The 121,896-nt window shown below is 50.0% G+C and overlaps 5 protein-coding genes and 1 long non-coding RNA gene across 19 annotated transcripts; 4 read left to right on the forward strand and 2 right to left on the reverse strand.

The window, feature by feature from the left end:
• Positions 1 to 64,120: 64,120 nt before the first annotated feature.
• SYF2 (SYF2 pre-mRNA splicing factor) lies at positions 64,121 to 66,088 on the forward strand. Its single transcript, XM_054223363.1, has 7 exons — positions 64,121 to 64,210; positions 64,304 to 64,411; positions 64,689 to 64,814; positions 65,048 to 65,165; positions 65,275 to 65,365; positions 65,539 to 65,637; positions 65,745 to 66,088. Exons 1-7 carry the CDS (start codon positions 64,148 to 64,150, stop codon positions 65,908 to 65,910), a joined length of 771 nt encoding a protein of 256 aa, XP_054079338.1. The 5' UTR covers positions 64,121 to 64,147; the 3' UTR covers positions 65,911 to 66,088.
• An 845-nt stretch (positions 66,089 to 66,933) lies between these two features.
• RSRP1 (arginine and serine rich protein 1) lies at positions 66,934 to 72,275 on the reverse strand. Of its 3 annotated transcripts, none has more exons than XM_054223356.1 (6): positions 72,043 to 72,275; positions 71,787 to 71,842; positions 69,925 to 70,548; positions 69,431 to 69,585; positions 68,126 to 68,209; positions 66,934 to 67,466 (listed from the first exon to the last, which is right to left on the reverse strand). In XM_054223356.1, exons 1-6 carry the CDS (start codon positions 72,129 to 72,131, stop codon positions 67,281 to 67,283), a joined length of 1,194 nt encoding a protein of 397 aa, XP_054079331.1. In that variant the 5' UTR covers positions 72,132 to 72,275; the 3' UTR covers positions 66,934 to 67,280. The 3 variants fall into 3 exon arrangements, 1 of the variants encoding a protein (XP_054079331.1); XR_008469708.1 differs by having other exon boundaries at positions 67,342 to 67,466; positions 68,126 to 68,616; XR_008469709.1 differs by having other exon boundaries at positions 67,342 to 67,466; positions 68,126 to 68,616; positions 68,862 to 69,585.
• A 101-nt stretch (positions 72,276 to 72,376) lies between these two features.
• On the forward strand, positions 72,377 to 76,480 carry TMEM50A (transmembrane protein 50A). Of its 4 annotated transcripts, none has more exons than XM_054223364.1 (7): positions 72,381 to 72,499; positions 72,985 to 73,088; positions 73,497 to 73,609; positions 74,012 to 74,079; positions 74,280 to 74,372; positions 75,665 to 75,725; positions 76,012 to 76,480. In XM_054223364.1, the coding sequence occupies exons 2-7, from the start codon at positions 72,996 to 72,998 to the stop codon at positions 76,055 to 76,057; spliced, it is 474 nt and encodes a 157-aa protein (XP_054079339.1). In that variant the 5' UTR covers positions 72,381 to 72,499; positions 72,985 to 72,995; the 3' UTR covers positions 76,058 to 76,480. The 4 variants fall into 4 exon arrangements, with proteins under 4 accessions (XP_054079343.1, XP_054079339.1, XP_054079340.1 ...); XM_054223365.1 differs by lacking the exon at positions 72,381 to 72,499 and adding an exon at positions 72,531 to 72,865; XM_054223367.1 differs by lacking the exon at positions 72,381 to 72,499 and adding an exon at positions 72,531 to 72,794.
• A 1,557-nt stretch (positions 76,481 to 78,037) lies between these two features.
• RHCE (Rh blood group CcEe antigens) lies at positions 78,038 to 89,647 on the reverse strand. 5 transcript variants are annotated; one of them, XM_054223360.1, is made up of 13 exons: positions 89,267 to 89,645; positions 88,662 to 88,811; positions 87,436 to 87,510; positions 87,066 to 87,209; positions 85,652 to 85,838; positions 85,274 to 85,424; positions 84,675 to 84,816; positions 81,843 to 82,003; positions 81,404 to 81,541; positions 81,036 to 81,166; positions 80,051 to 80,130; positions 78,838 to 78,911; positions 78,038 to 78,212 (listed from the first exon to the last, which is right to left on the reverse strand). In XM_054223360.1, exons 4-13 carry the CDS (start codon positions 87,196 to 87,198, stop codon positions 78,186 to 78,188), a joined length of 1,224 nt encoding a protein of 407 aa, XP_054079335.1. In that variant the 5' UTR covers positions 87,199 to 87,209; positions 87,436 to 87,510; positions 88,662 to 88,811; positions 89,267 to 89,645; the 3' UTR covers positions 78,038 to 78,185. The 5 variants fall into 5 exon arrangements, with proteins under 5 accessions (XP_054079335.1, XP_054079333.1, XP_054079334.1 ...); XM_054223358.1 differs by having other exon boundaries at positions 89,229 to 89,645; XM_054223359.1 differs by having other exon boundaries at positions 87,386 to 87,510; positions 89,229 to 89,645.
• A 918-nt stretch (positions 89,648 to 90,565) lies between these two features.
• MACO1 (macoilin 1) lies at positions 90,566 to 121,558 on the forward strand. The gene is made up of 11 exons (XM_054223615.1): positions 90,566 to 90,891; positions 99,750 to 99,891; positions 100,637 to 100,763; positions 102,967 to 103,090; positions 105,313 to 105,491; positions 105,967 to 106,465; positions 115,397 to 115,555; positions 115,753 to 115,935; positions 116,751 to 116,871; positions 118,344 to 118,518; positions 119,623 to 121,558. The coding sequence occupies exons 1-11, from the start codon at positions 90,812 to 90,814 to the stop codon at positions 119,823 to 119,825; spliced, it is 1,992 nt and encodes a 663-aa protein (XP_054079590.1). The 5' UTR covers positions 90,566 to 90,811; the 3' UTR covers positions 119,826 to 121,558.
• Positions 91,104 to 98,069, forward strand: LOC128918861 (uncharacterized). Of its 5 annotated transcripts, none has more exons than XR_008469743.1 (3): positions 91,104 to 92,440; positions 93,375 to 93,535; positions 94,163 to 98,069. It is a non-coding gene; the product is annotated as an uncharacterized LOC128918861 (long non-coding RNA). The 5 variants fall into 5 exon arrangements; XR_008469742.1 differs by having other exon boundaries at positions 93,375 to 93,518; XR_008469741.1 differs by having other exon boundaries at positions 93,375 to 98,069.
• Positions 121,559 to 121,896: the final 338 nt, after the last annotated feature.

Consider the following 121,896-nt stretch of genomic DNA (forward strand, 5'->3'; position numbering starts at 1 on the left):
AAGCCGCGGGGCTCAGGGGAAGAAATAAGGGGAAACTTGGGGCTGGCGGGGGGATGAGAAAAGGCAGCGGCTGCCCCGGCCATAAATCAGGGGGAAGGACGGCTGCGCTGGGCCGAGGGACCAGCTGCGGGACGGGCCTGTTGACGACTCCAGCAGCGCTGCACCACGCGCCCCGGGGCTGGGCGATACCCGCAGAGGGGGAAACCCTGCTCAGCGCCCGCTGCCAGGGCCAGGGCTGCAGCCTGGCATCAAATCCCAGCCTGACATCGAATCCCAAGCCGGGACATCCGTTAACCCCCTGGGAGCCACGGCTGCCCAAATCCACCTTGCTGTCTGCGTACGCAGCCCCGGCGCCTGGCGTCCAGCATCCTTGCTTGGGGCAGAAAGAGGAGGAGGAGGAAGAGGAGCAGGAAGAGAAGGAAGACTTTATCAAGAGTTTCAGATCCTGGCATGAAATGCTGTCACCAGGGAAAATCAATATGAGATTCCCACCTGGTTACCTGGGGCCAGGTTTTGTTCATCATCATTTGAACGGCTAGAAAGGGCTGGAGAACTGGTCAATGACTCTCCTCGCAGCTCTGGGGGCTCGCGTCTCCTCCCAGTTCTCCCCGTTTTATCCCAGTGCACTTTATTACCAGTCCTCATTTCAATCAGCATCTCCAGGGAGATGCCCCACACGCATGCGCATCCACACACGCATCCTCGGCCGCTGGGGGGACCAGAGCCGTGACCCCCAAGCGTATGCACGGGGTGAATCAGGAGGGATGCTGCTGCCGTCGTGCTGCCATCGGGGGATTTCTCATCCCTCAAAACAGGGTGCGAGGGGATCCAGGACCCACCGCTCCCCCGGTACCAGCCCTTGGTGGCACCCTCTGCTCCGGGCGTAGCACAAATCCTCGAGCGTGCGCAGCGCCGACGGGATGAGACGGGGTTCTGAAAAGCTGCGAAGTGACTTAGGAGCACGAGGGCGATTGACGTGAATCCTGCGGTTGTGAAGTCACGAAAGTGCCATTCTTCATTGTTCGGGACCACGATGCTCCTCTCCCCACAACGGCCCGACAATGAGGAGCATGTTCAGGGCTCACATCCTCTGTGCTATTGATAGCACCGCCGAGCTTTTTGGAGCGTGGGTCCCATCTGCCACTTCCACTCCTTTTTAAAAGATCCTAATGACTGTCAGATCCTTTTAGTTCTTAATTAATTTCAGAGTTCAACTGCAAATAGGAAACAAGGCAGCTTTTGCCCTTACGCATATGAATATTACTGTTCCATTTAATGTGGTTACTGGTGGAATGCTGTTATTCATTCCTGCCTGCAATAAAAGCCACATGTTTTTAAAACTTTGCACTTGAAAAAACTTTTAGGAAAGAAATCAAGTATGTTTTGTATGCATGGCATGAGATAAAAACTAGTCATAAATATTCAAAGAACAGTTAGAGCTTTATGCTTGATTTAAACAAGTGAACAGAGAAGTACGACGGTTGGAGTAAGTGGAGAATGAAAGCCCAATGCTCCTTTAAGAATGTGCTTATGCAGAGAAAAAGAACCATTCATGCAAAGGTTATGGAGCACCTAAGGACATCCCATCTCCTCCAAAAATGCCCAAAGGTGGATAGCACAACTGGAAACACTGGGCTTTGTTCACAGCTATTCCAAGTTCACGGGAGTTTCTCTCTCTTTGGTGGTTTCAGAGGGGTTTGAGAGGGGTGCGATGCCTTGTGCCAGCCCCTCTGGGGAACGAGGACTCTTCTTGCACGGAGACATCTCCAACGTGTCTGTTCCCCACGTTGGAAGGCAGATGGTTGAAGTCGTGGTGAGCGTTTCATGGGCCACCTGGGACTCCCGGACAGACCTTCCCTGGAGGCCCCGGAGCCGAAATTCTGAAGGAAGGGACTGATCATCAGAGCCTTGGCCAGTGCCTGTCGGTGGCTGTGCCACCGGAGCCCAGGGCGGTGCCGAGCCCTTCAAAACCCAAAACGCGACAGGGGGAGAAATAAAAAAAAATTCCAAAGGAAAGAAAAAGGGGAAACGTCTGGATGGTGAAAAGAGGAACCGAAAGGCACATGATGACGAGAAAAGTACATGGGGTGGACGCAGAGGAACACGATGGGATTTCTAATTTCGAGGAGAGGCGCTCCGAGGAGCTGCTCTCACGGAAGGGCTCCCAGGCCGAGCGCCGGGGCGCAGGGGAACCCTCCCGCACGTGCCGAGCAAAGCGCTCTTGCAACACCAGAAGGCTGCAGAAAGCCGGTTCGTGCCTCAAAAGACAGACGCGCCTTGGGAAAACTACCCCATCGCTCGTCCCCGTCCCTGGTGGGGTGGGAAGATCCACCTCCCGTCCCCGTACGGCGGGTGAATGCGTTTCCTAAAGACCGTTTTTCACGGCGGTCCCCTACAGCCTGGCACAAAGTGTTGGGGCGATGCTGGGTATGGAGCGGGTGCCTGGTGCTCCGGTGCTATGCCCAGGGCAGCAGGGAGCCCGCGGGGACCCGCGGGGAAGGGTCTTGCATCCAGGCAACCGAAGCAGCGGCCGGGGTCCGTGCTGGAGCCCCGGCAGGGTGGAGCGGGGCTGCGCCGAGCTCCGGCTGCCGAGTCCCCAAAGGGGATCCCTCTGGGGAAGTCACAGGCGAAGAGAGAGGGAAAGCGAAGCCTCACGCTCCTGCACGCTCACGTACCGCCCTGCCAAGAGCACCCGGCAGCTAGAAACCCCGGGCAGAGCTTTAGCTGCTTCAGGGTGCAATGTCTGCAAACACCCCTCAGACGTGGGGGCAGAAATGGGTATTTTCCCCCCCCAGGGAGGGAGCTGGCAGCTGCCTGCGACAGGCGCTGGCGTCAGACAGGGAACTCTAATTTCCCTTTTGGTTCAGGTCTGATAGAGCATCTCAGGGTCACGTCTCAGCAAAAGCAGCTTTACAGGCGAGTGCAAACACACCATATCTCTTTAACTTCCCTGTGGGAAATCTGTATCGCAAAGGGAACCCGGCTTGGTCACCCCGAGGGCACCCCGCTGAGTCGAGACCCTCGGGCACCCCTGGGACCGGCCACCCCCCAGATGTGCTTTCCCCAGTGGCCTTGTGCATCGTTTGCACCTTGCTCCGAAGAGGATGCCGGGGTGGTGCCACCTCTCGCCAGCTGACCACAGGGCAGCGGAGATGCCTCGCGGCAGCTTTGCTAAATTTCCAACGCCCTTCCTGGAACAACCTTTTGCTGAAGGTTGAGAGCTTCCCCCCAGAAAAAACCTCAGCCTGCGACGCCTCGGTGCACCGGTGGCCGGCTGCGGTGGCCGGCGGTGACACCATCACGGGCATCTCCTCCCCTCCTGCCTCAGCCCCGACGCTTTCCCCATCTCCCCCTGGAGGGGGTCACCCCATTTCTCTTCCCTGTCAGGCAGAGCCAGTGGGTTGGGAGCGGGGGGACAGGTCAGAGGAGGTGCTTTATAAGCGCGTGGTTCCGAAATGCACCTGATCCAGCAGCTTTCATCCACGCGAGGGCTTTCTCCACCTGTCTGCAGGCTGATGAGCTCTGCAGAGCGGCGCCAGGGCAGGCCGGCTGATGGTTGTTCTCCTGTGAGAGAACGGTTCGGAAAAGACCCCAAAACTGATATTTAAAGGGAAAGGTCAGGGATGGGAAGAACGGGACCGGCTGGGGCAATGGAGCCTGGTGAAGCTGCGAGGTCTGCACCAAGCGGCACCACGTACAGCTGAAGAAATGGGAACAGGAGGCCGGCAGAGGGTTTCTCCAGCCCATCGTGATGCCGCTCGGCCTGGAGCGGGAGCAAACGGCCGGCAGCGCCCAGCTCGTCTGCAGGCAGCTGCTGCCCGGCCCCGCGGGCACATCCCGCATCCCTGCATTCGGCCGTCCCCCCACGTCCACCACACTCGGGCTGCTCCTCGAGCGGCTTGGCCATGAAATCACCAGCACTTGCAGCTCGACCTCAAGGCAGAAGACAACAGATGAGGTTTGGGCTGGCTGGCAGCAATGCCAGTGCCGGGATCACACCCCAAACACTTCTGTCAATGCAACACGTTGGCCCTTTGCCACAAAAAATGAGGTCCTGGGCAAGGACTGGCTCTTCCCGTGCCGGGTGTTTATCATCCCTATGTGATCTATCCCCGATTTCTGCCGCCCCTGCCAGCCTTTGCGGGAATCCGCAGCAGAAACAGTGAAGATCCTCCATCAGCGACATGGAGCAACCTCAAACTCTGCCGTCAACGACTCGCCTACAGCAACGTAATTCTGAGAAAACTGGCCTCTGGTTCCAGTTGCAAATTGTCCTGCAGGCCCAACACCATTTTTTTCCAGGTTCGTTTGCCTTTCGCAATTGTTCACTACTTTCACTTCTATGAGTAACTCTGGGCGATGCTCTTTTGCCGCAGGGCTGTGGTTGGGCTGCTTTGACTAGATGGGCTCTGGGTTGTGTTGCTTCTGCACCTTCCTGAGATTATTTTTTTCTGGTGCAAACGTTTGCTTTCATATTTGCCCTTCTGTAGAGACTCTCATCGACGTGAGTTTGCACGACGTCCCCGACCAATAAGTCTGGTGGTTGCAGAGCGGCTCCAAAAAAACAAGCCCCCGAGGGGGTTCAGCCGCCGAATTCACCCGGCATTTACGCATCCCTCCAGGCACAGAACAAACCCCCGACTTGGAGGAATTAGTCACAGGCTAAAAACGACGCAGAAGGTCCTTTGCTGGTTTCTGGCTATGAACTCAGACAAATCAAATGCGATGTTATTTAGGAACTGCTGTTAAGTCACTCTTTGCTCCTCATCCATCTCCAGCGGCTTGGAAAGGGAACTGTACCCGCTCGCCTCCATCAAACCCCCGGCCCTGCGCTCGTGAGCGTGAGCTCATTTTGTATTTTTGCAGCATTTTTCTTCTAAAAGCCCGTAAGCGAGCAGGAGGTGCCCGGGTCGGCTGGCCGACACCGTGAGCAGGCTCCTCGCCCCGGCCCAGCCAGCGGCCCCGGGAAGTTGGAGCGGTTCAGCAGCAGGTTGGGGCTGGAGACAAGAGAAATGGAGAACTTGCCCAGACAAAACGGTAGCGGCTTTCGGTCTCGCACGAGCAGCCAGCTCTGCAGGGAGAGAGGGGGGATCTTCCCTGCGCAACCCAACCTCGGACGTGTCCTGGGGTCTGAAGCTGCTCCGCACCTGCCTGATCCTGCAAAACTGGTGGTTTTGGAGAATGGTTTTATGTTTTCTCCTCCAACCGAGCAGTGGGTGCCTCGCTGGCAGGAGGCATGGGCTCCAGGCGAAGGCATTGGGAGGGAAGCGAGGTGTCTGGGTTCAATCCGCGGCTCCGTCGCAGCCTTCCCCAAGGACCCCGGGGATGCGGGGGGGCTCCCCGGCAAGGTCCCCCATCTCCCACCCCTTGGCCATGGCAAAACTCCCCCCGCACCATCCCCTGCCCCGCAACACGGTCCTGGCACCACGGGCGCGTCCCACCTGCGGCACCGAGGAGCTGAGGGCGCTGGGGGCTGCCAGCGTTGGTGGGAAAGCAGAGCTAACAGGGAGCAGAAATATGATATTTTGGGGTAAAAAACCAAGTGAAGCCAAGCTCTGTGCCCAGCTCGAGGCACAAAAGCAAGCGCACGCCACTAAAATGGGGTAAAATCGGGTCTGAAAGGCTTTGCCACTTAGAAGTGCCAAGTTGCAGCAGAGGGCGGGAAGGTTTAAAGCACGTGGATGGGATCCAACCCCCAAGGGGACGGGGATGGGGACGGGACACCACTGGGTGTCCCACCGCCCCGCTCAGGGACGAGGAGTCAGGGCCGGGGCTGCTCCTCCCCGCCTCACACTTTTGCTGAGTTTTATGGGAAAAAAAAAAATAAAAAAAATCGGTGGGCTCGCTCCTTCAGTGCGATTTTTCCAAACGGACCCAGGGCTAATAAAAAAAGGTGTTTAATTACAAAGTTCAAGGTAATTGGTCACAAAAGTGGCCAGTAAAATGCAGCGCGGTGGAAAGGAGCTACAGAACAAGGGCTTAATTTTGGAACGGCACATCGGATTTATTCTTTACGCTCGCTGCTTGGCACTTTCTCTCTCCTAATGAGGGAAAACAGCACAGCCTTTCGCAAATCCCCACTAAGTAGTTTATTCCTGACTTCAAGTCACTGCAATCGCGGCACCGTGCTCTGTCCTTAAATTATCTCCATCCATATGCTTCCAGTTTAAAGGGAAACGGCGCAGCCCATGTCTGGCATTTAATGTCTGCCAGGCTGTGAAGGAACAGCCTCCCCGGCTTTTCCGTGCCCCCCATGGATGCACGGCCCCGCTCACAGCTCCAGCATCTTCTTGCCACTCGCTTGCCCCCACCATCCCCAAGCGCGGGATACGGGGAACAATATTCCTTTAAATATTTCGTCGGCGATCCGAGCAGGAATGGAAGTAGGCATTTTTAGCAGCAGTTTTTTAGTATTTGTAATTGAGTGTAGCTTCCTCCCTGGCTTTTCGGCTTCTCGTCGGGAGAGAAATCGAGCTACAGCTGGGGATATTCCTGTCACAGCCCCGGCAGCGGCTGGACGGGAGGCGTGTGCGGGTTGGGGAACGTGCCGCTCCTGGGAATAACCCACGTGCTCGCTCCAGAGATCAGAAAGCAGCCGCTCCCGTCGCTTGCTGAGGTTTTCCTCCCAAAAAACCCCACCCCTCCCCTTCCTTGCGAAGCGAACGCGTGAACCTCCAAGCTGCAAGCAGTATTTAACCCGCACCCACCTAACGGGCGCGCGGAGCCCGTGGTGTCGGGTCCATCCTGGGATGCTGGTCCTGCAGCCAAAGCAAGGCAGGAAACCTCTAGCAAAGCCCTAAGGGAGGTTTATTAACATCACAGAATCACAGAACGGTGGGGGCTGGAAGGGCCCTCTGGAGATCATCCCGTCCAACCCCCGGCCAGAGCAGGGTCACCCACAGCAGGTGGCACAGGAACGCCTCCAGGCGGGGTTGGGATGTCTCCAGAGACGGAGACTCCCCCACCTCTCTGGGCAGCCTGTGCCAGGGCTCTGCCACCCTCACAGCAAAGAAGTTCCTCCTCGTGTTGAGGTGGAACTTCCCATGGTCAAGTTTGTGCCCGTTACCCCTTGTCCTGTCCCTGGGCACCACTGAGAAGAGCCTGGCCCCATCCTCCTGACACCCCCCCTTTCAGTATTTAGCAGCATTGATGAGATCCCCCCTCAGCCGTCTTTTTTCCAGACTGTAGAGACTCAAATCCCTCAGCCTTTCTTCATCAGAGAGGTGTTCCAGTCCCCTCAGCATCTTGGCAGCCCTTTGCTGTCCCCTCTCCAGCAGTTCCCTGTCCTTCTTGACCCAGGGAGCCCAGAACATCTTTGAATGACCAGCTTGCCCTGATCTGCGCAAAGGGTGTCGCAAACTCTCTGTGTGCCGATGGAGAGCACACCGGCACTTTGTCTGTCTGTCTGTCCCCGCGCCAGGCTGAGCCCTGGCCGGGGCCCAGGAGGCGCCGGAGGATGCGAGAAGCCAGGGCAGACTTTGGTCCAGGATTGTGTCGCTAACATCATTCCTACCATTTTGTTTTGATTTTTTTTTTTTTAAATTCTTTTTTTTTTTTTTTAGAAGCTATTTTAACAAAAACCATGCCGCCTTGTGAAATCGCAGCCCGATATAGCTGCCATAAACACACACACACATCCACACAACGACTGAGAAAAACCAAAGCGGCCCCCAGGCCCTAAATCTCATCGTTAACAGGAGCAAAGACCCTCGGAAGGTGCCTCCTCCCGGCTGGGCTCCTCCCTGCGCCGACGGCTTGTAGTTACGAGGTCAAACCCCACCACGATACCAAAAACACTGGTAAAACCGCAGTGAGGGCGGTGGGTGCCCTGGACCCCGGTGGGTGCCCTGGACCCCGGTGGGGTGGGCTTGGGAGGGGGACGACACGTGGCTGGTGCTGGCAGTGATTTGAGGCACATCCCTCACCAACCACCGGCCCAAAACGCGGTCGCAAAGCTGGTGGCACCTTGGGGACACAAATCCCTCGTGGGACGCTCCTCGCCAGGGTGATGGGACCATCCAGGGTGGCAGGAGGTCCCTTCCCAGCCGTCACGGGGAGGGGGCTGCATCACCCCAAGGGGAAAAACAAACCCAGGAGCCTCCCACCCCTCCATCCAGGATCCCGCCATCCCCGGGGTCAGGTCTCTACAGGACCCTCCTACGCGAGGGAGTTTGTTGAAAAAAAGCCCATTTTTCAATGTCTCCCTTCCCAAATGAGGCCTTTTCTTTTCTTTTTTTTTTTTTTTAAATCTCTCCCTTCTCCTCCTATTTTGGTTGTTTTTATATTTTGTTTTACAATAGCTTGAGTAATACATTCCTCATGTTCCAAACGCACTCGCTGCTTCCAGTGGGAATGGAAAATCATTGTTTCTTTTTATTTTCCCTTTTCTTTTTCTTTTTAATATGTTTATGTTATGGAAAATACCCCCAGATTGCAGACGCGACGGCTGTCCCACTTTCTTAAAAAAAATAAAATTAAATAAATAAAAAATTAAAGCATTTTTAGAAAGGCAAGGGCCGCGGAGGAGGAGGATAATGCTGCGGTCGAAGGCTGTGCCTGGCACCCCGTGGACGGCTGTTGTGGCCAGTATGGGTGTCGCTTTGGGCTGTCAGTGCATCGTGGCATCACTATGGTCCACGTACAGTGCCAGGCGCGCTGGGGCCGCATCCTGCCCTCTCGGAGCAGCCGGATTGGGATGCCGGTGCCCTGCGTGGGAGGTGGGTGCTCTCTCCACCCTTTTCCCACCCCCTCTTCTGCGAGCAGGGGTGCCCAGGAGGGAGCTGCTCCCCCAGGGATGCTTCTGCAAAGGGCTTTGCCGTCCCCACCGGCCGGGAAACCACATCCACCGCTGGCATGGCAGCTGCTCTGGCAAGGCCAGGATGGCAAAGGGAAGAGGCAGAAATAGATGGAAACAGAGAGAAATTTTTCCAGACAAGTCAGGGAGCAGCAACAGGTCCAGAGGGTGGAGGGGGGTTTGTATTTGCAACCAAAAAGGCTGAAGCATCCGTGGTTTCAGCCAGCACCAGTGCTGGGGATGCTCCCCCTGCTCCAGCAAGTGTCGATAGCCGCTATATAACCGGGGGGACCAAAGCTGGCGCACCCCAACACCCCTAACAACGCAGGGCTCATCCCCACCCTGAAAAGAAGGTCTTCCTTCGCCTCTCCGCTCCCTCTGCCTTCCCCAGCAGCGGAGCATCGCAACTCCCCAGCCAGCAAGATGGTCAGCCGTGGTTACGGAGCGGTGTCGGCAGCAGCCGGCCATCAGTGCGGGGTCTCGCCTCGCCCACGCCCACCACAGGCTCCGCAGGGAGCCCACGGCCACTCGCTTTGGTTATACCGGTGGCAGGGCTAAAGCTTCTTTGCCAGGAATTGATGCTAAAGGCTGCTGGGATGTCTGGGACGAAAGGGACGGGAGTGTGGATTCAGGCCCAGCCTTTGCGTCAGCTCCATCCCCGGAACATCAGGAACGAAACGCCGGAGCCAAGGAAAACGAAAGCGTGATGGGAAGCCCTGGGGGAGAGCTCAGCCCTCGAGATCCACACCTAATGGACATCACCCGCGCAGCGACAGTTTCTTCCCGCCCCGGATATACCCAGGAGAAAAATGGGGAGCGGAGGCTCCCTGCAGCAGGAGGGAGAGGGGATGCGCATCCTCCGGGATGAGCCCCGAGTTCCCAGTGCCACTGGAGACCTGCTGGCGGGTTTTGCCATCTTCTCCCCTCCCTTGCCCAGCCGCGTTCGGGGAGTATTTACGGCGTGGATTGGGCTCGTCGCTTCGGATGGGAAGTCGCATTCTCGCTCCTAATGCCGACCATGTGTGGATGTGAGCCTGCAAACATACGGCTCATTCTTTGTTTCCCAAACCATACGCGGCCAAAACAGTGGACCGCAAACACTGACGACATTTCGGAGGAGATCAAGTCAAAGAAATCATCATGAATTAAAGTGCTCGGCAAAGGGGAACGCTGCTGTCTCTCTACCCCTATTAGATCATAACAAGGTGATGAGAGACGATGGATTTATACTCTTTCCCACACACACACAAATATATTTTTAAAAAAAAAAAAAAAGGGAAAAAAAAAGACATGCCACCAGTCAGCAGGGTGCCCTTGGAAAAGGCAAAGCCACTGACAGTCAATCAGGAGCCGGCGAGCTCCAAGCGCACAAGCCTTCCCCGGGAGGGGAGGATGAATGGAGGCAAAATGGATTTCATGGCCACGTGGTGCTGGGCAGACATCCCCGGGGGTGTCCCTGCCTCTGCTCCCCACTCCCTCCTCTGCCGTGCTTCTCCCACCAGCAGACACAGATAACGTACCCGGCCGCGGGCAGGGATGGTCCGTGTGCTCATTCCTCCCACCCCGTGCCCAAGCACCGCAGATCCCGGTGCAATGCACCGCCTTGGTGCTGCAGGTTGCCCATATGTAAAAAAAAAAAAAAAATTAAAAAAAAGTCAGCTTGGATGCTCTAGGATGAGACAAACCACCTGCATTTAGGGAAACGCGACGGCAAAGCTCGGTGACACCATTCCACGTGCACGCTGTGAGCCGGTGCCCGCTCACCCAGCCTCTGCCGGAGGCATTGCCCGGAGCACAGCGTGGCAGCAGGAGGAGGAGAAAACGGCTCAAAATACTGTCAGGGTTACAGTTTTCTGTGGTCAGGAGGAAACACAGAAATCCATTAAAAGGAAGTTTGCCGAGCGGGAATCCTGCGGTGGCCAGTTATGGGAAGGGTGGAAAAAGAAACCTCTGCTTGGGGAGAGCTGGGGCCACCACCTCCGGGAAAGCCCCTGGCGACCTGGGGGCGCAGCAAGGAGAGGCACCAGGCCAGGACACCGCTGGAGCACCGGGGAATAGCTGGAGAACGGGGATACAACAGCCCCAGCAGGAGCCCGAGCCCCCAACACAGCGATTGTGAAACTCTGACTAATCCACGCTGGTGGCAAACTGGGGAAAGGCACGGACTCAGTGACCTTCCAGAGAAGAAATAAGGGCCGCCCAACGCACCAGGGCCGTTGGCATCATCCACTTTCAGAAGCCAAAGGCAACCGGCACTGCCTCCGCCACCGCAGGGTTTCCTCCCGCTCCTCCTCCAGCATCTACTGGGGCAGGGCTGGGGCCAGGAGAAGTCACTTTGTCCATCCCAGCACCGCATTCCGGGGATGGGGTGGGTTCCCCATGGGCTCGTGGTTCATTTCTTCCCCTGTGGGGCGGATGATGTTCTCGGGGGGATTTCAGACACCCCGGCAAGCAGGGGACCACAACCCTGCTGCCTTCCCTAGGAGCAGACCAGCTCCGCAGGGACCCTCCAAGCCCCCATGCTCCCTGCTTTAGGTAGAACCTCACCTGTTCGTTAGGCTAACGAGGACATGGAGGGTCAGCAGAGACCCTCAGGCTCCCCGTGCCTGCATGGGCTGCCCGCTCCCTTTAGCAAAGCGGCGAAGAAGGTGCAGAGGCAGGAGGAAATCTGCCACGACCAACCGGAGGCGAGGACCTGGAGAGCCCAGGAGAAGCGGCAAAGCAGGGACTAAACCCCAGGATCATTCCCAGCTCCCTCGGAGCAGCACTGGGCACTGCGTCATGGCCCAACAGGGCTGAGGGTGCGCCTACGTTCCTGCATTTGCAAAATAAACAGTAAAATTCCCTCCCTGGATGCCAGGACTGAGGCTCGATGCTCTTTGCCTCCCACTCAAGGGCACGAAGCCACCTGGGGAAGGCGGTGGGTCGACAGCAGCTGCCCATGAGGGCACCAACATGACGGAGAAAGAGGCCACAAAAAGCGATAAAACACCGTTTCGTTTTCACCGGGGAGCACGGATAGACGGTGACGGTTTATGAGCTGCTCCTGAACGCTTGTAGATTTACAGAAACCAAGGGAAAAAATGTCAAACATCACCAACCTGAGCTAGGGAGAGGTGAACAAGCCCGGCGTGGACACCCCAAGGAGCCAGCCCGTGTCACCAGCAAGCCTTCGCAGGGCTCAACCCCACGGCAAAACAACTCCCAACCCTCAGTTGAAAGCTCCAAGAGCATCCGAGCCACCGGCGCCTCGCTCCTCCCTCGGTGGCCCCACGGAGCATGGCACCCCGTGGCCGTCCCTGCAGGTTTCCATTGAAGATGCGGCGGTGGCTGCTGAGAAACCCGCCCCTGTGGCTGAGGCCTCCTCGCCCCGATAGCCATCGGCAACCAAGAGCTGACTCACGGATGTGACATTTGTGGTTTGATGACTTAGAGCCAACCGGTTGCCACCAGGACGGTGGCTCCGGAGGTCCCAGCCAGACCCAAGAGCTGAGCCGCAGAGTGCTTGGATGGACAGAAAAAGATGCAGTTTGGGGTTGTTTTTTGTTTGTTTCTTTTTTTTTTAAAAAAAAGATAGAAAAGTGTTTGGCAGCCCCACGGGCAGCTCGGTTGGGTCCCATGTGCTGCACCAGCAGCAGGGAAGAGTCCCCCCAGTTTAACCCAGTTTATCTTCCACCTTCTGGCTGGTCTCCAGGGGAAACGAGGAGGCACAAAGGCAGCCCCCAGGTCAAGCCGGCGCTGGCCGCCAAAAATGGGGTTTATATCTCCAAAACTGTCAACCAGAGGCAAATTTATTTCACTCCCCGCCAGATATTTTACTCGGCTGTGAATCTGGCATGTGCGAGCGGCGATTGGTGCCGCTCTCCCACGTGGGGCTCCTCCGCCCGCCCCATTGGAAAGCTGAAAAAAAATCCCTTTTCTATAAAAAAGGAAAAAAAAAAAGCATTTCCAGACTAACTAGTGAATACCTTTGGGATTTTTCCTTTCATTCCTTAAATATTTGCACAAACAAGCACCCATTTTCATGGATGTGCCCAGTAAAAGCAAACAAAAACTCTGAATGCGGTCGAATCCCCCAAAGCCATGAGGAATTTAAATGAACGTTCATGAATGTTTCGCGGCGCTCACCCAAATCTAGCCAGGCAGGAGAAGACACAGTGAGCTCCTTAAGGAAAACAAGGATTTCTTGTCCTAATACTAACCAAATGTTTCACCATTTGGCCATATTCCATCCTCGGTGCAATCATTTAATTCTCCCCCGTTTAATAAAAAATTATGGCCGAAACAAAGATGTTTATTGCTTTTATGAGTTCTTATTTGTATGGAAATTGCATACAAGACGTGATATTTCTGTTTCTCGCTCCCTTTTTATTTTTAAATGAGCGAGCCCAGTTAAACCCCGGCATTTCTTCATCTGGCTTGCGGAGGGAGAAGTATAGATTAAAAAGAACCGTGCAAATGTTTTTTATAAACTTCTCTTATTTCCTTGCCATGGGACTGCCTTTAATTAGCTGCAGGGAGTACAAAGGACACATTTATAATGCCACCGTCTCCGAGCGGAGGGCATTAAGATGAACGTGGCTATTTTGCCTATTCGCCCTCTTTTCCGGCGTGGTGTCTCCAGGATGGGGCCGGGGAAGCTGGTCTGGGATTTACCCCCCCATCCCTATCCGCGTCCCCATCCCTGGCTCTTTCTGCTGCCTCTCCAACACCCCCTGCTCAGAGGACGGCTCAAAGCCAAGGAGATGTGGTGACGCAGGTTGACACCACCGATCCGTCTCAGAAGGACACGTAACCTTTTGAGTTCTCAAAAATAGGCCAAAAATCTGGTCTGCAGTGACACTTTTCTAGAAGACCTGTTGCATGGCAGCCTCCCCGTACCTAAATGGGGCCTGAGGGAAGGATGGGGAGGGACTCTGGGATCAGGGAGTGTAATGATAGGACACGGCGTAACGGTTTCAAGCTGAAGGAGGGGAGATTTAGATGAGATCTGAGGAAGAAATTCTTGGCTGCGAGGGGGGTGAGCCCCTGGCCCAGGTTGCCCAGAGAAGCTGTGGCTGCCCCATCCCTGGAGGGGTTCAAGGCCAGGTTGGACGGGGCTTGGAGCAACCTGGGCTGGTGGGAGGTGTCCCTGCCCAGGGCAGGGGGTGGCGCTGGGTGGGCTTTAAGGTCCCTTCCAACCCAAACCGTTCTGTGATTCTATGATTTTCTCTCTGGGTAGGGATTTAGAATCACCCTGCCCTGACCTGCTGGGGCTCAGCGTGCCGTGCCGAGCCATCACTCAGGACCTGCGTCCTTGCAGCCATGACCAGCTCAAGCTTTTGCTTCTGACCGGCCGTGACAAACTGGGGAAGGGAAAAGGCGAGGGTTTGCCAAGCTCTGCCCCATGCGTTAGCAAAGCCCCAGCTTCTCCCCAAAAAGATCTCGGCAGACACCTGGGAGCCGCGGTCCCAGCAGCTCCAGCCCCATCCACCCCGAGCAGCCCCGGCAAGAGGACGGCGGTTGTGAAATGAAGGCGGCTTCAATTCTGGGGACGTGAGATGCTGCTGGGACCAAGCAGGAGAGAAATTTGGGAAGAAGCCACCCCCTCTCACAGGCAGTTTGCCCATCCCGAGGTGGCCAGGAGGGACGAGAACATCGTGTCCCAGGATGTGCAGAAAGGCCGGGAAGAGCAGGGTGAACAATACCCAGTTATATATTTAGCAAAGCATTACATGCAGTTTCTGCATGTTTTCATAGAGTATTATATATAAGTAAACATAAAATTGTAAGCTGGAATGCTGCCCTTATCTCCCTCAGCTCTTCTGCCCTTGCAAACTGGTTTCTCTTTAGAAGCAATTTCCATTTCCGCAGATTTTTGCTGCCCCCGCGCATCACCCGGCCAACGACTCGGACCAACACCTCGAATCAATCCCGGCACCGCTCGGACCTTGCCAGCACCGCAACGCAAATAACACGGCCAAAATAAACGGCAGCAAACCCCCAAACCCACCCCAGAGCCGGAGCACCGCAGAGCCGGCAGAAAACCCCGGCGGGGAGCGAGGTGCCAGCAAAGCCGCACCAGAACCCACTGCCGGTTTGCTTCCTTGAAAAAAAAAAAAATAAAAAAAAATTAAATGAAATAAATACAAAACCCGACGATGTTTCCTGCCGCCCGAGCAACGAAAGAGCCCAATCTGTACTCACCGCGCAGGAAAGCGGAGGAGTAGGTGGCGAAGGAGTCGAAGATGCTGTTGGAAGCCATCCCCGCTTCGTCCTGTGTCCCGGCTCCCCTGGAGGAGGAAGAGGAGGGATGGGAGAGGCGGCAGCGAAGGGGAGGAAGAGGAAAACCCCACCGGCAGCGCAGGTAGCCCTGGCTGGCTGGTGGTTCTGTGGTCGGCACGGCAGAGCCGCCGGCTCGGCATCCGCTGGGTGGGAGAGTGGCGTCACCTGATCCGTGGCGTCAACGGGCCGGAGATATCGCTGCAGACTCGGGGTGCTGGGGATGGTTTTTCCCCCCCCCCATTTTTTTTTTTTTTACTAATAATGTTACGGTTTCTAGTTGGTGGTTCATGGGAGGCTCGCTCGGACTCGCGGCTGAGTGACAGACGGGAGCAGAGGAGACATTTCCCTTTAATTAATTATATTGTTGCCTTAGAAGAAACGAAGACGAGAGCCCGTAGATTCCTAATTGGGTGATTGAAGTAATAACCCATTTACATGCCGTGGTTTTCTCCTTTTAACTGCCTTTTCTCCCACATTCACCACTTGTCTGTATCCTAATTTCGAGCTGTACATGGCTTTCCGACTCCCAGCTGGGTACGGGGACTGCGTGCCGAGACTGTTTCCATATGTGTAGATGGGTGGTTCTTCTTCACAGGGATTTTATGTGAATTAGTATTAAGCAAAAATATGAAGCACATGCAGCAGAATAAACAGCGCTGGCTGCGGAGGGGGAACCGGGGAAGGTGGAGAGGAGGAGGAGGAAGAGGAGGAAGGCAGCAGGGATGGCTGGCCTCCTGCTTTGCCCAAATAACAGCAGATCATTTTTGTAGATTTTTTTTTTTTTTAAAGTAATCAAGCCAATCCAGTAATACAGACGCAGCAAGTTTGCAGGAGCACCTAAAGATGCTGTTTCTGCTGGACCACGGAAAGGCCAGCACCCAAGGGGTGCTCACATCTGGAACAGGAGCCACCATCAGGCACTGCCTCGCCTGCGGCTGACGGGTTTTCTCCTAGAAAATTGCCATTATCACCCTCGGAGATGAATTTTCCCTACATGGGAAGAAATGCTGAACTGAAACATGAGATGATATTTGGCCTTTCCTTTTTTCTCCTCGTAAGAAAAAGCAAAGGGAGCTCTCTGATGGAGAAAAACGGGTGCAAACTAAGCCTGAGCGACCGAAATCCACAGGGAAATAGGTCCCAAGGCAGAAGACAGTGGCCATCGGGGCACACAAGTACGATTTCAAGGTATTTGGAAGGTTTGGTGTTCCTCACACCTTGCTGCTCACCCCTGTCATTCTCCGTTGAGTTTTCCATCTGATGGATGTTGGCGGTTGGACGTATCGAGATGTTTTCAGCTGGGATGTTACAGATCCTGCAGCATCATTGGAGGCTGGGGGCGGGGGGGGGGGAGAGCTGCTCGCATTTACTGTGGCTGAAAACCCCTTGTTTGCTGCTTTTAAGCAAAGGCGGGGGGGGAAAAGTGGTTTCAGAGCGGTGAAAGGGGCAGAGGTTGTGCAAACGTTGGCACAAAAGGAAAGGGAAAAAGCAACCCAGCCTGGAAAACACCCGTCGCCGCACAGAGCGGGGTCTGTGGCACTGAACAGCGTCGCCTTGTCTGGCCTGCCAGACACCCACCGCGGCCACAGCGCCAGCCCCGGGGTGCGAGGCCACGGGCAGCGACACTGTTTCTCCCGGAGCGGTGGCATCGCCCCCCTCCCAGCAACACAGGGACACGGTCCCCCGGCCCCCACCGCTGTCCCGAGGGAGCAGGGTGGCTCAGCCCCGCAGCATCCCACTTGCCACCCCTGCCTGCTTCAGTCTCACAAGCCTCTTGGCTTGTGTCTGCATCCGCTTGGGTGACATTCAGATTTTTTTTTTTAGGGAGGGAGCTATTTTCGGATTTTTGCGGCTCCTTCCCCATGGAAGAGTGCTGGCAGTCTCAGCCCCTACCTGGTTTGGCTTCCACTGGGGGCGATGGAGAGAGGAATCAGGAGGAGGAGAAGGGGAAGGTGTTTTTAAGGTGTCTTCCCCCTCCCACATCGTTAGGTGCCAGGTGGGAGCTCTGGTTCAGCTGTGCTCATTTACACACTGACCAAACATCCTTCAGCAGCACTAATTGGGGGAGGCTCTAGATGGGGCTTTTCTTCTCCATTCCCCTCCCATCCACCCCCCCTCTGCCCTAAGTCACGGCTCCACCACCCCAGGGACACGGTCCTGAGCCCCTTCGGCGCAGCCAGGGCTTCTGGTCCTAGTCCTGGTCCTCATCCTCACGCCATCCACGGAATCAACCTTTGTCAGAAAATTTCTCCTCCTGCTCCTTCAAATCACAGGTTTTTTCCTCGTGTGGGGCTTTAAATTAAAATACTCCCAAATTGTTGCTTCAGTCAGATGTGAGGGATGTTACGGGGCTACAACCGGAGGGGTTTTCCATGCGTTATCCGGGCACGGTACCCGCATGTCGGGGAGATTAACGACCAGCCCAGGCAACGCTCTTAATTACACACGTTTATTGGCACCTGGGTGAGAGTCACGGACATCCCCCTTGATTTAGTGTTCACCGGTACTCGTGGAGATCCAAAATTCCTCCCCAAAACCCCAAGAGGCTGCAGAGCGATTTGAGGACCAAAACCACGTTAAATTCTTGCCCTTTTACATCCGTTTGCAAAAATAGGTCCTTTTTCGTTAGCAGCGTTACCGCGGGAGCTACGAAACGGGGCCAGGATGAGGTGAAACCCCACAGAAACCCCATAGAAATTCCCAGACAGGGGAATACAAACCGATCGAGGGAGCTTCTGGGATTAAAGATGCAGCTCTATTTGTACTTGCAAAACACGGTTTGGGAATGGGCGTGTTTTAAAAATAACTGATTAACATGCAATTAATCCACCTCTGGGATGCCCCCGCCCGGTGCACGGCTCACCCCGGCAGCCGCGGTGCGGGGTCGGTTTTTTGGATGGGTTTGTTCCCTGCATGTCTGGGGTGAGCTCGGTGCCGGCTAGAGGCAAGCGGGCACGATGCAGAGGGCGAATATTCCCTGATAATAATAATAAAATTTATAGAAAAAAAAAAAAATACCAGCGACGCCAGCCCCGAACCTTCCCCACTTGCTCTCACCGCCCCGAAGCTCTGGAGTTGCTTTGTGGCCATCGCTGCGAGCGAAGGGCAAACCCAAAAAGCCACCGAGCCTTAATGCTCCCCCCCAACCCTTGCAAACATCTTCTTCCCCCGGCCCCGATCCACCCCAGCGTTTCTGGTTTAGCAAAACCACTGCATTTCTCCCCCCTTCCCCCCGCCTCTCCGCCGGCTTCTAAGAAAGCCGTGACGATGGTCCCTGCGGCAGGCGGGTGGCCGAACGTGGGCTGGGGTGGCAGAGGGGCTTCGCAGCTCAGCCCCGTCCTCCACGGCTCGGCCAAACCCGCGGCCAGACGCAGCCCCCCGCCTCACCCTGTGCCACCGGCTGTCACCTCTGGGAATGGGGCAGCCAAAATGGGCTCCCAAAGGTGCCTGTGGTGGGTCTGGCAGCGCCGTACACACACACACCCCCCCCACACACTCACACACCTCCTCATGCAGCCCCAGCGCCGGCAGCCTGAACACCAGGGAAATGCAAGAATTAAGGGTTTTAAGCGCCCGCGGGTCTGCTCCGTGCTTGGCGCTTCCCAAACAGCATCACCACGTGCAAGGCGGGACGGGGCTTTCACTTTGTAGATGGGAAACTGAGGCACGGGGCGATGGGGACCGAAATACCCATCAATCTGGGGAGATGACTGAAAGAAGGTAAGTCCTGCCCTTGGTGCACAGCATGGCACCTCTGCCATGCGCCCTATCATTTCGGCACGCAGTGTTTTAGCCAACCCAGCCCCCAGCATCTCGCCCAGACATCCCACAACCGCTCATCACCCTCTCCCACACCCGGCTGGGGCAGGACGCGGTCGCCTGAGCCATGAGGCCACAATGGCGCATCCCTGCTCCGCCGCCAATGCCGGCATCCAGCCCCGGCTCTGCCCGAAGCCATGGGAAAGGAGGCATGTGATGGGCTCCATAAAAACTGTCTGGACCCAGGAACAACTCCCGGTTGTGTCTGAGCTTCACCCCAGCCCTTCCTCACCGGCGCCAGGGCGCTCCGGGAATGCCCATGGCCGGTGGTCATTGCCCGGCCGCGCGGAGCCGCGGGCACGTGTGTGCGGCGAGAGGCACAATGCCGGCGTTGTCACCCCCCACCACCAGCGGAGCAAATGCCTCCTGACCTCGGAGCAGGGACCGGACACAGGATCTCTCCCATCACAGCTGCCTTGTTTTCCCTGATAAGCATCACGGGGGGTGCAAGGGAAAGCACCCGAGCGTGGGAGCTGCTGCAGTGGTCCGGGGTGCCTGTGCCGAGCTGATGGTGGTGCCGGAGCCACGGAGCGGTTGAAGTCGATGCGGTGGAGCTGATGGTCTGATGGAGCTGCCGTCTGGTGCCTACAGCAGCAGCCGGGGAGGGACAGGCAGGGGGACACTGCAGGGGGTTGTGACCACAGCCCAGGGAGGAGGGGGAAAAAAAAAGAGAAAAATGAATAAAGCGAATTTAAGAGGAGATCAAGCCTCTGAGGCAACTCGGTGGTGCCTTTGGGGACAGACCCAGCACCTGCCTGGACACTGCCAGAGCCTGGAGGGGCGTTGGGGACAGTGGTGTTGGCAGGGTGACGGGGACGGTACGGGCTGGCTGTGCTCCTGCGGGACCCCGCGTCTGCCAGGGAGGGGGTGCGATGCCAGCAGACCCCGCGGGACAATAAGCAGCTCCTTGGAGTTGTTTCCAACACCCATCCCCACCGAGCACCCGCTGAGCCATTGGCAACCCCCTGCCACCCCACCGCGGGCAACCCAGGGGTCCGGGGGCATTTGATGGGGTGAAGGACACACAGCCCCCCCCCCACTGGAGGTAACATCCGAGCAGAGACATTGCAGCAGGGGCGGACCCGAAGGGAGAACCCCGGGATTGCGCCATCGCCAGGTCACGCCGCAGTCACACGCCGGCGGAGCGCGGTCACGCCAGAGCCCTTCGCCTGACCCAGGGGGTCACAGACAGGCTCCGGGGAGGGCTGGTGGCACCCTGGGGGGTGACAGCCCCACCCTGCTACACACCCCATCCCGGCGAGCACCATCCACCCACCGGCACTAAGGGTTTTGTTGCTTTTCCAAGTGGGATGAGCAAAAAAGTGTGGCCGACGCCGCTTCGCATCCATCCCCGCGGAGAGAAAGTCTAAAAGTCCCCCAAACCTCAATTCATCCGGGGAACATGAGGAAATTCTCTTTCCTTTTTGGGTTTAAATCCATCTGCCTGTTCCGAAATACCCGGGGGATCATACCGTGATCGGCCTCTCCCAATTTTAACAGTCACTCTCGCAAACGGCGACGCAAAAACAAACAATTTATGGCAAAGAACGTGAATTTTTGTGTCTGGTCTGTGGTCTCGGAGCGTACGTTCTCCAAGAAGAGTTTCCTGCAGAATCCAAGGAAGCCGAGGCCGTCGCTGGTGGGTTCTCACTTGACACGTCTCCCACCGGGCATGACCCCCCCCAGAAGCCAACCCGGGTTCATCAGCACGGAGGAGATGAGGAGCAGCCTGAGGTCCGTTCCCCACCGCGCTCCGAGCTGTGGACCCACCACGACTCCCACCAAGAGCAGGGGGGTCCCGCAGCGGAGAGCACAGAGGGGGGCTCCAGGCTTTCCTCATTTTGCAAGAGTGGGCATTAAATAAGGAAAAACCATCATCTGGAGAGCTTGGGGGAGAACGCCGCCACCCTCCAGCTCTCTTCTTTCCCTCCCCAGGATTCAGGGTTGGATTTACCGTATTAAACAGGAGCAATAATTCACATTTCAAGGGGTAACAGGGAAGCACATTTCAGGGGAGGCAGGGGCTCAGCCTGGCCACGTTTTGGGGCAGCGATGAAGAGGAGGGCTCCCAGGAGGGTCAGGATCCCGGCTTTGCCCCCAGGAAGGACCCGCTGCCCTCGGTAGGACGCGCCAGGCTCGCGTTGGGCGGCCGATGGCTGCTCCTCTCCGCGAGCCGCGCGCGTGGGCTGCAGCTCGTTATCGGGGAGCTTTTGAAGTGGTTAGAAAAATGAGTACTATCCCCGCAGCCTGTGGGCAGAGGTGGATTCGGAGACGTTTTCCACCTTGAAGAAACAAAAAAGGAAAGACAAAGCAAACCAAGACGCGGAGACGTCGCCACCCACGGAGGAGCTCAGCGGAGCGCGGCCTCGGTGGGGACCGAGCATCCATCCACGGGCCATGGAGACCCCCCCGCCCACCCCGCACCCCTTCGGATTCCTGTAAAACACCAAAATAATTAGTCTGGACTTCGGGGGAAAGGTGGAAATTGCAACCCCTGAACACTCGGTAAATCAAGGAGACAGTGGAGGGGGGACCCTTAAACATAGGTGTGTATATATATATTTATACACATACATAAGTTCATCCCAGTGCCCCTCACGCTCCTGCTTTAAGGATCTGATCTATCAGACTCCTCGTTCTTTCCAATTTTAAAATCCACAATCAAATCAAAAGGGAAAGGTGTGCTGGAAAATTTGCTGATGCACGGTCGTAACAGAGTAGAAAATACTGGGATGTTCATGCAGCCACGGAATTGTGGAAAAGAGACCTTGAGGAGTCACCCAGCCCCTTCCTATGGTGTGTGTGTATATACATATAAATATATATATATATGTTTGAATTTCCCCAGAATTTCTAAGTGATCTAATTGGAATTATTGCCTGGCATTTATGGAACATTTCACAATGAAGGTGTCTCCATAAATAAGATTTGCATCTTTTTTCATTAAAAACTTTTAGCTGAAAATGGCTCATTTAATAAAAAAAAAAAAAAAAAAAAACAAAAAACAAACCAAAACACAGGTGGCAACATGGCTGAGATCTGGGGTTTTTTCCACAAAACCCTCATTCCCCCCCTCAACCCCCGCCATTTCTTTCGCTTTTAAGTAGAAAGTTTCACCTTTTTACACTGAAAACCGAAGTTATTTTTGTTGGTCGATTAGCTATTGCTCAAGTAATTAAAAAAACATAAAGTACCCCCCCACCCCGAGGCAGCCCGGGGGCCGCTGCCTTCTCCGTTTGCAACCTGCGTCCAAGCCCGAGGTGTTGCAGAGCCCCCGGCTCTCCAAGCCTTGTCGGGGGGGGACAGGTACAAATCTGGCTGTTTGAGTAAATCCTGCAAATAAAGCTGCCCACGAAGAGGGTGCGTTGGAGGGGAGGGCAGAGCTGTATCCCCACAGCTGCTGGGGGAAGTCTCTCTTTCCCACAGGGGCCTGCAGGAGCCCCCCCCCCCCACTTTTCAGCCAAAAAAATTTTGCTCCTGAGCACTTTTGTTGAGATGGGAACAGCCTGGGAGCAGAAACATCCGAGCGCAGGGAAGAGGCACGGCCGGGAGAAGGTGTTGTCCGTTGGAAGATGGTGCAGAAGGCATTGGAAAAGTCGGGCTCCTGCTCCTCACCCCAACCAGCAGCGTCTTCAGGCTGGTTTTCCACCCCAAATCCAGGCACACCACAAGCACTGGTACACCACCCCGGGGAGAATATCCACCTGAAAAGGGGCTTGTAGCCCTCCATGGTACCCAACACAACGGTTTTGGCATCACGGTAGTTTAACTTCTCTCAGGGTTTCTCTTCTAAGGCCAGTAAAACCAGTAGAGGACACAGACGTGGCGGGAGAGCTGCCTGGGTTACTGTTTTGGCACCTGCTTGTACATCGTGGTCACCAAAGGTGCTGTTAGCCAGATAGTGCCGTTATTTTGCCTTCCAGAATAACTCTCATAGAATCATAGAACAGTTTGGGTTGGAAGGGACGTTATCACCTTGTCCCACCCCCTTGCCCTGGGCAGGGACACCTCCCACCAGCCCAGGTTGCTCCAAGCCCCGTCCAACCTGGCCTTGAACCCCTCCAGGGATGGGGCAGCCACAGCTTCTCTGGGCAACCTGGGCCAGGGGCTCACCGCCCTCACAGCCAAGAATTTCTTCCCAATATCTCATCTAAATCTCCCCTCTTTCCCCCTTGTCCTCAACGCAGCGGTGCCAAGGGACAAAGGCCCAACCATGGCTGGTGCAAAGAGCCGTGGGCAAGGCAAGTCCTTGGAGCTGCCCTGCGCCAGTGGAGTGAGGTGTCTCTTCTTTGAGGTTCAACCTGGGTGTTTTGGAGGTTTTCCCCTGTCTGGCTTCAAAAGCACCAGCGGTGCAGCAAACCGGGGTGAGCTTTTACTGGGGCGATGGGTTGGGATTCAAGAAAGTGGGGTCTGACGCCCAGCCCAGCCGTGACCTCGGGCATCTGCTCTCAGAAACAGGATCCTTCTTCAATCCCACCCTGCGGAAAGCAGCCCTGAGAGCAGCGCGGGGTGGGGGCTGGCATGGGGTCAAAGCCCCGAGTCCCGCGAGGGTTCGACCACGACCAGCTCCGACATCCAAGTCTCCAACACAGCAATGGCTCTGCCGGCTGTAGGAAAGGACCCCGGTGCCTCCGGGGTGGGGGTGAAAGCTCTTGTAACGCCAACGATACACATCATTTATTACCAGCTGCTCACCGGTTCTCCCCTGCCATCCATATTGCAAGTACTGCGTTTTATTTCAGAGACAAAAAAATCTTTATTAGGATTACTACCGAGTTACTTGCTTTCCTCCAGAGAGAAGAGATTCAAACCAGAAGAGCTAATGGCTTAAAGACGGGGGACGAATTTAAAAGGATTCAACCCGTGGCGTTCTGCTCCCATTCATGCAACACCCCTCTTGCTAAACAAAATAACATTGCCTCTGTTTCTTACTTTTTTTTTTTCCCTTTTCTGGTCCTTTTTTTTTTTTCCCCTCGTAGGCAGCTGTTTCTCTTGATCACATCTGTAGCAAATCTGCGCTTAATCCCCCACTGACAGAAGCGCAGAAGAGGGTGGAAAAATGGAAGGGCAGATCCCAGTGCCCGGGATGCAGCAGGGAGGGAGGGAAGGGCTGTAATGGGAGCAGGAGGCTCCGGATGGGGTGAGATGCTGGGAGCGATCCCTGCTCCTGACCCCGTCCCCCATCCCCGCCCCATCCCGTCGTGACTCCGAATATGCAGAGCCGCAGGATCCAGCTCCACCTGCCTCGGGGAGCCGTGGTTGCCAGCACAGAGAGATGCAGCTCCAGGTTCTGACTCATGGCTTCCATTTTATTTCCCTTTATCCCGCCATCGGTGGTCTGAGCCCTTTGCCAGGCTGTGCCAAAAGCAGGTCGGCAGGAGGTTCCTCCGTGTCGCTTCACCCCACGGTTTAGTGGTAACTCGGCGGTGCTGGGTTACCGGTCGGACTTGATCATCTTTAAGGTGGCTTCCAATGATTTTATGATTCTATGCGAGGTGGGAGCTGATGTTCCGAAGAGGACGGAGAGCTACCGCTGCCCAGGAAAAGCATCCCCAGGGTGACCCGCGCTGCACCCGCAGCCCTCCTGGCCAGGGGAGCAGGGGGTGGCCCCCCATTCCACCGCTTCGAGGTTATCCCCGTGTCACCTCGGGCAGGTTTCAATTTGAATGTGGCACCTCGGGGTTCCTGGGGTTCCTTCAGGGAATGTTGGGATACAGGGTGTTGTTTGATGGGCGGATTCTGCAAAGCCTCATTCGCTTGCACCGGGAAACAACGATCAGACCCGCCTTTCCCACACCTTCGTCCCGCCCAAGCGATGGAGACCCACCAACACAGGCAAGAGGTGGCTCAATGCCGAGGAGCATCATTCAGCTGCAGAAAACACAACTGAGGACCGAGCCTGGCTGCCCGGGGGATGCCGGAGCCGTGCCCGGCGGGGTGAGGAGCGTCGGTGGGCGCAGCCCCCGGCGGGTGCTGGGACAGTGGGATTTTGGCTGGCTCCTGCCAGCCCCCAGGGATGTGCCCGGAGCGAGGAGCATCCCGGGCAGGGAGCAGCCAGGACGCGGCGATGCCAGGAGCCGAGACCTGCGTGCAGCAGGACAGGGGCACTTTGCCACCGTCTGCCAAATTCTGCAAAGTTTCACCCGCCGTAAATAGAAATAAAGCAATTTTTGGCCTAAATTGGGATTGTTATCATTATTATTGTTGGCGTCTCACCGTAGCCAGCGCGGGGGAAGGTTGAGCACTTCACCTGCAGCATCCCAAAACACGAGCGCAGGTGAGAACGCCCCGAGAGACGTGGGGTTTTGATTCTCCTCCACAGTGTGTGGGGCAGCCGGGGAGGGCTGGGGGTCCCCGGGGAGGGCTGGAGTCCCCGCAAAGGGCTGGGGGTCCCCACGAAGGTCCGCGGTCCCCAGCACCCACGGGGGGGACGGCGCAGGGGGCACGTCCAAAGTTTCCCTTTGGCCCCCAAAGCGCTTGGCGAGAAGCAGCAGCGCCGGGGGGGGGAGGCTGGCGTGCAGGAGGGGGCACGGCCCCCCCCCACCTCCCGTCGCTCGGTTTCCCCACCGCCGCCTGCTTTCACAGAAACCCTCTTGCCCCCAGGTGCTCCCTCCGCCTCCCCCACCACCACGGGCTTCTCAGAAGGGCCCGTTGCCCCCCCCCCGGTGCTCGCCACTCTCGCTTACTGGAAAGAGGTGCGGAGAGGGCCCCTGGCACGCTCTTTCCTTTCTCACCGCTATTTTTTTCTTGCCTTTTCTTTTTTTTTTTTTTTTTTTTAATTTTTTTTTTTTTTTCTCCTTCGAGCAGGAGCTCGGCGGCGTCATGAGAGTGAGCCCCGGGGTTGGGGCGGGGGGGCGGAAGCGGCAAGGCGGGACGCTTGTCACGAAGGCGGGTGGCAGGTGACGGAGACACGGCGCTCGCAGGCAGGATTTGGCAAGGGATGGCTGCGAAGCGCCGGGGCTCGGCTGCCAACTCGGGCAAACAAAATCAGGGAGAACCGTAGGGTCCCCGGGGGAGGGTGCTCAGGGCACCCCTGAAAGGTTTGGGGGTGACGCAGTGATGGGTTCATGCTGGGAAAATTCCCCCCCGCCCCCTCCATTAGGGTGTTTTGGGGGGCGATGGGGGGGAAAGGGGAAGGCGTGCGGGAGAGGAAGAGGATGGGGGAAGCGATGCTCGAGCACCGGCGGGGTCCGGCCACGGCTCGCGGCAGCTATTTAAAGAGCAGACCGTGGGAAACTTCTTCAGACGTGCGGTTTCTCTGAAACGGAGGGACTTGTGTCTTTGCTGCCGCTGGGTGAGTCACAGTCAGAGCAAGAGAGAAGGGGGGGGGGGGGAAGAAACACACACCCCCCCCAAAAAATAAAAAAAAATAAAAAAAAAGAAAAAAAAAGAAAAAGAAAAAAAAAGACGAAAAAAAGGAAAAAAAAAAAAGAAAAAAAGGACCCAGCCCAGCCCCCAGCGGTGGCAATTAGTGCCGCTGCCTCCGAGGAGCCACAGCACTGTTACCTCCCGCGCAGGAGATCAAGGTCAGATCTTTTAAGAGGAGGAAGCTCCAAAGAGGGGCTTTTTTTTCCCCTCTTCAAACAGGAAAACTGTCCCCCGCCTCAAAACACCAAAGAAAGAAACCCCAAACCTCTTATCTGAAACGCTATCGCCTGGTGGGGGGGGGGCAGGAGAGATGCTGAGGGCTCCTCTGACCTGGAGGGGACCCCGCAGGGGACCCTGCGTGGCTCTGGGACCTCGGGCAGCTGCGGAGGTCGAGCATCCCCAGCCCCGTCCCCAGGGAGGGACCCCGGAGGTCCTGGCCACCAGCCTGAGCCAGGAGGGCCCCAGGTGTCCCTGAGGGAGCTCGGCTCTGCCCCTGACCCCACGGTGGGGGGCACAGACACACACATCCAGGATTTCTAAAGGCCTTTTTCCCTTTCCTTCAGGAGCCATTCGCTTCCCTGCTGAGGGCTTCAGCCGCTGCCTGAGCAATGAGGGAAACTGAGGCACAACCCAGCGCGCGCTCCCGGTTCATTGTGGGTTAGCAGCACCTCTGTAAACCAGGGCCGGCCCTAGGCTGGAGTGACTCCAGCTGTTGAAGCAGCATTTTTCCGGGTGAAAAGTCCACATTTCTGGTTCTCTCAAAGCCATCCTGCGTGCGATGTGAGATCCTCCGAGCCCCGGGAGCGGGATGAAGCAGGTGGCTTCAACCAGCGAGGAGTCACAGCGGGAGCTGGGAGGTGGCTTTGCCTGGGGACAACGTCAGTGCGGAGACACCCGTGGGGTCGCGGGGTCTTCGGGGGGCACTGCTGACGCAGGCAGGGGGCACAGGCAGCTCCAGGGCGGGGGTCACACCTCCCCGCAGGCGTCGCCGAGTCTCCTCCCGAAACGAAACCACTCCGAGATTGAAGTTTTGAATTCTTGTAATTTGCTCTGAATCATTTTGGAACGGCCTCTGCAGGTGACTCAACCTGGGGCGGTGGTGGAGGGGGGGGAACCTGAAAATAAATGACAAAGCCACATTTCATTCACGTTTGGGAGAGACCAGGGGGGAAGGTCAGGGCACGTGCGGTGTCGTGCTGCCGACAGCGGCGATGGGTGACGGGTGATGGGTGACGCCAGCACCGAGCCAGGGCGGCAAACGGGCGCTGGCTTTTCCCCAGCAGCTCTGAGCGCAAGAATCCGTTTTTTTTCCCAGTTCCTGAGCAATTTGGAGAACCACAGGAGAAAATGTTGGACTAGATGACCTTTAAAGGTCCCTTCCAACCCAACCCATTCTATGAGTCTATGATTCTATGAAATACCCAGGGCCCAAACCCCACAAAGCAGATCAGAAATGGGGAAAAAATTACAGCGAGGTTTGCGTTGGGCTCGGGAGGAAACGCTTCACGTCAGGCACCGATTTTTCTTAAGGTTTTAATTTAGAAAGTAACAACTTTTAGTGTTGAAGCTACTTCCTCCAGGCTGTCCCGGCAGGCTAAAGGGAGATCCAAGCCCTTTGCTGCGAGCCCTCGGGGCTCGATCTGCACGTCCCCCTTGGTGCGGGCAGCCGAGCCACCCCGGGGTGCCATGGGGTGGGTGGGGGGGGACGCGCTGGGGACAGCGGCAGAGCGAGGTGCGAGGAGCAGGTGCCACGCGGGGACGGGGACGGCAGCTCTGGCTCGGCGCCGCTCGGAAGGATTCGAAACCCGGCGCCCGCAGACGCTGCTGAACTTCGCAGGAACCCTGCGGTGACACAAAGACATGGGCCAAGAGTCACCTTATCTGTGACCCAGATAACTGATGTGAAACAAGCCCCGCGCGGGGGCGGGGGGAACGGGACCCAGGTCACCCCGAGAGGCGATCGAGCTCCCCCCCCCACTGCAGCCGTGCTCCCTGCAAGAGAAAAGGGCTGCGGGAAGCCCCAGCCCTCGCTCAGGGTGTCCCTCCGGGGTGACACCGGTGCTGGAGAACCAGCGCAGTGTGGACACGGCTTTTACACCATTTCTGCCCCAAAACTGCTGAGGGTTTTTGCTCTGGGGATGGCGGAGAGAGAGGGGGTGATGGGGATGGGGGAGCACCCCCAGAGGAGGGCCAGGCTGCGCTGCAGGACCCTGGGGCTGAGCATCCCCCCGCCCAACGTGTCCCCCGCTCCGTCCCCCGCCGTCCCCACGGCCGGGAGGAAGCGGAGGAGAGCGTTTTTCCACCCACCCCCCCACCCCCCGCCACGTCCCGCTGCATGAAATCATGAAATCACCCTTTTTTTAATTTATTTTTTTTTTTCTCAGCAATGCAGCAGACACAACACGCAGCAGCTTCCGGCGTCGGGGGTGTGTGTGTGGGGGGGGAGAGCCGCGGTGCAGCGGCTCACGCACCCCCCCGGCCGCCCGCCGCGCTCCCCAAGCAGAAGTCTGCATCGCGCTGGGGAAGTCGGCGGTGGCCAGTGGCCACCCAGCGTGGTTTGCAGCCCCCAGCGTGCTGGCGTGGGAGAGGATGCTGCCGAGGCCAGGGGGGGGAAGGCGACGGGAGGGAAGGAGACATGGCTTCCAGGGTCCCCCCCCTCCACCTGCAGCTCTCTGGGGCTTGAAGAAAAAGCCAGTGTTGCAAACCCCACTGGGGATTTTTCTTTCTAGGGAGGATTTATGCTGAATTAGTCTTTTAGCACTTTGCTTCTCTCTTCCCCAGCCCGCCGTGGGGGCCAGTGGTGGTGGGGGGGGGGATGCCAGCCACTGCTTTGTCCTTGCCCGCCAGGCGGACGCGGTGCCGGCCCCCCGTGGCACTTGGGGTGGGTCCTTGTTGACCATCGCAGAGCCCCAAGACCACAAGTCCGGGGCTACGTGCAGAGGGGGAGGAACAAACCCCAAATCAGTACTGGCTTTGCAGGAAAAAGCAAAAGGAAAAAAACAAATCACAAAATCTAAAAAAAAACCCAAAACACCCAAAACAAAAACAACCTCACCAAAAAATAAAGCAAAATAACAGTTTTTGATGGTTTCCAAATCTAAGAGGCACGCCAAGCCTGGGCTCTCTGCTCCTCCTGTGCTACCCAGGAGCATCCCAGTGCTGCATCCCCATCCCTGGAGCTCGTGGGTGATCACAGGGTGGTGGGGGCCGGAAGGGCCCTCTGGAGATCATCCCGTCCAACCCCCTGCCAGAGCAGGGTCACCCAGAGCAGGTGGCACAGGAACGCCTCCAGGCGGGGTTGGGATGTCTCCAGAGACGGAGACTCCCCCACCTCTCTGGGCAGCCTGTGCCAGGGCTCTGCCACCCTCACAGCAAAGAAGTTCCTCCTCGTGTTGAGGTGGAACTTCCCATGTTCCAGTTTGTGCCCGTTACCCCTTGTCCTGTCCCCGGGCACCACTGAGAAGAGCCTGGCCCCATCCTCCTGACACCCCCCCTTTCAGTATTTAGCAGCATTGATGAGATCCCCCCTCAGTCGTCTTTTTTCCAGACTGAAAAGACCCAAATCCCTCAGCCTTTCTTCATCAGAGAGGTGTTCCAGTCCCCTCAGCATCTTGGCAGCCCTTTGCTGTCCCCTCTCCAGCAGTTCCCTGTCCTTCTTGACCCGGGGAGCCCAGAACTGGACCCAGCGCTCCAGATGTGGCCTCCCCAGGGCAGAGCAGAGGGGGAGGGTGACCTCCCTCCACCTGCTCGTGTGATGGGGACGGGGCGCTTGGGGTGGGCGCTGGGGCTGCCGTGCCATGACAGCGAGGACAAAACCGCAGCGCTCTCGGCCCAAAGAGCGGCAGATCCCTGGCCCAAAGCTCCAGGCCGCCTCCCCATCCATCCCCCGGTCCCCGTCTCCTCTCTCGGGATGGATCCCGGGCGGGCGATGCGGATCGTGGGGCGAGGAGGTTTTTCCCCGAACACCGTAGGAATAATTCACCGAGAAGCTCATAAACACTTGCAACCGCGGCCAGTGCATTTCCTTGATTACCAGCCTGAAACTTTTCATTAGAAATTACTTATTAAACAGGGATCTAGCCTTTCTCCCGGCTGGCAGGGGATAACGAGTGTTTTATTAAGTCGTCAGGAGCGAGCGGCAGCTAATGCAAGCTGCATCCGCTGCATTCGTGGGGCTCTGGACTTCATTAGCCACGGATTATTACGCCATTTATAATTAAACGTTCCATGCTTTAAAATACGGCGTGGCAAGCAGTGGTGGTACTCACCGATCCGGCGGAAGGGATGGGGGAAGGCTCCTGTAAACGCTGCATGCCGTGCTGCCGAAAACACCTTCCCGTGGTTTTGGCTACTGGGTGATTTGACCAATTCTCCAGTTTTTCCAGCTCTTCCTCACCAGCCAGGGGGTCTCCGGGCAGGGAATATCCAACACCCAGGGGTTTCTCCGAAGACCACGGCCACAAGCTCAGCGGCAGCATCCCTGCCGGGCGCCGCGGCAGCGAGCGGTGGGATGGCACGGAGCAAAGCCCCAGCCTTCCTCCCCGCCGTGCCTGGGGTCTTCACGGAGGAACCCCCCAGAGCAGCCGCTCTCCGGCATCACCCATCTCCGTAACGCAGCCGTTTCACAGCAGCACCGCGGTCTGGAGCAGCCTGGCGTTTTGGCTTGCTTTTAACCCAAAAGAAATGTTTCGTTTCTGATCGAATTGGCAGGATTTTTCACAGGGGAAGACCAGCCTTCTCTGCCCCACCACAAAAAGACAAACCTTATGGATGAGCCGACGGCCTGTCATCTCCGCTCCGGGTTTTGCCAAGCCTCTACGCTGTTATTTTGCCCCAGAAGTAACTCGGTGCTTGTGCCCGTCCCAGGGATGCTGCCGAGGGGGAAGACAGCCCCGCGCAAAACACAACATTTCCCTTGGCGTGGGTCCGTGGTGTCCTGGAAAGCACCCAGCCAGGCTCAGATTTTGGGCTGAAAGTTGCATCTGGACCAGCATTTGCAAACCCAAGACCCTTCCTGAGCAGCAACGGCCACAGGGACGGTCCCAAGCGTGTTCGAGAGCAGCAGAAATTAAGAAGAAACAATTAGGAAGGGGAATTTGGGTGAGCGACAGGCTGAGCTTTTCCCTTGCCTGGGAACGATCCCATAAATTTCAGCTGAGTGAATTAAGTGCAAATTGATGCCCAATTTGTTACGCAGCTTCGATACTTCAGTCTTGTCAAGAAAGAGGATACATGAGAACGGAGGGGTTTTCGAGACGGGTTTTAGGGCAGGGAAAGAGGGGAGATTTAGATGAGATCCGAGGAAGAAATTCTTGGCTGTGAGGGCGGTGAGCCCCTGGCCCAGGTTGCCCAGAGAAGCTGTGGCTGCCCCATCCCTGGAGGGGTTCAAGGCCAGGTTGGCCGGGGCTTGGAGCAACCTGGGCTGGTGGGAGGTGTCCCTGCCCAGGGCAGGGGGGTGGGACTCGATGATCTTTAAGGTCCCTTCCAACCCAAACCATTCTGTGGTTCTGTGTGATTCTGTGAGAGGAATGAACGCTTCCCTGATGGAAACCGAGTCGCAGCACGTGAGCGCTCGCCGTGGCGCGGAAACAAACCCAGACCAAACCCAAACTTGTCCCAGTGCATCCCAGACCGGGGCAAAACCTCCCAAAGCAGCCGCTCACCCTGAAGGAAGAAACCTCGAACGAAAAGACTAATTAAAAGAAGATGTTACCCCTACACATCCAACGCCGGCAATTTAAACCTGACGAGCGGGGAAAGAAAGACAAACCACACTCCCATTATTTCAGCCTCGCTAAGTTGGGTCAGTTGGGTTGTGCTTTTTCATTAGGCGCTCCCTCTTGCAATAAGTAATTTTCCTTAATGCCTCGAATCACTCTTGATACCGCTGTGGTGCGCCTGTGGCCGATGTGAGGTATGAGGAGGTCACAGCTGATGTGTCTTCGTTGGGATGGGGTTTCATTAAATGTGAGTGACCACAGAATTTAACGGTGGAGCCCAGCAACACTGCCCACTAATTGCTTTAGCGCGCTGCTGGTACCACCACAATTTCCCCTCCTCGGTATTGGGATTTGTCTACTTAATCCAATGCCCTTCGTCAGGATTGTAGGGAGATGTGGCCTCGTTACGTAAATACGGCTTTTCCCAAGTCTTCGCTATTTCTTCAGCATTGAGAAGAAGGACACAGCCCTGCGCAGGACACATCTCGGTGCCAGGGGAGCATCGGCGCCTGCAGGACCTCCAGCTCCGTTCCCCAGCACTGGGAAGTGACCTGCTGGTGATGCCGCTCAACGGCATAACCCACCGCAAAGTGTCACTGGGCCCATTTCACAGATGGGGAAACTGAGGCGCTGGCAGGGAATTGCCCGAGGGCATCCCACAGCCTGATGCGCATCTGGGAAAAGGCAAAACTCGTGAAATCACACCAAAAATCGGGGCATTTTCCAGGTGCCCACAGCACTTGCAAAAATGCAAATGCCTTTTAAGGCGAGTGGAGCCGAACACCCCACAGTGTCCCCGCGAAGCCGCAGGTGAATGAAGCAAAGCCCCATCACGGCCGGGAAAGGGGTGACCAAACCAGGGACCGAACCCGAACCCCGTCCCCGTGTCCCCAGTGGCTCCAGCCCCGCGAGAGGCTGCCTGCGGCCGTCTCTGCTGAGCGGCGTTACGCCTTGTTTTGCCTGAACTAAGTAAAATCCGTCCGCTCTATCGTGCTGTTTCTATTCCTAAATCTTGCATTACATTGAAAGCCTTTTAAACCGGCTGCACAAGAGAACTCTATGCGGTTTCTAGGGCATTTTCTGTTTAACTTGCATTAAAGTGTACCGAAGAGTTACAAGTGCATTAGCGGTCCTGTTCCCAAATTGCTGTTACAACCTTTGCCCCCAGCCAATCAATCTTGCTGACACCCATTAAAATGAGCTCATGGTGCCGTTTTTATGGCCGGATTAAGTGGTATATCTGTAGCTCAGGCGGTTCGGTAAGGGCGTCACACTGCTAATGATTTCTTTATTGATCTTTAATGATTTCCTACATTAGTACAAGCAACATTAGCCTCAACAACATGCTCCGGGACAGATTGACTAAATAATTCACTGCAGCAAACTGTGATCACATAACTGCACATTCCTCCTTTGTGTTAAGAAACAGGGGTGGAAAATGCATAATTATATTCTCCGATATAAGACAAAAAGCCGTTGCCTCCCCCCCAGGTTTCTCCCAGCCGTGCCCCCCCCAGTGCCACCCACCGTCAGAAGAAACTTTCCCATCAGGGGCCGATGATCCGCCCCAAGTTACTCACCGGGAGAAGAAATGCATCGGCGCGATTGAGGCTTTGCACCGCTTCTGCCCGAGGAAACGCAGTGCTTGGGGGGCCGGGGGGGCCGGGAGGAGCCGGGATCCGGTGGGTCTCAGCTTCTGTAGGCTCAGAGGGGACATCACTCACGTAAGGAGCTGCCACTTCCCCGGCCGTCCCCCTCCCCACACGTGTCCCCGCGGACACCCCGCGGCTGGTGGCTGACAGGCGACTCGCGTTTAGTCTTAAATATTAAGACCCCAAAGCCCAGGGCTCAGTTTGCAGCCCATGGGGGTACCCGAGGTGTGGGGAAATGCCACCCCATGGCTGCCTGCCAGGGGGCTGAAGGCTGCCGGCCCCCGCGGAGGCAAACCTGTCCCAGCTCGCTCCGCTCCACCTCCGAGCATGCCTGGAGCAGCGAAGGAGAAATGAGAGGTGCTGAGGTCCTCAGCGGACCGAAACGAAGTTTTAAAATCGCTGGGACCAGTCTGACTTCCATTGCTACCTGGAGGATGGAGGGAGGGAGGGAGGGAGGGAGGGAGGGATGGATGGATGGAGGGATGGAAGGAGGGAGGGATGGAGGGAGGGATGCCTCCCTGTGCCACCAGTGTGCACAGGGTGGACGGGATGGTTTAAAGGAAACCTTTTGCCGAGCCCAGCTGTAGAGGAAGGTCCAGGGCCACGGCCAGCACAGGCGTCCCTGCAGGCAGAGCACTCTGCGGTAGCAAGAGCGGTGCCAGGGCCTGGCAGAGGGGGATGAGGGGAGCTGCTGCGGGGCTGGGAGCTGCGCAGCACCAGCCACGCTCCCCTCCACCCCCTTCCCGGCTGCCAAACCCCGGGGAAGCCCTTCAAAAGCCGATTTTGCAGCATCGCTTCGCTATTTCCTTGGTTCAACCTACCTGGGAGCTCCTTCCATTGACGGCACGCTGAGGACCGAGGCCAGGATGGGGACGGCTGCTCCCCGCCAGCCACCGGCCACGAAACCATCCCACCCGGCCACGTGGCTCGGGATGTATCGAGGGTCTCGGGTGCCGGGAGAAACCAGGCTTCAACCTACAGCCTTCCTGCTGGGAGGTAACGGGGGAGCGCCGGTCCCGCCGCCGCGCCGTTTAATTGGGGAAAGCACTTGGGTGGCGTGGGTCAGATTCTCCACGGGGGCTGGCGCGGAGCCAGATGAGGCTGGGCACGCCACAGCCTTCATTAGCGTAACTGGTTGCAAACCACAGCTCTTGACCTGCAAATAGAAACGATTTCTTCATTAATGGAGATGTCAACAGTGGGGAACCTGTGGTTTCTAACGACGCAGCCATTTTCATCGAATGTACAAAACTATTAAGAAAACAGAAAACCGGAGCCTTCTCCCCTCTCCCCCGACTCAACGCGGGGATTTTTGCCGTGGAATGCGAGGTGGTGCTTCCGAGGCCCCGCGGCGGACGAGCTCTCTCCTGCAGGGAGGCTGAGCTGAGCGTCACCGTCACTTACTCCTGTTGGCCAGAAAAGCCCTCCCTGATGTTTTCACCAGCACATCAGTGCTGGGAAAGGCTTTGGGGGGCACCTGGGGGTGTCACGGCTTGGCGGTCCCATAGGACAAGGCTAGAGGGACACGAGGCGGTCAATAGGGGCTGCTTTGGGGACCTCAGCTGTGACTAATGAGGTGTCTTAATGATGCTCCAGTCCCCACTGCCCCAGATAAGTGCTGGGGGGAGCTGCCTGTGTGCCACAGCCTGTGCCCCCCCCCCCCCCCCGGCTGGCACTTGCCTGGCACGGAGCCCATGGTAGCCAATGGCTTCACTGGGTGGTCTCAGAGCCTAGGAAAAACATCCCAGAAAAAGATTTTTTTTTTTTCCCAAATCTTGTTGAAAGATTTCAAAAACCCGGTACAGATGGGCCGCCTAAACAAATGAGGCTGCTCGGACGAGTCCAAATTAGAAGCCAGAAAAAGACAGGCCGTGGCTCTAAACAAATAAACAAACTAAAGCAAGAGCTCGTTTGCATCCCTCCGCCCTCCAACAAACCGCAGAGGATATTCTCGGCTGAAACGCAGCGACAGCGTCTAACACCTGGCCCGAACGCTGCCGTCAGCCACCGCTTCAAAACCCTCCCCCCAAAAAAAATAAAAACCAACTTGCCGAGGGCCGTTTTCCACCTCTCCCGCCTGGAGATGCCGCAGCGCGGAGGACGCGCTCGTCGCTCTAATTATTATTTGCAGGAGCGAAGCAGCGCCGGCAGCGGTGGGTCTGAGTCGTGCCAAGCGGAGACGCTGCATCCCGAGCCAGCGGAGCGGGATTTTTGCCGTGGGCCCGTAGCAGAGCATCACCTGAGCATCTTCACAGCGGTTCAGAAAGGAGAGCCAGTTTCTGGCCTTGTGGTTGTGGGCAAAGAGTGGAAAAAGGGAAGGGAAGAGCCTCAGCTGTGCTAAGCAGAACAGCTTCTGCTTATTTTACTTATTTTGCTGGGTGATTTTTTTATTTTTTTTTTCCTCCTTTAAGGCCACCCCGGGTGGCTGGGCACGCAGGCTGGTAACGCTGCGGCCTCAGGAAGAGAAAGTGGGTTTTCTACGGAGCAGAAATAGAGCAAAAAGCAAGAAAACAAACAAACAAACCCCACCGAAACAGAGTACTTGGGATGGGAAAGGCTCGGACCAAATCTGGCACTGGACAAACAGCTCTCAACGCCGGAGAGATTCACATGGAGAGCTTGGAGCAGAGACACGGGGTGGAGAGATGGGCTGCGGCCCCAGCCCTCCCCGTGCAGATGTCCCTTGTCCCTCCAGGAGCCTTTTCCCGATGGTGAAAACCCCCACGGATCAGAGAACGCGGCTCCTCGGAGCCGGTTCTGCTCCTTCCCAGCCCGAAACACCTGCACAGCCCGGCCCCTGCCCCTCCTCGCAGTGGACATCCCGCAGGCGCGACTCCCGCCTCGGAGCGGCCGTAAGACACCGTCGCGGTGAACTCGTCAGCGGGAAGATGTAAAGGATCTCGCTAAAGGGTCCAGCCATCAGCCAAGGCCTCCACGGGGAGGAATCAGCATCGCCCCCGTGCAGCCAGGGAAAGCGACGTCCAACGTTACTCGCTGAAGCTCTGAATTTCCACTTGCGTTTTGGGGGGGCGGGGGGGACAGGCGTGCTGCAGTTGGAAATGCCACCTCCTTGAGTAACTTCTAGTTTAAGGTTTGGTTTTTTTTTTTTTTTTTTTTTTTTTTTTTTTTAAGGGGGGTGGCATAAAGAATAAATAAATAAATTTGCATGTCATCCCACAATCTACACACAAGCAAAACCAAGCGCCAGGTAGGCGGGCAGCCTCGCTGCGCCGAAGGGAGGTGACGGGCAGAGATGGATTACAGCACAAAAAAAATCAAATATTTTTGTTCTCACTCGTACCCGTTGCATTTATTCGGCACAAAACACACTCCGGAAAAAGAGCATCCCCTTGGCAGAGCAGTAATAAACCATCATTAAGGGACAACCTCCTGCCAAGGGGCTGCCTGTCTCCTGGGCTGAGCAGAAACCCAATCCCGCGGGTTTTCAGCCTGTTAGACCCCAGGAAAACCTCACTGGTGTGCGGGCAGGACAGGCAGGCGGGACAGGCAGGGATCCCTGCCCTGGGGGAGAGAGGACGGTGCTGGCGGCTGCGGGAGCCCCGACCGCGCTTCCCATGTGGCTTCGGAGCCTCCAGCCGCTGCCGGCCGTGGCCAGTGGCTCCGACGGCGAAGCCACAAACAGCCCCGTCTCCCAACCCCTAATGCCTATCGACCGGGGACCCCGCGGGGTGCCACGGCGGTTGGGGACATCGATCGCTGTCGCAGCGGAGCAGCAGCCAAGGCCACGCAGGGTGGCACAGGGAGCACAGCCCGGGCACCAGCCCCGCGCGGGAAAGCCACGTGCCATGGCGTGTCCTGCCAAGGGACCACGGCAGTGGGTGCCACCCCGTCCGCCGACACCAACGGTGACCAGGCTGGGCTCAGCTCACCCACAAATCCGGAGCTGAGCCCTCGAGGAGCTCCCAGCTCCGCGCGGGAACATCCTGGGTGCTTCCAGCTGGATGCTGTGCTGGGAAAAGCCCCAGCAGCGCTCGCCATGTGTCCCCGGTGGCAGGACGGGTGTCCCCATCCCATGGGGCACCCAGTCCCACCGCGCACCCTGCACCCACCAGCCGAGCGTGGGGCTTTGTCTCCCTCTAGTGCACATGGCTCCGGAGCAGCTCCGTGATGGGACGCAGAGGCCAGGGCACCCCTGGACATGGCCGGACCCCCAGGGCCGGGGGGCTGTCACACCATCCAGCCACCGCACCCCGCGCCGGCTGCGCCCCACGGCACCCACTTCCCTGGAAAAAAGCTGGCAGCAGCCTAACGGCAGCACTCACGGCGTGTCCGGCTCATCCTGACGTACGGGAACGGGTCCGAGCGGAGGCTGCCGTCCTCTTAGGGCGCAGCTGGGACACGGGACCCCGAGAAACCACCTGCCTGAAGTGACACCCGGAATTTCTCTCTTACAGTGACGCAACTGGGAGAGTTTTTTTCCTGTCCCCACGCACCTTCTGTATTGACTTTCGCAGTTTGTCCTGTTAAACGAATACTCCGGCAGGGGTACAGGGTGACTTATTATCCTTGCATTGCAACATCTAATCCACCGATATATCTATTATTCATTTATTTTTCTATTATTCATTTATTCACTGGGAATTTAGAGGCAATCAAAAAGGCACTCTTGGTCATTTTGCTATAAAAGCATTTTTGATCCTCCTCCTCTGCCAACGCGAACTTGTCTCTCTCGCTTAAAATACATTAATGACCCATTACAGGGATGGGATCTGATGCCCTGCTTATATATAGGAGCGTCTTCGGAGATTTTGAAATTGATATAAATAAACAGGGGGCTTGTTGTTAATGCGCTCATTAAGCAAGGGGTGGGCTGGGATGAGGAACACAATATTTTCCACTCCAACCTCCCCCGGGGGCTCCGCTATCGTCGACGTTAATGCCTAAAAACCAAGTGACAAGCCGGGCTCCGCTCCCCTGCTCCAGCAGCCAGGAGGACCCGAACAGCGCCAGGGAACGCCACGACCCCTTCACCCACCCCAAATCGCCAGGAATTGCTCAAAAGGTGGTGGGGGCCACATCCAGCGCGTTTGGAGGATGAGGTGATCGCCCACGGGAGCGGGAAGGTCCAATCCTGCCGCTGCCCCCTCCACCCGAGGCCGGGATGCTGTGGCGGTGCTGCCGATCAACTTCCAGGTGCATAATTGCGATTTTAATGGCGGCACACAGAAAACCTTGCAAGGGATCCTGGCCGGGGAGGCAAAACTTTACTTACCAGAAAAACAAGCAAACAACCAACCAAACTAAACAAAAAAAAATAATAATCCAAAATTCACAGAGTAAGAACTAACAACCGCTGATGATTTAGCCGGTGCATCTCTGCATCACGGCGCTGAGCGCTGCGCCATGCTGGCACCCTCCTTGATTTTACTGGGGCCAGCACCTTACGCCAGGATCTCTGATGGGGGAGATGCCGGGGCTTCTCCGGGTGCAGCCTGGGACTGGTTTGTACTGGCCAAGAATTGCCTTTATTCGCCAGCAATGAGAGTGGGTTGAGCCCGTCTTGTCCTGCAAGCCATGCACAGCCTGGGCCGCGGCATTCTGCCTCGCCTTCAAGGGCCACGCATCCCGCCAGGGTCCGTATCCTACTCTTTTCCCGGGAGCTAGAGGCCCCCTCTGTTAATTAGGGGTTGGATGTGAAATAGCTTCACCCACCGCCGCGCCGATGCCAGTCTGCGGAGGGCAGGGCTGGCTGCACATCGTCACCTCCGCTTGGCCCCAGGTTGGGAGTCGCAGGGGAAACGTCAGCCAAGAAAAGCCATCGGCAACGGGAGAGCGAAGAGGAAGAAGAGAATTAGAGAAGGGTGATCTCTGCCTCTGTGCCACCGCTCCCATTGCCCATCCCCAACAGCGTGGGGACAGGAAGGTCCCTTCCCCAGGGCTAGAAGTCACCAGGATGATTGAGCCAGGCGAAAGGCTGCCCTTGGCCCCTGGCAACCCCAGGAAAGGGAGTCAGTGCCCGGCTGGCCCCGACCCAGCCCTCGCCACCGTGCTGCTCCCAGGACGGACCAGCTGCAGCCATGGCCACCAGACTGTCCCAAACCCTGTGCCCCACTTGATGGAGCAGGGAAAGCACCGGCGCAGGGACCGCACCCCGGCAGCCCTCGCAGCTGTGTGACAGCCCCTAGCTTCTGTTTTCCTGTTTCCAGCAGCGGTCACCCCGTGGGGTGGCCTTTCCTCACTTCTCCCTTCGCTCCTGGCCTGAGATGACGCCGGTCCCCAGCTCCACAGGTGCCATGACCCGATGGCTTCACTCCCAGCAGCTCCTTTTGCACAGGCCAAGGGCAAGCGCAGGCAGCTGGGCACCCTCTGCAAAGGGCTCCTCCTCTCCCTTCCCCAAGGGAACCAGCCCCAAGCATCGCCCAAAGCTGCTCAGCAGGGCAAGGGTACAACAGGGCCACTGTGAACCCAAAACTCATCCTCGACCACCAGCGTGACTTCCCTCGTCTCCACCGGCTCAGCAGAGCCTACAGGGACACGGTCGCCCACCGCACGGCCGCCTCTTGGGGTTGCGCTTTGAGACGAAGCCAGACGAGGTGGTTTGCCGACATCCTACTTCTTCTTTAGTGTCTCAGCTTCTCTTCTCCCACTTCCATAAGCAGCATCCTCTCTGCTTGTGAGGTGGGGAACAGGCTCAGCAAGTGCCTCAACCCACTGTCTGGTCCATCTTCCAGGAGAGCAGGTCACCTCTGAGCATCCCACCCAGGAGGAAAAACGAAGGCAGGGAAGAGGCTGGAAATGAGGGCTTCACCCAAGCCTTGACGTCAGCTGGAGATCTTCTGTCTCTTCCAAAGGGTGCTGGATCAGGCGTCCCCACGCGATTGCCATCGCCCGGTCACAAGCTCCGGCGGTACCATGCCAGTGGCAGAGCCGAGAGCGGCTGAGGGCGCCATGCTGGCGGACAGCCCAGGTTGCTGGGCCCTCCCCCAGGCCCGCCGGCTTTTGAGATGAAAAGAAGCAATAAAATCCCAACGGGAGAAGAAGTGGCCGGTCGAGAGCCGGGATGTGAGTGGCTCCCTCCCATCCTGGCCGTTAAACGGTTGTGGAGCCCCCGCAAAGGGCAAGTCCTTCACGGCACAAAGGGCCCAATATGGATTGGGGACGCATCCCACAGCAGGCGTTTGACCCTAGAGGATTCCCGGGGACACCGAGCTGTCCCCAGGTGCCCAATCCTGCCCTGCGCCAGCTGCACATGGAGCCACACGGAGCATCTGCATGGAGCATCCCTGCTGCACTAACCCCCTTGGCACCTCAACAGCAGCTCCCAGCAGCTGCAAACCCCAAAACACCCAACTTCTTTTCCATCACTCAGTCCTCCAAATACCCACTTATCCTCATCCTCTTCCGAGGCCACTGCAGGGCACGGCGGCTGCCTTAGCGAACCCCCACGGCGGGCACGATGCCCCTGGGCCACAGTCAGGGCCAGGCAGAAGATGTTAATTATTGCATTAGTGAAACACATTTAAAACAAAACCAAAAAAAAACCAACCCAAAAAACCTCCACCAAAAACGAAAACAACCCCAGTCCCTCGCCAAACAAATGGCACCAGCATTATGGAAAAAAAATAAAGTTATTACTGGCTGCAAACATTCAGGCTCCTGAGCAAGGTCTTTCATAGGTAATTTCTGTTGTAATTAACATCTCTGGGGTTAATGGATCCGAGTTTCAGGGGATAAAGAGCCGCATTGTTAACAGCCCGCGCTCCTGGCTGCGTCCGTCCAGGCTGGGGCTGGACCGACCGGGAAATCTCCACTTTCATCTACCATTAGCGTCAACCCAGCTGTTATACCCAGGAAATTAAAACTATTCACTGCAGTAAAGTTTTAACGTCCGCGGTTTTATTTGACGTCCCGTGACTTATGGGCTGGACTGAATCCCCCTGCTCTGATCTCTTGGATTTATGAGTTTGAAAAAGGCACCGAGCGACGGCACCCGGCCGCTGGGCAGGGAGTGACACAGGGCCCTGAGCTGCCTGCGTCCCTCCGACGGCTCCCGGCGTGGCAAAACACGGCAAAACACATGGCAAAGCTCGGTTTGCAGCTCGGCACCTCCGCGCTGCCTCTGTCCTCAGGAAACAGCTGCGCGCTGGCCTGGGAGATGCTCGTTTTTCATATCCATCAACAATTCTGTGCAGGGCGGCCAGTGTGGAGCAGGGCATCACGAGGAAAGCCAGGAGAAGGGATGGGGACGCCGCGGGGAGGGGGAGAAGGAAGGGATGGGGACGCCGCGGGGAGGGGGAGAAGGAAGGGATGGGGATGCCCTGATGCAGTTCCTCCAGCACCAGCCGGCACCGGAGGTGGGGACAGCCCTTTCCAGGAGCAAGGAACCCCCATTGTGTAGCTCATCCCTGTCTCAAACAGTCCCATGTGTTTTACAGCCTCCCGGCCAAGGGTAACTCCCTGTAAATTTCCGTGCTGGTCCGTCCATCAGCGATTTGTGCGCTTGGGAACACAGGACCCTGCACCAGCCTCCACTGATGAGTCTTCACCGTGGGCAAAGCCAGCAAATCAATAGCGCATCCGAAGCTTTAGGGAGAATTACACTTGGTGCCCCATCTCCAACCCCCCCCAGGGACAAGGAGCTTCGAGCTGTGGGAAGGGAACATGGGGGTGGGAAGAGCCGAAGCGGCTGCTTGGTGTCACCCGGCTGTGCTGGGAGCCTGGAGCTACTGCAGCAGCATCCTGGATTTCAGCAGGCAAAGAAATGCTTAACGGATGGATTTTGCATCCATCCTTGTGGCTCCTAGAATATCTTCATAAGCCACAACGTGCCCTTAATCCCACAACAAAATCAAGTCAAAGAGCAATTAATATTCTGATACCTGTGGCTAGCTGAAGTGATATAGAGCTGAAGATTTCTTTTTCCATTTCACTCCAACTGTGGTTTTGTTTTTTTCCAGCCATTCTCTGGTCAGTGGTTTTAGGGGCACCAAGGTTCACTTTTGTGGGTAACCTCCACCGTTAGCTGTTGATTTAATTAACTCAGGCTCCTCTGCCTTCTTGACCATACCAACCCCAGCAGGGCTGGATTTCAAACACAAGCCATGAGTATTTCTCAGGGCTTAAAAAAAAATAAAATAAAAACCACCCTGAGAAATTAAAAAAAGACGACTCTGAACGACTGGGCTCTGCAGTTCCAGGGCAGTGATATTGGTTGCTTAGTCCTAAACCCAATTAACAACGAGCACTTGTGACTCGTTTAGCCCCTGCTTGAACCGAGCGTTACTGAACGCGTTCAACAGCTAAAAGTCAAGGCACGACCACGGGGATGCTCGTGGCATCTCCTGGAGGCACTCACTCCTGGAGAAACTCTCATTGCACCCCAAAAAAAAAGGGGAGAGAAGAGTTTCTGGGCAGGTCAGGCAGAGAGACAGGGAAGAGACCCACATTGCCCCACAACCACTGCCCCCATGAGCAGCATCTGCAGGGCCAGCTCCAGGGGGGGTTTGGAGGAGGAGAAGCCTCCGAGTCCTCTGGGTCAGGAGCGACGGGAAAACAACTGTCACCTACAACGGCGTTTATCAACAAAGCCACCAACCCGGACCCCAGCGAGAAACATGGTCCCCAGCCTCCAGGGAGGGGCCGGCACCCAGAAACCCCCAGCGAGACCCGGGGATGTCCTCCGTCCCCGGCTGAACCTCCCCGACCTTCGCCGGCAGCCGAAACCCCGGCTGAGTGATTGGCCCAGGCAGGTGCTGCCTTGTTTTTAGCAACCTCGTTGAAATTTAAATTGATTTGTTATTTATCCAACTGACAACAAAGAGAGAAAAAAAAAAAAATAGTCCTAACGCTGTGCGCTGGGGAGATTGGATTCCTGTATCACTGTCAGCTGCATTAACTTACTTCCTGGACCTAAATTCAATTAGGGCAGCATTCCCTAGCATTAATAAATCAATACCAATGCCATTTTGATATATTTTGAATGTCTTTCATTATATATTTCAGGGCAGGGATTAGTGCCGAATTCGAAGTTAATGGGACGTGACAAGGCAAATCAAGTTGGGGAGGTAAAGCCTTAGAGCCGTGAGCTGTAATTGCTTTCTGTTGCAAAAGATTGCGGCGGCAAAACAAAGAGCTGCGGAACTTTTCTTGCCGGGGAGGAGGAATCCCAGCCAGGGACCGTCTCTCTTTGGGAGGGGGAAGAGGAATTAAACACCAGCAGAAAGTCTCCGGCGGGGATTTCAATAGGAACACGGCATTGGGTCCCTCCTGAGCAGCTTTTTGGGATGGTTTCGCACCTTGCGCATCACCCCCCACCCCGGGGACTGCCGACGGCTCCAGCTCCAGCTACCTGCGCTCTAGGCTGGTTTTTACATTAAAGGATTGCGGGCAAACTGTACTGGTTTTGAGGCTCAGTTAAAAAGGGCGAGACAACGGTGCCCCAGCAAAGAATTTGTCCCCCAGCCCCTCTGAATGGTCTTTCGAAAATCAACGTCAACACAAGCCGTTGGGTCTGTACGTGCACCCCGGCCCGCTCGTCTCAGCCCGGCCACTTTTCACAGCAACAGAGCGGTCAAAACCCAAATAATTTCTACTGCAAAGGTGATGGGAAAGACTTTTCCTGGGGCGAGGAGAGTTTCTGGGCATCAGGAAGAGCACGAGCAACAGGTAAGCACAGTGGGGCCGCCGGTACGGCTAAAGACGTAGCAGAGCATCCTTGATATTGGCATCCTTAAGCCTAGATATAAAAGGCAAAAATCCAGATACAAGAGGCAAAAATCCAGATCCTCAGCTGGGATTAACCTCGCCGACTCCCGCAGATGACCCAGCCCTGGTTTTGGCTTCTCTGGGCAATATTCCCTCAGCAGCCGCCGCAGCAAAGGTAAATCTCCGCCTCTCCTCCTCCCCGCCTCTCAAATTGATCGGGACAGTCCTGATTGCAGATTAAGTGACCGGCTATCAGTGACTTGAATCCTGTCCATCAATCACTCAGTTGGGTCCCTTGCAAAACATTAGTGAAGTAATTTCTCAGAGCGACTCTTCCAGACAATAAACCAGGCACCTTGCAAAATGGAGCGCGCGACGGTTAAAGGTCTTAAAAGCCTTTGCCAATTATGAATGGCCTGAAGGGAGCCATTCTTGCTGCATCTGGGGATGAATAAAGATGGAAAATAATAGTATATCAATGGCATTGCAACTTTGCTGTATTAATCTTTTAAGAATTAAAGTTGCTTGGCCCTTCCAAATGGGAATGGCACGAGATACCTTTGGGTTTTGATGCATTAAGAGTGGGAAAACGTGTAGTTTCAGACAACTCCTGACCCGTCCCCACCGAGTTTGTTGTGGTCGTGTCCCTGAAAAGCTGTTGTAGCCTGTGCAGGGGACAGAGACGCATGAGGAAGGGCCCTGTCCCCTCCACCAAAACCCTTCCTCCTCCACCAAAAACCTCCCTGCACTCAAACTTCAAAGCGTCAGAAAAGCCCAGCGTTTCCTTTGCCAAGCAAGCCAGCTCCCGAGTCGCATTATCCTGTCCATAAAATCAAAATATGCTGTTAAGAGCAATTAAGAGTCAGGATCGCCTTTTGAAACCAGGTGTTTTCACTTTTGGGGGCACCATAAGCTGCAAGAATTGGGGATTTATATAGATTTTCCATAGCTGACTTGGAAAAAAAAAAAAAATAAACGGAAGGAGCCCGCTAAAGCGTAGCCCCGAGAAGGCAGGTACAGTCGCATCCTCTTGCAATTCATTAGATCCTTCCTCCTCCGGAGGCAGGTACTGATCTCACCCGCGGGTCAGGCGAGGGAAGGAGGTATAAAAAAATGCCGCGCTGTTGATTAAAACCATTTAGCCCCGACAGAAAACAAGTAGCTCTTTTTTCTGAGTGGGCTCCAAAGTCTCATAAAAAGGCACCGAAAGGGGAACGACCTCATAAACCTCAGCCCCGAGCGCCTTTGGGAGGCGGTTCAGGTCGGACCACGCCATCAGATGAGGGACCCAAAACATCTTTGTCCCTAAAAGACAGCGATTGCTGCCCTCCAGATGATGCAAAAAGCCAAATCTGGCTTAACCCCCGCAGGGGAGCCGGGTCCGGAGGCAGGATCCGACGCCCCCGGCCAGCGCGGTTTCCCAAACGCCCCCATCGGGGCCGGGCTCCCCCGAGGTCCGTTCGGCCGGTGGGGGTCTGGCTCGGCAAAAAGCCAAACAGAGAGTTTTTGGCCATATCCGCAGCTTGCCAAATTAAACAGGGCATTTTCTGCCCACTTCTGAGCGACTATAACGCAGGTTTATGACTCCTGGAGGGTGTGGAAAGTCGGCTATCACGGGTTTTTATTTAACTTGGCTGCGAAGACTGAACAAAACCCCAAAATAGACGTTCAATTAGCACAAGGAGCAGGGAGGATTTTTCCACCTCGGTCACAGGCAGCACACGCCCCCGGATGGGTTCCACTCATCAATTCAACGGGTAAATCCGGACCAAACAGACCCAAAATACTATCCAGGCATTTCCAGCGTCACATCCCGGGGTCCCCTACGAGGAGAGCCGAGCGGGCGGTGGGTGACGTGCCACCCTCGCCCCTGTCCTGCAAGGGCCACCCGACGGTGCCCACGTGCCGATGGGTTTTCCTCGCCTGTCCGTGGTCTCCCTACAGCTTCCCTCGGAGCCGCTTTCGGCCGTGCCCTCCTTCCCGCAGGCAGCTGAACTCCATCCCGCACAAGGCGGCAGCCACATCCCAGCCAGCAGCTCCAGGAAGCCACCCCGCAACGCACAAAAGGGATTTATTCCCCCTCCCAGCCTCCAGCTTTTATTTTTTCAGGCTCAAAACCTTTCCCGTCCGCATAACAAGCGGCTCCCATCCCTCCTGCAGCCCCATCCCGGCACTACCTGCCTCCCCCCGGCCGCGTTCGTGCCAGGTGAGACCCCAAAAGCAACCACCATCTGGGCTGGTTTCCCCCGACTTCCTTGTCTCTCCCGCCCCGGGGTGGTGGGGGGGGATAAAGGAGAAGAAGAATCAAGAATGGCTCTGCCCAGATGCGTTGCACAACCTTTAAAAAAAGCAGAAGCCTCGCTCGCGAAGAAACCTGCTTTGGGCAGCCCAGACGAGCCCCAAACCTCGCTGCCCACAATCTTGAGCAATAATTTATCGCAGCCACGCTGGGGATCTTCTTCCCCCGCGCCGCAGCCAGCCCAGCGCAGCCCAGCCCCCGGGAAGGCTGGAGGTTTGTTCCTGCATCCAGCTGCAGGAGCTTATTAAGGGATTATCCGGGTTTTATTAAGGGGGAATCTTCATCCTGCAAACAGGACACGGTGCTGCCGACTCGCTCCTCACCCAGGGGAAGGAAGGAGGAGATGCAGAACGGGGGCTGGAAAGCTGGAAGACCCCACATCTGCCTAAGGCATGTTTGATTTTTCCTATATTTTAATTAATTACAGATGTAAAGCCAATGGCAATGAAGAGCCGGGGCTGTCGAGACCCGGAGCTGGTACAAAATCCCACGGACAAATGTGAAAATTAGACAAGGCGTTCGATGACCTGTGGGGATAGATGATAAAAGACACCACCAAAAAAAAAAAAAAAGATATTTCAAACATTCCAGAAATAACACAGGCAGTTCCTGAATTACCACCGCGTTAATGGAGACTGCTCCGCCGGCAAGCCACCAAAATCTGCCGTAATCCCACAAAAATCAATGCAGCCATAGTGCTGCCAGCCTGCCGGAGCGTCGGCATCTTCCTCCAACTCCTGAGCGGCGTTTTTCCGAGGCTGCTCCGACACCGCGGCCGTGGGGCAAGCACCCGCTCACCCTCGGCATCCCCCCGCCCGCAGATGCTCCGGATCAAGATAAGAGATCACCGCGCCAAAGCCGTCGGGCCCAGGGACTGAAGGCAGCGGGGCAAAAAGTCACGCAACCTGCAACGCGACCCCTAACTCTCCTTTTCTACCCCAAAATAAAAGCTCTTATTTCCCTCCCTGGAGAAATTTGTGAGCCTGGCGGAGCGCCGGCAGGGCTCATTTCAGGGACAAGCCCATCTCCCCCGACTTCTTGCCTTTACTTCAGACGTGACCTTTTGATTTCTCGGGTAGAGTGTAAATTACATGTCGCCAGCATAAAATATTAAATCCAATTTATATTTAATTATTGATGTTATTATGTATTCCATAGTAATGGCAGCAGGAAAAAAAAAAAAAGAAAAAAAGAAAAAAGAAAAAAATCCACCATCCACCCCACCATTAAATAGCTCGGTTGCATTAGCAGCTTCTTGAGGTTAGATATCTTCCTCCGTTCCTTCTTAACGGTAAGATTGATGGCTATGGGGAAGTTTGTAAATAGTCTTCCAGAAATATTTTATCTGATTATTGTACCTATAAAAGGGAGCAGGGAGGGGGAGAAAGGGCCCTTTTTAAACCGCTACTAATTATTTGCTCAGCTAAAGGGCAAACAGCTCGGCGAGCGGCGCGCGTCTAATGCTCTCCAGCAACCCCACTGGAGGTCGGCAGCCCCAGTAGCCCCCACAGGCAGGGATGGGGCCGTGGAAACCAGTTAAAAAAAAAAAAAAAAAAAAAAAAAAAGGTGGAGAACCACAGCGGGGTTTTTTTTCCAGCTGAGATTTAACCAGGATGTTAAGCTTGAGTTTGACATTTTTACTAAAATATTAATCAATTCTGTTTTCAACTTGATTAAGCTAATTCTCTCCCCATATATATTTAATGCCAAAGCCACCCGAGGTGCGCAGGGCTCCGCCGCCTTGGTTTTGCTCCCGCGGTTCTCACGTGGGATGAAAGGGATTTTACGGACGCCCAGTACAGACCGGGATCCCGGCGGGGAAAAGCTCATCCCACCACCCCAAAGTGCCGCGGGACCGAACCACCCAAATCACCTTCACCCCCCGCCACGGCGGCTTCGTCCTCACCGAAACACAACACTCATCCCATTTCTTTCTGCAGCGCCCGCGCCCCCCGCCAGCGCCCTCAGCTCCCCGCTCAGCACAATAAAAACAACATTATCCCCCTCACTTAAAACTCAAATCAATAGACCAAATGGAGAGGATCCGACTCAAGAAAAGTAAAGAGAATTAATTCATCCGGGGACTGACAGCAGGCCACTAAGTGCTCGGGTGTCACCGCGCTGGGTGACAACCTTTGGGACCGGCCAAGCTGCGGACACCGGGGGGAAAGTTTCTCCAGCCCAAGCACGTCACGGAGCTGCTCTGATTAAAGAGCCTCGTTGGAACAAATAAGCGGGTTCCTTGGTGTTCCCCCCTCCTCCTCCGGAGGTTCGGCAGAGCCGGGGAGCCACTCGGTGCATCCCCCGATGCCGGCTGCGGATGATGCTCCAGCGGGAGCTGCTGGGCTGAACCTGCACATTTAGCGACACCCAAATACTCCCCAAGCTTCTCTCCCTCCTCTATCGTCTTAAAGATCGAAACCATCCAGCACTTCATGTCAGCGTTTCAAAACAAAGGGCTCCCACTTTTTGATGGGAAAGGTGGTTTTTTTTTTTTTGCGTAGAAACGCTTCCTTAGCAGCTCTCTAAAACACCCAGAAGCCTTTTCCAGCCAGTCCAAAACACAACGCTTTGATTTTTATTTTTTTTCACTTTCAGTTAGCTGAAAAGCTTTGCAGGTATTTCCAGGGAGCCAAACACCAGACGAGCTGCTGCCCACCCCACCCTTGCACTGTGCGGAGACCCCTAAACCTACTGGGCCAGAGCCCCCAGGGGACGACCCCATTCCTCCTCCACTCCCCAGTGCCAGCCCCGGGCCGGGGCAGCCCAAATTTCACCCTCCGGCTGTCGGCCAGCCCTTGCTTTTCCCAGGGCTCTGAGCTACCTCAGCATCCCCACGGCTCCGAGGAGGACCAAGACTCACGTTTGCCAAAGCAGCCCCCGCGGTTTGCAGCTCGGGAGCAGCCGAAAGCCCCTCCGCCGCCTCTCGGGAGAGATGCTGGTGTGCAGCACAGGAGCCATCACACCATCCCATAGCACAGCATCCCCAGCAGCCATCGCCTCCCCTCCCTCCCTCCCACTGCAGCTGATTAATCCCTAATTGCCTGCACCCCATCCCGCCCGCGGGACAGCTCAGGTGCCGGCGTTCGACCCTGCCTCTTGTCACTCCCCTGAACTGGCTCCAAACTGTGGGTCTGGGCTTCAATTCTGAACGCCCAAAGGGGTTTAACACGGGGCTGGGCTGCGGCACACGCTGCCTCCGCGTCCCTCCGACCCTGCCGAGGGGTGCGAGAAGAAAAATTCACCCCAAAGGGAGCCGGGGGCTGGAGCTGCATCGGGAATGTGCTGGCTCCCGGAGCACAGGAGCATCCCTCAGCACGGGGCAGCTCCGCGAGGGCCGCAGGGTCCCAGCGCCGTGGTGAGGCTGGAACCAAGGGAGAAAACAAGAATATTGGGTCTTTACATCCGTTTAAATGCTGAAGTTTGGGCTTTCCCCAGGTTTTTGGCAGGATGGAGCAGCTGGGAATCGCAATGCTGTGTGTCCCAGCACCCCGACGCTCCCGGCGACGGCCCCTTCCCTCTCAGCAGCTCCTCGTTTCAGATATAAACGATCCCCCTCTCTCAGGGAACCGCTCCGCCTGCGAGTGCTGCCCATCCATGGAAAAGTGCTGCCCATCCATGGATAAGCGCATCCAGCCGCAGGCAGAGGAGCCAGCGAGCATCTCCCTCCCACCCCATCGCCAGGGTCTGCCCCGCTCCTGGCACTGCGCAGCCTGGGTCCGGCCCCTTCACACCTCTCATCGCAGCTCTCCGCTCGTTGCTCTTTTTTATTATTTTTTTCCTTTTTTTTCTGCTTTAGCTATTTTTTCCCCCCTCGGGGCCCAGCGGCAGGGCGGGCGAACCCTCCGCCACCCCATCACCCAGCCCCACGTTGGTACCTCCAGCGCCGAAACCCCCCCCTCCTGCTCGGCCGAGCGCTCGGTTGTGTTATTAATTAAAGCAAGCTGTCATGCCTGGGAGATTTATTTTCTTTGCCGTATCTTTAGCAGTAAACGCCACTCGGAGAGCTCAGAAGACCGTGTCAGATCCAATCAGCTTCTGAACAGCCTTGTTTTGTTCCTTGTCCCCCTTGAGTTTGACCGATCCCTCTTTTCCATTCCCGGGAAGGAAGCAAGTGCTGTGCTGCGCCCGCGCCGCTCCCACGGCCACCCCTGCACCCTTGGCACCGCGGTGCCACCCCTGCGCCCGCCCGGGCACCCAGCTGTCTTAATTACCACCCTCCCTTAATAAACATGGCCTTTGTATCCTATTTGATCACTCCCCTTGATGCCTAAACCAGTTCCAGTCGAGTCCGCTGCCCAGACCTCCGACCTGGCAGCGTCGATTCCCAAATCGCGTTTGTCCACGTCCTAATCTCTGCATTTACTTTAATGGACATTTATATACAGGAATCATGGCCCAGCCCCTGATGTTTCGCAGAAACCCTCAGAGCAGCGCCCAGCAAGCGCCGCACACGGGTGTCAGGGACCGGCACAGCCCCACCTTGGCGACCCGGAGGGATTTCTACACCTAAAAATATACAGCCTGGATTATTTTTTAATTTTTTTTTTCCCCCCCTCCCCCTGAAGACCCAAATCCAAGCTGCGCCAGTACATTTTACAGGCACACACAGACAAACCCCTGCTCGGCCGTTGCCTGAGGACAGCCAGCCGCCTGCGGGGATGCAGAGGGACGGCCACCACCGATGGCAGCGCCAGCACGGTGACAACCGTTGGCAGAGCCACCGCGCCGAGCTGACGCCTCCTGCCAAGACATTGCTTGTAAACAACAAGTGAAATAACTGCCCCGGGCGGCCGGGGAGGGCTCGGCCTCCCCGCTCCCCAAAACGGGGTCCTGGGTCCGGGAGAGGCGGCCGCGGGCGCACGGCTCCTTCCAGGAGCTCCGCTTTGGGAAACCCAGCAAAGACGGGATCGATCCACCCGGTTTGGGGGAGCAGGCGGGGAAACAGCGCAGCTCGGAGGGAAGCAAAAGACGACGGGCCCCGGCTTGGGTTTGGAAGGGAGGAGAGCTGGCAAGGGAGAGGGATGGGGCGGCCGTGACCAGCAGAGCTGAACCCTCCGAGGGGGCTCCTCCAGGGCTCGGCCCCGCTGCGAGGGGCGAGCGCTGTCGGCATCCCACTCGCTCCGTACAGACCCATCTGGGCTCCGGAGGCGTCCCGGGATGAAGCCGTTTCCCCCCTTCTCCCGCCTCCTCGGCTAATTTTACTCCGTCTGGCCGGAGCTCGCAGCCCCTGGTTCTCGTTACGCCCCCCGCCGCGAACCAGCGCCGGCACGCAGCATTTTTGCAAAGTTACAGGGTAGCAGAAATATCCTTGTTTTGTTTTTCCTTTGGCCACTCTGTCGCGCTTCCAAAGTTGGGAAAAAATTACGAAGTAGCAAAGGGGGGTGGGGGGGGGGGAACAACAACCCAAACCCAACCACCAACAAACCCCCGACCAACACAGATTAGACACACGCAGAAACAGCCTCTGTTCTTTGGGGGTTGATCGTGCTCCAGAGCGGAAGAAGGGGGAGGACAGGAGGAGGGAAGAAATTCAAAATCTAAAAAATTGGAGTTTGTTTATTAAAAAAAAAAAAAAAAAAAAAAAAGACTCCAAAATCCGCACAGGCGGCGACGCCAGCCCCAGCCAGCCCCTCGCGCTCCATCCCTGCGGAGACGACCCGTCGGCTGCGGTTCCCCATCACCAGCCCCAATGGGGGGGTCCCTGCCCCACAGCGGGAGCCTTCTTGGGAGGAAAAAAAAAATAAAAATCCATGTTTCCTTCTCCTTGCCCCTCCTGGCAGATCCACCCTGGGCTTGGATGGGGCACGAGAGCCCGTCCCCGCATCGTGCCACCGCACCGAGCCCTGGACAGGGCAGCACGAGGGAGGGGGGTGAGGACGAGGTGAAGGTGATTAATGGCATCTGGGAGAGATACAAAACATCAGGGAGAGGGAGAGCAATGAGGTCAAAGAAAAGGGATGGCGCTGGCATGGGAAGGAGGGGGTCCGGCCCCAAAAGGAGGGCAAATAGCGCTGCTCAGAATGGCTAAATATGCACCTGGAGCTGTACGCGGTGAGCTGGCGGCAGCAGCGAGCAGGACCAGGAGCCATTACTGGCCCCCACTAAGAGGGTGGGCTCTGCGGAGCCGCTGGGGCCGCAACTGCCCACATTTCTGCATGTCACACGTCCAAAAATCCACGGCCCCAAGGGCTGAGAGGGAACCTGAAACTGAGCTGCAGCCGAGGGAACCCAGGGCAACACTCGATCCCTCGAGGTTTTCATCGCAGCCCTTCCCCGAAGGGCAAAACCACGTGGAACGGAGGGTATAAAGCACAAAATGTCATGTTTTCCCCCCAAAGCGTGAGAGCTGAAGCTATCACACCCCCGGTGGACGGGTGCAAGGTGGGTGCCGGGAGGAAATCGTCCCAGCGGCGGGTGAGGAAGCTGCGGGGCCGGGTCTGGATCCGGCACACAGTCCTGGTTAACACATGTCGCAAAACTGAAAGCCAAATGGAGAAGGAAACAGAAGGTGACAGTGAAGATACCGTGACTAACGGGATCTTCCAGGGCCGGTTAGAGGAACTGGCTTTGCCTTGAGGTGGTCGGGGATGTGCTGGAGAGCTACGGGCGGCCCCGCAGATACCATCGAAATGCCACCCAGGTGGTTACGAGAATGACAGATAAAGGCGGCCGAGCAGGAACAGATTTGCAGAAGTGACACCCTCCGGCGCTCAGCACCAGTTTTTGGCCGGGGCTGGTGGTTTCTCTGTTTATTCTCCAAGCAAACAGCTACAGCCTGGCTCCCGCGCTGCCGGAGAACCCTTCCCAAATCCAGCCCTGGACGAGCAGCCTCTGAGGGTTTCCTAACGCCCACCGAGGTTCGGAGGCGGGCAGAGCGCCGGTGCGTGGCAGCAGCACGCCTCCGAGGTCTCCCCTTGCTGAGAAACCACCTTTGGGGTCCTGCAGTTAAGCACCTTGTTATCACGCTTGAACACCCAAACGCTTCCGCATCGGAGCACTTTTTGCTTTGGTGCATTTATCCCCTCGCACAAAGGAGGAGACGACCGCTCCAGGTGCCTCCAAAAAAAGGAGGGTGGGGGGAAGCCATTCGCACCCCCCCAGCAAAGACCAGCATCACCGAGCCCTCCCAGCACCTGCGGGTATCCTTGGGGAAGGGATGCTCCGGGCAGCTCTCCCGGGAGCATCTCCCATGGGATGATCACAAAGGACTGAGACGGGCCGTGGCTTGGGGGGGGGGACTTACAGCACCGGAGGGGAAGGGACCTGAGCATCCACCGCCCCACGGGACCGAACATCCCCATCGCGAGCATCAGCTGCCGGGTTTGATCCTCGGCAAGAGCTGAGCAAACCCAGCTTGCTCCCAGCCCCTCTCCGCTCCTTTCACCAAAGTTTCACCATATTAAGCAGCTGAACTGCATCATCCAAGGAGTGTCAAATTGGTTTTAAATGGTTCTAATTATAACCAGGAAGTTTTAAAGTGTGTGGGTGGAAAGGAATGCAGCAGATTAATTTAATAGCAGTTACCACGGCACAATAGTCCTTCAATTAAGAGTTCTTTCTGGCTGGGTTTTTTTTCTTTTCCCTGTTAATAATAAATGTCACAAATGAGAATAGACATATTACTTCATCAGATGCTTTGGCATATCTTGTCGCCGAAAGCCTTTTGTGCAGAAATAGTAGCTGAAAGGGTAATTTTATAGGGCTTAGCACTCACTTAACACTTTAGGGGCCAAAATCAGGCCTCAGAAGAAACCCAATAAGCTGCACCTGTTTACATCCCAGCAGAATCCCACTCCACAACCACAAAAAAAAGCCCCTGGTGCAGTAGCAGGGCTTTGCTATGGTGTGTCAGGCACGAGCCTGGCTGGGGAGCATCCTGCTGCCAGCGGCTGGAGAGAGCCGGGGGGCGCGGGGAGCTGAGCTTTGCCCCCCCAGAATGCTCCCACTCTTCTGCTTTTAGTGTCCCAGCCCTGTGAACCCCAGTCCTGCCCCATCCGTGGGGCGGCTTTGCAGGGCGCGGAGGGAGCAGGACCCCGCTCCGGCTCCCTGTGGTCAGGGAAGGGGCCGGCTTCCTCCCCTCTCCGGCTTTGAACCGCGTGGGGGTTCCTGAAATCCAGGTGTCGAGACGGGAAACGACACGTTTCCCAGCACGTTTCTCCTCTGCAAAGAGAGAGGCTGGGGAAGGGGGGGCTCGGGGTGTCCCGCGAGGAGCCCCCCGCGCCCCGGCTCCTTCCCGGTGCTAACTGGCGGACACGGTGCGCCGCCTCCCCGACGGCGAGCAGCAACGAGCATCTCCCTGGAAAAGGGACGTTGTGGCCCCATCTCTCTGCTCTGAACTCCCCTCATTAGAGACGTCAAACCCCATCCCTAATTGCCTCACACCTGAAACGCAGGCTGGCTTTCCGGCATCCCTCCCCGGAGCCGGGCAGCGCTCAGGGAGAGCTCCTGCCCCCCCGGCCATGCTCCCCTGCCTCTGTAATCTGATTTTTCTTCCCAGGTCCTGGCTACGTCCAGGCGCAGGGTTTCTCTTTGCACCTGGAATTTTTCCCCAGATCCGTCTCCCAGCGCCGCAGAGGGGAAACTGCCGGCCCTGGCCCTGCCTGAAATAGCCTTTACCGTTCTTTTTTTTCCTCTTTGAAAGGTTTATTCTGGTGGGTAGTGATGGGGGAAGACCACTGGGATAGGGGAAAACCACGGAGCAACCCAACCCAGGCAGTTAATGACGAGGGAGGATGCAGCGGCCACGGCCAGGAGACAAAAACAGTGGGAAGAGCGACCAGAAGCATCTTTAAAAAGAAAAGCTGTGGCTGGTGGGAGGCTCAGGGCAGGGGCAGGAGATACCCCGACACCTCCGGGCTCCCCGGGGCACTGGGCAGAGGATGGGGCTGAGGGGGACACGGCCCCTCCACTGGCATGGGTGCCCCATGGCCCCCCAGCACCTCTGGGTTTGCACCCAGGGATGGTGTACTGGGAGCACTGGGAGCCCTGGGGGGAGCTGGCTCCTGTCCCCCCAGCATTGCCGATGAACCGCAGTTTGGGGGTGAGGTGCCTGCTGCTTACCAGCACCGGCCGCCCTTTAATATTTGATGATGGGTAAAGTGTGCTGCCCGCGCGGGGGGGGTTACAAAAGGCGACGATCAGACTCGGGGAGCTCCATCTCTGCGGTGGCAAAAATACACGGGCAGGGGGGCAGCAAGGCAGGGGCGTGAGGCATCCAAAAATGGTCGATGGGACCCACATGGGACAGGGGTGTCCCTGGGAGCTGCAGTGGCATCGCCTTCGCCCAGCACTTCCCCATCCCCGCTCAGCCCCGACTCTCCTGCCCTCGCCATGGTGGCCGGCGAGCCCACGGGAGCTTCCCTGCACACTGCCAAGTGCTGGAAAACTGCAAAGACTGACTAATATTCCCCAAAATCCGGCTTCGTCTGTGTGATTTGTGTTCGCTTTTGGCCGATGCAATATTGAACAGATGCCTGGAGGGACTTTGGTACTTAAAAACAACGCACAGGAGGTAAACAGGGAGATTTATTATTTTACTTTTGTGGTTTTGAGATAGTTTATGACACCAGGCTAATAACTCACAAACCAAAATCTTCATTGATCGAGGAAAACGTTACGTTATCCTCCCTCCGCGCCCGGAGAGGCTGCTCCCCTGCAGCCACCCCCTGCCTCACTGCCCACGGGGGACGGGTCCGTCCTGGCACAGGATCCCGGCGGGATGGCCGTGTCCCGGGCCCCGTGTCCCACAGCAGGGAGGGAAGCGAATCCCCAGTGTCCAGGGCAGCCTCTCGGGATGCCCACGGTGCTGCGGACTCACTATAACTCGTGCTGGGACCAGCAGCAGGAGCGTCCCCCGCCACGCTGCCCGGCATCCCTCCCTCTGGCCTCCTGCTCCCTCCTAATCGCAACAGCGGGACCGCAGGTCCCATCCTTCCCCGTTATTGACAGCTAATTAATTGCCACTTGTCACATTCCCCCCGGGAAATGTCCGCCCCCAGCGATCAATCCCTGCCGCTGCTGGGTTTTGGGAGCCTCGATCCCCATCCCGCAGGAGCCGGCAGGATCCATCGCTGTGGAGAACCAGCCTGGCGCCTCCGGAAGAGTGTGGCCCCGTGGCACGATGCTGGGGAGGGCTGCCGGGGCGGCCGTGCCGGCGGGCCATGCTCGAGGGCAGCACGGTGGCCGTGCCGCTGGGCGATGCTCGAGGGGACACTCGCCAGAGCCCGGCGAGGGGAGAAACGCAGAGACGAGCACCCCGGGCCGCTCTCCCGCTGTCTCACGCCGGCATATTTCTGTGATATATACTGTAAATCTGCTTCATTTGAAATTCACGGTTAATGACTGAGGTGCTCTCATCCAGGAAACTCCGCGAGGTTCCGGCTTTTAAGGGAAAAGATGTAACCGGGCAGGAGTTGAGGAGCGCTGCGGAGAGCTGCCCCGCTCTCCAGGCACTTAAGAAGTCTCCAAAAGAAACATCAGCCTCCCCAGAAGGGCTGTGATTTATCAGCCCCTGGGGCTGCGAATCCCAAATCATCCCACCCCGCATCCCCCAGCCCATCGTCCCAGTCCGAACTACCATCCCGGACGGATGGGCTGGAACACGGACAGGACTCGGGCAAAGCTCGCCCGCAGCCCCTTGTTTCACTGGCACCGGGGATGCCCAGCGGGACCCTCCGCGTGGTGCCGGGGGGGGGAAAACGGGGTGGATTTTCGATTTTGCCCACCCGCTCACCGCCAGCATTAAAGGCAAACCGTTGCCATCATTTGAACCCTATGATCAGGAGCCTAATTCAATACAATCAGGCTCATTGTTGGAGGGCCGAGCATTTAGCTGAAACCCTAAGCCAGCCCTGCAGTAATTTGGCTGGGGAGGAATTGATTTTGACCATCAGCACTTTCTCATTTTCAATAGAGTACGAACGTAACCAGGTTAATTTCTGTTAAGCGCATTACCCAGGTACTTTTTGCTCTCCAGCCCAATGATTATGTGTCTGATCTGAAAGATTATAATTGCAACCCGACAGGACACAAACAGTTGTCCATGATTGAAAGGAACCGGACTGACAGAAAAACAGCTTCTCATCTACCTAAAAACCAAACAATCTTCACGTTTCCCCTTCTTCATGGGTAATGACTACATGCAATAAAGCAATACATTAGATCTATTCCAATAAGTAAATATGCTCTAATTAATCTTAACCTCCAGTAGTCCAGGATGTCGCCGATCTCGCTGGATTGATGCAGTTACTGCAAGTTTGATTTGGTCCTACACAAGTTTTAGGTCTGGTTTTCCTCTTCTTTGGCCAAACCAGCGCTTCTGCTGGCAAAGGCCTTCCCAGCACCGTCGCTCACAGCACCCCGGGGCTCCCGGCCACGTGGGCAACCCGGGTGCTGCCTCTTACCCCGTCCCCAGTTGTCACCCCGGTGACAAAGGAGATTCTGCCACGGGTCTGAGATGCCGAGGAGATGTCGACACGCCACCGGGATGGCACCGCAGCGAGCCAGCCCAGCGGGATCATGGTGAACCAACCCCATATGTGCCACCCACGCTCACCCCTGCGGTTCCCCCCAAAATCAGAGGTGGGGAAGGGTCCCCGCGCCCCTGCCCGGCTGAGGATGTCCATCCCCCCGCCGCCACCACCCATCCCAAGGGCTGGGACTGCGATGAGCGCCGGCTTGCCTTGTCTCCAGCCCTGCCTGTACATTATTTCTCCTGATCATCATAACTTTCTTCCGCTTCTAAAGCACCTTTCATCACGAAACAGGATGGAGCGCGGCAGCTGTTGAACAGCATGGAGCTGCGCTGCACAGGCAGGGACGGGCAGGAAGTGGAAGCGGCTCCTGCAGCTGCTGGGACCGCGCAGGAGAGCTGTACTCACGCCACCGCATGCCGGGGCCTTATCACATCCCCCAGCACGCTCACGGCTCCCGCCTGACACGCGAGAAGCCCATGTGGCAGGTCGCACGTGACGGCACCGATGTGACACGCGGCGGCTGGGGAGGGGCGAGCTCTGCTGTGGGACCAAGGGGGGAAGAGCGGTCCTTGGGCGCAGCCGAGCATGGCACCTTCCCGCCCTCTCCAGCGGCACCTACACCCGGAGCAGGGACCCGCCGGGCTGCGGGGCTGACCCACGGCAGTGCAGGTCCGAGTGGTAGCATTGCAGGTCTGGATTGTGGCATTGCACACCTCAGTCATGGCATTGCACACACAAGACATGGCACTGCCCATCCAAACCATGGCACTGCACACCCAAACCACGGCATAGTACACCCAAACCATGGCACTGCCCATCCAAACCATGGCATAGTACACCCAAACCATGGCACTGCCCATCCAAACCATGGCACTGCACACCCAAACCATGGCATAGTACACCCAAACCATGGCACTGCCCATCCAAACCATGGCATAGTACACCCAAACCATGGCACTGCACACCCAAACCATGGCACTGCCCATCCAAACCATGGCACTGCACACCCAAACTACGGCATTGTACACCCAAACTACGGCATTGTACACCCAAACCATGGCACTGCACACCCAAACCATGGCATAGTACACCCAAACCATGGCACTGCCCATCCAAACCATGGCATAGTACACCCAAACCATGGCACTGCACACCCAAACCATGGCATTGCACACCCAAACCATGGCACTGCACACCCAAACCATGGCATTGCACACCCAAACGAGATCATGGCATTGCAAACCCTAGCCATGGCATTGCACACCCAAACCATGGCACTGCACATGAAACCATGGCATTGCACACCCAAATTGCAGCATTGCACACCCAAACCATGGCATCGAACACCAAAACCATGGCATTGCTCACCCAAATCCACACCACGGCATTGCAAACCCAAGACATGGCATTGCAAAACCAAACCATGGCATTGTTCACCCAAATCCAGACCGTGGCATTGCAAACCCAAACCACAGCACTGCACGCCCAAATCATGGCATTGCAAACCCAAGGATGGCACTGCACGTGAAACCATGGCATTGCACACACAAATTGCAGCATCGCACACCCAAACCATGGCATTGCACGCCAAAATCACATTGCACACCAAAATCACAGCATTGCACACCCAAACCACAGCATTACACACCAAAACCATGGCATTGCTCACCTAAACTGTGGCATTGCAAAACCAAACACCATGGCATGGCTCGCCCAAACCCAGGCTGTGGCATTGCAAACCCCAACCGCAGCATTGCACGCCCAAATCACGGCGTTGCAAACCCGAGCCGTGGCACTGCACATGAAACCACAGCACCACACACCCAAGCTGCAGCACTGCGCGCCCAAATCGCGGCATTGCACACCCAAACCATGGCACTGCACGTGAAACCATGGCACTGCACGTCCGAACCATGGCACTGCACACCCCGAACACAGCATCATACACCCAAACCACGGCGTTGCACGCCCAAACCATAGCACTGCACGCCCGAACCGCAGCGCTGCACGCCCAAAACGCGGCATCGTGCACCCAAACCGTGGCATTGCACGCCCAAACCATGGCGCTGCACGCCCGAACCGCAGCACTGCACGCCCACGCTTTGGTGTCGCAGGGGGGCTTGGCTCACATCCCCAGGAGCCCACTGTGGCCTCTGTCATGCTGGAGCCACAACTATTTTTCTGAGAAACGACACAAAGCCCTCTCTTCCCCGCTGCCCCGACTGTCTGAGCACCCCGAGGAGTTTCGCGTTGCAAGGACGCCCGGGTGCCTTCATGGGGACACTCGGCCGCGCGCCCAGCGGACCCCTGATAAAAGCATCACGTTTGCTGCGGTGGATGGGAGATAACCCATGCTGCTCCCCCACCGCCCCTCGACCAGGATCTTCCCCTTTGAAAAGGACAAATATAACCGAGATGAGTCAGTTCCTCCGAGCTCCCAGCCCCTGTACAATATGTAACTGGAATTTTTCATTTCGGCACTGCAGGGGAGGCATAACTGGAGAAGACAATGGAGTCAGCTACAACCCAAAAAAGCAGTGCCAATTCTGTGTGCATGAGAAATAAAAACATTTTTTAATCTAAAAATAAATTAACTGTAAGTGACAGCCAGAGCAGATCTGCATGTACTCACTGTCAGCCCGCGCAGGACCCGTCCCTGCTCCTTGGCACGAGGCGGGTTTGGGTGAATTCTCTGCTCTTTCAGGCCAGGTTGGGGATCGCGGCAGCACCGCTGGGGAGGCACTCAGCACCTGTACCAGGAGCCGGGCTCCCTGAGCTGGCATCGGACCCAGAAACGAATCCACAGAAGCCAGGGGGAACCTCTGGGGTTTGTTTTCTAACTGCGTTACGGCTGTGAGATGGGAAAAGAGGCTCCACCAAGCTCAGGGCTTGGCTGGGCCAAGGCACTGCACGAGCCCATCAAACCCATCCAGCTTCCCGTCATTAAATAAAAGGGTAGCGAGTACGCAAGCGGCTGATGGCCCCGTTCTGCAGCTGAGCTGTGGCCACCTCCACATCCCAGAGCAGAGCAGACACCTGGCGCAGCCCCTGCCCACAGCCCTCCCTCCTCCCCAGCCGCTCGCCCCTCTGCTTGCTCCTGACTTGTGCTGGGAGGAGACACGGAGCGACCCGGCGCTCAGGAGTCCCAGGAGATTGTCCGGATGCTCCGGAAAAAAAAAGGGCGGTCAAGGGACCACAGGCGGGAGCTGCAGTGGGGCGCAGCTGATGCAGTGATTCACGCCCCCGAGAGCCAGGCCAGCATCCCCCCCCACTCCTAAAGCTCCTTCGATCCCAAGCATAGTGACCTGTTCTCACACACGAGGGACATGGAGCAGACCCTGAAGCAGAGCACCATCTCGTGAGACCCCACCTGGAGTCCTGCATCCAGCTCTGAAGCCCTCAGCACAAGAAGGACACGGAGCTGTTGGAACAGGTTCAGCAGAGGGCCATGAAGATGCTGGGAGGGCTGGAGCCCCTCTGCTGTGGGGACAGGCTGAGAGAGCTGGGGGGGTTCAGCCTGGAGAAAAGAAGGCTCCGGGGAGACCTTCCAGCCCCTTCCAGTCCCCAAAGGGGCTCCAGGAAAGCTGGGGAGGGACTTCTTACAAGGGCACGTAGTGATAGGATGAGGGGTGATGGCTTCAAACTGGAAAGGGGGAGATTTAGATGAGATACTAGGGAGACATTTTTCACTCTGAGGGTGGTGAGCCCCTGGCCCAGGTTGCCCAGAGAAGCTGTGGCTGCCCCATCCCTGGAGGGGTTCAAGGCCAGGTTGGACGGGGCTTGGAGCAACCTGGGCTGGTGGGAGGTGTCCCTGCCCAGGGCAGGGGGTGGCACTGGGTGGGTTTTAAGGTCCCTTCTAACTCGAACCATTCTGTGATTCTATGATTAGGGCAAGTGAGCAGGGCCAGATCCTGCTACTCTTCTTCACAAGCACCAAGGTGTGCTGGGACATGGCCGGGGTTGTTGCTGCAACAGCAACAAGATGTTTCTCACCTTCCCTTTGCTCCTGCCACACACTGATCACCTTTGCTAAAAATCATTTCCATGGGGCCATCAACACAGGCAGTGGGACACCCCTCACTGCAAAGTGCTCAGAGCTGGCGAGGACAGGACCTGAGGGACAGGGCAGAGGGTACGGGAGCTCCAGATGGAGCAGAGGGATATTGGTAAAGCCGTGGCCCAAGCACGTAACTCAGATTTTGACAGCGCGCTGCCCAATTTACTGCGCAACATCAACCACTTCGCTGGCTGCTTCTTTCAGAAATCCCCCCTCTTCCAGCACCAGCGGTCCCTGTCCCCGCTGTGGTGGCAGCTCGCTCTGTGCGCATGGAAATCTGACAACTCCCAGCCAAGCCGCGAGGATATGGAGAAGGCAGGTGAGGAGGGATACCCAAAAACCAAACCACTTCGGGACAATCCTCCCCTTTTTCTTAAGATATTGTCAAAAGGGCCATTCAGGAGCCTTCTGCCGCCCATTTTTTGCCCCAGCCTGCTCAGTTTTACAGCACTGGGTTTCACTAGGTTGGGTTTCTTTTTTTTTTCCCTCTGACTCGACTCCTTGCTGGGTAACACTGTATTTGATATTTTTAATCACTCAGCATGCATCAGAGTTTGGCAGGGGAAGAAAGTGAAGTTAAAAGAGAACAGAGACAGTCTGCATTTGCCAGGGCTGCCTGCCATTGCCACAACCCCTCATCGCTTGTGCTGCGTTTCCCTCTGCTGGAAAGTCACGAGCCGCAGTTGACAAGGTCGATTTAAAAAATGTCATCAGCCGGCAATTCTTAACCTTCAGGGGTTTGGATCATTTTTTTAAAGAAAAACAAAAGTCCTGAACCCTTCTCCCTTTACTGTATAAATATGAAGACGTTACACATACATATACATAGATGCATTGGTATGTATATATCAATATTGCTGATTAACCATTATAATAAACCTACATTTAGCTTTGTAAGGCTGGAAGATCCTGGTCACTCCGGCAATATTATGCAAATTTTTAATTTCTTTGCTCAGAAGTTGCAGCTAAATTTTTCGTTTCCTGCGAGAGCTGCAACTTTCTCCCTCTTGTGGGTAACCCGAGTGATTCCCGGAGGGGTCGAGCAGCTGGACGGCAGCCAGAGGGATGCTCTTCACGGGTTTCTCATCCCACACCAGGCTGTACCCTTGGACCTCGCCGGAGCTCCCAGGTGAGCTGAGGCACAGCAGAGCCCAGCTGCTTCACGTGCCGGTTCCTCACTTCGACTATAAGGTTTGCATCACTCCATCGATTCCTTGGAAGAAGAGAAAAAAGGTTGATTAACAGTGTTTACTAAACCACGGAGTCACTTCAAGCCTGCAGTAGGTTGTCTGCATGGACATCAGTGTCTGGAACTGAGGGATAATTTACGGATTGCTCTCCAGGCGGCTCCGAGATGCAGCGACAAGGCTTTAGATCTGCTTCCGAAGACAAGAAAGGAGAGTCACTGCTTTTCACCTGCTTCTCCCTGCTGAGGAAAGGCTGAGAGAGCTGGGGCTGTGTAACCTGGAGAAGAGAAGACTGAGAGGGGATCTCATCAACGCTGACCAATATCCAAAGGGGAGTGTCAGGAGGATGGGGCCAGGCTCTTCTCAGTGGTGCCCGGGGACAGGACAAGGGGTAACGGGCACAAACTGGAACATGGGAAATTCCACCTCAACACGAGGAGGAACTTCTTTGCTGTGAGGGTGGCAGAGCCCTGGCACAGGCTGCCCAGAGAGGTGGGGGAGTCTCCGTCTCTGGAGACATCCCAACCCCGCCTGGAGGCGTCCCTGTGCCACCTGCTCTGGGTGACCCTGCTCTGGCAGGGGTTGGACGGGATGATCTCCAGAGGGCCCTTCCGGCCCCCGCCAGCCTGTGAAGCTGCCGTTCCCCTCGTCACACCGCAATGAAGCCCGCACCGGGGCTGGCCCGGCCTGGGCCGCGGAGGGTGCCCTGGCCCCGCTGCGGCCGTGAGGGGAAAGCAGCGGGAAGGGGCGGCCGCTCCTCCCGCCCGCTAGGGGGCGCCCGAGCGCCGCGGCCTCTCCCCGGCAGGAAGTGCGGGAGCCGGAAGCGGAAGTGTTCACCGTGCGCGATGGCGGCCGAGGTGGCGACGGCGGCGCTGAGCGGCTGGGCGGCTGCGGATCCCGATGGCGGGGTGAGGCGGCAGCGAGGGGGGCCGGGGGGAAGAAGGTGTGTGGGGGGGGTGTTCCCCGACACCGTGCCGGTGTCTGAGCGTGGGTTGTTTCAGGGCTCGGGCTCGGAGGACGAGGCGCGGCCTAGCACGGCCGCGGAGGCAGCGGCGGCGCAGAAGCGGGAGGAGCGGCTGCGAAAGTTCCGTGAGCTCCACATGAAACGGGTACGCGGCGGCCGGAGCGGGGCAGCCCCCGATAATACCGGGAAATGGTGTGGAAGGGGCGGCGGGGCTTGCCCGGCGCTCCCGGGGAAGGTTGTGTCACCGATTCGCTTCTCCCACCCCAAAAGCAGCGTTTGACGCGGTGGGATCAGTCCCCAGCGGCCTGGCCGCCTCCCAGGACGGGTGCCCGTGGTCCTCGGGGGTTCCCTTGCTCTCGTTTCCGTGATGGAGGGTTGCCCTGCGTCTCCCAAGTTGGGTAACAAACGGGTTTTGTTCCTAGAACGAGGCTCGCAAGCTGAATCACCAAGAAGTGGTGGAAGAAGATAAAAGGCTAAAATTGCCAGCAAACTGGGAAGCCAAAAAAGCTCGGCTGGAGTGGGAGCTGAAGGTGGAGGAAAAAAAGAAGGTAAGTACACAATTGCAGCCACCGGTACATTCAGGTGCTGGCAGGGAGGCTGGGCCACCTTCACGGGGAGCTCCTACAGATATTACCCCCAAAAAATCCGTCTGCTAATTAGACTGCCAGTGATCTAAATTACTGTCTTGCACTAGAGGGTGACAGGACTGATCTAGGCAGTTCTAAGTTTGATCATCAGCTGCTATCTTGTTAAAACCAAAGTGTTCTTTGTGCGGCGTTAGGAATGTGCTGCGAGAGGAGAAGACTACGAGCGAGTTAAACTGCTGGAGATCAGCGCTGAGGATGCCGAGAGATGGGAAAGGAGAAAGAAGAGGAAAAATCCAGATCTGGGATTTTCAGGTAATGGCTTAACCGCATTTGTGATGAACCCCTTTGTTAGTATTTCTGCTGCAAACAGACCTGCGAAATAAAAACCTTCACCTCGAGACAAATTCCTTTTCTTCCCAAGATTACGCGGCTGCACAGCTGCGCAAGTACCAGAGGCTGACGCGGCAGATCAAACCTGACCTGGAGCAATACGAGAAGCTGAAAGAGCAGTAGTAAGTGTGATCTCAGTCACCCGATATTGCTAATAATGTAGAATTACCACAGACAAACACTAAAGACTCAGACTAATCCTTTCTGTACGTGCCTATTCTCATATACACTGTAATATTAATTAGTCTTTAAAACACATGTGTAAAGTGCTTGCCCTCCTGTTCCTTTTGTCCAGCGGCGAAGCGCTGTATCCCACGTCTGACAGTCTTCTCCATGGAACTCACGTGCCGTCGAAGGAAGGGGTGGACAGGATGGTCGCAGATCTTGAAAAGCAGTAAGTAAATGCTAAGATAAAACAGATGTGTCCAACGGGAAAGTTTTGTGTAATCAGAGCCACAGGAGTCACCCCCAGGTCTTCAATCGCTGCCCTTTGCCTTACAGAATTGAAAAGCGTGAAAAATACAGTCGCCGGCGCCCTTACAACGACGATGCGGACATCGACTACATTAACGAGAGAAACGCCAAGTTCAACAAGAAGGCGGAGAGGTTCTACGGGAAGTACACAGCCGAGATTAAACAGAACTTGGAGAGGGGAACAGCCGTCTGAGCTGCCGTCTCCCGCAGAGCACGCAGAACATCTCCCAGCATTACTTACCTATTCCTTTGGTAGGGAGATTTCTGCAGGCAATTTGCAGCTGTAGAAGTAATTTGTGTAACAGATACTCGTGGAAGTGACCAGCTTGTGCAATTTCATGTTTTAAATAAACCCGAACTCTTATACTTAATTTAGAACACAGCTCGCCTTCCTTCTTCAGTGCCTGAAGACTGGCAAGAGCTACCCCCAGCTGCCTGTCCCGTGCCCGAGGTCAGAGTTCTCCTGGGGGCAGCACTCACACAGCACAGCTGTCCCCTCCCCAGGCAGCAAAACTGGCTGTTCCTCACCAAGGGGGCAAGGAAGAGGGTTTATCTCAAGCATTAGCCTCAGGTTGCTTAAATACATAATTCTTAGTCTGTTTGCCATAATTTCTTACAGAAGCTTCAAGACAAGAAGAGTCAACAAGTGAGTTTATTTTATTTTTACAAAATACAAGTTTAACTGCTCCCAAAAGCACGCAACAGCACATTGACATGCTTGCAATACTCTTCTTCACAAAAGGTCGGTGCCAGCCATGCAGCTGAGCGCACTGTACTGCTACATTCTGCAGCTACAAGCAGCATCACCTGTACCCTTGGTGTCACAACACCCCCTCCACCAGCTTCCCGAGCTGTTTTTAAAGCAACCTAAATCACAACACAAGGCAGCACCAAGTCAAGCTCAGCATTAGGAGTCAGCAGAAGTGACAGCCGCTCAGGTGCAGGGCAATGGCTTCGCACAGAGCGGTCAGGTTTACACCCCAGACACACTCTCCACATGCAGAGGGGTATCTGGGGAAGTTCCTCCAGAGGCCCTGAACCAGCCCCAGCAGGAGCAATTCCAGAATAAAGGTTTCCTTTCAAAACAACACAGAAGTTACATTCTGCTGCACTCCCGGATAGCAGTAGGGGAAGGAAAAGCTACACCTGGAAATACCCACGTACAGCAGAGTCAGCATACCACCAAACACAGATCTAACACTTGACACACAGAGAGGCCAGTGAAAAACTAAAGTTTATTTACTTGAAGTAAACAGTTACACAATGTAAGTCAAGAGTTCAAAATAACAGCTACCGAACCATTGTTTAGAAAAAGTTACCCACCTGTAAGTTCTAGTCCATTAAAGCAATACAAAAATATTTACAAATATACACAAGATTCCCATCTGCGGCTTCTGGATCACCATGCTCTACATCTGAAAGAGAAACCTAAGATTCCAAAAATCAAGATCTCAAAATAAATACTCAGTATTAACAAGTCTTCAACCTGATCAGAAAATGTCAGATCTCACTACTGACATATGCATAATGCTGCAGTCATGAGACAGCGAGAAAAAAAAATGGCTAGCGTGCCCGGAACAGTGCACTTTTGGGTGAGAAGTTTAAAAATGTTTTCTTCTCCTCCTTCTTGACAGGAACCCATTGCCCATAGGGGCTTCCCTTTTTGTCCTCTTCTCTTCCAGGAGAAATCGCAGGTTCTTTAACAACATGGCTCACTGGCTTCTGCAGTACTGGTTTTGCCATTGTATTCTGGAAAAAGAAGTTGCCTTTAAAATGCTAGAATGAAAAGGAACATACTAAGACTTGTCAACTTTAAGGGGTTTATCTGTGCTGATAAGACAAATGTTTTCATACACTGTGTTGACACAGGATTCTGTGAAGTTGCTTTTTTCTTAGTTCTGCATTATTAAAATGTATCTAAACATGAAACTTGCAGCACTCCACTCCTGGGGCAAGCCACTGTCCTGGTTTCACCTGGGACAGAGTTAATTTTCTTACTAGCAGCTGGTACACTGCTGTGGTTTGGATTTTGGATGAGAATTATGTTGATAACACACTAATATTTTAGTTGTTGCTGAACAGTCGAGGACTTTTCAGCTTCTCATATTGGCCAGCCAACCAGGCACCCGAGAAGCTGGGAGTGACACAGCCGGGACAGCTGACCCCAACCGACCAAAGGGATATTCCACACCGTGAGACATCACGCTCATATAAAGCTGGACAATGAAGGAAGGAGGGGACATTTGGAATTATGGCATTTTGCCTTCCCAAGTCATCACTGCACATGATGGAGCCCTGCTTTCCTGGGGATGGCTGAACACTGTACCCTATTGGCAACCAACACTGGGAAAAGCCTAACACCAGGGGGTGCGAAGTACTGGAATTCCATCTTGGGAAGTCACACTTACATTAGGACTGAAAGAAATGCTTCTCTGTATGGTTGCTCTCTCCATCCCACTTTTGGTCATGTCTTCTGCAAGTCTTCTGGGTTGCTAGAGAAGAGCACAACAGCTTCAGTGGGAGGATACAGTATTCCATGTGAGTTAAGGCAATTACTACAGAGTATGAACTTTCTGGTAGAGCTGATTCAGTTATTTACATCAAAAGTAGCTGTAAGCTACTAAATATGCTAACAGATTAATGTGGAACTCAATTTGAAAAGCATTCAGTATTGTTACCAATGTCATTGTGCCAATTCACATGTGACCTGATATCCATGCCCCAGTTACAGTTTCAGAAAGGATTCAAACGGTTCAGAGCATGGACTGCCATACAACGACATGTAGTGGTGGAGTTAAGTTGCATTAAGTTTTGCATATCCATCCTGCAGAGCTTTGGATAATGACAATAAACTTATCTGCAAGTGATGCAGGCCTCTTCTTCTGTACTCTCTCAACATCTGGAATATATTGCATATATTATGAAAGGGATGCCTGTACCATTTGTCTAAAACCCTTAGTAAATTTACTTCCATTTGAAATAGCAGTATCTGATCGATGTAACAGTTATTGCAGCTTTGTATTTACCATGAATCAGGTTAACACGCTATAACAACAGAGTCAAACTAAAATTCAGTTTTAAGCTGCTCAAGTTTCTCCCTCCCTTAAATTCACAGCAGCTACAGCCCACAAGTCCCTTAATTACCAACAGATTTTCTTCATCATGTCTGGAACCATAGTCATGATTTCTATAAGACAGAAATAAAGTATGTAAAATGCATTGTGTGCTTGGGTATGTAACTTCTGGGAAACAGTTTGTTGCACATGAAAAGCTTTTAACAGTTCAAAGGGTTGAAAGATTTAACCTTTAAAAAAAAATCACCACAACATTCACTAGGTTTGTTAAGGAGACTCCTTGTTTTAGGCCAAAACCACATAAACTAGTCTCATTAATGGGCAGTACCTTATTAGAAGAACAACTCAAAAGAACAAAGTAAATTCACCTCTCCTTCCCAACCTATCACTACTGGAAAGCCTGCAGGCACTCAGTGGCTTAGCCACCTCTTAGGAGTCCATAGTCCTTACAGCTTAAAGCAAAGTCTACACTGATTTTTGGAGTAGTTTTTAAACTCTCTGGCAAATCTGATGTTTTTGTTCAAGGGCTTGAATTCATAATCACTGACTCCACAGTTAAAGACTATGACACATCCATGCAAGAGACAAATTTTAATAAGTGTTTACCTTTTCATTGAGAATACTCCAGTTCATACTTACCTCAGCTGACTCTCCAGGATCCTCATGTTCTTGTTTTTCATTTTTTATCTCTTTGGAAGGAGTAAGGATCTTCAAGCTTGCTGGCAAGACTACGTTATCTGTTCCCAGCGCTTTTGCAGCATTGGCTTTCGCAATTTCCAGGAGTTCCCTCTTGTCTACAAGAGGAAAAAAGAGTAATGTAATTCTCTTATGTTTAAATCAACACATACCTACCCATGCAAGCCCAAAAACTGCAGGTTTACTATTACTAGACCTATGTAAGCATCAACTGTGATGAATTTCCATCAGAACTGAAGATTTAGCTTCAGCTCAAGTGCAAAGAACATGCTCTGAACTACTATTTTTTTTTAAATACATTTTTATAACCATGCAGAATTTCCTTCCACACTGCCACTACTAGTTACAGTCTATAAAGCAAGTAAACAAATGAGAATTCGACTGCTTAAAATAAGTTGTACATTTTGAGGTTCTTAAAGTCTTAAAAAAAAAAGTACCCTTTTCACTCAAATGGAGGGGTGATCTGCTCCGAGATCTTGTTCGTGACCTGCTTCTCCAGCTCCTGTAAGCCTCGGGATATATTGTTCGCCCAAATCCATAGTATCTTCGGCCTCTTGAACGTGATCTGCTTCTCGAATAGGACCTTCTGTAATACGATCTTCCACGAGACCATGACCTGCTGCGTGATCTGTATCTTGGAGGAGAGCGGTGGTACCTCCTGTAGTGCCTGACATGGTACCTTCCTCGGTACCTCCTGTAGCCACGTGATCTCGACCGGCTTCTGGAATATGAACGAGAGTATCTTCTGTACCTTCGGGAACTGTTTCTTCTTGTCCATGACCTTGATCTGGACCGGCTCCAACTCCTGGAGGAAGCTGAAGAGGAACTACTGGAACTGGACTGTGAACTGCAAGAAGATCTGCTAGATGACCTTGTTGATGACCTATCACAACTTCTCTTGGATCTCAAAGACGACTCCCTTTTCTTCGGTGAGCTGAGGGTTAAGTCATCCATGAAGCCTGTCATATCATCAGTTTTTGTAACCACCGTTTTCTCCACGCAAGCACTTTCAGAAGCTGTTTCTGTTTTTATTGTTGTTCTCTGATACCCAGTCTCTGTTCCTGTTGTGGTGAGGAAGGGGAAGCTAATCATCTATACAGCAACAACAGTTATGATACACAGGCAAAGAGTTCAAGGATAATTAAGCACACCAACAATTCTCATCCAGTTTATCAGCATATTTTGCACATGACATTTTTAAGTTTTGTCACTTCCTCTCCTGTAGCCAGTCTTCTATGTGGAATAAAAAAAGGCTTCAGTTTAAACCATGAGTAGTTCTATGTGGAATTTTGAAAAGAGGTTTGTTTGTGGAGTTTAATGTTTAATACATTTCATTTGCTAGGTAGGCACACACCTTTGTGAAAAGGATGTGAGTTAACATCTTTTATTCCTCCTAACAGAATTTTCAAGGTATTTTATCTTCAGTCTATTCTAAATGCAGTCTATTGCATCTACAATGCAAAAATAACCATTTGCCTTCCAGATCAGTATGAACTGAATGATTTTCTCCTGCAGTTCTAGGGAGGTTAAGTTTCAACTGTTTTCCTCCGACAGGAAAAAAGAAAAGTACCTTCAAGATACAAAGCAGCCACTTCCTTGACTGTATCACATTAAAAAACAACCTGCACAGAACTCCACACACACCAGCAGAGCAGGCACCAAGCTGCTTTTAAAAACATTCTACATAACTAGCAAAAAATACAGCTAATGTTTCACTGGATATGACTCGTAGAGGGTGTAATACATGTTAAGGTTACATATTAATAATTAAAATGGCTGTCCCTTGCTAGTGGCAGCCATTTTATATCTACAAAGGTTACTGTATTCTAGGGTGTAACTATCTTATCTGCGTTGCTTAAACCCTGCATTATGTCACCACTTTGCAGTTTAAGGAAGCTTGCTTCATCACAAAGTTTCCATCGTTGTAAACCAAGTAAAACTTACAACCTTACTGAAATCGATCCGGGGTACTAGGTTCTACACGAGTTTGTAAGCAACATTCCCCTTGCTGCTACTAAAGCTAAAGTTTCACTACTTCACCTCTAAACGAGGGCCAAGGGCACGCACACTATACAGGGCGCAGCTACGACGAAACAACCGATTAATTCCGATCTGAAACGCCACCCCACCTCCCATCGTTAAGTTAACAAGACACCGGCGTTTACGACACATCGGGCACACCTCCCGTTATTCTCACACAACCGGCCGCCACCGGGAGAGCGGCGGAGAGACCGCGCTCCCCTCCCGCCCAGGCGTTACGGGGCTGAATTCGCCTCAGAGACCGCTTACAGGCACTTACCGCTCGGAGCCGCCGGGCACCCCCGGTGCCGGTTCCCGTGAGAGACCAAATCGTTTCTGTAAATAAAAAAAAGCCGTGAATAATGCGTGTCCCCCACCCCGCCATCAGCCCGCAACGGCGGCCCCCCAGCACGCCAAATAAAGCCAAATAACAGCCTCCCCCCTGCCTCCGCCCCGAAGAACCGCTTTTTGTGAGCACACCCCAGCCCAAGCCAGCAGCCGCAAGGAGCTGCTCCCGCCGTGCCCCACCGACTCACCGCCGCCAGCCAGTCGGGCTTCCCCCGCACGGCTCCTGCTCCACCGGCGACGCCTGAGGAGACAGCCCCGCTTCGTGAGTCACCCCCATAGCGACCGGCCAGGCTCCTTCCACCCGGGAAACAAGCCGCAACTGAGCCCCGGCAGAACACAGCGCTCGCAGCCGCCACCCGCTACCGCCCCTCAGCAGCGACTGAGGGCAGCCCAGAACCTTCCAGAACCCCCCTCCCCTTACGTAACGGCACCCAATGCGCGTGCGCAGAGGGCCGGCGCCTTTCCCGCGCGTGCGCGCTGGCAGCCACCGCCCCCCTCGGCCCCCGGCACCGCGGCACATGCGCAGAAGGAGCTGTTTGGGCCGCCCCGTCTCGGGGCGCGGCGCGTGCGCAGCGCAGGGCGGCTGGGCTGGGGCTGCTGCGCGCGCCGGTGAGCCGCCGGCCAACGGTCCCTCCCCGCCCTCAGGTAAACGCGGCGGGCGCGGGGGGGCGGGGATGGTGGAGCTCGTGGAGCTCCCCGGGCGGGACGGGAGGCTCGGCCGACGCCTTCTCCCCCTCCCAGATGGCCGTAGCCCCGGCGGATGTGTCCGGCCTGGGGCGCGGGAGGGCGACGGGGCCCCCTCTGAGAGCTCGGAGCTGTGAGGCCGGCGGTGCCTTCGCTTCAGCTGTGAGGCCGGAGCTGTCTGTCTTCACCTCAGCTCCGGGGCCGGAGCTGTCTTGGCCTCAGCTCCGAGGCCGGCGCCTCGCCAGACGTGTCCCGGGTGGGTGTCGGTGGGCAGGCTCTGTCAGCTGTTCGTCCCTCAGGAAGGGACCCTGGCTGTGGGATTTTCAGGTAGTCTTGTTGCAGTTTTAAGCGGCCTGGCACGATGCGCCTTGCTGTCTGCCAGCCCTCGATGCATGATGGGTTTCCTCTTGGAAAGAAATGTCCTTTTTTCTTCTCTGTGTCTTCAGAGCGCTGAAAAATGTCAGGTTTTCTTGAGAGCTTGAGGTGCTCGGAGTGTGTTGACTGGGGAGAGAAACGAAACACGATCGCTTCTGTTGCTGCGGGAGTGCTGGTACGTACAGCTTCTCTTAACACTGCTTTCGGGCTTTTTAGATGTTGTCAGCTGTCGATGAGCTAAAAATTATTAGTCATTTGGAAGCAAAAAGAAGAACAGGGAATCATCATTGTATGTAGCAGCAGAGTTAACGACAAAATCTGTGCTGGGTGCTTGCAACCACGTGTTACTTAGGTTTCACAGCTTCTACCCGTGTGATAACTGTTGGAGTCAGTAAATCTCTGGCTTTGTATTTAACCTTGTTCCTAAGTTGGTGGCAAAACTAGTTATGTTATCAGTTGACTGTGTTGGAGACCATAAGAATGATTTCATATATTAACTTTTTTTTCTAGAGCAATCTTATATAGTATTAAAAGGCTCGCATCCATATTTTAAGCTATTGTGCTCTTTCTTCTTTTTTAATAGTTTTTTACAGGTTGGTGGATAATCATAGATGCAGCTGTAAAATACCCAAAAGTGGAAGATTTCAACCATTCCTACCATGCTTGTGGGGTTATAGCCACTATTGCATTCCTAATGTAAGTGTGATTTCTTGATCAGAGCTACATACTCCTAGAACTTATTTTACACAATTAATAAAAGAATGCATAGTCTTTAAATGGAAACATAATTAAGAATAACAAATCAAGTTACGATCTGAGTATCTCTAATATCTTTCTTATATTTGTTGATATTTATAGTAAGGAACCATTTTTTAAAAAAATTGTGTTATACTGGTCCAAGTCATATTCATCTTTGGAGAAATGCTTTTTAAGTGTTAGTCTTGTCACCTTTCTTAAAAAAAAAATGCTAGAAAATGCAAGAAATACAACATCATCCTTTTTATATAGGTTTCTGAGAAGTTCCTTCTCTTGTTTTGTAAACACTTAGTTCTTGCTTTGCCTGCATTTACCCAGTTTTACCCTGTTTTGCTTGTACAGGATCAATGCGGTGTCTAATGGACAAGTGCGGGGGGACAGTTACAGTGAAGGCTGTCTGGGCCAAACAGGTACGGCAGGGTGGGCTGTGGGGTAGCGACAGATCTGTGCAGCCGTGAAGTCTTGGAAGAGTTGTAAGAACCAGTGTGCCCATCGTGTGTCTGTGCAAAGCTGTGGTGTGTGACAGAAGGTGCTCCGAAACAAAAAGCATGCTGAAAGTAAGTCACACATGTCTGTACTCGGACACAAAACATTCCTATGTCTTTTCAAGGTGCTCGGATCTGGCTGTTCATTGGGTTTATGATGGCTTTTGGATCTCTGATTGCTTCCATGTGGATCCTTTTTGGAGGCTATGTTGTTAAAGGTAAGATACAGCATGGAATGTGGCCTGATCTGTTCTTGAAAGTTTAAGTATTTTAAAAGACTATTGAATTCTGGAACTTACTCTTGCATAGTTTCTAGGCAAGACCAGTTTTAATATTTTGGTTTCCTGCGCACCACTGTTCCACACTATCTACTGTTATTGGGGTGGATTTTATCTACTTATAAGTCACGAACTTCCAGCTAGCCTCATTAGAAGCACAAGCCCTGGTCACCTGGGAACTGTACTGATATGATTAAACTGCTGCAGTTATATGGGAATAATTCCCTGGGTCAACACTTATTCCCAGAATAAAAATTACTGATTTTGTGCAAATTGCTCTCAAAGCCTATATGCTAAATTAGCAAAAGGGAAAAAATTAATTCAAATTGCGTTTAAATTCATACCTTAACATGTACCACAGTCACTTTTTGTGAAGGCAAGTCTTGAGAAAGGCATGAAAACTGCAGGGAATTAGTCTCTTTTTGAGAAGGAAGGAAGAGCGTTTAAGTAAATGTAAAGTTGCTACGTGTACCTGGAGCTGAAGTGAATTTCACACCAGGCAGGGCTCATTGGTGGTTTTGTTTAATTTACATTCTCATCAGCCTTGGCCTTACTCAATTCCTAGGGGATTTTTGTGAAAACCTAGATGAATAATAGTGCCACTAATGTGCACTCTCATTTTGCATATTGTCATTATGTATGACTCTATAGGTATATATACTTAGACACACATGCATTCCAAACAGGATGTGCAGTCCCCTGTGATGATAATTACAGTCTTTATGAGCACTGCGTTTGAGATGCGCATTTTTGGTTAGAGAACAGGCGAGGCTTCTTTTATTTGGAAAGATAAATGACTGGGAGAGGAGGGGGCACAAAAGCCATTGCATTAAGTTTCCAGTGGGGTGAGGCTTATGCTTGTCGTCTGCGTCTCCCCACTGAGCCACTGAGATTGGAGGGGACCATTTTGATAGAGAGTGAAAGGGGTCTGTGAGCTGCACGGGGCTGTCTGCATTCTGGCTGCGGCAGATTTGTCATGTGGTAGCACCAGCACAGAGAGTTTGTTGTCACTACACCCTGTACCTGGTCAGGAATCCTATGTTGTAATGGACCCCTCTGTCAAACGCAGCTCCTTACCACTGCTTCCAGGGCACAGACTCCACAAGTTCTTCGTTAAGCGAGACTGGTTATCCTTGCTAATGTAGCGCAGCTTCCTGTTTCTGAAATGTCAGAGATGGGATATTCTTGAAAATCACTTTTCAGAAATTCACGGAGATTCTTTCTTTGTTTAGAAAAACCAGTAGTATACCCAGGAATAGCTGTGTTTTTCCAGAATGCATTCATCTTTTTTGGGTAAGACTATCTTCCTCTATTTATTATCTAATTGGTTTAAAATGATTAAAACTGAAACTTGCAGTAATCTGTTTTTTCTTAAGCCCTGTTTTTTAACTAGGCAAAAGGGAATAAACTGCTGGGAAAGGCAGTAGATTTCTGGGATTTCTCTGCATAGGTTTCGTTGCAGAACCAGGAATTGGATTTATAAATGCTACAACTTGCTCCCTGAAATCCCGTATTTAAAATCCTAGGTATTTGATTTGCTCTCTTATGTACTCATGTCCCTTTATTCTCTTTTAAACAGAGGACTGGTCTTCAAATTTGGTCGCACGGAAGATTTGTGGCAATGAACACGCCTGTGGAAGCGCGTTGGCCATGCTGGGTTTTTAACTGCACAGTCCCAAGATTTTGTAAAAGCGTTTTGTAAACAGTGACCTTCAATTGTGTCTAAAGATGAAACAAGGCAAACTTCAATCATAGCACTAAAAATTCCGGTTCTATTCTGTTTAATTTTTTTACTCTTGTACGTTGATTTAAATGTTGTCATGTTTTTGACAAATGTGCAATTGCTACAAGTAACAATGGAAGTCACTTTTATGATACGATGTTTGCTACAAGTAGTGTAGTGGAAAATGGATGTATTTAACCAGCTGTTTCTATGATGGTATTTACAATCCAAGACTTACTAAAAATGCTTTAAACCAACTTTTTAACATATATTTATTAAATATTTCCTATATCTGGACAATATAACCATTTCTTCAATTTCAAAACTTATTGGTGTGTGGCTTTTCTTGCATAATACAGAGCAATGCTGCTTTGGGATGTTTTTTCCCCCTCCCTGAATATTTAATTTATTCTATGGCAATAATGAGTAACAACTTGCTGGTGCCGTGGATGACATTGTAGAGGCACAAGTACAAATTGCATAGTGGCTCTAGAGGGAAGGAACTCATCCACAAAGCTTTCTTTTCTAACTGCTGTAAAACAAAGGAAGAGACTCTTCAGATCGGAGTTATGTCTCCAGGAAGAGGGAACAGCCACTACCAGGGAAAATTCTGGTCGCTTCAGATAGCTCTTCTGTTATCTGCCCTTTCCTATACGTTCACCTAAGCTTGTTGCTCAAAAAAATCAGTGATAAGAGACGTGGGGAAAAGGGAGGGAATACAAAACTATTCCTTAAAAGCACTCCTGTGAGAAAACAGCAGAAGTCATTTGTGGTGCAGAAGTTTCGGGTTAGTTGCTGGAAAGTTAAAGTGGAGAACACAAATTGAGCCTATTATAGAGGCAGTACGTGTTAACTGGGAGATAACGCAAAAGTGTGAATGTGCATCTTGAACATCCCTGGCAGCTGGTGGATGAACTCAGCCGATCGCTGGCTAGTCTGCGACCTGGAAAGAAGAATAACTGACCTTTCCTCTGCAAGTAATTTTTCATTACTTGAAACCTGTCTCACACTTCGCAGTGATCCACTTTGCCGCATCCCTGCTGAACAAATTGAGGTCAGCGTGCATCACTGCAGCAAACATCAAACAATTCACGCGTTGTCTTCAATGTGACATCTTTCCTCATTACTTCATTTTTAAGCTAGTGTGCTGAATAAATAAAAACAATCAAATTTCAACTTTTTTATTATGTAAGCATTTTTGAAAGAGGTTTTTATCAACTATTTTGAAAACAAGAAATGCTGCGGATCACAATCCATTTAAAAACAAGGGTTTGTTTGCAGAGAATCCTCTGCCCCATCAGTTCCCACCTCTGAGTAAAACAGCTCAACTGTGCGGCCAGGCTGGGCTGAGGTTTGCTGCCAAATACAGACGAGTAACATCACTGATTTCAGGGGCACCATTCACAAGCAGAACAATTTCAAACATCCAAATAGCGGGCCCGAGCCAAATAATTACAGATTTTTCTTTAAACAGTCGGATAACTCAAGAGAGTTCAGTCTGGCGAGATGCGGAGTTCTGGCCCTGATCCAGCTCACTCATAAAATCCTTGCTTAACAAGGCCTTCAACAGGATTAATTTAGCTTAAAAACAAGTACTTTAATGCTTCGCTAGATACCAATGAGTATGTACTCCTTGAAGAATTATACTTCAAAATACATATTTCGGCTTTTAAACTTGGGAGCTAGAAATAGTTTAAAGTTTCCAAGCATTTTGATTGATAAGCCATTACAGCAATGAATGCAGCCAACTTCTTTGCACATATCCTACAAAAAAAGTACGTAAGGTAAGCCCATGAGAGCAGAAAAGCTAAATTCATTCTAAGTTTGCAGCTGTGAATTTATACGCTGTATCTTTCAAGAATAACTAAAACAGTTCATTACTAATTTTGTGAGTGTCCATTGGGTTGGCTTTTTTGGAGCCTGAGAATTGACCTTTAAGTGCTCTTTCAACCCATCACAGCTGTTCGTTTTCTCTAGTGGCAAACGGGAAAAGCTTATCTTGGTCACATCTGTCATCTGGGATCCTCCACTCAAAATCCGACGGCCAAATGGGGAAACTGTGAAGACAAACATTCTTGTATCAGAACATTTTATGCATCAAATCATCACACACACAAAAATGGCAATGAAAAACCTTATTAGAAGCTTATTTTTATCCATTTATTTTTTCGGTAATTCAGATACAGCATCACACTCGGCAGCTAGAGGTGCCCAAGGCCGGTGTTTGTGCACCAGACTGTGCAGCCACTCTGTACCCACCACGGCCATAAAAAGCATCTTTCATTCCACTCCCTGGCTTCTAAAAATCCCTCTCTTAGACGCTGCTCAAGTCTCCTCAGGGGCTGCGTACGAAGCCCGGAGGCCAGGGCTGGCAGGCCCAGAGCGTGTCTGAGCACCTAAAACTATGCGTTTCAACAAACACCACCATTTCAGATTTAGCCCCAGATTCAGCCCCACCAACAGCGCTGACAATCCTCGCTGAACACGACACACATTTGTAATGTTCAGGCTCTGAATCAACCGTGGGAACAGTTTGTGCATTTCAAACGGGGTATCTAAAATGTTCCGTGAAATGGAATTAGCCACTTTTTGTTTTAAATTCAAATACCTAGAGTTCTTCATTGAGGTCAACAAGGTGCTATATATATACTCCCACACAGTTAATTTTACACTGAAACTCACCTCCCAATAAAACTGGTCTTCAAAGTACTTTGTTACAGGGGTGGTCTTGAACAGTTTGAGGTTTAAGATTAAACCTATTTGTAAAAACACAGATATCCAACATAAATATATACATCAGGGAAAGGGGAAGACTGTGTGTAACCGGAGGTTTCTCAGTAACACGCGTCCACACGTAACGTAGATCAAAATACAAATTCAGAACTAAATGCTTCAGCAGAGCCCCTCGACTCAAGCTGACCTTAAAAGCAAAGAGAAGCTTGCCAGGATCAAGGCTTGTGTTATTACAAATGAATTACTCTAGGTAAAACCCCATCAAACAGCCTGCCGGATTCTAAAAAGACATCAAAAATTACTGACGTCTTGCATGAAAAACGCCTGTGTGTTTAAAGCACTCGGGCTTATCAGCACTGTTAGCTTGGGACTTCAGATGGAAACACCTGGATTTTTAAACAATTGGTTAAATACTGAATGTTTGATTATTTTAGCTGAATGTTTTTTAAAAATCTGCTTGATTGCCTCAGTTTCTTAATTGCGCTTAAGGTAATGCAAAGGTTTCAGATCAATTAAAGTGCAAAAAAAAATCATTTTAGAGTGTATTTCACAGCAATTTTTGTCTGCCTTTTATCTTTTATTCAAGACAGAATTAACAGCTATAGAAAACCAGCAGCTGCCACAAACCAGAATGTCACATGGGAAACACATGAGCCCCGATGATCCCAAACCACCAGCGATCAAAGGCCTCGTGCTCGGCTGATGCAAGCGAGCTACTGATGTTACTGAAACGTTGCAGATTTGTTCCAACGGGCCTAAAAAGTGACAAGCTCTCGATAGCATTTTTCTGTCACTAAGACATTACCCAAATGTGAAAATATTTTCCATCCTCACACATCTCCTGACTGAAATTTGAAGGCAGCTGTTAAGCCTCTGTTAAAATAAACTTCACCGCTGAAAGAATGGTGCTACTGGGTTATTTACGTTGGATACATCTCTTCTTCAAAAGACTGGCTCTGAAGGGTCCCTGGCGCTCCTGTTTCCCATGATGACTTCTACAAATAATTTACCCATAGAGACACACTTCAGAGCCCCAGTTAAACCAGAGCCCCTCTTTCTGCAAAGGGTCGCAGTGACATGATGGCGGGTGTAATATGATGACATACCCCTTGCCCTGAGGAAATGAGGAAGATATTACCGAAATGTGGTTTTTAATACTGACCTGTAATAAGACCCGTTATCAAGGCCATGCTGATGGTCACGCAGAAGGCACCGATGTGAAACATGACCGAATAACCCAGACTGAAAAGCAAAACAGGTGTTTCACCTTTAAAGTTGCTGAATTTAGCATTAAGACTGTGAATGAATCTGTATCTACACGGCATTTTACGTGAAAACCTCTCTCAAAAATTCCGTTATTCTCAAACCTCTCTGCAGCTGTGGTTAGATGTTTTAAGAGATCCTATCAGAAGCCTAGTACAGACTTCAGAGGACATCTTTTGCCCTTAGACACCATCATTGTGGTACCAAAACTTCATTAAATTTGTTTGTTTCAATAAGAACACGACGAGAAGTGCAAGGCCCTTATACTGCACTGTGATTCATCCCTGCCTAAACTGAGAGAAATCAGACAACTTCGTATGACAGGACACGAGCTTGATTCGCAAAAATGAGATGCCAGTGCCAGATCAAAACAACCTATAGAGAATAACCTTACCCGAGCCTTTCAGCTTTTCGATGTATCTCCCCAAGTATATTTTCCAGTTCAGTGTCCAGACTGGCTTCAGTCCAAACCGGCATTCTTGCCCCTGACTCAGAGTTAAAGCCTCATTCGAAGAGAAACGCTGCTTTCTGCCCTCCCTGTATTAGCACACAAAGCTCCCCAAACCACATCACAAAAGCCAAACTAAGTCTCGGAAGGATGCACATCCCCAGCCTTCATCTCCTATGTCCGCTGTATTTAATATCAAATAAAAAGAAAGACAGAAAACAGGACCAAAAGCTAATATTGAAGTTTTGATCCAAAGTCTGCTCAACTCTGAAAGTCTTCTTTACTGACTTTTTGGGATTTCAGAGATTATCTTAGGTTATCTAGTATAAAAAGATTTACCTGTGGTGCTGTTCAGGTGTTCTGTATGTATGAGAACTCTTCTCAAGGCATACTACAATAATCATTACTTATTACTTAATAGCAAGAATTTATGCACCTTGTTAAAAAAGTCCCATTTTCTGCTACTAAGAGCACGACCTGGGCAAGAGCTCCAAGGACAGCAGGGAAGCCAAAAGTGAAATGAACTCCAGAGGAATCATGAATCTCGAGAGCAGGATTCAGGCATCTCTGGGAAGAAGAAAAGGTTTTATTGATACACAGAAACACAAGCTGATAACAGCGTGCTGTCTATCACAGACAGAGAAAATGAACTTTGGTCTTGCAAGCTGCAATCCTGCATTCCGCTCAAAAGACTTCAGGTTTCCGAGGTTTAATCCCTTTGAAAGAGAGGTTTCCCTTGAGGTATCCTACATTGAAGAAGTTTGTACAGCTTATACAAAAACAATTTCAGATTTTGAGTACTACCTGTAAGCAGTAAGATCCCAATACAGTTATCACGCTGGCAAGCAGACCCAAAATCATCGCGATCCAAGGATACCGGATTCTGTTTGCTGCGTAACCAACAGCGACCCCACCGGCTAGTACTGCACTGTGGATGTGAGCCTGTAAAATAGGACGACAAAACCATGGAGTCAGAATTCAGTCATCACTTGTCTTATAGCAGCCCAATATCATAGATTGCTATTCTCATGCAAGTGAGATCTCTTTAGGGTGAATCTGGGCTTCTGTATACTGTAAATTACAATCTAAGAACATAATTTCTAAGTTACAGCTTCAGCTTGTGAGGCTAATGATGACTGTAAGGCTGAAAACCTGGACTTGCTTTTGCTTAATAGCTATTATACTTTCAGTGCATTATTGAGAGTAACAAAAATATATGCAGTGATTTTCTCTGATGTCTTACCATTCTGAATTTTCCATCCTTTGTGGTCATAGCAGAGAACGTGAAGGCAGTCACAGCGCTCACAGCAAGGGCAAAGTAGGTGTTGTAGGTTACTTCCCATTTTTTGTCCTCAGACAGTACAGAATTGAAGCTTGGCCAGAACACCCAGAGAAAGAGAGTGCCTTGGAGACAAAGACAGGCAACGATCATTACCTTCTCTAGAACGCAGTGAATCCATCACCAGCTGCCTCTGGAGGGCTCCAGCCCACATTTTGCATTCACTATAACTCCCACACTCTAAATAAAGGATAACATCTCAGTGCAGATAGCCCTGAGAATTACCTGCTGTGCCAACACCTTCCCAGAAACATAGCACTGCAGTGTCAAGCACAGCTCTAGCAACATCTGCCTCATCCTTCACAGAGCTGAAGGTAGGATGCTCTTTTCAAGAACACCTCTAACATCAGCTGTGTCCTATCTATTGTTCCCTTAAACACAGGTTCAGATACAAGTGGGAACAACTCCACTGTTTATTTCCAACAATCAGCATCCTGCCTGTTCTGCACAGGCACCAAGGGCTTGCTCCTTGGCCAAAATTTCTGCTCCTTTTTTATGGTACTGGGGAATAACTGTTCAAAACCAGCTGCAAGAGAGAATGAAAGCAAGCCAAGGAGGAAGAGAAAACAGCTCACATGGTACAAAACACTATAAAAAAACCCCACCAAAGCACACTTTGGATTGTCTTTTACCTTGGCTGACAGTACAACTAGTACTGGTTGTCTTGCCTCCTGGCAGGGTTTGAAGAGAAAAAGGAAAGACTGGACCATCAGAACAGAATCCCCTCTACCTCTACTAGGATTACTCCGGAGGAGGGCTAAAGAACAATAGCTTGAGCTGAGGTGATCGTGCTTCACCAACTCAGCTATACACAGCTTACATTTCTTGTTACTTGCAAAAGAGTCATCTACCAGATAGCTACTCCCTAGTATATGGGTCCAACAGAACAATTCGCTTTCCTCCTGTAAGATCACTGCAGTGTCACGCTGTCATGACCACATAGGCTTCGCTGACAATAGGAATGAAAACAGGTTCTTCTGCTTCTATGACCTGGCCCCTAATTGTCAGCATTTAGGAATCTCAGCCTCTATAAAACAACTTCAGTGCCTGGCAGGATACATCCTTTCATACGTGATCAAATTCCAACCAGCAGAGGGAAGTAGGTGGCTTCACACTAAGCCAAGCTGGACTACACATTGCAGCCTGTGCCTCTGCTCCCGGGGTTGTGCATAGCTCTAAGTGTACAGATGAGAACACAAACAAGCAACAGTTTATTTTGCCTTGTTCAGTCATTTGTTGCTGTCCAGTCAACTTCCATAGTTAATGTTCTGTTCTCCACGCCACAGAGCTACCAGAGACTTGTGCAATTCACCTGACAGTAAAATTGGAAGCGTTCTTGTTCAAGTCAATTAAGAAGTGACACGGGCATTGTCACGACAAAGCACAATGGTTAATTCCAGCTTCTACCAACCCTGGCAGCTACTGCTTTTGTACAAGTTTATCTTGGCTCCTTGAAATCCAATTTCCATTGCTAATTTTCACCCTTTCAGTGCACCAAGGCAGCGATAACCCTGCCTCTCAGACAGGAGAGGCCATTTTGGCAATTCAAAACCAATGGTAGCAGTGAGGACTGGTGGAATGATCCATACAAATACAATCTTATTCCCATTGATTAGTAGTTGGTCAGCCATAAAAAAAAAAAAACATTTAAAAAATCTACTAATTCCACTGAGGCTTTCTTATGTGTATCTGCTCAGCTATGGAAATAACACTGTCACGACCCGAGTCCAAATACAGGTGAAGACCTCAGCACCCTTCACAGAGCCCTCAAAGCAGGATGCAAAAAGGATCTACAAGGAACTTGCCTGCTCAGTTTCTCCTTTCTACCCACGCTACCTCACGAATTATTCAAGACATGGCAATATAATTACTCCAAATAGCAAGCACTTGGTTGTAGCAAGCTGCACTAAACTTATAATGAAGGCTTAACAGTGTCTTGATGAGTTAGATTAAAATACTGATCTCGAATTCTCCAGCAAAGCAAGAACTGCAGGGACTCAAAAGAGCAGCATTTAAATTTCTCTTTCCCTCAACTGGGCGAAGACTGGCCAAGAATTAGACTCTGTGGTCATTTGCAGAAAGATCTTAGGTCGGCTCGTGGCAGTTACACAACAGAAATCATGGTCATAAAGAAGCCAAATTGCTTCTTTAAGAAAAAAATGGAATTGCCATACTGTCAGTCTATCATCGCTTAGATACTTTCTCATGTGCCTGTCTGTACCATATTCCCCACCCTTCATCAGGCTTTTATCTTTTCATTTACATTACTAGGCAGGGACTGCCTTTTTATATCTCTGTACAGCACCTTGCAAAACAAAACTGAGCCTTAGCTCCAGCTGGGAACTGTGAGCACTACTGAAATACAAGTAATGACCTCAACTTCGGTGCGCAGGTCCCTTACCAATATACCTAGACAAGCCCAAAGGGGACAATTTAGCTGGGAGAGGGAACGGTTAATCTGGCATAGCCTTTGTGCTGAGACTGACCTAAACAAACTAAGCCACAGCCGTTGCAGGAGCAGCTTATATTCCTGGTGGGAAACACGCTGAGACTCACCACCTCACTGTCAGAAACCACAAATGGCAGCAGCAGCAGCAGTTTTCTACGCTCGGCTGCATTCAGACCTGCGCTTTGGATGCAAAAGCTTCAGTGCGCTGTAGCCAGCCCCCAGAAACATTCCTTATGTTCTCACTGCAATCTCTTCTTCTGTCTGAGACGTTAAAGCAAATGCCTTACCCAACATTGACAATAAAGCCGACTTCGGGGTACTCGCATTCTTCTCAGACCTTGGTGACGGCTCAGGGAAGCACGAGGAGACTGCCAGACCAAAGTAAGCTCCAAACAGGTGAACATGCATCATGCCAACATCATCTGGAACCTGTATCAACAGAATAACCAAGTTTGTCGTTTATTTCATCCCACAGGAAGCCTTTGGTGCAGTTCCTGATACAGTTGCTCATGTGTTCTCCCTATAAACAATTTATTTTCACAGTCCCTCGGTTTATGTACGAGTTATTAATGCGAGATTAACTTCTCTGAGTTCAATGTAGCTCATAAACACACAATTCATATACGGAGAGTTTGGGGCATGTTTACATTGTACGTTAAATGCAGGTCTGACATATAGAGTATGCAGGGCTTGGAGTCCTATGTCCTTAAGTAGAGTCCCAAAGTCAGACTTCATCTCTTAATGAAAACATAGCCACAGTCTAACTGAGATGAGATAAAACACACTGATGTTCCTGTCAGCAGAGCACTAACAAACCACCCAAAGGCAATATTCCAGAGTCCCAGTGAAGTTTTCCCCGATGTGCCTGGAAATCATACTACGGTACCTGCAGGTACATTCTGTTGATCCATCTGCTCATATGGAAAACTATTATCTCCACAACTGTCATCAGAATTAATTGCACAGGATTAGTCTTCCCAAGAACAGCTCCAGTGGAGATGACCACAGCAGTTATACTCACAGCAGCCTTTGTTATTCTGCAATAAAAGAAAGAAAGAAAGAAAAATCTGTACCAGGACCACACCAGCGCCAATAAAGGAAGAATGCCAGACAGTTAAAATGTACTTAAAACCCCAAAGCCTTATAAAATGCCTGCAAATACGACTGTGCTAATTTGCAAATAGGTTCACATAACCGGGCATTACCCTCCACAAACAGCAATCAGCAGTTCTAGATTATTCCAATTCTAACAAGAACTAATTACCTTTTCAGACCATCTTCATGTGGTATTTCAAGAAGGAAATAAAATAAATTTTCTATCAGCACAGAGCATTGGACACCAAGTACAACGATCAGGAGGTTGAATGCAGTGCTGCTAAACCCATATCTTTTCAGAAATGTCAGGAAAAAGCCAAATCCAAAAATTACCATGTGGTTGACATCTTGAAAAGCTGCATGACAGAAAAGACCAAGACAGCAGTGACATTATTAATGCAAACTGGATTTCTGGTTAAAAAATAAATTTAAAAAATCACAATTAACTAAGTAGACTTCAGATAAAATTCAGGTGCCATTATTATTTAGTACTTGTAAAGAATTCCAGAGCTTGTAAGTAATCAGAAAAACAATATTCTTGACGCTGAATTTAATTTTACAAAGGGATCAGAATGGATGCCATAGGATGGGGGTTGAGGGGTCAAAAATCAGGATGGCAATGAAGTACATTTAATCAATGGAATTTGGATATTCATTTTTCCTGAGGTGAATTTAAAGAGCTTAAGTTGGACTTTTCAGGAAGAGTTACTGCGAACTAGTGCTGATTCATTCCTTGAGGGCATTAAGGGAAGACATGAGTTACAAAGAGAAACCCCTATGATGTCCTCATCTGGGTAGAAGGAACGGGAACAGAAATAGCAGTACAAGTAGTTCAATATGGTTACCAGCCCCATTTCAGAAAAGGCAGAGGCTGTTCAAGGTACAAGCTCTTGGATCTCTAGGCCTGGAAGCGTCCCCTGGGACATGCTAACGGTCATACCCTCGTATGGTTGTGCTGGCCTCTACGCACAGGAAAATATCAAACTGCCAGTAAGCAGATCTCATTTTTCGAGCTATAAAACAGGGAGAGCAATACAAGAATGTCATGACGATTAATCAGCTCATATTCGCACAACACTGTAAATACATTGCACACTATGGCCGTAGCATAATCTGCTAACACATTGCTTTGATCGATGCACAAAATACATCTCCAGAATATATTTAAACCCTTAATTCCACTGTATTAACTTCCTTTATTTACATCAAGCATTCAAATGGAAAATACTGCCATCCTGAATTCTTACTTTTTAGCACAACATCTTTGTATGCCAAGACCTCACAGAGTTCAGCACTTAACACGGAGCAGTGCCTGCCGTCAAAAGTTTGTTACATTCGTAAGAGTCAAGATTACCACAAACAGGCAGCAGAGAACAGACCACCACTTATGTCTTCTTTCACTGTCTTTGTTTTGATATAAATAAATGCACACCATACATGGCAAGGTAGGGTATTTAAAAGGGCGGTAAAACATTCTACTTCTCACTAACAAATACACAAAATTGCCGAATCCCATCTCTACTGCACTGCAAAACAAAAGCACACATTAACCCTTCCATTCACAGCAAGGCTGCCAATCTTACCGGCGTAGGAGACCGTTGATCTGGATTCATCACCATGTGAGAACAAAAAGTAAAAGAGGACGATGAAAACAGCTTCCAGAAAAAGGATTAGCCATGGCACGTTGTTTCGGAAGTTGCGGTAATTAGAAGACATCGTGCACTAGACTACATTAAACACAAACACATTAATATTTTTTTCTATAAAAATACTCCAGTAACCTCAAGCCAATAGAAATGGAGGTGTGGGGGGGCAGGAATAAAAACTCAGAGAGATAAAAAGCCCAAGACACGTCAGCAAGGAACAGTTCCTTATCTGTGCCATGTCAGGGGCCCAAACTTACCGCAACTGACATAGACTGAACTCAAAAAGTACTCATGAACGCAGACGTACCAAGCTGTCACTACTGTAATGCGCCACGATACCATCCACACACCACTTCAGCTGCTGTTGAGCCTTGCGTATCAGCTAAACGGCAAGCAACGAAGAAGACCGACTCATAAGTAGGGTGTTGAAGTTTATGCAAAATCATTATTTATTTACATTGCTCTTATCCTTCCTAAACTCAAGACTCTTCATGAAAAGGTTGGGGAAGGTCCTGTGAGATTCTCAATGCGATTCTCGGGCTGGTTAAGCAATAGCTCTACGCCCATGTCCCACAACAAACCCTCTCATATGTGATGAATACAACACAACGCCAGAGAATCAAGATTCTCTGGATGCACAGATGTGGTGCAGCATTTCCCACGCTACTTGTGAGATTAGTCTATTGCTTAGAGCATGGCTCTGGAAACAGCTACAGTGAACACTCTGGAAGACCTTGGTTAATCCCCAGGCCAGGAAGCTGCAGGCTTTTAATTGAGAATGAAACCACAGACCTACACCCTCCTGGTTCTTTCTTTAATTCAGATCCAACGTTCATCCAGAAGTGTATCAACTTCTATTACCACATTGTGGCTACGAGGTAACCATGGCCTTATGGGTTCAGAGCATTTTAGTAAGACACAAGCTTTTTTTATTTGTTGTTATTGTTTTTTATAAAGCAGGAGCCATTAGAGTGAGCATTTCATGCACAGGAGCAGGGCTATACGGTGGAAGCTAACTATGTTCAGTGTATCCCTATGAACAGACATCATAACTTGTTAGATAAGATTATATGGTTGTTGAGGACAATTTATGAATCCATAATATGAACATAACTGTCTTCTCAGTATTCACCCTACTTTTGGTAAACTGAACCCTTCTTTGTTCAGGTAGTCCAGAAGATTAAAGTACAGTAATTAAAGCTCAGACTTTCTACTTTAAGGCTACTTCAAACTGAGTGCTGGGTTGCATGCTGGGGTTTGAGATGGTAACAGCGCATACAAATGGGTAGAAAGCCACCTACTGGTGACAGAAATATGTACCAGACAAACACAAATGCAGAAAAATTCCAGTTCGCTTATATTTTAGGACATTGCTCCCGCAAACCCAGGCATATGGCACAATAGCGTTTTTCAAGCCATCTGAGAAAGGTTTGCATTTGTGGTGATAAATTGCACCTTCCTCACGTGCAGTTCTCAAATTGCTTTAACAGCTTTTACTTAGGCCTAATAAAACAGTAAGTTAAGAATCCTTACCCTCATTTCAGAAACAACATTTAAAGGACTTTCCCAGACATACAGAGCGCTGCCCTGACTTCAGCCAGACCTACGTTCTGCTCCTTCTCACGGGAATTCTGTGATCATGGGGGTAATTCAGCCAGAACCAGAACGCCTGGTAAATTTTCTCTAGATAAGAGAAAGGTAACAGCAACTTAGAAACGGATTTATCTGACACAGTGTCTTTGTATGGTATATAAATGCAATGTATCTAACTAGCTTTCATCTGTTTCCTGCAAGACAAACCCTTAGGACTCGTACTCGGGGTAAGAACGACCCAGAACCCTTCCCACCATTTCGCCCTGGTCAAACGAACACAATTCTTCTGACACTCGTTACCAAATCCCCTGTCGGCATTAACACTCAGCGAAAATACACCAAAAGCTAGGAATTTACCCAAGTTTTTCCCTCAGGATGACATGCTACACTCTAAGTGCTGATACTCAGATTTCCAGCTTAAACTCCCTCCCAGACAGACAGTGATCTCAGAACAGGTGAAATACAAAATAACTTTCAAATCAGAGCTCCGCTGCCAGCCAAAGGGACCCATCGACACAGCCATGGGGACCAGCCGCCTCACATACATTCCTCCGCGCCTGTTTTAACGCCATATCCGCACCCACACTCTGCAGGCTCAGCGTGACCCTTGCTCGGGGAGGCCCGTTATCCCCCAGAGAGGCGAGGCAGGCCCGTGGCACCCAGCCCAGCCCCGGGCGAGGCCAGAGAAGACGAGGGATGACACAGAGGCGCGGCCTAGCCTGGCTGCCACCACCCTCCTGTCAGCCAAAGGGCGGGCTGTGGGGCCGGGGCCGGCCTCCCCTCAGGTTCGGAGGCCACCATCGGTTTCCTCACGGTTTCCACGGTCCAAAGGGGGTTAAAGGCCTTGGGGCGGGCGCTCTGCGGAGCGGCCCCCGTGTGAGGAGGCCCAAAGCGCGGCCTCGGGCCTCGAACCGGCGGCCACACAGGGAGGGGGCGGTGCCCGGCCGTGACTAGGCAGCCCCGGGCGGCAGCAGCGGCGGGACGGCCTCGCCCCGCCCCTCGCCTCCCATTGGCTGAACACCCGCCCCTCCCAGCAGGCCTCCCTTAGGGACTAGCCTTCCATTGGCCGAAGGCCGTCTCCCCTCACGGCCTCTGATTGGCCCATCTCCAGCCACCGTCCGTCTTTGGGCCGATCGGGGAAAGAGAGGCCGAGTGTCCCCGCCTCCCCCCGTTTCCTGCCTCGCGATTGGGCCGATCGCTTGTCACTCTGTTGTATACGTCCTTTATTGGCTGGAAGAGTCCGTCAGTCACTCCGAGGGTTTTTTTGCCACCCTCCGGCGAGGCATTGCCACAGGACCGCGCTGTGGGGGAAGCGCAGAGCGCGACGAGCTGCCTCCTGTTGCCTTCGCACCCTGAGACTGAGCTTTCCCTTTCCCAGTAGCCTATTTGTCAGCGAGGTTGTCAATCAAGCGTGAGGGGCGGTACTTGAGTGCTACGGTGACAGAGGAAATTGAGCCCTCCTTCTTCCGTTTCCGAATGGATAGCTGAGCTGTCCTTTTATTTCTATTTGTCTGTGTTATTGGGCGGTCTTGCTGTCGATCACAAAGCGGGGCGGGAGCCAGCCAGAAGGACAGTAGGCGGGAGAAGAACAAAGCCTGCTCAGTGATTGGTCCACAAACCATCAATTCACGGATCCTTGTCTTTGACTGGCTCTCGCGGCCGTCAATCAAGCCCGTGGGCGGGCCAACCCGTAGCGTGGGGCGGGACCAACTTTCTGATGCAGCGATGGGCCTTCTCGGCCGTCCGTCTGCCTTTCCCCGCTGCCGATTGGCTGAACGCGCCGTCATTCCGGCAGCATCAGCCGCTTGATTGGGCCGCGCCGGGGAAGGTGGGGCGTTGCGCGGCGGCTGCGCGGGGGGACGCGGCGGGGAGGGACGGACCAGGAATTATTTTTATTTCTTTGTTTCCCGGGGAAAAAAAAAAAAAAATTAACCCCCCAAAAATTATAAAAAAAAAGCCCCGCGCGAGGGAACCCCCCGCGGGGGCGGATGGTGCTGCCGTGAGCGGGGCCGGGCCGGGGCAGCGCGGGGCCGGGGCGCACGGCGGGGCCGGCCGGGCCGGGCAGGGCCGGACCGGAGGCGGCCGGGAGGATGAAGCGGCGGAGCGCGGACTGCAGCAAACTGCGGCGGCCCCTCAAGCGGAACCGCATCACCGAGGGCATCTACGGCAGGTACCGAGCGGGAAATGGCGGGGGGGACAGGGGGGGAACGCGCCGCCGCCGCCCCGGTCCCCGCGCACCCCCCCGTCTCCTCAGCGGGTCCCCGCCCCCCCTCCCCTGTCAGCGGGGCCGCGACATGGCGGCCTGTGTCCCCTCAGGCGCTGCCCCGCCCCGCGGCCTGGTCGCGCCGCCGCTAGGCCGCACCGACCCCTCCGCCGGGCGCTGCCGGGCCCCGGGTCCGGGGGAGAGCGCGGGGGGAGCTGCTGGCCAAGGTCCTGTCGGCGCTGCCGGGAGGAAGCGGCGGGGGGAGGCCTCGCCGCCTTGGCTCCCCCTTTCCCGGAGGTCCCCCCCTTTTCCCAGAGGTGCTAAGGCTGTAGGGATCGACGAGGGCAGGGGCTGCCTCTCCGCAGCCCGGTTTTCACGTGGTGGGGAAGGCGGCTGTGCCGAGGGCTCTGCGGTGGCAGCAGAGGAGAGCCACGGGTGCAGCGGAGGGCGATGCGAGCGAGGAGTCGTGTGGGTCGCACCTGGAGCAGGGACGGATGGCCTCCTGGTGGGAACACAGTGGGTGTCCGGCTCCTCTCTGACCTGCGAAATGAGAAAGGAAACCGTAGTGAAGTGAGAGCCACGATCTTAGGTGCGGGATGTACCTCACTGGTGTCTGGGAACAAAAGCACGCTTTCCAGGTGTTACACACCAAAACATAGATTCCTAAGCATCTGCTTGTTCTGAGCGTATTTTAAAGAGTATTTTAGAGGTCTGCCTTCCTGAGTATCTAAGTATGCCAAGCTTTGTCTGAAATACAATAATTATCTATTTCTGAATAAATAGGAGTTTGTTTTATTAGAAGCTGTAAAAGCTGGCTTTTGAAAGTTACAGTAAGCATGATGTCCCATTTCTGTTTCTAGCTCAGTTGAGGTTTATATATGCAGCGGCTGGAAACTTGAGCAAACTTAGACAATGCAGATGTTAGCTTTGCATAAGGCAAACAGTTGCTAGTGAGCTCTGACAGTGAGAAAATGTGCTGCTTATCCCAGTCGTAGTGAATCTCTGCTGAAAAGTAGAGGGCATCTTGTTGCTCTAGACTCCCAGGTTTTGAGAAAACGATGCTTGGAGTGTTAAAGAAAAAGCATCCATTGCTTAGAAGTTAATATTTAAGATGACTAGTCTTAGGAAAATGATTCAAATGTAAGCAATTCCTTATATAATTACTTAGTTTTCAAAAGTCATTCAAAATCATATGCTCTCCATTCCCTTTGAGGTGACTGGCTGGAAGAGTGGGGTCAGAGGAGGAGGGAAAACCATAAAGAGATGAGGAGAACACCTGATGATGAGTGTGTCCAGCATGTAGAGCTGTGGTAGTTGTGTGTACAGCTAATAGAGACGTCTGGCTTCTTGTACTAACTTCTGCTGGAATGCTTTAGTTCAGAAATAGGATTTTTGGCCTTTCTTTCATGTGGCATTTCGATAAACAGAAGTAGTCAGTGACTTCAAAGTATTATCCCACAGAAAGAAAAGAGAAACTAGTGTGAAGGCTTGCCTCTGGAAATCGAACCTGAGAGAGGTACTTCTACATGGATTGTGGCTCTTTTGGTTTTGGTTTTTTTTTTTTTTGCTCTCCTTTTTTCTTTTTTATATGAGAAGGAAGTTTCTCATCTATCTATAGATTTCTAAATTCTTGTGATTGCTGTAGTTGTTTACTCAGCTTATCTTAATTGTCACCATCAGCTTCCACAAACCCAGTAAGTACAATTATCAGTAGGTAGCATCACAGTGTTACAAGCAAAGCAGCTAGGTTGATTGAGATGCTTAACTCTTGTAGGATTTTTGTTTGCTTTTTAAATTAAGATCAATCTTCCCACCCTTGTTCCCTCTCCAATCACTCAATACCGAGCTGGGCACAGCTGTCACCAATAGACACTCATCAGCATAGTTGGGAGCTGCAAAGCTCAAGAGTTTTGGAGCAAGTGAAGCAATGAAAGACTTGTCCTGCAGTAAAACCCTGGTGGCAGGGTTCTCTACATGTGTAAATCTGAAGCAGATTATAAGAAGTGATAGAAAAATAATTTCTAGTCACAGACCAGAGTTAGAAATGTAAAATCCTGGGTTGCATTGAAAAATATGAATATTCTGTCTCCCTGAATGTTAATTTTTTTTGCCAACTTCTGCAGTATTCTTTTTAACAAGTTTATCTAAGGCTTCACAACACTTCTTAATTGAAATTTTACAGCTGTAGTTTTTTAAAATACTTTCCCCAACATTCCGTACCTAAATTAAATTGACTGTTTGGTCTCAGCCCTTCATAAACGCTTTCAAAGTTATTCCTGATGATTCTTCCCCTGCCCCCCTAACCTTTCCCCACCGAATTTTCAACAGCTGCCCTCCCTGCTCTTCTTTAAACTGCTTTTTTCATTCTGCTGGTTTTCCTTCCTTCTGCTTTCTGCTGTTTTTACCCCCCCCCCCTTTTTTTTTTTTTTTTTTTTTTTTGCCCCTTTCAGTCTAGTTTTACTCCCCATCTGCAGCTCTGAGGCCCTGCAGGCTGGGTACCAGTGCTGCCATTAGCGCCTTTGCTCCCGTGTTCTGCCACTGAAGCTTGGATGCTGGTGGTGCAGTATCGCAGCTTAAAGGGAATATTGCAACCTGTACGCTGGAAAACCTGGTGAATCCCAATCTAGTGTTATGATAAAGACTTGTGCTATTTAGAAGTATTACAGTATCTGTGGAAATAACATTATTACAGTTAAAACACAACTGTGCTTTCAACAGATCTCCAAAACCAACAAACTAATTATAGGAATCATGAGATCTCTTGTTATTTCCACAGTGTGTGTTCAAAACTGCCTTTTCACTTTTTAAGCTACCCGTTGCCATTGTTTTACAATACTTGAGTGATTAACATCTTACACCTTTGACACTGTGCATGCATTAAAACGCTAATTGTTAATTAAAGTATTCATTGCAGCTTGTCATCAGTTAAGCAATTAAAGTTTACTTGTTACTGCTTGTTTCTAAGTCTTCCCAGTCCTCATCCTTGATGTATTTAAAACCCTTCAGCTTTATTGCTGATACTGCTTGTTTTGGCTCTACTGAGTCATATTGGCACTTGCTGCCAGTTTTGTAGCTGGTTACGTTTCGAGATGAATTCCAGATGTTATTGGCTTAACTTCCACATCAGCTGACTTCTGCTGCAAGTGGTGGATTCCCTGACAGTAGTCCTTAAATACTGTATGCTCCTTTTGTATTAGGAGGGTTTTTTTAGCCATATATATATTGTCCTTTATCACAGGCAGTACCTGGGCTGGCAGCCAAGTTGAGTGCCTGGGAGGATGTGTCTGTGCCTGTAATCTCCCAGTGGTGGTTCCTGAGGTACCCGCTGATGGCACAAAGGCCGTCGGTGCCCCGGGCATCTCGTACTGGGCAGCATTCCTTGATACCCTGATCCCTTTGCTCGGATACTCCTGTGGTTCTCTGTGCCACCAAACTTCTGATATGGCTTGTTTCCAAGGACTTGATTTTTGACTCTGCTGACAGCCAAATAAACTGCAAGGAAAACCAGTTCATTACTAACTCCAGGAATGCAGCCTTTTTTTAGGCCTTTTCTTTTTTTTTTTTTCCCAATCCATGATGATTCTTCCTACTGATTTACTCTGGCACTTTTTTTATAAGCTCCCTATACAGGGAAAAACATTTTCTTCTCAACCTGCCCTGGAGGTCTGTAACAAACCAGCAGTGCTACCTTTTATGACTTTAACTTAAATTCAGGTCTCAAATCTAATTTAGCTTACATTTAAATGTGTTCTACTGTGTCAACCCCAATGGTACATGTAATATTGCTTCCCTCTGCCAGTGACTTCCATTCTCTGCACACTGCAGTTCCTCTAGCTTTATTTTATGTGTTCTAGACTGGGGCGTTTTCAGCTGAGTTACCACCGTGGGCTAACAGCGTCTCTTGTTTCAGTACTACAATACTGATTGCTGATTATACGCCTGGGGTTCAGCAGGCTGTTACACTTGCTTCCAGAATTACTGTGAGAGTTTTCTATTTTGTCTTCCTTTACTTACATTTCCATAGTTCACTTACATATTCCATAGACTGGGTATATTCTATGCCATATCAAGACAGTGAATAAGTAGTCAGGGAGGCTTCCTGGCATTCTTTACATTTCTCTTCCTTTTCAAAAATGTAGTTGGCAAGTATTTCACGTAATAGTTTCCAATACGCATGCCACATCCCAGCAGTCCTGTTTTCTCTCCTGCATACTTGCTCTGCTCATTCTGTACTACTTTTTTTGTCCACTAGTAATACTCTTACATATATATATATATTTGTTTGTGTGTTTACATATATAAGGCTTTTTTTATTTGAAAATTTCCAGTGATATTCAGTCAGCATCCCCAGTGTCCTGTCTGACATTGGACGGGTAACCTTCAGGTGGTGGTTGGTGACTGGTAATTTCACACGTGTGATTAACTGCACCTTTCTAAAGCCTCCCCCTGCTTTTGGTGCCCTGCCAGCCTCAAGATGCCTTCCCCTCATTGTCTTGTGTGAGTCAGGCTGCAGAATCAAACATGCCATCAATTCTGCTGAGATCCACTTCCCAGCCTTTGGGACTTGCTGATAATAGTGGGATGGAGCAGGGGCTTAATTTGCTACCAGTTTAGATTTGGGGTGCATGATTGTGGTTTTTTTTTTTTAGTGATTTTTTTAAAAATGTTTTTACCTTACAGCATGCACAATATCTTTCTGTGGGGTAGTAAAAAGAGAACAAAGAACAAGAGGGGGAAGAAAAAGAAAAAAGGAAATGGCATCTGGCACTTGGGCGGGGGGGAGAATAAGGAGGAAAATAATTTGTTTGAAAATTCAAAGAGGGAGCACAGCAACTGTTGGGTTATGAATAAATCTTTATGGTTAGTATACATTAGCAATCAATTGACCTTTCACAGAATTCACAGCGCTGTAATCACGGCTCCTTCCCTCTCGGTTCCCTGCCTTCCTCATGAATGTGTCCATCCTTCCCCCTCCTCTTGTGTTACCCTACAGGATTAGACACCATATGCTAGTTTTATAGGGAAAGCCCCGTCCTCCTTAAACCTCTGTCAGATCCCTGAAGTCAGATTTTCTTTGACATGTGTCAGAAAATTGGATAACCCCGATTTTAGGTATTTATCTGCATCAGTCTTCCCCTGTTTGAGAACAGACTCGGAATTATAATTGGCATTGTGGAATGTATTTCAGCCTTTCTAATACAAGGGCTACAGAGGTTAGAAAGCACTTCTGCCTGGTGAATATTATCTCTCAGTGAGGCTACTGACGCAGCAGCGATCAGGGTGGGGGAAACGTGTGGATGTGCCCAGAAAGATCAATGACTGTCGGAGTTTAATGGGCACCCAACGGCTGGTGCTGGATGCCGAGGGAGCCCGGCCGGAGGAAGAGCGTGGTGGAGGGGACAGAGACTGGGTAACAACAGAACCGTGCCGGAGGGAAGAACGGTGTCTGGAAGGAATCGAGGGATTGGAGAGCAAGGAATGAAGTAAAAGTGACTAGTACAAAGCAGAGAAAAGGAGGAGGGCTATTGCTGAATTTCGTTAGTCATTTAATTCATGTGATCATATTTGAGCAGTCTGTCGTGTGAAAAAACAAAACAGGAGAAGAGTGATTTGCCTATTAAAGTGAGAGCTCCGTTAGCCTGTTTTTCTTCGGGGTTTAATTTTTGCTGGACATTTTTCATCTATCACCAATTTAAGTGTTCACTGAATAGGCATCTGTTCAGTAAGCACTTATAAATTAACTGATGAACCATGTGCTGGCCAGAACAGCAGATCTCTGTGTGCGGTATACCTTTGTGGAAGAAGGGAAAATGAGATTTGTGTTCCTTTCTTCCTCCTACAAAGACTCTTTGCCACCTGCAGACTGCAGTGTGCTGCAGACACCCGCGCTGGTTGGAACCCAGCTGTGGCAGCGTGGAAGCCCAGCACAGTTTGTAAAAACCGGCCCGTTTCGAGGAGGACCTGATGTCTATAGGCTGATACCTATTTTGATTTTTAAAGCTGGGGTGGAGTGTTTAGTTATGGGCTGCAGTCTCTGACTCTGCAGCCTGCATGCTTTAACTGAGGGGGAGCAGAGGGTCCTGATGGAAAAAAAAACAACCCCAAGCCCCCTCCCACCCCAAAAAAAACCAAAACGAAAAAACCCAACCCACCAGTTGATGGGGTATAGTACCGTAGTACCTTTAAAATGTTTTCTGTAAGTTCACGTATGCATGTGGGCTCATGCAGCGACACATACATAGAATATATTACACAAGTGAACTCTGTTGCTAAGGCCAACGTAAGTGCGTGAAGTCTTTTATAAAAGGAAATAACTTTCTTGTGTCTTTTTCTTATTAAATTCTTTTGAGTCCTTCAGATTACTGAGAAGTAGGCTCTTTAATGTTGTTGGGAAAACGTTATTACAAATGTTGTATTGTTACAATTCCGCTTTAAAGGGTGGTAAATGTCACCATGGCCTTCGGATTGATATGAATTTAATATTGGAAATCACTTTAATGGCTGTATTACAGACGTCTTATTCAGCAAATGCCTTAACTTAGAGTGGCACTTAACAGTTGAAAAGCGTTAGTTCTGACAACCCTAATTTGCTGGGAAAAGTGGAGTCTATGGATTTCAGTGGCGGAAAAATAAACAATAGCCATAACTTTAACCCAGGAAAAAGTGCCTACACAACACAACTGCTTTTCCAGCTAAACAGACAGAATAATGATTGCCTGGCTGTGATGCCTTTTATGTATTTTCTCAAATCTCAAGAGCTGCACGTGACAATTGAGCAGCACAGTCAAAGCGAACAGTGGCGGCTGGACCCAAATGGTTCTCACCTTTTATGTCCAAGTATTTGCTGAACGCAGCTGCTTTTTTACAGTTTTCAGTTGAAGATTTAAACTTTAAATAAACAGAGAACAAGAGCATAATCTACCAGGGCAAATGTGACCATTTAAGGTTTTTTGGTGGATTTTAGTGTGGGTTGTTTTGGGTTCTTTTTTTAATACTTGCACTGTTATTTCGTTCTTCAGCAGTAATTTTTGACTTGGTGGCTGGAGATGGTTCTGTAAAAACTGAAAAAAGCAGTACCTTAACTTTTCCAAGTGTGTGTGTGATTTATTTTGTTTGTATTTAATTAAAGTGCTTCCTGTAGCCTCTTTATTTGCTTTTTTTGTTTCAGTCACATTATGTTAAACTTCAGGTACAGAATAACTTCAAAAGTGGGCGGGAGGAAGCCAAGGTGCGTTAAGTGTAGGAATAGTTGCTTATTTGTCTCAGACTTCAAAAATGTGTTTTTTATGAAGTTTTTCTTTAGCTTGTGCTGATTTAAAGCACGTACTCGTGTGAGTACATTCGAGAGGATTTAGTTAAGCAATTCCACTGCAGCAGTTCCTTCCAGGGCGTCTAGTCACAGTGAAAACCTTGGCGTTGGACTTGTAGGGGAGAGATACAGTAAGTGAGAAAGTGAAGCAAAAACTCTTCTATTGGGGGGAAGCTGTAGGGCCAGGGCAGCTGAGAAGGGTCACTTTTAGGCACAGGCGATTAATTTTTGATTCACAGAAAATCAAAGTGTTTTCCCAATTGCGTGGTTCGTAAGCTGACCCTTGTGGTACAGGTAACGTGAATGGTAATCGGATGAGCAGTGGAGTTGCTTCTAAGCCTCTGCTGGTACCTAACGCTTCTCATAGACGTTTTCTATTTTATGTCTTCTCTGAAGCTCTGAACAACTTCCTAAAAAAGCCGCACGTCCATGAACAGTGCAGAAACTTGACCCTACCTGGCACTGGGCATGCAAACTCTTGGCAACTTATCAGTAAACATTCCAGGGCAAAGTTCTACCGGTTTTGTTGGCAGTATCAGAGAGGAGGAAAAATAAGTTACTAAAAGGAAAAAAACCTGCCCTTGATTTAAAAAATAAAAATATATTTTTATAACCCCACCTTTCTTATAACCCAGTACAGTGCAACAAGGTAGTGGCATTTGGGGGGAACTGGCGGGATGTAGTCGGTCGCTGGGTTTGGGGGGAAAAGGGTTTTTGCTTCCTCCTTTTTAGCACGATGGATCGGGCTGATCCCTCGAGTGCTCCTGTGTTAGTTGGGTATCATCTCAAAATATTTTTGAGCTCCGTAGCCAAGAAGAATCATCAGTGCTTCAAAATGCAGGACTAAGAATTAGGGAATGTGGCTTTGAAATCATAAAAGAAAAAAAATAGGAGTTAGACTGTCTGGTCTCACGTGCCTCCGTTTTCCTGTTGTGGTGGTGGTTTTTTGTTTTCTTTTTAAAAAGGATGCATTTACTTTAATGTGGATGTTTTCAAATATAACTCTGACAACTCAGTATCAAACCAGTCTTCCTAATTGCTATAGTTATAGGCTTAAAATAGATCTCGATTTATTGGTGTTGCAGTTTGTGTTAAATGTGGAAAATGAGTGAACATCTGCAGTCTGTTGAGGAGAGGGAACACGGAGATTTCTGAGCTGTACGTAGAAGAGTACAAACCAGAAGCGAAGCGCTGCAGCAGCGACAGTGTACCTGTCGGCACGACTTCACTTTGTAAAAATACGCTGCAAAGCTAAAGGGAGATTGTCGCAGAATGTCTTGTAAGAGCAGCGAGCCTTCTGTTTATTTGCTACTGTAAAAACAAATGCAGTTCAATATAATTAACTTTATTAGACCAGGCCTGATTAATGTAATGATAAAATTATTTTGGATAAAGTTTGCTGACCTGTAGTAGAGTTGTCTCTAGCTTTTATTCCTGAACTTTTCATTTAAAAAAACCAAAGTCTCTCTATTGGAAATACTGACCTGAAATTACCTTTTTTTTTTTTTTCTTACAGTACTTTTCTGTATCTGAAGTTCCTGGTAGTGTGGGCCCTGGTACTGTTGGCAGATTTTGTCCTGGAGTTCAGATTTGAGTATCTGTGGCCGTTCTGGCTCTTCATCAGGAGCGTTTACGATTCCTTCAGATACCAGGGTTTGGTAAGTGTAATGCAAAATTACTGTCCCTGTAGGCAAATTCTGCAATGTTTCAGGGCGTAGTGCATGTTATACAACTAACTTAATGGCACTGATGATCATAGAATCACAGAATGGTTCAGGTTGGAAGTGACCTTAAAGATCATTTTCACAAGAGGAGGAATTTTCAAGTGACTAGTTGGCCTGGCCTCAAGTCTCTCCTCTCTGACTGCCTATTTTATCTGTGGCGAGTGAAAGTGAAATATATATTTATCAGATTTTCACCACAGGAAAATATTGTTTGAATTCCTGAGACCAGTGAATTGGTTTAGATCCCTATATAGCAGGGTTTTCCTTAAAATAAAACAGAAGCCCTTGCCTGTTCAGCTATTCATGACTCTTTCAGAGAGTAAATGACGCTGCTGGTTGTTTGGTTGTTTTCCAAAAGGAGAATATAGTAATGATAATTCTCTATCAACAATGTAAATGAAAGTCTTCAAACAAAATAATAAGGAATAAATACCGCCGTGTGGAGCCTTGTTGGAAGAGCGGATGGGCACAAATCCTCAAGTTGCACCCGTTCTCTCTTAATTGGCTAAGTTTCTTCTTTCATTGGCTGGACTGCTCCATTTCTTTGCCCTGTTTATAACCAACGCTGGTGTTTCTATGTTGAAATCATTGTGGTGTCATCGTTTATAAATAAAACTGGTAATATTTGCTGGATTAAACCAAAACACTCTTCTTTCCCCTCACCCCTCCTTTCTTTTAGGCCTTTTCAGTATTTTTTGTGTGTGTAGCGTTCACGTCAAATATAATATGTCTGCTCTTCATACCAATACAATGGCTGTTTTTTGCTGCCAGCACGTATGTTTGGGTACAGTATGTCTGGCACACAGGTAGGTCACTATTTTTTTTATTTACAACTTACTGATTTGAATATATATCTTAACAGCGTTTAGTAGCATGCAGAAAACCCTCTTCTGTTTGTTACCGCGTTTGTTTTAATGTGGTTTTGTTATAGTTGAAAAACGTTCTTTTTGCTTTCATTAGTCTGCTGATTTGCATTTGATACGTGTCTGGGTGCATCTTTTAGTAATCAGTAAAGCTTGACCAATGGAACTGAAGGTGTATAAACAGGAATTTCACGGCAGTATAAAAAAAAATAATGTTTTCCTGACCTTAAAACATTTCTGCAACAATTCAAGAAATACAGAGCACCTAGGAAAAGTTTGTGGAACAGTGTTGCGTTCTTCCTACTCCTCTATTGGCAGGCTGCTAATTTTGCATGTTATCCCAGTTTAAATTCGTATTTGTCAAATCTTTGTGTCAACTGAATTCAGTTTCTGAGCAAAAAGGCAGGTAATGCCAGTGGCTGCCCCAGCAGTTTGAGACACATATGGAGAAATCTTCTCCCTGCCAACATCCCCCCTTTTTTTATCCTTAGTTGTTTGGGGGTTTTCTTCATAAATCTTTGGGTTCTGGGGTTTTTGGCAGCCGCTGGATTGGGGGGAGGCTGGTTAGTTTGCATGAGCGCTGATACTTGACATGAGTTACGCGTATGTCTTTCCCTCAATCAAAAAAAAATAAAAAAGGACTAAAACTTGATTTTTATTTTGTTTTGTTTTTTTAGAGATAACTTTTCCCGACCCAAGTCCTTGCGATTTGGGGCTTTTGTAATATTTCACGTTAGATTTGCCGTCAGATCACAAGAATTTGCAGGATAGCAGGGATCATTTCTCAGCTTATTGGTGAAAGCAGTCATCTTTCTGACAAGTTAGTCATTTGTAATAATGACAATGTGGGAGCTAATGGAAGATACTGTGAACCAGTTGCTGCCCAATTTAAAATATGTAAAAAATCTGCGGTTATTTTTAGGACTGTATTAAGGTGTTAAAGTGTTATCTGAAGTTGTTCTCGGAGTTGACGTTTAGAAACCCTAAAGGAAAAACCTGATGGGCTGGTTTTAACTGTAGCTATTGAGCTTGTTTAATAATTTAATTCATAGAATCATAGAATTGCTGAGGTTGGAGGGGACCTTTAAGATCATCAAGTCCAACCTTTAACCTACCCTGACAAATTAATTTAATTCAGTGCAACCTTAGGGATTCTCCTTTTTAAATGCTTATCTCAGGTGATGGCAACTTGCTTTTTTTTTTTTCTTTTTTTTTAGGAAGTTATGATCTTTTTAGGTGGTGTGTCTACCTAGCTGAAGTGTTGAACCCCTTTAAGCTGACAGTTTCTGTTACAGGTTTCTCATTTTTGCAGAGTGCAGCCATTCGAGAGAAACCAAAGGAGGGAGCGCAGTAAATAACATCGGGCCCTAGAGTGATGCTCTTTTTAGTTCTGAATTTAAGATCTGTTTCCAAATGAGCACACGATGTGTTGATGTCACTATGTGATCAAGAACGTTATTTTTATGAAGCTTGTGGCATGTAACGGGAATTGATTTGTGGAAATTCGCAGTGGCTGTATTGCATGCAGCAGGAGTGGTTTCCGTTGGCCAAGAGCATTAAGACCTTAGTTTTGCTTGGCTACTGTTTTACATTCTCCCCAGTAGTGCTGGCGAGAGAAATCAATAGAGTGTCCTAAATGCTCTCCCGACGCAGAGGTTTGAGTCGCAGCCTGTTGTCTGCGTTACTGTATATGGAGTAACCAGCCCTGGGCTTACTCACTCCTCTCTTCTCAGCTGGTTTGCTCACTGCTGCTACTGAGATATCCCTAACTTGGAGTGAAAAAGGAGTCCAAGCTTCCCGCTTCTGACTCAAAGATCATAAGCTGTAACATTACCTCATCTTCTGCAGTTTCTTCCATTTGTGTTCCTTCTCTGCATAGGGGTTTGTGCCAAGCTATTTCATTAGCTGTGCATCTGTTACTTTTCACTGGTGCCTTATAGAAGTAATAAAGCAAGATAAGGAGGCAAAAGTTTAGAGCTGGTTTAAAATAAAGACATCCTGGATGCTTCATTCTGAAAAATCCCTTTTAAAAATTCCCTATAAGCCTGTCAGAACGTTTCCCTTGACTTTTGGAATGTTTTAAAAATAACTTTAAAATATTTGCTGCTTGTAATGTATTACCTCTCTCTTTTTCTTCTCCCAACAGAGAGGGGGGTGTGCTTACCAACAGTATCACTGTGGATACTTTTTGTTTATATTGAAGCAGCCATTAGATTTAAAGATTTAAAAAACTTCCACGTAGACCTTTGTCGTCCGTTTGCAGCACACTGGTAAGTGGGGTTTTCTTTCTCCTTTTCTTATTAACCTTTATTTCATCGTGAAAATTATTATTCGGAGCTTTTTATTTCAGTTCAGGGTTTGGCTGTTCAGTTCTACCCTTGCTCATCTGTCATTAAATATTCCACGAGACGCGTGTGCTGAACATTAATCACATGCAGCCTTTCTGAAGGTACCATTTCTTGTGAGCAGTAGGGAATTTGTAGCGTGGATATTCCTAGCATTTCTTGAAAGGTCTTGTCGCCAGTTACAAATTCCATGTTTACATAAAGAATAGATGGTGAAAGTAGCAAAAAAAAAATAGTTTCACTGATAACTTATTTATCCCATTGCAGAAATGTTCTTCTGTAACAAAGCACTTTTCTCTTTCCCCTCCAACGGGAAGGGTTCTCATGAGCGTCTGGTTTCATAATTCACCAGAGGACGTGAATAAGCTTCAGGTTGAAAATTGTGACGGAAAATAAAAACAAAACACTACTTATTACGCTACTTCTTTGGAAGTGATAAGAGTGACTTTAGGCAAAAGACTTAAGTGCAGAGTGTCCGTATCTGGAAGAAATGCACTTTTATTCCGCAAGTTTTTAGTGTAGTACGCATTGATCAGGCTACGTTTAAAATGTGTCCTGTTTTTCCTGGAGTCATTTGGTCCAGCTCCCTGTGATACCGTCTCCAATAAATTAGACATCTGTCATTTTAATTTATATTGTCTACATTGAGCAATAAATCCCTTAAACACTAATTAAATTCTATAATACGTTACAAAAGCACTTTAGGAGCTGTGAAGCAAGGTCTTTCTGCTGCTGAATTGGATGCAAACATTTCGGCTTGTCATCAGAGTTTTAGAACTGTAGCTACAGCTGGCTTTACACAGTATTACAAAAGAAGCATTGGCAGAGATAATGTCAGATGCATATGCAAATGATTCTTGCATGCTGGCAGCTTACTTAGAAATGCAATTTGCACAGTGAGGAAAGAATGAGAAGATTTTAATGGTTAATAGTCGTCTGCATCTGAGTTTTCCCCCTGATCTAGGACACCTTCAGTGTCTAAAATGTAACTTCACTGTGCTTTGTTAAAATATTTGTCAAAGATATATTTATTTTTATACAGGGCTGTTTGCTCATTGATCGGGTATCCTTGTTAATCAATACACTAGCATGATTTGTTAGCATTCTGTATTGGTGCAGTTGTCACAAGCTAATAAGAATCCTTAAATTCTGCGTGATGAAGCTGATAGGCAAAAAAAATAATTCCAAAGTTCTGTTACGTGTCTGTTGCCCCCATCAACAAATGGAACTGCAGAGTCTGGCTGGAAGTGAAATTCTTCATATTTTATCTCTCAGTAAGATAAGGGGAAGAACAAAGTGTAGAGATTAGATGTTTTTCGCTTCGAGGTCAGTCTCTTAAACAAGGAATTTCCAAAGGCTGTTTGTTGCCCCCAAAAGATGTCTTAATTGTGGCCGTCCTCATCAGAGACGGGTGGCTATTGAGGCTTTACCTCCGGGGTCGGTTCTGGCGGGACCAGGAGTGGGTGACGGCGCTTGGCTGACAGCCTTGGCCGCCCCCAGCAGCGCAGGACGCCCCCCAACGCCGTACGTTCCAGCAGCTTCTCCAGCTCTTGTTTCTCAGCCCGAGCTGCAGTGACGGTACCGCAGGGCCTGTTGCAGAGGCGGCATTTTGGAGAACCATTCTTTTGTCTCCGCTTTAGAGAGGTGGAAAAGAGATCTGCGCTTAATTGCTGAGTACAAAAGGATGGGGCTGAGGATCAGTTTCTCCTTTCACTGTTCTGGCTGTTGTGAGCACATCTCCCAGCTCAATGTCTTGTATGCGTATGACATGGCCCTTTAGGAGCAAAACTTGGGAAATTCTGCTGCATTTGGCTGTTATCTCCTTAAAAGATGCATAATTCCTAGTCTGGGGCTTGTCTAAAAGCCGTCTTTGCTGTGCGTAGTGCAATTGCATTGTCGTAATCCTTTAATCTATGCTTCAGTTAATTGCTGTCTGTAATGAACTGTAATTTTATCTTGATAAAGAAGTGCCTACGTTTTTGAACTGTAGCTTTATTGTAGTACAGCAAAAAATGATTTATATGTAACTTTCTCTGAAAAGTTGTAATCCAGATGTATTCACAGCTACATAATTGATTACAAGTTATTAGTTTGCTGTTATGGTTACGTTTTGGATAATAATGTTGCTTTTTGTTTTTTCTCCTTAGTATTGGCTACCCTGTTGTGACTTTGGGTTTTGGCTTTAAAAGTTACGTCAGCTACAAAATGCGTTTAAGAAAACAAAAAGAAGTGCAGAAAGAGAATGAATTCTACATGCAGCTCCTCCAGCAGGCTCTGCCCCCAGAGCAGCAGATGCTACAAAGACAAGAGAGGGAGGCGGAGGAAGGCAAGTTCTACTTATTACTTAATGTGTTTGCAATTATCTGCTATTTAAAAAAAGAAAAACCAAAAAAACCTGCTAAGGAAGAGCTTCTTCAGACCATGTTGTTTTGATGAAAGTATTGTGAACTTAGAACCAGAGGAGCCAGAATTAAAATCATTTTGGCGGTGGTTAGTATGACAGTAGAAATGAATTATGTCCTCTCTGTTTAGTTCTTTATTAGCAACTGCATCAATCTAGTCAGCGAGCGCTCTATGAAGCGCTAGTATTTATTATTAAATCCCTTGGTTACCGTTTCCTGCCTGTAATGAGAAAAAGTCTTAAAATATCACGTGATTTCTGATTTGCTTTTCTAGATAGACTCTAACAGCGATTGTTTTCTGCAGAAATGATTGATGTGTAGTTAATGATTTTTCTTTGCATGTCACAGTATTGATTGATTTAATGAACTAAGTATTTTTTTTTTATTTTGGTATTGCAGCAGCCAAAGGATTATCTGATATGGATTCCTCAATACTTTTGCAACACAATGGAGGCATCCCAGCCAATAAAAAAATAACTGCAACGTTGCCAGAGCTAGAATATAGAGAAAAAGGGAAAGAAAAGGACAAGGATGCTAAGAAACACAACCTTGGAATAAATAACAACATTTTGCAACCTGTAGACTCTAAAATACAAGAAATTGAATATATGGAAAACCATATCAATAGTAAAAGATTAAATAATGATCTTGTAGGAAGTACAGAAAACCTCTTAAAAGAGGACTCATGCACTGCCTCGTCCAAAAATTACAAAAATGTCAGCGGAGTTGTGAACTCCTCGCCTCGCAGTCACAGTGCAACTAACGGGAGCATCCCTTCCTCATCTACTAAAAATGAGAAAAAACAGAAGTGTGCTAGCAAGAGCCCGAGCACACATAAGGACTTAATGGAAAATTGTATTCCTAATAACCAGCTAAGCAAACCAGATGCACTGGTAAGGTAAGTTTGATCTGAGCATTGTGTAACGGCCTGTCTTATTGTCCCTTCGTTCCAGTCCATCAGATCTATTTTTTTTCTTAGGAAAATGTAACGATGCCATAAGGAAGACAGAATTGTCTGATAACGGAATGAGATAACCAGGAGCTGTGCCTTTTGGGTTCTCTTCCTGGCTTTTGCCTCTGGCGTGCTATGCAGCCCTGAGCAAACTTCTTCCTTCCTACTCAGAATCCGATACTTCCCTACCTCACAGGGGTGTTGTGAGGCACAATAAGTAGCTTTGACGATCATTTGATAGAAAGCATGAGGGAAATGTGGAGAATCATTATTACAAACCTCAGTGGCTGTGTTCTTGACAAATCTTCCACGGGGTGACCTTTACATCTCCAGGGAATTCGGTGAGGTTTGATGGTGCCTCAGCAGCTGTTTTGTCTTTAATTTTTTGGTTTGGCTTGTTTTTTTCCCCCCCTGAAATGTTTAGCTTTTGTTTTACTCTTCAATTAACAAGTGTAGATGCAAAGTACCAGCTACTACGTAACCCCTTGAAGTGATGAGTTCAGATTCCTGCTTGCATACCTGCTGCCTTAATGGCTTAAGTGCAGATCACAGGGGTTTAATTTAGCTGCCTTGTAAACTATAAAGATTGAAAAAGCCGCATCTTTATACATGCTTGTCTGAAGTTTAAATAAAGGTGCATTTATGAAATGCAGCTAAGGACTTACAGCATGTAAGTCCCGAGACATACGGTGTTGTCCTACGTTACCAAAACAAGTACTTGTAAGAAAAATAGTTGTTCAAAATAGGGATAGAGATACATTTAGAAAAAAATTGTTGCACAATTATGCACTTTCCTGTCCTTCCTGGCTTATGTCTCTCCTCTTCCGTTGTCTCACGTGCTGAACACTCTTTGGCCAACAAATCCTCGTTGACTAACTTAATTGGCAGCTCAGGTTCGCTTTCTCTGCAGGTACCTTTTGATAATTGGACTTTTCGCTCCGGTCTGTCCCTGCGGATTTGTGCTATGTGAATACAATTACTTCAATGCAAATAGTATTTTCTCCTCCAATAATCACTCTGCCACTGATTGGCCTGCCTCTGACAATTAAATATCCAGACTAATTGATACCTAATGTCTGTAGAGAACTTGCATGAAGCAAATAAGAAACCAGGTAATCAATCTAACCTGTGGATCAAATTCAGCCAAGATTAATGGGATGCAGATGACTCTGTCTTCAGCAAAGCTGCATCTGAATAAACATATGTAGGGCTGCAGTATTTGTATGTTGCCGGTTTCAGATGGGCATCTCTCTACTCTTTATGTGGCTTCTTTACTCACTGAAGAAGAGAACAGGTCAGTTCAGCTTTGCTGCTGTTAAGAATGTGATTTATAAGTCCTGGGAAAAGAGAAGGGAAGGGCTTTGTAGAATGGCCTGGCAGACTAAGGATTTTGTCCCCTGTAGCTATGACAAGGAACGAGATTTAAACCTCATATGTTTTAAGTTTTAAATTACACATTGACATCTTCATATGCTGTGATGTGAGCCTAGACCAGGTGGTCCTTGTAATTGTCCAAAGCGGGTTTTCTAATGCAGAATTGAGTATACAATAAACGAGACTGTGCCCTTACAGAACTCGAGCTCCTCTGATTGACCGGGTAGGGACGGGGTAACGATTACTGTGCTCTGAGAGTGCCTTTGTGCAACGGAGCTGTACTCTGCCCTGAAAGTGAATTAAGCTACTTCAGTCTTTTGTTTGTCAAGTGTTTCTCTGTGGTGCGTGGGCGTGATGTGGCTGTTGTGCTACAAATTCAGGGAGCTGCTTATTGTGCACTCATTTCCCGGTGCAGGCGAGCCAGGAGCACTTAAAACACCAACGTCCCATGTGTCGCTGCTTACAGTTTCTTACAAACCGAGATGACTGAAATCATTCATAGAATCTTGTTTCTCTTCACATTGAGTATGTAACTCCTACAACAATGGAAGCGTAAACGTACCTGACAAATTGGATGGGATGGAATGCACTTAAATTTAAAAATTCATGTTTATTTTTGTTTTAACTTGTCAATTATCCTATCCCTGGGGTGTAAGGCACTTGTTCATCTTTTCCACTTCCAGTAGTATTACTCATTCCTGTTATTAAACTTTGAGTCTGCGTCAGTGCTGTACCCTGAAAAGGGCTGTGTGAAGTCCTGCGTTTGTGTCCGACTTTCAGATCAGATCTGCTCAGCTTCCAAATAAAGATGCTTTTTATAACCCCTTGTCCGGCAGACTCCCAGCAGGATGTCAAAGCCAAGCTGCTTTCCTTTCGTGTTCACAAATGATTTCCTTGAGCTGACTAACCAGTATTAAATGTAAAGTATGCCTTATGACTGCTAGGGACTGGGGATTAACAGGGGTTATTCGAGACAGTGAAGATTGAGATTTTTTTGAGAACAAGACAGTCTTGCAGATTAACTTTTTCTCTTAAATATTTGGTGTGACATTTATATCTGAAAGGGTGCTGCTAATTAAGTTTATATTTTTATATATACCATATTACTCTTATTTGAAACAGTAAGCTTTTCTTTTTGTTCTGTCGGGTAAATGGTGAGTGCACGTGCATTCAGTTTTCTGGAGAGGAAGTTACTGGTCCCCATCTCTGGGTATTTCAGTGGATATTGCGTTACGTTATCGTCATCTTGACAGGTAGAGCAGAGGGATTGAAGAGGCTCTGTCCCTGCTGGTCAGCCTCGGAAGTAATCTCTGTCTTAGCTTTTTTTTTTTGTTCCAACTATTGAGATGAAGATCTGTTTCTGATGCTGAAATCTGTTTATTTGTCAAGCACTTAATAATTGAATCGCTGTGATCTGAGCTGCTCGTTTCCCAGCGTTATGGTAATTGGGCCAACGGAGGGCTACGTTTGGTATCCCGTGGAAGGAAAATGCTGGTGTTCCCTTTGCACATAATACCGTTCGTCAGTAGGTACGGAGCAAGTTGACGTGTCGTTTCGGTGTCACTGTCACTTCTGAGGTGCAGCAGGTTTTGTTCACGTTTTAGGGGCTCGATGTGTTGAACGAGTCCAAGCAGTAATTGCTGCAGGAGTTTGGGGTTGGTTTTTTGTATTGCTTATTACATTGGAATAATCATGTCCTGACTCTAGCTATTTGCACCATTGTTTAAAAAAAGAAAAAAAAAAAAAAAAAACCAACCAAACAAAAAAACCCCAAATAAAACCCCGAAAAACCCTACACACACACAAAAAACTGGCAGTGCAGTTGGCAAAACTGTTTGTATCCGTAGAGGTCTTGCCTTTGGCACATGAGGTGTTGAAACAAGCTGTCTTATGTACTAATTATTCTCGGAGATAATGATGACATCTTCTGGCAATTGGACTAAGAAAAATATTTGTGAAGCAAGGTCTGGTCTGCCACATCTTATTTTGCTTTCCTAAAATTTGACGTTACCTGCAGAGACAGACTTGAAGGTTTTAATGTAAATTTCTGACCATTCGGTGCTAATTATTGCACATCTTCTCTGGCACCATTGACACCCTAAGAGCGATTGCTGCTTCCTCCTTGTCCCCCCTGCCTGAAATGGCAGAAGGCTTTCTGCTGTCAGCTGCAGTGGGGGAGATGGTCAGTGTTTCATGCAAAATGATGGGAGCGAAGGAAAATACAGAATAGAAAAGCAAAAGACTTGGGAATGTAAACTAGAAAGCTGGGAGACGATCCTTCTAGCAGACCATTTTCAAGCCACTGTCAACAGAGTGCTTGGGCTGCTCAGAGACAGAATAACCTTTTTGAAATGCCAGCTCCTTAGATCAGCTCTGTGTTAGGAGAAAAATAAGTAACTCTGCGTTCTCTCTGTGGATTACTGTCTTCTTGGTAATGAAAAATGCTCTGAGGAGCTGCCGGTAACAGCACCTTAGTTGCAGCGGGAGAACTTCAATGCTGCGGGATCGCACTGGCTACTTCTTTGAAGCAGGTTGACTGCGGGGGATGCTTATGCCAAGAGATTGGGTCAGAACAGAACAAAGGGGAAAATGGGTTTCTTAGAAAAGCATCTGGGTGCCTCCTGGGTCTTTAAGTTTTATATAAATTGTGTTTAATTTGTGTGCGATCGCCAGGTGATTATGGAACTGCATTAGCCGGCTAAACTAAGCAACGGGAGCATGTTATTTGCCAGTTATCAATACTTAGGAGGATTAAGCTGAATTGAGTTGTCTTTAAGTTGATCCATCAAGCTTCCCTGAAGCATTTGGAAAAATATGCAGTCTTGGAGGTGATTACTGATTAATTCTCTTCATCAGTGAGGCCAGGAATATGTGGTAGGGCTGAGAAAATAAAACGGGTGTATCTGCATTTATAGTAATGACAAACTGTAAGACATTGGCCTTGGTTGTATAAACAGCACAATGTAATAAACTGCAACTAAACCCTCATTTTGAAAATAGTTGTGTGTCCAAATGACTTGTAGTTTGTGCAGCAATAGAGAAAAGTATCTCCTGGAACTCAAGTTTTCTTCACCACCCCCCTTGGTAAATAACTTTTTCCAATAAGCCTGAAAATAAGAGACTTAAGCAGAAAATGAAATGGTAGAAAGAATAATAATAAAAAAAGAAGTGCTGTTTTATTGGGTCATTTATCATTGTAACAGTAGTGCAGACTATTACGAAGGGGAGGAGGGAAAACTCCACGCGCTGGTTTGTGCTCGTAGCACCGAAGCTTTTCTTTTATGGCATCGAAGTGGTTTACCTTGATGATGTGCTTTCATTTCAGAAGGGGGCAATGGAAAGGGTGGGTTTCATCTCCTTGTATTTCTGCGAAAATGATGGATGACCTCTCTCTACATATACAGAGAAGTGCTGTGACTTGCTGTTCCACAGGCTAAAAATGTTTGACTGGACTTTATAAGATGGATAAGAACATGGTTACACAGCAGAGAATGCAAGGCGGACACGTGGTTTTGAGGAAAAGCTAACTTCATGTCTCTTCTTTATCTTTTTTTTTTTTTTTTTTAATGAAGCTGTATCTCTGGCTAATTGTAGCAGGTCTGGGAGAGCAGCCATATAGGAAACATTTGGTCCTTGCATTATGATGGATTATTAGCTTCCTAACTCATTTTAGGTAGTAAGGAACATTTATTTATAATATAAATGCAGAAAACGTCTGCTCTGATATTTAAAGCTGTAGCAAAACTACAGCATCATGAAAAGGAATAATTAAAATCTGGTAAAATCTTACTGCAAAACTTACTTCTCAACAAGTCCATTGACAGCTAAGTTTCCAGTTGTTTTATCTGCCATTGACTTGAAAGAGATTAGCGTTCTCTGTATTAATTCTCTTCTGCCCCTTTGGAATTGCACTGCAATAGTCCATCACTCGCTGTATGTAGATTGATCACGTTTTACATACGTTATTCTGCCTTTCGACTGTTCAAGTTAGGTCACCTGTACTGATAGGAGTGATTGTTTCACGACAGAATAAAAGCTCTTAACTGCAGGGTGGTCTTGTCGACGCGGAAGGCTCGGACAATAACACAACGACCAATGTGATCAGGTTAATGCCAGTTTATTGCACAGATAGCTCAGTTATTATAGACGTTCTGATTCCGCATCACGCGCCGACAATTTGCTGATTGGTTGCACGAGCTGTGCATGCGGTAAGCAACATATTATAATTGGCTTAAAGCATCTGTCCACGCAAGTTCTACATTTCGCATGCTGAATTCAGCACGCTTCTCATATCTTATTTGTCTCGGCATTTCTAACATCGCTACAATGTTTTCACATGGCCTTCAAACTAACAAAGCCTACATAGTTGTTAGCAATTCTTCGGTGCTTGGAGTGTTCACAGGATGACCCCTTTGTACTAAAAATCCTCCAACATGGTCTGAAAAATTCAGATGTACAGAAGCACTGGAATCCTTTGATTTGAGGAAGTCAAACCAGTTAAGTTGCCGCGCTCTCACTCCTGAGCCTACTGTGAGCTCATTTGTGGTGGCTAGTGAATGGGAGAGTATTTGTGTTTTAATGCACGAGGTATATAGTTCCCACTTTACACCTGCCAGCACTTTCTAAGAAAAAGAAACTCCTCTCCGCAGCATTTAGTGAATTAAAGGTCGTAGGCCAACTGCTCATAGCAGTAATATTCTATCGATACGTGCTCTGCCTGGATGTGTTTTAGCGGTGTGGCTACTGAATTTTCATAAACAAGGGAAGCCCCCCGAGTTTGATCAATTCTTGTTGAGTTTAATCCTGACTTCTTTGTGATCTAGAGTGAAAGTCATAGTGTGTGGCAGGTCGGTCTCTTTTTCCCATAAAGGTTACCCGAAATCCCCTGTGGTCCTCCAGAGTGACAGGATGAATATTTGACGCTTGGGGCGTGCTTGGAAATTTAAGGCGGAAAGAATGTCCGTGAGGCTTCGGCTCTGTGCTCAGGCAGGGTTTGAGTGATGGATCATGGGCGTGCAACACTTCGGATCCCCGTTCTCACAAATTGAACGTACGCAGCTCTGGTTGGACACTTCTACCTATGATAAGTAAAAAAGGAAGGCTGTGGCTGCAGCCTCATATATTTTCTCCTGGTTTGGAAAGCAAACCTCCTTTCTGGTCACGTTTGTGCGCACTCTACGGATCAGGCAGGTTTCATCTTCCTTTACAGCACAGCCTGGAGCAGCCCCCTGAGCACTGCAGGTACAGAGCCCTCCTTGGCATTGGCAGGAATGCCGGGAACCAGATGGCTTAAGAAGTTTGAACTAATGTCAATGTTCTGTTGCCAAAAATACGAATTCAGCTTGTCCTGTGCAAGCACCTCTAATTTATTCGGGCTTTACCTGATCAGTGCTGCTTTTCCTGAAATAAATCTTGGTATATCATATTTGAGTGAGTTTGGCATAGTGTCAGTTATAGGGACAAGGCTATTCACAGCTGTCTTATTTTCAGTTATCACTTTATTGTAGTGTTATAATAGTATGTTGAAATTATTTACAGCTATTTGTCAATGTAAAGTGTGTGTGATTTATATGCATTCCTTTACGTTGTCCTGCCAGTCGTTTTTTTCGCCTATTTATGAAAACCTGTTTTAAAACAAAAGAGCTGTTGGCAGACAACAGTCTGTTGACGCTTCCTACAGCATCTTACTCTCTTCAATTAATAAGTTTGCTCTTTCTAAAACACTTAGTTACTGCTTATCGGAAGATTAAATTGTTATATCGTCTCCCGGTGACTGTCCAACTCTATCGCTTAACATACTGAACACGGTGAAAATACATACCTAATAACGGCTGCTGATGGGTTTTCCATTTTGGGGTTGTGTGCGATGGTTACATGGTTGAATGAATATCTGGTTAGCCTTGCAAATTCTTGTCCTCCTACAACAGTGTATAAGGTGTTGAAATGGTTTGTGGTCTTCAATATGAAATGTGTATTTGCTTTGTACTATTACTATTTGCCTACTAAGTAGAAGTTGGTGGGGGGTTTTTTGGTTTTTTTTTTTTTTTTTTTGAAGATACATTTGACCACGATTTATACTATATTAAAAGGAATTGATCTTACCAGTAGGGCAGCTCAAGTGTAACTAGAAAGACAGCTTAGTACAGCTCTAGAAAGTGGGATCTGATCATTTGAGTTATCTGAGTGTATTATAGACCACGCTCCTTTATAGGCTGTTTCTTGCTGTTAATCTACCCAGTAGACCTCTTCGGTGCGGTTTCAGCCTATTACAGATGTACTTTTATGAATTTCCGTAAGTTTGATGATTCCACGTTTAACCTCTTGATCCATTCGCACAGGATGTTCTTATGCCTCTTGTCGTTACGTCTCTCGTAGCGTTTTAGGGTGAGATTTTCCATCACCAAAGCCCAAAAGAGCTAAGAGTTTTCATGATGAGGACAAAAAGCTATAACCGTTCATCTGCGCGAGCGAATGCCGATAAGGGCAGTTCATTTTGGCTCTTGTGACTATTTTCCCCAAGTCTTAATGTTCAACTACCACTAATTCTGTATGGAACTTTAGAAAATAAAAGCATCTTCGTCTTCTTTATGAGCATTTAAAAACTTTTAAATCAATAACTGATGGAGGAAATGGGGACTATGTGTGAATGACTGAGGCATATTTGCTTTACACAAGTATGTAACACAGTGCTCATAAAAATGGTTGATTATTCACCTATGATGCGATTTTAATTCTGAGGATTAATAGTCTTATTTTGGTAATGTGGGGAAAAATTAAGGTGAGCTGGGGGCCTCTCTTTAGAAATTTGTGTTTTATTTAACGAATTTTGGTTGAAAATGTTTCAATTAATAAGCTTGCATGAGTCTTCAAGAACTTTCCAACGCTACAATTAAGTGTATAGCAGATGGTCTCTGTTCAGGAGCAATTAAAACTAAATTTACTGACTCCTGAACTGTGGATGACTTAACACGTACTCTTTATTCAACATGCACATCATGTTCTTCAAGGGGAAAAAAAAAAAAACAACCCCCAAAAAAAAATGTTTAGGTGAGAATTTAACAGTGTGCTCCATAGCTCAGCTATAACTAACAAATGAAACTCATAATTTGCTGAGAAAAGTAAAATTTGTTCATATGTGTGCCTGTCCTTGTTTACAACTTCGGAGGTTTATCTATTTCACTGCTGCTGGAAGATGACAAAATTTAATTCCATAGGTTTTGTTTTACAACTCTGCAGCACATGGAGGAAAACAACATTCCTGTGGGAGGTTATGAAGTGTGTGTATAGCGTACATAGAGCTATATATGTAGAGTTATATAAAACATTATTATTATTTAGCAAGGGTAGACATAATTTCTGAGAGTCTATTATTTTAAGAATCGAGGGTTTGGGGGGATGGCAGATGGTATGATGTTTACAGTGGTTATTTTTATAGAATGTGCTTGAACCTTTGGGTAACTGGGAAATGAAGTTGAAATTGTCTTTTAAAATTGTCTTTCTTAGGTTGGAACAAGATATTAAAAAGTTAAAGGCTGACCTGCAAGCGAGCAGGCAGGTCGAACAGGAGCTACGTAGTCAGATCAGTTCTCTGACTAACACAGAGCGGGGAATTCGGTCTGAAATCGGCCAGCTCCGGCAAGAAAATGAACTGCTGCAGAACAAGTATGTGCTTCTACACAGCTGTGTGCATTGGTTGCTGATGACTGTAGTCTGGTAAAGGGGAAGTAGTATGTTGAGACTCTACAAAATTTGAGGCACTTTTGTCTGCAAATCCAGCAAGATTCATTTGGGAGCATTGGCAGCAATTTATTTTTAGTAAGTAAAATCCTCCATTAAATCCCATACCTGTTACCTTCCAGATTACACAATGCTGTACAAATGAAACAAAAAGACAAACAAATGATCAGCCAGTTGGAGAAGAAACTAAAGGCAGAGCAGGAGGCACGAGCCTTTGTAGAAAAACAATTAATGGAAGAAAAGAAAAGAAAGAAGTTGGAAGAAGCAACTGCTGCACGTGCTGTCGCATTTGCTGCTGCAACAAGGTACTTTGTTCTACCCCAGAAGCCAGCTTAGCTCCAGAAAATGACTGAAATGTTGCTGTTGCTATTGAAATGTGGTTTCGGGGGGATTTGGGGAGGCGTTTTTCACAATTCTGTGCATAAAGGAGTAGTCTGTAACACTTTATTTGTGTTAAGACGTTTGTTTGCCTTAAGGCAGTGGGAGGACTGGGGATCTGCCTCCATGAAGCTGAATCCCTACTCATATACGTTATGTTTACAGGGTGTAAAGGATGAATACGCTCTAAATTATCTACTGTACCTTGATTGTGCTAACAGAGATAATGTACCCTGCACGGGTCAGTCTGCTTTAAAAAAATGGAACATCCCCTTGCACATGGGGACTATGAATTGAGGATTCACGCAATGACGTTGGCCAAAATGCTGTCTTGATCTCACATCTTGAAAGTTTTCTGCTCTAGGCAGTGCCTGCCAGTGCTCCGCACACTGGTGTTTCAGTAGTAACATAGGCATACAGGTGGGAGGCTTTTCAAGATGAAAGCGTGGCACAAGTGTGGATGACCTCTTTAATCTGCAGTGCTCCAAATGTCTAAAAGAATGATTTCTGCTTTTCTGTTCTCCGTATTTCATAAATATTCCAAATTTCCTAATACTTGAGGCATAACTTTTCGCTGCTTTTTGCATTGTTGCCATAAGGGAAATTATCTTGCTGAAAAGAACAAAGTTAGCTTCCTCTTTTTATCCTTCAATATTGATATTAATTTTCATATTATCAGCAGTTCAGGAATGACAGCCTCATTCTTATTTCATCTTCTTCTCTTTTAATGTTTTTTCTGCAGAGGAGAATGTACTGAAACTTTACGAAATCGTATCCGAGAGCTGGAGACAGAGTGCAAGAAGCTAACAATTGACATAAAGCTGAAAGAAGATCAGATACGAGAACTAGAAATGAAAGTTCAGGTAATGAGAAAGCACCAGGGACTTAGATCAGCAGCACAACGAGCGCTTTCAGCCCTCAGAAATTGGTGCATCTACATAAGAGGCAATCAACACCTTCAAGAATTATGCTCTTCAGATGTCTGTCTTGCATGTCTTGCATCAGGCTTTGTAAGAACGTGGGTATGAGAAAGGTTAATAGTCTCAGCTCCACACCTTCAATTGTTTAAATTATTAGATTTTTTTTCTCCGGAACCGATGGTCTGGGTAGACTGAGAATATAATCCCCTCAACAACACTTTTTGTCTAATGCAAAGAGGTTGTTGCCGGTCTGTACGTTATACATCTCACTGCTGGCAAGTAAGGTTACTTACTCAATGCAGTCTTAATTGCTGGCCAGACATATTTTTTTTTTTTTTTGTGAAAGTGCTTGAATATTGAAAGTACATTGTGGGTAGACTTGTAGCAGACACATTGTCTGGCATGTTAGAGTTTAAGAGCTCAAATGTGTGAGTTGAAGTTGACCTTGTTCCTTTAAAGTGTCTGTTCCTAAAGATGTACTTGGACTGTGAACTGACAATTTGCATGAATATGTGTTTTTAATGCCTTGTGGTTTTTTAGACGCTCTTCAAAATCCACCTGGCGTTATTGTGAACTTGTTTCCAAATAACGTATGCAGCCTTGTTGTTCCTGGGTTTTCCAAACCCTTGAAAACAAGTGTGGTTCATCTATGGAGAAGATGAGCGTGGCTTTCGAATAATTAAAACCAGCTATAATCAAGCTCTTTAATTTTATTAGCATCTGCAAAGTTTTAAAAGAAGCTTTTTGTTGCAGGCATTAATATTACCCCTTTGCATTATTGTTTCTTTGTTTAAAAGTGTAGAACTTTATCTATAGTATTTCTTTTTTTGGTAGTCAAAAGGCTAATACATACTTCCCAGCCACAAGGTGCGGAGAACTTGCTCCCTCCTTTTCTCTTTTCTAAATTTCTGGGTTTGCAGCACAGTTAGGTTCAACGCAGGAAATATTCTGAGGTAAGGAAATCCCTCTCATCAGCCAACTGAAATAGCTTACGATGCCGTGTTTATTGAGTATCGCTTTAACCTGCCGAGCAAGAGATTGGTTCCCGTTCTAGCCCTTTATCCTTGTGGGAAGTGTTTTCGCTCTCCCAGGGCTTGGCGAAGGGAACTGGAAGTGCTGAGGAGGATTTCTGGGTGGAGGGTCTCGATACAGATGAGAGAGGGTTGAGAAGCAGAGTAAATGGTACTCGCTCACCGCACTGTAATTATGCGTTGTACAATATGGCTTTAATCACTTGTATGATGGCCATGTATAATTACTGGAGGTAATATTACAGTGTCCTTAATTAACCATCATTTTAATTTTACAGTATTAATACCAGGCCCAGTGGTGTGCTGTGGGGAAGAGAAAGACTTCTCGGTGTATCTCATGTGTAAAGTCGATGAGAGTAACATTTGTCCTAATTACTCCTACAGGAACTGCGGAAGTACAAGGAAAACGAGAAGGATACGGAGGTGTTAATGTCAGCACTTTCAGCCATGCAGGATAAAACACAGCACTTAGAGAACAGCCTGAGTGCAGAGACGAGAATCAAGCTGGATCTCTTCTCTGCATTAGGAGATGCAAAACGGCAGCTTGAGATTGCCCAAGGTAACGTGGGGTGGTTTAATTCAACATGCAGTACTGGCTGAAACTGGGAAAATGTGACAGAAAGAACATCCTACCTTTGTATTTAGGCTTGGGCTACGGCCTCTGCTCAGCATTTCAGGGGTTTTTTGTCTTTTACAGCCTTGTGAATGTGAGCCTAAGCCACCCGGCTGACCTGATTTCCCCAATCATGACAATACATGTCAAGATGGGCGTCAAATTTATTATTATTATTTTCTACATTTTTATAAACCATTACCGTAAAGCTGGAGAACTTCTTTTAAAGAGACAGATAGAAGATAAAATAATACTTGCCATCTGTTAAGCCCCTGTCCTTGAATCTTAATGATACTTTATTACTCCTGAAGCAAATACAACCTGAATGTGGTGGGGGGAAAAAATAACCCAGCCTGTTTTTAAACTTCCCACTGGTGGGCACTGGTGTCGGACTGGTGCTGCAGCCACCAGAGGGAGCGCGAAGCCAGTATAAAACCCTGCCCAGGCTCTCCTTTGTTCAGCCAGGCAAACCAGGATGCAAAATTAAATAACCTTTTGATTTAGTATTTGTTTAGTTTCCTTGCAGAAGCTTGCTTCGTTGCGGGAGAACTTGATTAGAGTGAGCTTTATTTTGTTTGTCTCATCTCATTGGTGTTTCTCTTTACGTAGTTTCATAAATTGCTGTAGTGGTGGTGTGAGTGTGTGCAAAGGGGGGTTAGAAAAATGGTGCGAATAGGGCAGTTTTGAAAATAAATAACACATTTAATAAGCAAATGCTTGTGCTCCTGTGGGGCGCTTGTAAAACGCGAGAGGAAAAGTGCAGAAAAAAGTTAAGCCGTAGAAATAATCTTTTGGTACGGTGCCGCTGTGAATCCAAACAGTGCAAAATCAAACAAAAGCGCTGTCTCGTTGTCTTAGTGGTAACTAGAGGTAATTAAACACAGTCCCTCACCACAAACCAGGAGTAACGCGCGTTGTGCTTTTACTGCTGTCATCTTAGAGCGCTGAATGTCGTCCGGGTGTTTGGCTTCAACGGCTCTTATCATGGAAGAGCTGGCGGAGGGTGAAAACATGCTGCTGGTTCTAAGTGATGTTATTTGCTGTTTTCAGGGCAAATCATTCAAAAAGATCAGGAAATCAAGGACCTAAAACAGAAGATTGCAGAAGTTATGGCAGTAATGCCCAGCATAACATACACTGCAGCCACCAGCACTCTGAGTCCTGTTTCCCCACATTATTCTTCCAAATTTGTGGAGACCAGCCCTTCTGGACTTGACCCCAATGCCTCTGTTTATCAGCCCTTGAAGAAATGAATGCCAATTTTCTTTTTTTGCCCAGTAATTTTGTCATGCTGAAGGCATCACACAGGAGTGTCTCTTGCAGTCAAGATGAAATTGTATTGTGTGAGACTGTATTTGTTGTCATTTAAAACAGGATAAAAGAACATCTGGATTGACTAGAACTGCCCATCAGTTTTTCTTGTAAATTTTTAGAAAACCTCACAGAACTTTGCAATTTATTTTCCTTGGCCAATGCATTAAAAACAATTCTTGGTTTTCAAGTAGCCAATTTTGCCTTTTTATGTACTCTTGCATGGTTTCCTCTTGAAAAATACAGGGCTTTGCTTGATTTTGAACCCTTTCTTTCTTTTTTTTGTTTTATTAATAATCAAGTTGAATTTACAGATTCATTGAGAAATAGTGAGGAAAAACCTTTAGTTTTTACAGTGAAAGGGTTAAATAATCTAACAAAGCTTTGATTTATAGATGTACTAAATACAAATATGTGATGTTGCAGAAGATAATTTGATTACCCCTCAAAGGACCAAACAAATTTCAGGGGCGTTGTTTAAGGGAAAGAATAAGAGAATAGATGATGTGACGGTGGTTGTTGTGTGAAATATTTATATTCCCATTGGTGTTTTTAGTCATTGAGAATTGCTGACAGTCTTGTTCACAGTGCCTTGGGAAAAGACATTTCAAGAGGAAACTTGATAGTTTAAACTATTTTTTCCCCCTTCACTGTCATCTAGCTTATATATCAAGCTCATTACAGAGTCTACTGCAAATTGTACATGGTAATTTGGATGTTCATTATAAACCAAGGTTACATCTTCTGTTTATTTTGATATAAACTCAGCAGTGTTCTGTAACTTGCCTTGATTATACTGCATCGTGGAAGGCACAATATTAATCCAGGAAGCGTTATTGTGAAGGCGGAACTGTGCAATGTACTGTATACAAGAGACTGTAAAGCTGGCTAATAAAAGCTGCAGTTCTGGGGTTTTTTTTTTATTTTAGTCAACTGTGATTTACCCTTTGCATCACCTTGTGTCTGACAACGTAAGCGGAGCTGAATATTTTTCAGCTGTTGTGCCAAGGAGTTTTTAAGGAGTTTTAAAGGAAACTCATAAATTGCACAAAGGTTTAACTAACTTAAAATGTATATTATACATTGATAGAAAGCGTTTGCACTGGCAACGTCTGAAGGTTTCAGATTGGTTTTTTGAGGGTGGGGATTGGCGGGGTGGGAAGCACAATTGTATGGGAAATTAGCAGAATTCTAAACCCAAGATTATGATTTTGCAAACATGCAGTGGACTCTGGAAGGACAAAGTTCTTCTTAAAAGAAAATAATTTTTTTAAAAAAGTTTCATGGTAATTGGCGTGTATGCCTCATCTAAAAAAAAAAAAATGAAGTAGGACACGCAAGTCAATAGAAGTATTAAAGTTTCATCCTTTTAATCACAGGTATTCTTTTGGGATAAAACTTCTAGCTTTAGCCAGATGTGCATGTTGCTGTCATTTGCATTTTTGAATCATCTTGTGTAATTGTCACCATGAAAGTGTTACTCAGCAATGTCATAGGTTTTTCATCTTTGTGCAAAACATGAAATATTGTCACTGACTTTTTGTGTTGAGGTTCCCCCATTTTGCTGCCTACTTCGGCACAATTTTCATTCAATACTTGGTCTTGGCTGCATTCTTTTTTTTCTGTGGGGTTTACAAAGAATAAACATTTTCTTGCAGATTAAAAAAAAAAAAAATTTTTTTTTTTTTTTGCCTTTCTAACTGACCTGATTTAGCCTGGTATAAAGAACACATTTTGTCTAAAGAGCGCTCTGTTATTCCAGGTAAGTCTTCTCTTTTGCAACAGAACTTCACTTCTGTGACACAGAAGGAAGAGCAGATGGTTTTTGTATTCGCTGTACAGACTTTGCAAGTTACCCTGTCTGTGCGCTCAAAAAAAAAAAAAAAGGTAAATTTCTTAAGAACTGCAAAATTATATATCTATAAGTTTAGCCTTTGTTCCTTTCCAGCCATTCTCCTTACTGCAAAAGCAAAGCCGAGATGGACGGTTTGGAGGTTTAAGCATTGTCTTGTC

This window comes from Rissa tridactyla, chromosome 18 (genome assembly GCF_028500815.1).
Source record: "Rissa tridactyla isolate bRisTri1 chromosome 18, bRisTri1.patW.cur.20221130, whole genome shotgun sequence".
NCBI classification, from domain to species: Eukaryota; Metazoa; Chordata; class Aves; order Charadriiformes; family Laridae; genus Rissa; species Rissa tridactyla.

What these genes read in the sequence shown, in the direction of transcription:
- RHCE (XM_054223360.1), bottom strand. Translation starts at nt 87,198, where the DNA reads ATGTCTTCTAATTACCGCAACTTCCGAAACAACGTGCCATGGCTAATC. An exon ending in GGCTTTATTGTCAATGTTGG is followed by an intron (nt 82,004 to 84,674) that starts GTAAGGCATTTG and finishes TTTGTCTCCAAG; the next exon opens with GCACTCTCTTTCTCTGGGTG. An exon ending in TGGGATCTTACTGCTTACAG is followed by an intron (nt 81,167 to 81,403) that starts GTAGTACTCAAA and finishes TCTTCTTCCCAG; the next exon opens with AGATGCCTGAATCCTGCTCT.
- RSRP1 (XM_054223356.1), bottom strand. Translation starts at nt 72,131, where the DNA reads ATGGGGGTGACTCACGAAGCGGGGCTGTCTCCTCAGGCGTCGCCGGTG. An exon ending in AGCCCGACTGGCTGGCGGCG is followed by an intron (nt 71,843 to 72,042) that starts GTGAGTCGGTGG and finishes TTTTATTTACAG; the next exon opens with AAACGATTTGGTCTCTCACG. An exon ending in GTGCCCGGCGGCTCCGAGCG is followed by an intron (nt 70,549 to 71,786) that starts GTAAGTGCCTGT and finishes TCACCACAACAG; the next exon opens with GAACAGAGACTGGGTATCAG.
- TMEM50A (XM_054223364.1), top strand. Translation starts at nt 72,996, where the DNA reads ATGTCAGGTTTTCTTGAGAGCTTGAGGTGCTCGGAGTGTGTTGACTGG. An exon ending in GCCACTATTGCATTCCTAAT is followed by an intron (nt 73,610 to 74,011) that starts GTAAGTGTGATT and finishes TTGCTTGTACAG; the next exon opens with GATCAATGCGGTGTCTAATG. An exon ending in AATGCATTCATCTTTTTTGG is followed by an intron (nt 75,726 to 76,011) that starts GTAAGACTATCT and finishes TCTTTTAAACAG; the next exon opens with AGGACTGGTCTTCAAATTTG.
- MACO1 (XM_054223615.1), top strand. Translation starts at nt 90,812, where the DNA reads ATGAAGCGGCGGAGCGCGGACTGCAGCAAACTGCGGCGGCCCCTCAAG. An exon ending in AGAGAGGGAGGCGGAGGAAG is followed by an intron (nt 105,492 to 105,966) that starts GCAAGTTCTACT and finishes TTGGTATTGCAG; the next exon opens with CAGCCAAAGGATTATCTGAT. An exon ending in GCAGCTTGAGATTGCCCAAG is followed by an intron (nt 118,519 to 119,622) that starts GTAACGTGGGGT and finishes TGCTGTTTTCAG; the next exon opens with GGCAAATCATTCAAAAAGAT.
- SYF2 (XM_054223363.1), top strand. Translation starts at nt 64,148, where the DNA reads ATGGCGGCCGAGGTGGCGACGGCGGCGCTGAGCGGCTGGGCGGCTGCG. An exon ending in CTGCGGATCCCGATGGCGGG is followed by an intron (nt 64,211 to 64,303) that starts GTGAGGCGGCAG and finishes GGGTTGTTTCAG; the next exon opens with GGCTCGGGCTCGGAGGACGA. An exon ending in GTGAGCTCCACATGAAACGG is followed by an intron (nt 64,412 to 64,688) that starts GTACGCGGCGGC and finishes TTTTGTTCCTAG; the next exon opens with AACGAGGCTCGCAAGCTGAA.